Source organism: Dipodomys spectabilis, unplaced genomic scaffold (assembly GCF_019054845.1).
Source record: "Dipodomys spectabilis isolate Male_0828 unplaced genomic scaffold, ASM1905484v1 ptg000504l, whole genome shotgun sequence".
Classification (NCBI taxonomy): domain Eukaryota; kingdom Metazoa; phylum Chordata; class Mammalia; order Rodentia; family Heteromyidae; genus Dipodomys; species Dipodomys spectabilis.
The window spans coordinates 170,001-286,759 of NW_024871181.1; the positions used below are offsets into that span (position 1 = coordinate 170,001).

Here is a 116,759-nt window from a genome sequence, read left to right on the forward strand (position 1 = left end):
TGTCTGTGTCTGTGTCTGTGTGTGTGCCTGTGTCTGTGTCTGTGTCTGTGTGTGTGCCCGTGTCTGTGTCTGTGTCTGTGTGTGTGCCTGTGTCTATGTCTGTGTCTATGTCTGTGTCTGTGTCTGTGTCTGTGTGTGTGCCTGTGTCTGTGTCTGTGTCTGTGTGTGTCTGTGCCTGTGTCTGTGTCTGTGTCTGTGTCTGTGTGTGTGCCTGTGTCTGTGTCTGTCTGTGTCTGTGTGTGTGTGTCTGTGTCTGTAGCTGTGTCTGTGTCTGTGTCTGTGTCTGTGTCTGTGTGTGTGCCTGTGTCTGTGTGTGTGCCTGTGTCTGTGTCTGTGTCTGTGTCTGTGTGTGTGTCTGTGCCTGTGTCTGTGTCTGTGTCTGTGTCTGTGTGTGTGTCTGTGTCTGTGTCTGCAGCTGTGTCTGTGTCTGTGTCTGTGTCTGTGTCTGTGTCTGTGCCTGTGTCTGTGTCTGTGCCTGTGTGTCCCTGTGTCTGTGTCTGTGTCAGTGTCTGTGTCTGTGTCTGTGTGTGTGTCTGTGTGTGTCTGTGTCTATGTGTGTATCTGTGCCTGTGCCTGTGTCTGTGTCTGTGTCTGTGTCTATGTGTGTGTCTGTGTCTGTGTCTGTGTCTGTGTCTGTGTCTGTGTCTGTGTCTATGTCTGTGTCTCTGTCTGTGTCTGTGTCTGTGTCTGTGTGTCTGTGTCTGTGTCTGTGCCTGTGTCTGTGCCTGTGCCTGTGTCTGTGTTAGTGTCTGTGTCTATGTCTGTGTCTGTGTCTGTGTCTGTGTCAGCGTCTGTGCCTATGTTGTGTCTGTGTCTGTGTCTGTGTCTGTGTCTATGTCTGTGTCTATGTCTGTGTCTATGTCTGTGTCTGTGTGTGTGCCTGTGTCTGTGTCTGTGTCTGTGTGTGTCTGTGCCTGTGTCTGTGTCTGTGTGCCTGTGTGTCTGTGTGTGTGCCTGTGTCTGTGTCTGTGTCTGTGTGTGTGTCTGTGTCTGTGTCTGTGTCTGTGCCTGTGTCTGTGTCTGTGCCTGTGTCTGTGTCTGTGTCTGTAGCTGTGTCTGTGTCTGTGTCTGTGCCTGTGTCTGTGTCTGTGTCTGTAGCTGTGTCTGTGTCTGTGTGTGTGCCTGTGTCTGTGTCTGTGTCTGTGTCTGTGTGTGTGCCTGTGTCTGTGTCTGTGTCTGTGTGTGTGCCTGTGTCTGTGTCTGTGTGTGTGCCTGTGTCTGTGTCTGTGTCTGTGTCTGTGTGTGTGCCTGTGTCTGTGTCTGTGTCTGTGTGTGTGTGTGTGTCTGTGTCTGTGTCTCTGTCTGTGTCTGTGTGTGTGCCTGTGTCTGTGTCTGTGCCTGTGTCTGTGTCTGTGTCTGTGTCTGTGTCTGTGTGTGTGCCTGTGTCTGTGTCTGTGTCTGTGTGTGTGCCTGTGTCTGTGTCTGTGTCTGTGTGTGTGCCTGTGTCTGTGTCTGTGTGTGTGCCTGTGTCTGTGTCTGTAGCTGTGTCTGTGTCTGTGTCTGTGTGTGTGCCTGTGTCTGTGTCTGTGTCTGTGTGTGTGCCTGTGTCTGTGTCTGTGTCTGTGTGTGTGCCTGTGTCTATGTCTGTGTCTATGTCTGTGTCTGTGTCTGTGTCTGTGTGTGTGCCTGTGTCTGTGTCTGTGTCTGTGTCTGTGTCTGTGTCTGTGTGTGTGCCTGTGTCTGTGTCTGTGTCTCTGTCTGTGTCTGTGTGTGTGCCTGTGTCTGTGTCTGTGCCTGTGTCTGTGTCTGTGTCTGTGTCTGTGTCTGTGTCTGTGTCTGTGTGTGTGCCTGTGTCTGTGTCTGTGTCTGTGTGTGTGCCTGTGTCTGTGTCTGTGTCTGTGTGTGTGCCTGTGTCTGTGTCTGTCTGTGTGTGTGCCTGTGTCTATGTCTGTGTCTATGTCTGTGTCTGTGTCTGTGTCTGTGTGTGTGCCTGTGTCTGTGTCTGTGTCTGTGTGTGTCTGTGCCTGTGTCTGTGTCTGTGTCTGTGTCTGTGTGTGTGCCTGTGTCTGTGTCTGTCTGTGTCTGTGTGTGTGTGTGTGTCTGTGTCTGTAGCTGTGTCTGTGTCTGTGTCTGTGTCTGTGTCTGTGTGTGTGCCTGTGTCTGTGTTTGTGCCTGTGTCTGTGTCTGTGTCTGTGTCTGTGTGTGTGTCTGTGCCTGTGTCTGTGTCTGTGTCTGTGTCTGTGTGTCTGTGTCTGTGTCTGTAGCTGTGTCTGTGTCTGTGTCTGTGTCTGTGTCTGTGTCTGTGCCTGTGTCTGTGTCTGTGCCTGTGTGTCCCTGTGTCTGTGTCTGTGTCAGTGTCTGTGTCTGTGTCTGTGTGTGTGTCTGTGTGTGTCTGTGTCTATGTGTGTATCTGTGCCTGTGCCTGTGTCTGTGTCTGTGTCTGTGTCTATGTGTGTGTCTGTGTCTGTGTCTGTGTCTGTGTCTGTGTCTGTGTCTGTGCCTGTGCCTGTGTCTGTGTTAGTGTCTGTGTCTATGTCTGTGTCTGTGTCTGTGTCTGTGTCAGCGTCTGTGCCTGTGTTGTGTCTGTGTCTGTGTCTGTGTCTGTGCCTGTGTCTGCTCTGTGTCTGTGTCTGTGTCTGTGTCTGTGTGTGTGCCTGTGTCTGTGTCTGTGTCTGTGTCTGCGTCTGCGTCTGCGTCTGTGCCTGTGTCTGTGTCTGTGTCTGTGCCTGTGTCTGTGTCTGTGTCTGTGTCTGTGTCTGTGTCTGTGTCTGTGTCTTTGTCTGTGTCTGTGTCTGTGTCTGTGTCTGTGCCTGTGTCTGTGTCTGTGTGTGTGTCTGTGTCTGTGTATGTGTCTGTGTCTGTGTCTGTGTCTGTGTCTGTGTCTGTGTCTGTGCCTGTGTCTGTGTCTGTCTCTGTGTCTATGTGTGTGTCTGTGTCTATGTGTGTGTCTGTGCCTGTGTCTGTGTCTGTGTGTGTCTATGTCTGTGTATGTGTCTGTGTGTGTGTCTATCTCTGTGTCTATGTGTGTGTCTGTGTCTATGTGTGTGTGTCTGTGCCTGTGTCTGTGTCTGTGCCTGTGTCTGTCTCTGTCTCTGTGTCTATGTGTGTGTCTGTGCCTGTGTCTGTGTCTGTGACTGTGTCTGTGTCTGTCTCTGTGTCTGTGTCTGTGTCTGTGCCTGTGTCTGTGTCTGTGCCTGTGTCTGTGTCAGCGTCTGTGTCTGTGTGTGTGTCTGTGTCTGTGTCTATGTCTGTGTATGTGTCTGTGTGTGTGTCTGTGTCTGTGTCTGTGTCTGTATCTGTGTCTATGTCTGTGTCTGTCTGTGTCTGTGTCTGTGTCTGTGTCTGTGTCTGTGTCTGTGTATCTGTGTCTGTGCCTGTGTCTGTGTCTGTGTCTGTGTCTGTGTCAGTGTCTGTGTCTGTGTCTGTGCCTGTGTCTGTGTCTGTGTCTGTGTCTGTGCCTGTGTCTGTGTCTGTGTCTGTGTGTGTGCCTGTATCTGTATCTGTGCCTGTGTGTGTGTGTCTGTGTGTGTGTCTGTGCCTGTGTCTGTGTCTGTGTCTGTGTCTATGTGTGTGTCTGTGCCTGTGTCTGTGTCTGTGTCTGTGTCTATGTGTGTGTCTGTGTCTGTGTCTGTGTGTGTGCCTGTGTCTGTGTCTGTGTCTGTGTCTGTGTCTATGTGTGTGTCTGTGTCTGTGATTGTGTCTGTGTCTGTGTGTGTGCCTGTGTCTGTGTCTGTGTCTGTGTCTGTGTCTATGTGTGTGTCTGTGTCTGTGTCTGTGTCTGTGCCTGTGCCTGTGCCTGTGTCAGTGGCTGTGTCTGTGTCTTTGTCTGTGTCTCTGTGTGTGTCTGTGCCTGTGTCTGTGTCTGTGTCTGTGTGTGTGTCTGTGTCTGTGTCTGTGCCTGTGACTGTGTCTGTGTCTGTGTCTGTGTGTGTGTGTGTCTGTGTCTGTGTATGTGTCTGTGCCTGCGTCTGTGTCTGCCTGTGCCTGTGTCTGTGTCTGTGTGGGCATGCACATGTATGCATTTGTGTGTGTTCTCTAGGAAGACACCTGAGCTATCTTAGAAAGGGGCGGGCAGCAAAGGAGCAACAAGTGCCAAGCTGGACAAAGTCACAGACCAGTAAAATCTTAACAGATTTAAGAAGGTCTGTCCAGGACCCAATGGAGCCCAGGTTTGGGGTGTTTGTTTTTTGTTTGTTTTCATTTCTGTTTTTGTCTTTTCTGATGCTGTCAACACCTGAGCACTAGGTTTGGATTGCCCTGAGCCATAGCCTAGGATCCTCAATATGCGGGAGTGATGCTCTTCCTACCCTGGAGCCTCCGACTCTGGCAGCAACCTGTGTGGTAGCTTTGAGGTTGCAAAAGGGGAGGCTGCTGGCTGCAGGTCACAGAGCACCAGGGAGGAGAGACCACCAAGGCACCAAGAGTCTGTGAGTGATCTGAGCACTGATCCTCAGCTGGCAGGTCTCTTTCATTTTCTCTGTGTGGGGTCTGTTTAAATGCCCCCATTTCAAGTCAGGACACAGGCTCAGACAGGGGCAAGTGCCTTACAAGGCTGAGAAGCTTAAACAAAGCTAAACAGAGACAGGGACCTAGGACTCCTGAGCTCCATTGTGATAGTCTGTTCTTGGCAGTGGGCGGGATGTGGGGGGGGGGTAGTTTGGGGCTTTGAACTTGTAGCCTCACACTTGTTAGGCAGGTACTCTACCACATGAACCACTTGTCCAGCCCTGCTTTTTCTTGGTTACTTTGGACATGGAATCTAGTGATTGTATCTGCATCAACTGGCTTCAACTGGCAATCTTCCAAACGTCAGCTTCCAGAGTAGCTAGAATTATAGGCATGAGCCACTGGTGCCTGGTTGGACAGAAGCAGCCCCCAGAGCTATGAACAGAAGGCAGAAGACCATGACGTTGTCAGCTCCACTCACATCAGCAGGGAAGGCTTCCCCAGGAGGCATGTCTCTCATTGGTCAGGCTAACCTCCATCTCCCCCCCACCCCCCCCCCCACCCCTGCCTGTAGTGCCTAGGTTGAGTCACAAGCTGGTGAGGCTAAGGGCCAGTTTGGGCATTGCTTTATCTGAGTCTCCTGACTCCATATGGAAACTCAGGACCTGGGGTTGACAAGTCATGGTTCTTGTCCTACCTCAACCATGCCCAGGCTGGAAGTCTCTGGCCATTTCCTCTCAAAACAGTGGGTTTCTTGCCTGTGGTGGATGAAAACAATGAAGACTTCCTCTCAGGGAAGCCACTTGGGTTTAATGAGACCAAATCCCTGGAGCTAGCTTGTGTATGTCCTCGCCACATGATGCTGCATTTGTGAATCTCCTTGGTCTGTGGTGACTCCACTCAGGACTCAGCCATCTAAACATGACTGATTCCATTGCCTGTCCCCTGCAGGGACTGCAGACTCCCAGGTTCTGCCATAGTGCCCAAGTGTGCACGGATATGAGTTCTGCCAGGGCTGCTTATTTTCCTGGCACCGGTGAAGACTCAGAGGTGAGAACTGGCCTCCATTACAGCCTGACTGCTCCTGTTACCCCTCACTGCCTCTTCGCCCCCAAGCTGCCTGACATCAGCTTGAGCTGCCACACCAGCCTCCCAACTAGTCCTTCACCTGCCTAAACCTTTCAGTAGCCCCCCATTACCCTTAGAATAAGGACCCCACCCAGTCCCTAAGCATCCATGTCCTCATGACCAAGACCCTGGCTACCTCCAGCCTCACTTCCTACACTACCCCCCATGTCACCCCTGAACTCAGTGTTCTCTGTGTCCTAGAAACAAGGCCACACCATGGCCATAAACATCCTTTTCTCCAGCTTCCCCTGATGAGCTCCTGCACTTCCCCTCAAACTCAGGTCACAGGTCACTTTCTCTGGGTGACTTCTCAAAGTAGAATGCTCCGTCCCTTTCCTTGGCTCCTATGGGACTTTACAGCCTGTCCATCACAGCCTTAAATATACTGGCAGAAACAAAACTTCAGGCTGCCATGCTGTTGCCAGCGCAAAAAAAAAAAAGCTCAGCCAGATGCTATGGCTCACACCTGTAATCCTAGCTACTCATGAGGCTGAGATCTGAGGATCCAGTTCAAAGCCAGCCCAGGCAGGAAAGTCCATGAGACTCTTATCTCCAATAAGCCACCAGAAAACTGGAAGTGGCGCTGTGGCTCAAGTGGTAGAGCACTTGCCTTGAGCTGAAGAGCTGAGGGACAGAACCCAGGCCCAGAGTTCAAGCCCCATGACCAGAAAAAAAAACCTGGATAGGCTGGGAAGGTGGCTCAGTGGTAGAGTGCTTGCTTTGCATGCATAAGGCCCTGGGTTTGATTCCTTAGCACCACATAAGCAGAAAAGGCCAGAAGTGGTGCTGTGGCTCAAGTGGTAGAGTGCAAGCCTTGAGCTGAAGAGCTCAGAGACAGTGCCCAGGCCCAGAGTTCAGGCCCCACGACTGACAAAAAAAAAAAAAATCTGGATAAGTTTCAGGAAACTTAGAAAATATTAGTAGAGTCAAAGAAATAAGAGCATTCCATTCAGAGATAAAAAGCAAAGTCTCATCTTAAAATGAAAGAACATTTCCCTGAGCAAGGTCATACTGGGAGGAGCAAGAAGTACATGCTGGACTTGGCCAGGCTTCTCTAGTTCTATATGAAGAGTAAACACGTTCTCATATAGTATGCCTAGGAACCGTGTTTGGCTCACACTGAGGACTTGGTAATATCACCCGTGGTTATTTTTTTTTCAAGCTGTAAGTAGGAAAGAAGCCAGAGAACATCCTCCACCCTCTTCTCAATCCTGCTTCCAGGACAGGAAGCTTCTTCTGACAATACCTTCTGCAGGGACATAGGCCTCACCACCACCCAGGGGGGCAAACAACCACTGTAGCACTTGGCTCGCACTCTTTCCAAATGTGGATGCTTTACAAACATCAAAGCATGTGTTGGGGGCTGGGAATGTGGCTGAGTGGTAGAGTGCTTGCCTAGCTTTATGCGTGAAGCCCTGAATTCCATTCCTCAGTACCCACATACACAGAAAACGCCACAAGTGGCGCTGTGGCTCAAGTGGTTGAGTGCTAGGCTTGAGCAAAAGAAGCTCAGGGACAGTGCCCAGGCCCTGGGTTCAAGCCCTAGGACTGGCAAAATAAAATAAAATGAATAAACTAAAACCAGCCATGTGTTGGGTACTGTTTTGGCATCTCACACTATCTTGAACATTTCTCTGTGTCACACTGCTTTGTGATTTGCTCCTCACTTGTTTGGCTCCATTGCTGGCAACACCTTGAGGATAGTGGTGACATCTCAGGCCTGTCACCCTCCTCAGGGTCATCTCAGAGTGGCCCACTGCAGACCCTCCATGAATCCATGCTGTATGAGGGCCAGCCACTGTCCCATTTGTGCTTTGATGGTAGGATAGGGTAATTGCCATGGACACTAGACAGCCTGCAAACACTCAAACATTTTCTGTCCGAAAATATGTGCGAAACCTACTCTAGACCATGATGCAGCTCTGTCACTTGTGTGCTGTGCAAACCCAAGCAAATTACCTCCCTTCTCTGGGCCTCCTCACGTGTAAAATAGGGATAAAATATCTCTCCAGAGGGAGGATGGCTATATTCACTTTCTATTACTGCATACCAAATCACCACAGAGGGAGCAGTTTAAAAATAGTAGCTATTGCCTTACTGCTTTTTAGGTCAGAAATCCAGGTGGGTTCAAGTAGGTTCCTTCCTTTGGGTTTCACCAGGCCAAAGTCAAGGTATTGTCTATTCTGGAGGCTTTATGGAAAAAAAAAAAAAAACTACTTTCTTACTCTTTCAAGATGACCTGAGGGCTTTCTTTCTTTTCTGGCTTTTAGCCAGAGGTTGCTGTCGCTGATCTCAAGTCCTTTCTCCTGACTGCTTCATCTGTGTCTAGACAAAGAAAAAATCTACTTTTAGCTAGGCACCAGTGGCTCACATCTGTAATCCTAGTTAAAGAGGCTTAGAGGATAATGGTTCAAAGCCAGGCTGGGCAGGAAACACCATGAGACTTTTTTTTTTTTGGTCAGTTGTAGGGCTTGAACTCTGGACTTGGGCATTGTCCCTCAAGACTAACACTCTACCACTTGAGCCACAGTGCCACTTCCAGTTTTCTGGTGGGCAGAAAGAGTCTTAGGGACTTTCCTGCACAGGCTAGCTTTGAACTGTGATCCTCAGATCTCAGCCTCCTGAGTAGCTAGGATTACAGGCAGGAGCCACTGGCACCTGGCTCCGTGAGACTCTTATCTCCAAAAAAGCACCAGAAAACCAGAAGTGGTGCTGTGGCTCAAGTTGTAGAGCTCTAGCCTTGAGCTGAAGGGCTAAGTGATAGCATCCAGGCCCAGAGTTCAATCAACAAAAAAAAGGAAAAAGGAAAATCTACTTTTAAAGAGTACCTCTGCCAGGTGCTGTGGCTCCCAGCTATAATCCTAGCTACTTGGAAAGCTGAGATCTGAGGATCATAGTTCCAAGCCAGCCCAGGCAGGAAAGTTCCTGAGACTCTTATCTCCAGTTAACTAATATGTTGTACAATATTAACCTTGAGCAAAAACGCTCAAGGACAGTACCTAGACACTTAGTTCAAGCCCCAGGACCTGTACATGCACACACACACACACACACACAACCCAAAAACATTACCTAATTAATAACCTTAACTACAGCTGCCAAGTTCCTCCTGCCATGTACTGTCATGTCATCGTAAGATTAGCACCAGAGGGCAAAGACCATGAAAGCCGCTTTAGAATTCTTCCCACCGTGGGTGCTCTGACAAGGGACTCTAAGAATGTGTGTCAATATACTTGACTGACAAGACCAATGCCACTAGGCTGGACAGATATCAGGATGCATGGAGAGACAATGTATTCACAGAGAATCCAGGAACAAGGCAGATGCTAACTAAAGCTTGTCTCAAACATATCTTGTTGGAGACACAACAGAAAATGCCTCAGAACCACAAAGTGGCATTGGGGTACACACAGGATTTCAACAGGAAAATGAGACCAAGGCCTGGAGGTAAGAAAGAGCCTTTTGCTCAAGCTATAGCCCTAATCACCAGAAGCCAAATCATTCTTACGCTGATGATGGACATATTTTAAGGGTGTCCTATAAACAAGCCTGTTAAAGACTATCAACAAAGCCAGGTGAGGTAACGATGGCTCACACCTGTCCTCTTAAGTACATGGAAGACTGAGGTTGGGAGGATCAAAGTCCCAGCCAGAAATATCCACAAGATTTCATCTTCTTCTTGTCTTTTATTTTTTATTCATTATTATTATTATTATTACTATTATTATTTGCCTGTCCTGGGACTTGAATTCAGGGCCTAGGCATTGTCCTTGAGCTTCTTTTGCTCAAGGCTAGTACTCTACCACTTGAGCCATAGCACCATTTCCAGCTTTTTCTGTTTATGTGGTACTGAGGACTCGAACCAGGGCTTCATGCATGCTAGGCAAGCACTCTACCACAAAGCAACATTCCCAGCCCCAAGATTCTACCTTGACAGAAGGAGGTGGGCATAGGGAGTCATCCCAGCTACTGTGAGAAGTGAAAAATAGAAGAACCTCAGTCTAAGCACATGCCTGGGCAGGAAACAAGACCTTATGCCAAAAATAACCAGTGCCAAAAAGGGTGAGAAGCTTGGCTCAGAAATAAAACACCTGTCCCTCTTTGCAGATGACACAATCCTGTATTTAAAGAATCCCACCCACACCACTCCCAGATCACTCAAGCTGATTCAAAACTTTGGCAAAGTAGCAGGGTATAAAATTAACCCTCAAAAATCAATGGCTTTTCTGTATGCCAACAATGAGAAAAGCATGGCTGAAATCAGGAAAGCAACTCCATTCATAATAGCCCCACAAAAAATAAAATACCTAAGAATTAACTTAACCAAAAAAGTGAAGGACCTCTGTGATGAAAACTTCAAAAACCTAAAAAAGGAAATCAAAACAGAACTTAGAAAGTAGAAAAACCTCCCATGCTCCTAGATTGGAAGGATCAGCATCATGAAAATGGCAATATTTCCCAAAGCTATCTACAAATTCAATGCAATACCTATCAACATTCCAACCTCATTCTTCAAGGAAATAGAAGAGGCAATCCAAAAATTCATATGGAACAATAAAAGACCTCAAATAGTAAAAACTATCCTTAACAGAAAAAACAGTGCGGGAGGAATATCAATACCAAATTTCAAACTCTACTACAAAGCAATAGTAATCAAAACAGCTTGGTACTAGCATAAGAACAGATCTCAGGACCAATGGAATAGAATTGAAAACCGAGAAATGAACCCACAGACCTATAGCCATCTAATCTTCGATAAGGGAGCTAAAAAAAAATAGAATGGAAGAAAGACTCTTCAGTAAATGGTGCTGGCAAAATTGATTAATCACTTGTAGAAAACTAAAGCTAGATCCTTATATATCACCCTGCAGAATCAACTCCAAATGGATCAAAGACCTCGGACTCAAAGCAGACACTCTGAAAACATTACAGGATGGAATAGGAGAAACCCTAGATCTCCTTGACACAGGCTGAAATTTTCTTAATAGAGACCCAGAAACACAACAAATCAAAGAAAGGTTGGACAAATGGGATTGCATGAAATTGCAGAGCTTCTGCATGGCAAAGGACATAGCTTGCAAGATCAATAGAAAGCCCACGGATTGGGAGAAGATCTTCACTAGCCATACAACGGACAAGGTCTCATATCTAAAATATACCTGGAATTCAAAAAATTAAATCCCCCAACAACAAATCCTCAAAGAAACAACTGCCAAATAAATAAGTGGGCTAAAGACTTAAAGAGAAACTTCTCTGAAGAGGAAAGAAGATAGCCAATAGACACATGAAGAAATGCTCAACCTCCCTAGCCATAAAAGAAATGCAAATCAAAACAACATTGAGATACCACCTCATCCCAGTTAGAATGGCTATAATGCTATAATCAAGAACTCTAATAACAACAGATGCTGGAGGGGATGTGGACAGAAGGGAACCTTACTGCATTGTTGGTGCGAGTGTAAACTTGTTCAACCACTTTGGAAAGTAGTATGGAGGTTTCTCAAAAGATTCCACATAGAGCTCCCCTATGACCCAGTAATTCCCACTTTTGGCATTTATCCAAATGATCACAAACAAGACCATACTAAAGCTACCAGCACGACTATGTTTATTGCAGCATTATTTACCATAGCTAAGATATAGAACCAACCCAGATGCCCCTCAGTAGAGGAATGGATCAAGAAAATGTGGTATATATACACAATGGAATTCTATGCCTCCATCAGAAAGAATGATATTACCCCATTTGTTAGAAAATGGAAAGACTTGGAAAAAATTATATTAAGTGAAGTAAGCCAGGCCCAAAGAAACATAGGTCCCATGGTTTCCCTTATTTGCAATAACTAGTATGTGTCTGAGACAAGCAGAAACAGTCAGATAAGGTGATGTTAGGCGAAATGAACCCCAAGATAAGGATTCAAAAGTTTTTTATTTCTTGCTATTTCTAACATATTTATAAGATGATTTCTTTGTTGCTTTGTATGTCCCTCCCCCACGGTATAACCCCTGTTTTCACATAGTTGATGTTGGTATATCTTGTGGAGGGGAAGGGAAAAAACAAATTATTTAAATAAGGATGCAGGTGGACCCATTGCAACAATGAGATGTACAAGTCCTTATGTCAAAAAACGAACTTTACAACTTTGGCTAGGGGGGAGATCACGGGGGGGGGGGGGGGGAGATGGGAAGGGGAAACAAAGGAGGCAACAATGCTTGATAAGACATGTACTCAAAAAAAATAAAAACAAACAAAAAAATAAGAAGACATGTGCTCATTACCTTGCCCATGTGATTGTAACCCCTCTGTATGATATTTTCACAATAAAAATAAATAAATAAATAGAAGTAAAACACCTGCCTTGCAAGCGTAAGGCCCTGAGATCAGACACCAGTATGAAAGGAAGAGAGAGAAAGAAAGAAATTGAAAGGAAATAAGAAAGGAAGGAAGGAAGGAAGGAAGGAAGGAGGGAGGGAGGGAGGGAGGAAGGGAGGGAAGGAGGAAGATTATAAACAGAATAAATCAATATCTATTGAATATCATACTAGGTACATTGTATTCTTAGCTCATTTAATCCTCAAAGAACCTTATTTTTTTTCTTTTTAGACTTTTATTGAGATACAATTTGCATGCCATACAACTTATGTAGTTAAAGTATAAAATCTGGAAGAGAGCGAGGAAAGGGGTGACATTGTTCAAAAGTAAATGTACTATTTGCCTGACTTATGTAACTGTAACCCCTCTGTTTTTAGCATTTTCAAATAAATGCTTTTACCCTGAGTTCAAAAAAAAGGAAACTGCAGTTGTGAGTTAAGCAAGGAATTAGAAACTTCAAGGTCTCACCTCCTTGGAAGTGAACCCAACAGAGCTGTTTTTGGAGTGCCACTCTGGAAAGACTCAAGAGTAAGACCCCCAGTAGCTTCGGGTTGTTGGGGGAGAATTAGGCCCTTGGGAGCCAGGTGCAGGGCTAGCAGCAGCCCTGACTTCAGGGGATGCCTTGGCAGCTCAGGCAGACTACACAAGGCCAGACTATGAAAGTTCCAGATCGTTCCCTTCTGCTTCTCTTTATTTCTTATAAACTCCTCTTTAAATCTTATCTCGATATTTAACGACTTGTATTCAAACTATATAAAGAACTTTATTACAAGGCTGGAAAGTGTATCTCCATGTCTGATTTTCTAGTGCTTGGTTTGGGCTTTGTATTTCAGTGCTCAAGAATGAGATCAGTACCACATGATTTTTTTGTTCCTTTGTATGTCCCTCCCCCACAGTATAACCCCTGTTTTCACTGTATGTTGGTATAATTTGGGGAGTGGAAGGGAAAAAACAAATTGTTTAAATAGGGATACAGGTTGACCCATTGCAACAATGAGATGCTATGTCGAAAAACAAACTTTACAATTTAGGCAGGGGGATGAGAGGGGGGAGTATAGTTGTGGAGATGGGAGGGAAGGGATGGCAGGGTAAAAACAAAGGAGGAGGCAACAATGCTTGATAAGAAATGTACTCTTTATCTTGCTCATGTAACTGTAACCTCTCTGTACAGTACGTTCACAATAAAAAACTTACTAAAAAAAAAAAAAAAGAATGAGATCAGACTAGAACTTTCCTTTGTCAGGATGAGTGTCAGGGGAGACCTAAGCTTACTTGATATCTCTGTTCAAGGACAGAGAGCAGCATATCTTCATGCACAGAGACCACATTCTTGAGAACTTGATCCAAGGAGTAGGGCATCATATGGTTCCGACCTGGAGGCCCTTGGTCATCTGGTAGACAAAGCCTCCTATTATGATTTGCCCAGGCCCAGACCTCCAGGCACTAAGACACTTCTGAAGGCAGCCTAACCCTTCCTCGTGGTAAATTCCTAGACTGGCTTGCAATGAGCTCCATTCTCCAGGAGCAGCCAGCCTAATGCTAACGTGCTGACAGGTCCCTGAGGGTTATCAGAAGATTCTTGTTCTGCCTCGGAGAGCCAAAGTCACTGTTCTGAATTCACCTTGACTAACAGGACATTCAGAATTCAGGCCCACGTGGGTCACACTGTGAGCACTAAGGGATGTCACTCCCATCCTGGGACCAGAGACTACTCAAAGCTGGGCACCTAAGGGCAGCCACTGGCTCATTTTCACCTTTCCCAGAAGTCAACACTAGCCAGTGAGGATTGGCAGCTCTGTGGACCTTAGTTGGAAGCATCTAACTGAGGAAGTAGAAGAGGGCTGGGGCCTAGTAATGCCTCTATTTTTTTATTCTCTCCCTCTCCCACCCCACAAACACAAGAATCTTAGGAGGGAAGAAGGATTATTATTTTCTTTTTGTGCTTGAGGGAAACAGGTTAGATGACTCACTCAAAGTCAGAAGCTGCACTGATGTTCCATGGGTGGCTGCCATCTAAACCCAATGTTCAGGGAGGACTTTCACTTCATCTTGAAAATTTAGCCTGCTTGCCCTAAGCAGACAGGGGAAGGGATGCTTGTAACATGCACAATCAGAAACAGCCTGGTACCTTGTGAAGACTGTCAGGACTCTGCAATCTCAGCAACACAGAAAGAATCCTGTATTTGTCCTGGAGGAATGGAAGTTAAAAATATAGAGAGCTAGGGGTATAGTTCAGTGGTCAGATATATACCTAGCATGCACAAAGCTCCTGTGTTCATCCCCAAAACCTAAAACAAAAAAAGGAAAGGAAAGGAAAATTAAACCATGAGTGCCACCTTATGGTGAACAAACTTTCATCATCTATCTAGTTAATGGTTCATATTATCCTGTGGTTATCAGGCCACAAGAGCCACAGGGAAAAGTAAGGGGGGCAGTGACCTCCACTTGAGCTATGTCCTAGGGAAGCGCTCAGTCTGCCAGACCACTGGAGTTTTTTTTTGCCAGTCATGGGGCTTGAACTCTGGGCCTGGGCACTGACCCTCAGCAATCTGTGCTTCCCTCCCCTCCAGTCAGTGTCTTTGTTCCTGACCACCTGTGGCCCAGGCAGCTTCATTGATCTCCTGGCCTCTACATTTCCCCCCCTGCCTTTCTTGACTCCTCCCCACCCTGCCACACTCAGTGTCCCCCAGTCCAACAGCATTGTCTCCTGCTCCTTGTTCTATTAGCAACCAGAATGGTTCCTATGCTGCGGGGAGGGTGGGACTAAGCTTGTCCATAAGGGCTTTGCTCAGAAAAGAGGAGTAGGGATGAGGGAGTGGAGTAGAAAGCAGTTGATGCTGGGATTCCTATATAGGGTGGGCCAGGGAGCTCAGGGCAGCAAAGTAAACATCTGTCTCCGCAGCCTCAGTGTTTTCTGAAAGGGCAGCTTGGGGTTCCTAGATGTCCCCAAGGCCTGGCTCGAGGATAGAGCCAACTTGGAGGTATGGAGTACCTTTTTACCTCTCATTCCCCAGCCTTGGCCATCAGCAAGCCTCTTTGATGACAAGGGCATGTTATCTTACTGATTCTAACAATTCTCTCCCTGGCTTCTGTTACCCCTATTTGCAGATGGCTACACAGCAGCAAGATATCATCAGAAAGAGCAGCCTAAGGATTGGGCACAGTGGCTCACTCTTGTAATTCCAGCTACTCAGGAGGTAGAGATTGGGAGGATTGCTATTCAAAGCCAGCCTAAGCAAAAAGTTAGCACAACCTCCTCTCAATCAATAAACCAGGCATGGTAGTAGGCATCTGTGGTCCCAGCTCTATAGACAGGAGAATTGCAATCAGGAAATCAGACCAGGCAAAAGTGTGAGACCCTTTCTTAAAAAAAAAAAAAAAAAACTAAAGCAAACAAGGGCTAGAGTGGAGGCTCAAGCAGTAGAATATCTGCCTACCAAGTACAAGGCCTCAGTTCAGATCCCAGTGCCACCATAATTTTTCAGAGCTTAAAAAATAATAATAGAGGAGAGAGTCTCAAGATGGCGACGGGGCAGTAGGGAAACGCCACAGCTCTCTCCAACCAAAAAGAGAGTTCGAGTTCCAACCTTTAATCTCCCCAAGAGACCGACAACAACAAAAAGACGAACACTCAGAGAAAAACCAGAGGTGGAAAATAACAAAAAAAGAAAGAGAGGAAAAGAAGAATTTCAGAACAGAGAAGAGCGAAGACCCCTCCCCCAACCTTTACTGGCCGCGCGGCAGTGCGCCAAGCCGCCGGCCAGCCGGCCCGGCGGGGGCTGCCGGAGCCACAGAGACACAGGGGGCTGCTTGCAGATCACCAGGTACCGGATTGCAGAACAGCGGATCGCCAGGAACAGAGAAACCTACCAGCCGGGAGTCTCCAGGAGGATCCCACCCCACCCATCACTCTCCACCGGAGCGGAGAGGCTCCATCCCGCCAAAGCCGCCCGGCACCAGCAGCGCCACAAAGGGACCTGTCGCGATCGCAACGACCCGGCGGGGGGCCGCCCAACCCAGCCCGCAACCACCCCAACTGAACTCGGACTGCAACAACAACTGACGGACTGCAACAACAACTGACGACCTACAGGGTGAGTACCCATCAGGGGACAGGGAATCCATCAAGGGAGACCAGAGCTGGAGGGAATCCCCAGACCCTGACCTAGACTCCCTACCCCAACACCCAGACCACAGGACCCACTAAAACTGGGAACTGTTCGAGAGCCCCACCAGCCGGTGGAGCACACTCTGCTGGCCAGGCCAGAGCAAGAGCGCCCCGGGAAGGGAGCTTAAATGCTCAAGCCAGGAACAGTGCCCCTGGGTCAAGACTACCAACAGTAGAAGAAATTTGAACTGTGTCCTCCAGGCTGCATAACCAAGGTGGTATACACATTAGCACAGGCCTAACGAGCGCGCTCCAGGCTGGGGCCGGAACCAGGCCAGGGGACCGGCGCCTGAACAAAGCAAAAAGGGTCAGAAGTGGGGCTGTGGCTCAAATGGTAGGGTGCCAGCCCTGAGCTGAAGAGCTGAGGGACAGCACCCAAACCTAGAGTTCAAGCCCACAACCAGCCCAAAACAAACAAAAACACATCAGGAGCCCATAGCAGACTCCAGTATTTGGGAGAGTGCATCCAGAGCATCTGATCTTCCCAAGAGCACCCGCAGGAGCAAACACAAGCAGTCTAGGCTGCTCAACCCTTCCAAAGGCGGGAATTGCTACAGCAGAGAGCTGAGAATCCTAAGTGAATAGCAGCTGGAAATAGGCTCCCAACAGAATCCAGATCAGACACAGACTCTCTCTACCAATAGAGAATCAGCAACCAAGCAAAGACAGACACACCAAAACAAGATTGAAGAGCAGTCTCCTGAACCCCCATGCGAAAATCACAGAGAAAAATCACAAGGTTTACCACTACCCAGGACAGCAAGCTCACCTCAAAAGCCAGCAGCCACGCAGGGGAGAGCCCCAGTGGGAGCAAAGCAGGAATGGAAGACAAAAACTACATCCAAGGGTTGCTGGAGGCAATGACTCAAGAAATAAAGCGAGAAATGGATCAGAAATTGAAAGAGCACAAGGATGAACTATCAAAAGATATACAGGATATCAAACAAAAATTGGATGCAAAAATAGAAGCTGCACAAACCTCAGTAAGAAGTGAGATAAACGCCAAATTAGAGGTAATGCATACTGATATCACCTCATTGAGAGGTGAGATCAGTACTCTGAGAACCAACATTGAATCCATAAAGGGATCCATTTCCATCATGCAAACCACAATAGAAGCCACGGTCAACAGAGTGAATGAAATGGAAGGTAGAGTGTCAGATACAGAAGACAGAATACACCAACTGGACCAAAAAGTGACAGATATGGAAAAATCACTCAAATTAAACCAAAGGGAAATTCAAGAGCAAGCAGATAATGCTAAAAAATTTAACCTTCGCATAATCGGAGTGGACGAAGGTGAGGAATTCCAGAGCAAGGGAATGCAACACCTATTTAACAAGATAGTCAATGAAAATTTTCCCCACCTCAAAAACGACCATCTTAACTACATCACAAAAGCTTATCGAACACCCAACAAGCAAGATCCCAGGAGAAACACTTCTAGGCACATAATAGTAACAATGATGGATCTGAATAATAAGGAAACAATCCTGCATGCAGCAAAAATGAAGAAGGAGCTATACTACAACGGGAAAAAAATTAGAATCACTGCAGATCTCTCCACACAAACAATGAATGCAAGAAAAGCCTGGGAAAGCACCATACGAGCCCTGAGAGCCAATAACTGCCAACCCAGACTGATATACCCGGCAAAGCTAGCATTCACATTCGATGGAGAACTGAAAACTTTTAATAGCAAAGAAAAACTAAATGAATACATAAACATTAAGCCAGCATTACAAAGAATTCTAAGAGGGGGGACACAACCTGAAGAAAGCAACCAGGAACTGGGACCTGCCCCAAACAGGCATTACTCAAAGTCTAACTGAGCAAGCACAGGAGGAAAGGAAAGAAGAAAAACTTAGGAAAACGGAATGGCAGGGACAACAATGCATCTCTCTATACTTTCTCTTAATATAAATGGGCTGAATTCGCCAATTAAAAGAAAACGAACTGAGGACTGGATCAGAAAACAAGACCCATCCATCTGTTGCCTTCAGGAGACCCACCTCTCAGCCAAACATACAAACAAACTCAGAGTGAAGGGGTGGAAAAGGATCTACCAATCAAATTCCCCCAATAAGAAAGCAGGTGTAGCTATCCTGATATCTGACAAAATAAACTTTTCATTAAAATCAGTACAGAAAGACAAGGACGGACATTACATATTAATAAAGGGAACAATCCAAGAGGAGGATATAACCATCATCAACTTATATGCCCCAAATATCGGTGCACCCAGATATGTTAAACAAATGCTCTCAAACTTACAGAATAAAATAGATCCCAATACGATAATACTAGGAGACTTTAACACGCCACTCTCACCAAAGGACAGGTCTACCAACCAGAGGATTGGCAAAGAAGCTACCGAATTAAGTGAGGCCATACTTCAAGCGGAATTAACTGACATCTACCGAGTATTTCACCCTAAAACAACACAGTACACATTCTTCTCAGCAGCTCATGGAACTTTCTCCAAAATAGACCATATCATAGTTCATTCAAGGAACTTAAGCAAATACAAAGGGATCGACATAATCCCCTGTATCCTATCTGACCACAGTGGAATCAAGCTAGCTCTCAATAACAAAGCATACCGCAGAAATTTCTCTAATACATGGAAATTGAACAGCACACTCCTTAACAAGGCCTGGGTAACAGAAGAGATCAGAGAAGAAATAAAGCATTTCCTAGAACTCAATGAAAATGAAAACACCTCACAAAGAAACTTGTGGGACACAGCAAAAGCAGTCCTGAGGGGCAAATTTATTGCCCTCAGTGCCCACATCAAGAGAATGGAGACAGACCAAGTAAATAATCTCATGTTGCAACTAAAACAGCTAGAAAAACAAGAAAAAATGGGACCTAAAGCTACTAGACGAAGCCAGATAACCAAATTGAGAGCAGAGATTAACCAATTAGAAAATCAGAAAACCATAACCAAAATAAACCAAACAAAAAGCTGGTTCTTTGAAAAAATAAACAAAATTGATGGCCCGTTGGCAAGATTAATTAAAAAAAGAAGAGAGGAAACCCATATTAATAGGATTAGGGATGCCACGGGAAACATCACAACACGTACCCAAGATATCCAAACAATTCTAACAGACTACTTTCAAAAGCTATACTCTCTAAAGGAAGAAAATCTGGCGGAAATGGATGCATTTTTAGAGAAATACAAGTTACCCAAACTGAGCAAAGAAGAAGTTAACCAATTAAATAAGCCAATATCCTATAATGAGATACAGGAAGCTATCAAAAGTCTTCCAACAAAAAAAAGCCCAGGACCAGATGGATTCACAGCAGAATTCTATAAGACCTTTAAAGAAGAACTAATACCCATACTCCTCAAGCTCTTCAGAGAAACAGAGAAGGAGGGAGCTATCCCAAACTCATTCTACGAAGCCAATATCACACTCATCCCCAAACCAGGCAAAGACCCAACCAAAAAGGAGAATTACAGGCCAATCTCCTTGATGAACACAGATGCAAAGATCCTTAACAAGATTCTAGCTAACAGAATCCAGAAACACATAAAAAAAATAATACACTATGATCAGGTAGGCTTCATCCCAGAGACACAGGGATGGTTTAACATACGTAAGTCAATAAATGTAATCCAGCATATCAACAGAGCCAAGGTCAAGAATCACATGATTATCGCCACAGATGCAGAAAAGGCCTTTGATAAAATTCAACATTCATTCATGCTAAAAGCTCTGGAGAAAATAGGAATAGAAGGAACATTTCTAAAAACAATAAAAGCCATTTATGACAGACCAATAGCCAATATTATACTTAATGGGGAAAAGCTACAACCAATCCTCCTAAAAACAGGAACAAGGCAAGGATGTCCACTGTCTCCACTCCTCTTCAACATAGTCCTAGAACCCTTAGCCAGGGCAATAAGGCAAGAAAAAGACATTAAAGGGATCCGCATAGGGAAAGAAGAAGTGAAACTATCCCTTTTTGCAGACGACATGATACTATACCTCCACGATCCCAAAAACTCCATCCCCAAACTTTTAGAAATCATAAGTCACTTCGGCAAAATAGCAGGATACAAAATAAACCCACAAAAATCAGTTGCCTTCCTATACACTGATAACGCACAGGAAGAGAGGGAAATAAAGGGAGCAACCCCATTCACAATAACCTCCCAAAAAATAAAATATTTAGGAATTAACCTAACCAAAGATGTAAAAGAACTATTTAATGAGAACTATAAAAAGTTAAAGAAAGAAATTGCAGAAGACACTAGGAAATGGAAAGACCTCCCATGCTCCTGGATAGGCCGACTTAATATAGTAAAGATGGTGATACTTCCAAAATTAATATACAAATTCAATGCAATTCCTATTAAAATCCCAATGACGTACATCACTGAAATACAGAAAACAGTCCAAAAATTTATATGGAACAACAAAAGACCTAGAATAGCCAAAACAATTCTAGGGGATAAAGACAATATGGGAGGGCTATCCATGCCGAACTTCAAACTCTACTACAGAGCTATAATCACAAAGACAGCATGGTACTGGCACAAAAACAGACCCGAAGACCAATGGAACAGAATAGAAGATCCAGATATAAATCCACAGGCCTACAGCCAGCTGATATTCGACAAAGGAGCCAAAGACATACAATGGAAGAAACACAGCCTCTTCAACCGCTGGTGCTGGGAAAACTGGGCAGCCACATGCAGAAAACTAAAAGTGGACCCCAGCCTATCACCATGCACCAACATCAACTCAAAATGGATTAAAGACCTTAACATTAAACCTGAATCTCTGAAACTACTGCAGGACAGAGTAGGAGAGACACTTGAACTAATAGGCACAGGAAGGAACTTCCTGAACAGAGTCCCAGGGTCACAACAAGTTGGAGAGAGACTCGACAAATGGGACTACCTTAAAATAAAAAGCTTCTGCACAGCTAAATCTATCGCAACTAAGCTAGAAAGACAACCAACTAATTGGGAAAAAATATTTACCAGCAATATATCAGACAAGGGGTTAACATCCTGTATATACAGGGAACTCAAGAAACTAATCCCTCCCAAACCTAACAAACCAATTACTAAATGGGCAAGGGAACTAAAGAGGGACTTCTCAAATGAAGAAATAAAAATGGCAAAGAAACACATGAGGAAATGTTCATCATCCCTGGTGGTGAAGGAAATGCAAATAAAGACAACCCTGAGATACCACCTTACCCCAGTCAGAATGTCCCACATCCACAAATCAGCCAACGACAAATGCTGGAGGGGATGTGGAGAAAGAGGAACCCTATTACACTGCTGGTGGGAATGTACACTTATACAACCACTTTGGAAAGCAGTCTGGAGGGTCCTTAGAAAGCTAAAGATTGACCTCCCTTACGACCCAGTCATACCACTTCTAGGCATCTACCCTGAACAACAGGAACCAATATACAAGGACACGTGCACCTCCATGTTTATTGCAGCACTGTTCGCAATAGCTAGGATATGGAAACAACCTAGGTGCCCCACCACAGATGAATGGATCCAAAAATTGTGGTATCTATACACAATGGAATATTATGCAGCCATTAGAAATGACAAAATAATGGCATTTGCAGGGAAATGGATGGAGCTAGAAGGAATCATGTTGAGCGAGGTAAGCCAAGAACGAAGAGACAAATGGTACATGGTCTCCCTGATAAGTGGATGCTAAATCCAAAAGGTTAGTGATACGACAAAACTAACAGGACTTAAGAAACAAAGAACTCCCGCTCATCTGGTTGAACCACTACTAAATATCCTCATGCTGCTGATCACAAATATGGTATATAACATGTGAACACTGTTATATATTACAGACTGTGGTAGACAATTTGCTCCAGGGAAGTTAGAATGAACTTGTGACTTTGAAATTATGTAATCATTTAATCACAATCAAAAAAAAAAAAAAAAAAAAAAGAACCTCGGGGAAGGGAGGGAGGGAGGGGATGGTAGGGGGAAAACAATGGAGGGGGTAACAATGTTCAAGAGGAAGTGTACTCATAACCTCACTCATGTAACTGTGACCCTCTGTATAGTAGCTTTACAATAAAAAAAAAAAAAAATAATAATAATAATAAAGCCTGGTGCTGGTGGCTCATGCTTGTAATCCTAGCTACTCAGAAGGCTGAGATCTGAGGATTGCACTTCAAACCCAGCCTGGGGCAAGAAAGGCCAAGAGACTCTTATCTCCAATAAACCACTCAGAAAACCAGAAGTGGCATTGTGGCTCAAGAGGTAGAGAGCTAGCCTTGAGCTGAAGAGCTCAGGGACACCACCCAGGACTAGAGTTCAAGCCTCATGACCAACTACTACTACTACTACTATAATAATAATAATAATAGAGCTTCAAGTCTGCCTTCTGCTTCAATCAAAACCTACATTCTTTTCCCTGTGACCACAAACCCTCTGAGGGACAACAGGCAGGAGCATATGCGCTGTGAGTCATCTCATACAGTTCAGTGGAAAGCTCCAAGCTTTGTCTTGTAAGGAACAACACAGAGCAACTTGCTGAGGCTATGGCTGGAGAGATGATGGCAGCCCAGGGACTGGCACAATACTGCGTGCTCAAAACCTGATCATGATCAGGTTTTGCTGACCTTCATCCTCTGCTTGGATAGCAGTAATCAAAGAAGCTGCTGAAAAGTGGAGGAAGCCCTGCTGGACCTGGAGGGTGGGACTCAGCTGTATGATAAATGGAACATTCAGGCAAACCAGTAAAACCAAGACCCGGGTGCCCTAAAGACTGTGGAAAGGAGTAATGACCGTATCCCAGCCCCAAGTGACACTCCAGACCTCCTGCCAGGGTCTGGCCTCATCACTCTTGCTCAGACACTTCCTGGACACCCTGTCCTTTCCCAGAAGCAACCACAGGGGCAGGCTGCCTGGGTGTGAACATCAGCTCTGCTGCTAAGCACCATGAATCTGTGTTCCTTCAGTCTCCTGTACTGGAAAACAGGAGCACTGAGCCTCACCATAGGAAGACTTAGCTTTCATGAGAATGGAGTGAGAAAGTCCAGGCACAAGGTTTGGACAGGTACATGGGGTCTATAACTTTGTGAGATCACTGTCAGGCAGGGGTTATCACCAAGGTCACTATGGTCAGGAAGCACAGTAAGTGCTTAAATGGGTCTGTTCCTCTTGTGAGCCAAGTAGTACTCTGGGAGGACTGCTTCCTGGCCTGCCTCTGATGCTTAACACAGCCTGTCCTGGGGTGAGTGCCATGACAATTCAAGGATGTGGGGAGCATTTGCCACTTCAGCTGCTGGAGAGTGTAGAGTATAGAGAAAATCTTGTGTTTCTGCACCATTTTGTGTACAAGTTCCCCCTGAAACCTGAGCCCGCTAAAGGACAGACTTGTGTGTGTGTGTGTGTGTGTGTGTGTGTGTGTGTGTGTGTGTGTGTGTGTGTGTGTGTGTGTGTGTGTGTGTGTGTGTGTGTGTGTGTGTGTGTGTGTGTGTGTGTGTGTGTGTGTGTTGGCTGCGCATAGACAGAGAATTCCAGAGAGATGAATGTAGTCTTGGAGCTGCATCTCAGTTTACCCAGCCTCCAGAGAGATGCCTTACAGACCAAAGAAATCACCACTTTGGTTTCCTAGGAGACCCCTCCAGGAAAGGCAGGGGCGGCTGCCTACTCCCCCTTTGTAAGCAGAGGAAATTCTTCCCTCTTTCATTCTTCCCCTAGGACCCAGCCTTTGCATGCACAGATTCTCCTGACTCCCTCAGGGATAGGAACTAGGGAGGAGAAACCAAATATCATTTTTTTTGTTTTCTAGGTGATTAATGCTAATCCATCTGCAGACTATTATGTGCACAGTCAGGATAAAACATTCCAGCCAGCATTGAGCCTTCGTGTGCTGTCCAAATACAAATGCAAAAGCAGATGGACCCACTGATGGCACTCAGCAGCCTCCATCCTCTTGCAGCATCCATTAGATGCTTTTCTGAGGCTTTGCCCTTTAAAATGATACAAAGATGCCTAATCATGGGGGTTAATGAGATCCCCATCTTTTCTAAGCAGTTTCATCAAGTTTCCAGCAAGTACAGCTAGAACTTGGTGGGGTCCGGCCCCTTTTGCTTTGGGTCAAAAATCTTGCTCCCAAAACATGCCAAGTCTGGAAACTTCCTGATACCTTGCAAATAGATTCCTTTTCTCACTGGATTAATCAGAATCCAATTCTGAGTGGGGGAAAATGGGGGGAGACCACTGGCTTGCACAGCTGAATCTAATATGCTATTGAATGCCAGTGATTAATATCCTTTAGCTGAAGGTTGCTGGTGATCATGATTAGATTTTAAGCACTCAGTACTGTGCCAGTCTCTGGGCTATTTGGCTTTTTAAATAGCAGGGATCCCTCCTAGCTCCAGGTGTCTGCTGTTCTTTTTTTTTTTTTTTTTCCGGTCATGGGGCTTGAACTCTGGTCCTGGGTGCTTCTCTCAGCTCTTCAGCTCTACTACTTGAGCCACAGTGCCACTTCCAGTTTTCTGGTGGTTAATTGGAGACAGGAGTCTCAGGGACTTTCCTGCCCGGCTGGCTTTGAACCGTGATCCTCAGATCTCAGCCTCCTGAGTAGCTAGGATTACAGGTGTGAACCACCTGCACCTAGCCTGCCTGCTGTTCGTATGTCTCATCTCTTGTGAATTGCTGCCATCAGAGCATGCTTTAATCACCTTCATGGCTCCAGCTCCTGGTTCTAGGCTCAGAACCCAACAGTCCCCTGGGAGGGTGCAAGTTGAAGGCAACTGATTGAATGCCTTATATGCTTTCATGAATAAGCTTACACATCTCTGCCCTCTGGTAGCCAACCCAGGCATCTAGGGGGTGATGGTGTTTGTGAGCTGCATGGCTGGGGATGACACCCTTCCTCCCCATGGTCACTGTGCTTTCCATAAATCCACAGATTCTTCATATATCATAAACCTCCAAGAAGTCCTTAGCATCAACTCTCTTTATCGCTGCTTTAGCAAAATGACCTCACATTTATCTTGTCTTCATGGATAACTTAACCTTCCTAGTTTCTTTGTACTTCTTGTTCTTCTCCTGGGATCCTGATTAGAACACAGATTTAACAGCCTCCTAATCCCTCCTGCCTGGCAGCCATCCAAGGCAGCCTCAGCACCCACAGTCAACATTTCACCACATCACTCCTATCCACACAACCCACAGGAGATTTCATCATCTCCACCCACCAGAGGACAGGGGAGGAAAGCAAGTGGCCCAAGTCCTATACTGATTTTCAGTTCAACCAGCAAATGTTTAATAAAAAGCCCCATTCTATGGGCCTAGCATGAGGAACGTGTGTGTGAGTGTGTGTATGTGTGTGCATGCGCATGTGCATGTATGCTTCTGTCTACATGCATACAACTATGCACAAAGCACTAATAGATGCTAGACTCATCACAGTGATCTAGGGTCTGCCCTCTAAGAATTCAAAATTCAGCGCAAATGTTGTGTTTAGTTTTAAATTGGCATGTCATAGACTATATTAGCCAAGTCGTTTTCAACAGAGACAATATAGTACTACGTTGACTTGATAGCTGGAAGGTCAGGAAAAAAAACATTTCAATATTGTACAAATGACAGAGTACCAGGAACTGCCTCCATTTCTAGGGTCCACTAAGCAAAGAAGAGGCTGGAGTCAATGAAAGCAGCCTTACAGGAAGGGCACAACATGGAACCCAGTCCCTGAAGAAGGAGGGGGAGGAGAAGTCCTGTTGCTGGGGCCTCTGATGAGGGAGTGGTGAAGGTGGTTCAGCAAGTCCTGAGTAGGTTGCAGCCCAGGAAAGAGAGGCTACTGTATGGCCAGGCTGCTGGATAATGCTCACTGGCAGGCACAGGAAGCCAGGCAGAAGTTTTCAGGAAGCAAAAGTCCTTTCTCCCTTATCAGTGGGCAGTGGAGCCATCTCCCTCCCCACCTCACACTAGCTCTCTGTCTCAATGAAGGATTTGCACAGATTCTGTGCAAGAGCCTCTCTTTCCTGGACTGCAACCTACTCAGGACTTGCCTTGGCTATAATTTTGCCTTGTGACATATGGCCTTGGTTATTAGAATAACTGGAATTATAATCGCCATTTTATAATTACTAACTGCTAGCTCTGCTTCTATAACTTGCTTCTTTGCCAATGGTGAAACTACCACTGGCCATTTGTGAGTGGCCCCCTCCCCCATGGATCTTACCTTTAAATTCTCTGAGCTATTTGACTTTATGGCTGCTCTTCACTGTCTTGGTATAGTGAAGGGTAGTCACCATGGCTAATATAGATTCCTAGCCTGATTGACTGAGTGTTGGTGACTCCTCTTGCTGATTGTAGGTTCAAGTCCCACTGGCCCCAGGAAGTTGAGATAGTTCAGCTCAAAACCTGGGGGGAAATCCCATTAAAAGTTTGATCTTTTTTGGGGGGCAGGGGGAGTCCGGTCGTGGGGCCTGAACTCTGGGCCTGGGCACTGTCCCTCAGCTCTTCAGCTCAAGGCTAGCGCTCTACCACTTGAGCCACAGCGCCACTTCCGGCTTTTTTCTTTTTGTTTATGTGGTGCTGGGGAATGGAACCCAGGGCCTCAGGCATGCAAGGCAAGCGCTCTACCACTAAGCCACCTTCCCAGCCCCAAAAGTTTGATCTTTGTGCAATTAAATCGTAATGGTGTCGCAACCCCTCCAAGCTCCTCAGCCAACAAAACATGGGCCTGTGGGAAGCTCCTACACAATAGGAAAATGTGACTGAACGTTCTGAGTGTGAGGTTTGCCCTAGAAAGTCAGGGCAGATTCTCTCTTCTTGGTTAAGTCTCTGCCCAGTACCTGTGTCACCTAAGTAACTGGCACACCTGGAAGCAGTCACCTCCCCCTCCTGCTAGCCATAAGGCATGACTTTGGGATGGTCCCAGGCCCTAAGATCATATCCAGATCCAATGTGGCCAAGCTTTCTCCCTGCCACCTGGCCCAGATAAGTCCTGGGCTGGAGGTGGGGCCCTTCAGCCTTGCACTCCTCCATGCACGTTCAGTAATGCAATAAACTTCTTGCCTGAATGCTTCCTGGTGTTCTCTTTACCAGCTACCTAATTAAACGTACCTATTTAATTTACCTTACAATGATTCTGGTAATAGAGGCCAAAAAGGTGTGGCTGAAAGCTCTCAGTTTGTGACAAAGGGCAAAAAGATGTGACTAGAATCTCTGAATCAAATCTCTGCCTCCCGAGGAACTAGGTCTACAGGCATGAACCACCAGGCTGGACAAATATTTACTTTTTTTTTTGGTCGGTGATGAGGCTGAACTCAAGGAGTGTGCTAAGCCATGAGAAGGGAGCCCATTAGGCTAACATACAGGGAATAAGTTGGCCACATTTCTCAGAGGTAGTAGGAAATGTATATAGTGAAGTGGGTATGAGCATGGGCTTGAAATGTAACTGGCTTGAATCCTGTCTCTATAATTACTAATTATGTGGCTTTGAGTGTGTTGCTACTCTTGCTTAGCCTCAATTTTCTCATCCCTACAATGGACATAATAATAGTATCTGCCTTACAAGGTTGTAATGAAGAGAAAATGAATTAGTGCTTAGAAAGCACTTAACATAGTACCCAGCACATGGCAAGTATTCAATAAATATCTGCTACTACCACTGAATATAGCTCAGCAATTGCTGAATGAACTCAGTAATTAAACCACCATTATATAGATAAAGCTTATCCAGACATGTGTATATGTAAAAGAAAATTCCTTTCCACTCTGCTGAACCTTTCTGTACCAGCCTCTTACCTTCAACTGTCCCAGCAAGCCGATTTCCTGCCTCCAATTTTGCTCTCTCTCTCTCTCTCTCTCTCTCTCTCTCTCTCTCTCTCTCTGGTACAGGTCCGAGGGCTTGAACTCAGGACCTGGGCCATGACCCTGAGCTTTATGTGCTGAAGGCTAATGTTCTACCATTTCAAGCCACAGCTCCATTTCCAGCTTTTTGATAGTTAATTGTAGATAAGAGTGTCTTGGACTTTCTATCCAGGCTAGCTTTGAACCACCAACCTCAGATCTCAGCCTCCTGAGTAACTAGGATTACAGGCATAAGCCATCAATGCCCAGCCAATTTCTCTCTCTTATACAACACAATGACTTTCCTACTCACTGAAAAGTTCTGGACAGAGTGGAGAGTGAGAAGAGGTGAAGGGAAGTAGCTATCCCGGATAAAGAAAATTCAAGAGGATTGTGTAGCAAAGCTTGGGACTCAGTGACTACAGTTGACTGAGCCAGAGTCCCCAGAAGGCAACCATGAGAATGAGGTGTGTGTATGGGGGATGGGGAGAATCTGGTGGTATTGGATACAGACCTTTGAACCTTAAGGCCAGGAGGAGAAACAAGGGTGTGATGGGGAGATGGCATTTCAGTGGGTGGGGAATGCAGCTGGGACTAGAAAGATTCCAGATTTGCAGATGTAAATTGGCTGGAGAAAGAAAGAAAAAAAAGCAAAATTGGAGCAGAGAATCAGTTAAGAGCTTGCTGCGACCGTCCAGAGTCAGAAGCAGGTTAGCATGCAGCCCAGTAGAAAGGGGAATGCTTTATGATGCTTTATTTAACATATGCAGTGTCTGGACACACCCTCATCACACACAATAACAGCATAATTACTAAGCACATATATTAAGCAATGATAATAAAGACATTTGTTGAGTACTAGATGTTTACCGAGTATTTTGTAAGGTGTTTTATAGCACTAATTTATTTTCTACTCACAGCAGCCTTATGAAGTGAATGCTATAATTATGCCCATTGTATGGATGAGGAAATTGAAACTAAGGAATGCACTCAAGGCCATATCATTTAATTACACAGCAGGGCTGGGAAATGACACTGTGGCTCAAGAGGTGAAGTGTTAGCCTTGAGCAAAAGAAGCTCAGGGACAGTGCCCAGGCCTTGAGTTCAAGCCCCAGGACTGTCAAAAAAAAAAAAAAAAAAAAGTAATTACACAGACAGGAGTCAGCCTGGATTTGTTTCACTCGAGGCTGGGTTATACCCATCATGTTACATACTCAGTCCAGTAGCCACCTTCCTTGCTCAGGCTTTTGTCAATTAGTGATTTTTAAATAGAAATTTCAGGGAAATCTGCTGTATTGAGTTCTGAATGCTGCAGACTTAGTAATCCTAGCTCATAAGCCAGAATGTTTGCATAAGTATGATAGAAATCACAGATCTAAGCACCGGTGACTCATACCTGTAATCCTACCTGCGCAGGAGGGTGACGTCTGAGGATCATGGTTCAGAGCCAACTAGGGCAAAAAAGTCAGTGAGACTCCTATTTCCGATTAACCACCAGAAAACCAGAAGTGGTGCTGTGGCTCAAAGTGGTAGAATGCTAGTCTTCAGTGAAAAAGCTCAGAGACAGAACCCAGGCCCTGAGTTCAAACCCCATGACCAACAAAAGAGAAAAAAAGAAAGAGAGAGAGAGAAAGAAAAAGAAATCACAGACCTAATCCCTGGCTTGTGGTAAAGAAGTAAGCACCTGAGGAGCATTTCTAGGCAATGACTAGCTCATAGTAACAAATGGTCAATAAATGGTAGTTGTTAAAAACAGTAACAATAGGGTATTCAAAGTTAATAAAGAGAAAACTAGAAATCAAGCCAGTTAAGAGCCAGTTCAAAGTCCTGACTATGCTGACCTGAAGAGGAGATGAGAAAACAAAAAGAGAGGATGAGAAAGAAGGAGAAAGAAAGGAAAAGAATGGAAGGGGAGGGAGGAAAAGGGATGGGAGGAAAAGAAAGGAGAAGAGAGGGAAAAGACTCATCTTCAAATGTACAGTGTTGTCAGGTAGGGAAAGCAGATAACACCCATTTTGTGTGGCTCCATGGGCAGAACTGGGACCAAGGCTGAGGTTAAGAGTTTCCAGCCACTTGAGGTGACTCATGCTGAAACAGATTTCTGTGGGAAGTTGTAGAATTCAGTTACTAAAATTTTCCAGGAAAGTTGTATGCAATGCAGTTCATCTAGAAGGAAGGAACTTTAATGATAATTCTCAAGATCAGGCATGTCAAAATTACCTATAGGTCTTGCTTAACACTAACTACTGAACCCATGTCCAGAAATGTATATCATTCAACCTTGGGTGGGGCCAGAGAACTTGTATCTCTGACTGGTTTCAAGGTGAGCCCATACTTTGCCTTAGAACACAGGAATTTGGAAATAGGGGTTATTTGGTTGGCCCATGGAAATGCTTACAGAAATTGCAGCAGATAAAAAAAAAATTATAAAGTCCCAAGTCTTTCACTATAAAGGTATTCAATTTGAAGGAATAAATCTTATTCCAAGATGGTGATTTTTCTTATTGTTTCTGACATTAACATTTCCTTATTTAAAAATGTAAAGCTTATTAATAGTAGATGGAAGCTCTTTTTTTTTTCTGCCAGTCCTGGGGCTTGAACTCAGGGCCTGGACACTGTCCTTGAGCTTCTTTTGCTCAAGGCTAGCACTCTACCACTTGACAGTGCCAATTCTGGCTTTTCTGTTTATGTGGTAGTGAGGAATCAAATCCAGGGCTTCATGCATGCTAGGTAAGCACTCTACCACTGAACCACATTCCCAGCCCTTGACTTGTTTCTTAATGTCTTTGAATAGCAAAACAAGAAGAGGAAAATGCATTGTAGTACATGTTTTTTTAAAATCTTCTTTAGTTAGGTGCCAATGGCTACTCAGAAGGCTGAGATCTGAGAACTAGCGTACAGCCAGCTGAGGCAGACAAATCTCAAGACTCTTAGGTCAAATTAATCAGAAGAGGCCAGGAGTAGAAGTGAAGTTTGAGTAATTGAATACCACCTGTGAGCCAAAGGGATCATGAGAGACTGTGAGTGAAAGCCCACTATGGGCAGACACACACACACACACACACACACACACACACACACACACACACGCATGCATGCACGAGCACGTCTTTTTTTTAATTATCTTTTATTTCAATGAACTCATATTTAGACTGAACAGTAAAAAAAATAAAAATAAAAAGTCTGGGTCCATGAAAAACACCAAACTCTAGGAAACATTGTTCCTTTAATGTATAAGAGCTTAAAATGAGTTCTTTCTCCCAGCTCTTCCAAACTCAAATGTAAGGTTCTCATGAGCCTTTATTTTTTTTTTTTTTACAGTTTTGGGAACTGAACCCAGGGCCTTAGTTCTTGCTAGACCATCTCTTATCAACTGAGTTAAAACTATAGTCCTTGGGTTGAGACAGATTAAAATGGACTCATCTCTCTGAGGCACTGCTAAGCATGGTTAGAATACAGTTGAACACTGTCAAATATCACCTTTATATAACATTAAAAAAAACACTGGCAAAGCAGTGTTAATGCTGATAACAAGCCTTTACAATAAAAACCCATTTTGATGCTTATTTTTCCTTTAAATAAGCCTGGGGCTGGAGCTAGGAATGTGACTTAATGGTAGAATACTTGCCTAGCATGCATGAAACCCTGAGTTCAATTCCTCAATACCACATAAACAGAAAAGGCCAGAAGTGGCGCTGTGGCTCAATTGATAGAGTGCTAGCCTTGAGCAAAAAGAAGCTCAGGGACAGTGCCAAGACCCTGAGTTCAAGCTCCGGGGCTGGCAATAAAATAAATAAGCTAAGTCAGTTTGACTTCCTAATTAATAATCGCTCTGAGTTATGTAACTGTAACATCTCTCTGTACATCACCTTTATAATAACAATAAAATAATTGAGGGCTGGGAAGGTGGCTCAGTGGTAGAGTGCTTGCCTTGCATGCCTGAGGCCCTGGGTTCGATTCCCCAGCACCACATAAGAAAAAAGAAAAAAGCCGGAAGTGGTGCTGTGGCTCAAGTGGTAGAGTGCTAGCCTTGAGCTGAAGAGCTGAGGGGCAGTGCCCAGGCCCAGAGTTCAGGCCCCGTGACCAGACCCCCCAAAAATAATAATAATAATAATTGAGCTGGGAGCTGGTGACTACTCAGAAGGCTAAGATCTGAGGATCATAGTTCAAAGCCAGCCCAGGCATAACATCCATGAGACTTATCTCCAATTAACCACCAGAAAACCAGAAGTGGCACTGTGGCTCAAGTGGTAGAATGCTCTCCTTGAGCGCAAGAGCTCAAGGACAGCACCCAGGCCCAGAGTTCAAGCCCCACGACCAACCAATAATAATAATAATAATAACTATTAGACTTTCCTGGTGCTCCAACTGCTTTGAACTAAGGACTGGACTATCAGCCAAGCAACCAGCAAGACTGCCTTCAATGCCAGCTCCAGCCACTTGGAACACCTGCAGATGCCACCAGGAAGCTATATGGCAACCACAGCTGCTTGCTGCAAAAGCACAACTCTGGCTCCTGAAGGTATTGTCCCTGCCATAACTATTTCAGACAGCTTATCTTACATTCTTTATCATCATATGCCTCAGTGAAGTATAGATAACCCTGTAGCCAGGATCAGGCCATAGGCAGAGCACTTCCCCTTTGCCTCTGCTCCCTATCATTTCTGCCTGGGCTACTCTCTGGAACTTTTCAGCTGCCCTGTTGTTACTATTCCACCACCACTGTTGCTGCCATTACCCTTGGTACTACTCGCTGTTGCTTCTGATTGTCCTCTCTTAATCTGCATGAGGAACTACCATGATTTGGTATTTGGCTATTTGGCTCACTTCATGAGCCAACCCAGAGATGTCTTCCTGTGCCAACTCCTTGTGTTGTAGCATTAGACTCATAAAAGGGCTCTCTCATGCTCTCTCTCTCATTAGCTTTTCTTGCCTACTTTTGATTTTTATCACTAATCAGGTATGCTGAGGGAGATAGCAGAAGTCAAAAAAGTAGCAGAGTGAATGAAGGTCGCAGTAGTGACAACAGGGAAATTGAAATGTTCTAGGAAGCAGCAGGGGTAGAAACAACAGGGAGCAGAAGTGATAGAGACAACAAGGACTCTAAGGAGCTGAAAATGACAGACAGTGGGATCTAGGCTGAGGAAGAGGTCCAGAGAGTTGCCAAAATCTTAACGATCATGAGTCTTAGGTACCCTAAGCCTGAGAGTTATAATATTAACTTATATCAGGGTCCCAGTGCGCAAGGCCTGTATGAGAGCAGCTGTAACATTACAGGTATTATCTGCTGGTGCTGCTGCTACCGCAGTAAATAAAGAACTGCAATAATATCATGTGCCTGGGTTGTTGCTGATTAAAACTAAGAACAATAGACCTCTAACCTGAGTACCTAGAAGTATCATTTTCTGGCTTCTAAAGCCTAGAACAATTGACCCTTAAGTCTCAAAGCCTGGAGCTGTGACTCTGGACCTGCCAGTCCAACTCCTATTCCTTGTCAAAGGGCCTGGGACTGGAAATATTAGCAAAACCTTAACCTGTCTGCCCACAGTTCCTATCTGGGTAAAGGGTGACTGGTAACAATGTGTCATTTTTGTTTCTTTTTGGTCATGGAGCTTGAACTCGACCTGGTGCTGTCCCTGAGCTCTTCAGCTCAAGGTGAGTATGCTACCACTTAAGCCACAGCGCCACTTCCAGTTTTCTGGTGGTTTATTGGAGATAAGAATCTGACAGACTTTCCTGCTCAGGCTGGCTTTGAACTGTAATCCCATATCTCAGCCTCCTCAGTAGTTAGGATTACAGGCATGAGCCACAGGCGCCCAGCTACAAGGTGTCTTTTAAAAAAGCATTACAGAACTTTTTGCCTGCTTGAGTGCTTACTCTGAATATATTTGGCCTTTGATGAATGCTTTTTGTGATCATTATGAACATTTATTGCAATAAAGGGCTATCATAACCACAGCCAGTCCCTGTAGGAAAGTACTTAAGGAAGGAGGACTGTGTGTCCCTCATTAAATCACCCTGGCTGCTTATCTGATGCCATTGCACTCTATTAAGCTATCTCTTTGCATCCACTCTATTAAGCTATCTCTTCTCTTTGTGCCAGCTTCTCCTCCACCTGCACAGCCAAAATGTCAGGCCACTGAGCATAGGTAATATATCAGTGGCTTCATGGTGCACATCAATTTAAATCAATAGTCTATGATTTGGGGACTATTCATCTCTGTTGAGGAACAAGGGCTGAATAAATGATCAGAGAATTGACCACTTCTGTTAGGAAATGGGAACAACAGAGAACCAACCTGAACCTAAGTCAGAACTTACCCAAGAGAAGCCATGAAGAGTTTTAACTATTACAGTATCTAAATTCACTATCTTACCTGGTTTTGTTAGTGAGCTTTTGTTTTTCAATAGTGAGCTGCTGAAAGTCTGATCACTAAATAAATGAAGATATACAGATATTACTATGGTATGTTGGGTTTATTTGATAATAGTATTTTTTGTGGGGGGGTCTGGTCGTGGGGCCTGAACTCTGGGCCTGGGCGCTGTCCCTCAGCTCTTCAGCTCAAGGCTAGCGCTCTACCACTTGAGCCACAGTAACACTTCTGGCTTTTTTCTTTTTGCTTATGTGGTGCTGAGGAATCGAACCCAGGGCCTCGAGCATGCAAGGCAAGGGCTCTACCACTGAGCCACCTTCCCAGTCCCCGATAATAGTGTTTTTTAATTTTGTTAGAAATGATAGGATTCTGATTCAAGAAACAAGATGAGGACCAGTTGACTTGAAGGCATTGGCATTGTATTAATGAGGAGACAGCTCCTGGGCTCACAGCTTGATGAACCCAGCTGCTAAGTATAGAAAGCAAGAAGCAAGAGATCAATATTTTTGGTATAAAAATCCCTTTATTTCACTTTGGCCTATACCCTTTTTGTTAAACTACACCCTTTGGTAAAATTAAGCCAGGTACCAGTGGCTCACACCTGTAATCCCAGCTACTCAGGAAGCTGAAATATGAGGATCATGGTTCAAAACCTGCCCAAGCAAGCAAGACCATGAGACTCTTATCTCCAATTAACCACCAAAAAGCCAGAAATGGAGCTGTGGCTCAAGTGATAGAGTGCTATCATCAAGCAAAAAAGCTCAGGGACAGTACTCAGGCCCCGAGTTCAAGCCCCAGGACCAGCACACACACACACACACACACACACACACACACACACACACTCACACACTCACTGAAAACAGCCAACCTAAAACTATAAACTATATCTTCTGATGCAGTTTAGCAAACCCACAATGCATAGTGACTGTGTTTTAGGACACCTTCTGTAAGAGGTCCAATGTCCAGTATTTGGCCCTACCACCTTGGATCACATCCCTAACTTCTCTGAACACCAGTGCACTAAGCTTATATGAGTCAGCTTTCTATCACTATAACAAAAATACCTGAGATAACTAACTTTTTAGGAAAAGAAATGGTTTGATTTGGCTCACCATTATGGAGCATCCATTTCATGATTAGTTGGTTCCATAGCTTTCGGCCTGTGGTAAGGTGGGAACACATGGAGGAGCAAAACTGCTACATTGTCAGTTCGGGGACAAAAATGAGAGAAGGCGCTAGAATCCCACAATCCTCTTTAAAGCCATGCCACCAATGACCTAGAAACATCTCATAATGTTCCCCTTTTAGAGGTTCCATTATCTCCCAGTAGCTTGTAGACCAAGCTTTCAACACACGAGCCTTTGTGGGGCTTTTACCACACAAACCACAGCACTATGTCCACTTTGTGGAGCTGTTTCAAAACAATGGTCATGTTAAGCCTGCTACACAACTAGGACTTAGCATTTATCATCACTGAGTCAGAAAATTCCCCTCCCTTTTTTAGTAATTCTACATGAGGTATCTAGCACATCTTACTTTGTCTTGTTATATTACATTGAATTGTATTATAATTTAATGTAAGGCATTTAGAATCATACCTGTAATTAATTCTCCAGAAAAACTGAAACAACAGGAGAGAGGGAGAGGGAGAGGGGAGAGAGAGAGAGAGAGAGAGAGAGAGAGAGAGAGAGAGAGAGAGAGAGAGAGAGAGAGAGAGATACATGGAGTAAGGGACAGAGACACAGAGATTTTACTATGGGATTTGGCCCATGCAATTATGGAGACTGAGAAATTCCATAATATGCCATCTGCAAGCTGAAGAATGAGGGAAGACAGTATCATATATATTGCGCCCAAGTCCAAGTAAGAAGGCCTGAGAAGCTAGAAATCTGATTTCAGAAAAGAATTCACCCTTCCTCTGCCACTTAGTTCTGTCAGGGGTCTCAATTGAAGGAACAGTGGGTACCTACACTGGATGAGCATAAATCTTCTTCACTCATGACTCAAATTTTAGTCTCCCTGGGCATTGGGGTATACGTCTGTAATCCCAGCATGCAGGAAGCTGATACAGGAGGATTGGGAGTTGGAGGCCAACCTGGGCCTTGAGGACCTGTCTCAAAAACAAACAAGCAAATAAGATGAGCACTGATGGCTCACACCATCAGTTCACACCTAGGTTGAGAACTTAGGATTGCAGTTTTAAAACTAACATGGACAGGGAAGTCCATGAGACTCTTAACTCCAATTAATCACCAAACTTAGGTGAAAAAACTAAGGGACTAGACTAAGACCCTGGGTTCAAATCCTAATACTAGAACACATACACAAGGATAAGAAAATGAGAGCACTTGCCTACCATGTGCCTGACCCTTAGCACTGCAAAAACAAAACAAAACTTAGAAATCTTTAAAAGCAGATTTCCAGGTATAGACCAGGGTGTTATGGAGTCCAGATTCAGCATTTTTGCAAGCTTTCTGATGTGTAAGAATAATGCCACAATTTAAGCTATACTTTAAGAAAGCCAGACTGTGTCCGCTTTGGCAACACATATACTAAAATTGGAACGATACAGAGAAGATTAGCATGGTCCTTGCGCAAGGATGACACACAAATTCGTGATGCATTCCATATTTTTTATGGTATTTTCACAATAAAAAAAGAAAGCCAGATTGCTATGTTTCCACTTCACTTTTATGGCATGGAATCAGAGGGAATGGCATTTCACACAATAACCAAGGGAGCAGACTCAGAAGACAGAAAGAATAAGAATCCTATCACTAGATTAAACCAGGTGCTGGTGTCTCATGCCTGTAATCCTAGCTACTAAGGAGGCTGAGCTATAAGGATCACAATTCAAAGCCAGCCTAGGGAGGAAAATCTGTGAGAGTCTTATCTCCAATGAACTACTCAGAAAAATCTGGAAGTGGCACTGTAGACTGGTAGAGTGCTAGCCTTGAACACAAAGAACCTCAGGAACAGTGCTCAGGCCTGGAGTTCAAGCCCCAGGACCAAAAAAAAAAAAAAGAGAGATTCATTAAACAAGTCATTTAACCTCTCTAAGTTTATTTAAAATAACATAGACCAACAGTTCCCTGCATTGCTACTCCATAGGCTGGTGGCAAGAACACACACACTCAATCTGCATTGTACACGTAACATATATAAGAGAATGTCTTAAGGACTGTGGTCTTAACAAGATCCTAAACTCAAAAAGAAAACCAGGCCAGAAGCTGATGGCTCATACCTGTAATCCTAGCTACCCAGGAGGCTGAGACCTGAGGATTGCAGTTCAAAGCCAGCCAGAGCAGAAATGTCCTTTGAGACTCTTATCTCCAATTAACCACTCAAAAACCAGAAGTGGCACTGTGGCTCAAAGTGGTAGAGCGCTAGCCTTGAGCAAAAGCACTTAGGGACAGAACCCAAGCCCTGAGTCCAAGCCCCATAACCAACAAGAGAGAGAGAAAGAGAGAGAGAGAGGAAACTAGGCTCATTATTGAGAAAGAAATGAAATCTCAAGTTTTAGAAAGACTGCTATGTGTTCAAACTATAAAAGGGATTTTCCTTAATTTCTGATTAACTGGAAAAATTGTTGCCCAGGGCACTCAATTCCTCTACAACCTGACTGACTCTGTTAGCCCAATGAGCCCCCTTCCCAGCTTAGCTTAGCATTCTCCCTTTTACTAGGCCCATTTAGTAAAGGCAGTAAATAATCAGCCTCCAACTCCCTTTACCTTGGGATGGCACTCCTCTGAGGCAGCTACCATCATATAAGGCAGCAAGAGCTCCTTAAAGTGACCTTCAGCTCTGGGCAGCTGCAGGGCCCCTTATCTACTACTTAGGCAACAGCCATAAACCCTAGTCTAACATGACAGAGCCCCTGGTCCACACGTCTACACCAAGGTCTCAGCCTCTTAGCCCTTCTAGCCCCTCCTAGCCTCAGTAGGTTATATAGGTCACCTCAGACAAAGCTGGCACTTCTCACTTCTTTATTCTTTGTACCTGGATGTCTGTGTGGTTTTCTGGAAAAGTCTAAAATACTCCAACAGACTATTTACATGGTTCATCAATTGTGTAAATAATTACAGTAATGAGTAGATTCCCTGTAAAAGGGACTGTATTCATTTCAGCAAAAAATTAATCTGTTCAAAATTACCTCTTTATGTAATTGCTATGACCTTCTAAGAAGAACAAAATTCCCTGGATTGAGCTGCCAGGGGCTCAGGGTGAGAGACAACATGATTACAAAGAGACAGCAGGAAGAGGTTTGCTGATAATGGAATTACCCTATACCTCTATCGTGGGTAGCCACATGAAACCTAATATGTGCTAACATTCATACAACATACATGAAAACAAGCTGTTTTATTCCATTAAATTAAAAAATTCATAAATTAATTAGCCCAACTTGGAGTGACCACTTTTTTGCCTAGATAATAGCAACCCAAAGCATTTGAGTTTGTGGAGAGAAAAAAACGTGTCTGAATGCCAAAAAAGCAGGTATGCTAGGAGAATGATAACAACACACATGGAGTAACCAACTGTACTGAATGCTTTTAATTTGCTCTCCCTCCCTTCCTGCCCTCTCTCTTTACTTTTTGGTGGTACTGTGCTTGAGTTCAAGACCTCACACTAGGCAGGTGCTTCAACTCTGAACCATACCCCAAGTCCTTTTTGGCTTTAGTTGGTTTTTTTGGCAGGGAGGAGGGGGAAGGGTTTTTGCCCAGGGCCTGTTTCAGACATTATTATCTTACCCATGGTAGATAGGATAATAGGCATAGTGCAATATGTCTGACTTACTGAGATAAGGTCTCACGAACTTTTTGCATGGTCTGAACTGGAACTTCAATTCTCCATTCTTTGCCTTCAGAATAACTGGGATTATGGGTAGGAACCACTATACTAAATGTCATTCTTTTTCTCATTTAACAGCCTTTTTTTTTTTCCTAAAGTGGTTATTCACTTTTGTGGGTCTCATCATTCTCTTCCCAAGAGAAAAAATCTCCAAGAGTAAAATTACCTCAATTAACTGGTAATTTCTACTATTCTTGTACAAAACATTCAACTTGCATTAATTTTTAAGTTGGACCTTAATTTCTAGATTACCACATACCCTAACTTTACTCAGGAACAGCCAGCTAACTTCCAAGTCAAAGAAGCCTAGTGCAGATTTCTTTGGACTTTGTTTTTTGTTCTTTTAAATATTTGAGCCTCTGTCCTTATTCTTCATTCATTCATTGTTCAATACACACTGCTTCATCTCTGATGCACAGAGCACCATGATAGAAACTGCAAACAAAGGTCAGTAAGAGGTTGTTTTCTTGAAGCTCAATCTGTGGCTGTGAGAGACACAAACAGACAATTAGATAACACTGCAAAAGAGTTGTGGCACTGATGCACTTATTTTATTGGCACTTGAAGGAGAAGAGAAGTGTTGTAATGATAGCTTTCTTTAGCTTTAGCGGGAGTTGACTTCAAGGCTGGATAATATTAAGCTCTTTGAAGAAAGGGAAAGGGTATTCCAGCTGCACCAGCTTGATGAAAACCACTGTCAATGACCCTCCTAACCTCCTAACACAGAGAAACAAAGGTGAAAAGGAACAAACAAGGGAACAGAGAAAGATCCAATATGTCATGTTTGGTTTCTAAAGTAAACCATCTCAAAGACTTTTTTTACAGTACAAAGGACACGAGACATGTTTTGGCTGGGCACTGTAGCCTGAATGACAGGCTAGGCCAGGATTACCTGCTTAGTTCAACCCCTCCCCTTCCCCACTGGCCTAGTGTTTGCCTCTAAGCTCTAGAAATCCTCTGGAATTCATGCCTGTAACCTTTAACTACTCAAGAGGCTGAGATCTGCGGATCCAGTTGGAAGACAGTTAGGGCAGGAAAGTCCTTGGAGAATCTTTATCTCCAATTTTAAGAAGACAGCCAGGTGCTGGTGTAAACCTAGCTACTCAGGAGGCTGAGATCTGAGGATCGAGGTTCAAAGCCAGCCCGGGCAGGAAAGTTGGTGAGACTCTTATCTCCAATAAACCACTAGAAAACCGGAAGTGGCGCTGTGGCTCAAGTGGTAGAGCACTAGCCTTGAGCTAAAGAGCGCAGGGACAGAACCCAGGCCCAGAGTTCAAGCCCCACGACCGACAAAAAAAAAAGCCATCCCTGGGCCAGCTAGACAGATGTAATTCCATCTTTAAAATAGACTGCACCCCCCAACCATGGAAATGAGTTTCTAATATTTTAAAATTTGAAATATTGTACCCCTACTCAAGGCTATGTTTTGGTTTTTGTTCCTAAGTAACTGTCTCGCTGCCCTTATTCAAGGCTATGTTTTAGCTTTTGTTCCTAAGTAACTGTGATGCTGCCCTTACTCAAAGCTATGTTTTGCTTTTGTAACTTCTCACTTGACTTACATCTACAAAAAAAAAGGGGGGGGCTGGGAAGGTAGCTCAGTGGTAAAGCGCTTGCCTTGCATGCCTGAGGCCCTGGGTTTGATTCCTCAGCACCTCATAAGCAAAAAGAAAAAAGCCGGAAGTGGCACTGTGGCTCAAGTGGTAGAGCGCTAGCCTTGAGTTGAACAGCTGAGGGACAGCGCCCAGGCCCAGAGTTCAGGCCCCACGACCGGTCCCCCCCCCCCCAAAAAAAAAGGACCTTTGGACACTTTCTACCCCTACACAAAATAAAAATAAACTTTTTTAGTATATAAGAAACTCTAGCCGGGTGTAGGTGGCTCACGCCGGTAATCCTAGCTACTCAGGAGGCTGAGATCTGAGGATCCAGTTGGAAGACAGGGCAGGAAAGTCCTTGGAGACTCTTTATCTCCAATTTTAAGAAGACAGCCGGATGCTGGTGTAAACCTAGCTACTCAGGAGGCTGAGATCTGAGGATCGAGGTTCAAAGCCAGCCCGGGCAGGAAAGTTGGTGAGACTCTTATCTCCAATGAACCAACAGAGAACCGGAAGTGGTGCTGTGACTCAAGTGGCAGAGCGCTAGCCTTGAGCTGAAGAGCTGAGGGACAGCGCCCAAGGCCAGAGTTCAAACCCCATGACCGACAAAAGAAAAGAAAAGAAAAGAAAAGAAAAGAAAGAAAGAAAGAAAGAAAGAAAGAAAGAAAGAAAGAGAAAGAAAGGAAGAAGGGAGGGAGGGAGGGAGGGAGGGTGAAAGAAAGAGAGAGGGGGGAGGGAGGCGGGGGGGGGGGGGGGGGGAGGGAGGCAGGGAGGGTGGGAGGGAGGGAGGAAGGAAGAGTCTAAAAACCAACTCAAGACTGCGCCTGGGTGTCCCAAAGGCCTAACGTCTGGCCGGCCAGTTGATGGTGTCTACTGACCGTACTTTGTGCCCACGTGGTCTCTCCCGGCAGGTCACCCACAGCACAATGAAGGCCCGCGTGGAGCCGTGGCTCTAGTGTGGGGCCCAGGCGCGGACGGCTAAGGGACAGCGTCGGCGCGCACCCGCGCACCCGCTTCCTCGGGAGTTTGTCGCCAGTCTGGAGGGCTGCTTCCTAAAATGGGACTCACCACCCACCACCCAGGACAGCTGGGTGACTAGGTTCGTGGAAAATGCCTCGAAAAAGGAAAATGTTCCCCGCCCGGCAGGCCCGGCAGGCCCAGCAGACCCGAAGGAGGGAGGACCTTGACCCGGACGGGTCAAGGTTCACTCACAGGCCGCCGCGCCACCAACCCACGGGAGGTCACGCTGCGCGTGACCGCTCGATGCGTGTCTCCGGGGGCGCCCCTGAGGGAGAGCGGAAGGGCGACCCCGCGCCCTCCTCCCTCCGCCGGTGAGGGGAGCACCCGGGGAGCCCAGCCCCCTGGCCGTCGCCCCGCCGGCTCCCCAACCTCCGCCGACCCCAGCAGCGCCCCCGGCCCGGGTCAGCCCCTCCTCGCACGCGTCGGCGAGAAGAGGGTGGAGCGGCCGGGCTCCCGTAGCCAATGAGAACCGCGTGTTCCTGGTCCGATCCCCGGCGCGGCTCGCCATTGGTCACTTCCCAGGTCTCGGCCCACCGAACCTTGGCGACCTAAGCCAATCGCAAGGCGGCGGGGGTACCTCAGACTCCCCGGGAGGCCGCGGCCGGCGCGGAGCGGAGCTGAGCCGGGTGCGGCGCGGGCGACGGTGACGGGCGAGCTGCGCGGGCTCACGCGGCAGCATGGAGCCCGCCGTGTCGCTGGGGGTGTGCGCGCTGCTCTTCCTGCTCTGGGTGCGTGTGAAGGGGCTGGAGTTCGTGCTCATCCACCAGCGCTGGGTGTTCGTGTGCCTCTTCCTCCTGCCGCTCTCGCTCATCTTCGACATCTATTACTACGTGCGCGCCTGGGTGGTGTTCAAGCTCAGCAGCGCGCCGCGCCTGCACGAGCAGCGCGTGCGGGACATTCAGAAGCAGGTGAGCGGCGGCGGGGCGGCGGGGCCGCGGGACGCGCGGCGGCGTGCGCGGGGACAGCGGCCCCGGCTCGTGCGGCGCGGGGCCGGCGGCGGGGTGCGGGGGGGGGGGGTCGGGGGCAGCTCCCGGCGGTGGAGCTGGGGTTGGAGAGGGGTTGCCACCGACCGACGTGTGAAGGCGCGGGGGTGGAGGGGGCGCTGGGGAGCTGCTGAACCGAATAAGCAAAGGCACTGGGGCGTCAAAACACTGCTCGGAGGTTTCTAGAGTGCCCAGTGCGTGCACGGCAGGTGCGGCAAGTGCAGATCTAGGAGGGGTGAGCGGGGAGAGGACTGTCAGGTAGCTTTTGCTGGCTCGGGCATTCCAGAGGAGGAAAGGCTTCCGGTAGGTGGAGCTGGGAAGTAGGGGAAAGGACTGGGGAAGGTATCTTAAGGTGAGAGACTGGTGTAACTGTGAGCCAAGGCAGTGAAGTGGGGGAAGGGTGAGGAGAAGTGAAGGCACCCAAAAGAAGAAGATTGGAAACTCACTTGGAGGTAGATTGCAGAGGGGCCTTGATGCCAGGTTGGCGGTTCGAGTTCATATTGCAGCAGCAAGCTGCTGTGTAGGGTAGAGGATGAAAGCAAGGAGGTAGAATCCAGCCTCCAACCTGGGATGTACAGCCTCAGCCCTGACCGACAGAGGACTCTCTTGACAAATGCAGTAGCCCATCGCCCAGTAACCGCATGCGCTCCCCGATTGCTGGTGCCCACGGGGCCTGGGATCCTGCTTGTAGCTACAGCGAAGTATCCATCACCACATCCCAGTGCTGGCATAGGTTTGGGGCCTGAGTGGTTTCTTGGCTTTCTCTGCCCCTCCTTATGTTCCTGTCTTAGGGCAAGGCATCAGGCTGCAGAGAGCTTGTGTGTTTCCTGCTGCTGTCACTCCCCCTCCCCCAAGGCAGGTGGAGCAGCCTGTGTGTTCTCCAGGCTCTGTGTACCCCACACTAAATCCTAAGGATGGATGCAGAAAGCAACCACAGGCTAGACCTTGGCCCGGTGGGAGGAGAATGCAGTTCTGGAAGTGCTTTGCACTGCTGCCTTGAGGTTTGCAGCTCACAACCCATGCTTCAGAGCTCAGCCTGCCCTCCCTCTCCATTGGCATCTTACTTCCTAGTTGTTGTGCTGGTTAATTTAGATGCTTGATCTAAATTAGATCCTTGATCTACCTGCCATTCCTCCCCCACTCCCTCCACCCCCCCCTTCAAACTATGAACCTGTGCTTCCCTGCCTTGGCTGAATTAGATCAATCCCTCCTAGCAGAGACTTTTACTGATTCACCACCTCTGGCTCATAAGGCCAGGCTCAAGACAGCTTAGTGAGCTCTTTATTAAACTAAATGAAACAGAATTCACTGTATACAAAAAAAAAAAAACAAGGAGTCTGGCCAGCCCAACCCCTATGGTGAAACTGCCCTGTGCCCCTGACACAATTAGCTATAGTCCTTACCGCTACCCTAGTATAAATGATACCTGTTGTGCTAATGGGAAAGATTGAAGTTGAAGCTGTGAGTCAGAGCCCAGGACCTCAGAGCTTGTAAATGTGGCTAACTCAGGTTAACTTGAGTTCAGAGCCTGAAAGCTCCACTTTTTTTTTTTTTTTCTCAGTCGTGGGGCTTGAACTCTGGTCCTGGGTGCTGTCCCCACGCTCTTCAGCTCAAGGCGAGCTCTCTACCACTTGAGCCACAGCGCCACTTCCGGTTTTCTTGTGGTTTATTGGAGATAAGAGTCTCGTTTATTTTTTTCTTTCCTCATCTCTTCCACCTTGCAAGCTTGGTTCTGTTGCTTCATGCCTTGCATGCCTAGGTATGATACCTGTCTGACAATTTGCCTTTTTGCTGAGCCTTCCCTATCTCTCTTTGGCCTACACATAATCCTAAAACTATGTTGTTGTCCTTGACCTTGCCTCTCTACCAGTCTTGTTTATCTTCCAATAGGACTCGGTCCAGTGTTTTGAGCTCTATGGCTTTTACCCCCTGCCTACGCATCCTCCAGCTTGAATACAGCACCCACTCCCTCACACCTCTGCAGACTTGGGCAGGGCTAGGCCTGTATGGTCATAGAATCCCACATTTCACCCTTAACCCCCAACTCACAGGAATCCTTTTCTCTTCCCACCCTCCCCCCCCCTGCACCTTAAATAACCTCTACTTCTTGTGCTAGTGTAATATCTGATCTTAGGAAAGCCCTTTCCTGTGTTGAACAGCTTGCCTGACCAGTATTTAACAAGATTCTTGGCTGCAAAGATAGAAACTTAATTTAAACTGGCTTGATATAAAAGGGGCTTTGCTGGCTCAGGTTCTAGAATAAAAAGTCCAGGAATAAAAATGGCTCAGGCATGACTGTATCCAAGATCCCTATCTTCATCTTTCTCTCCATCTGCCATGTCCTGACTCTTGCTTTCTCTGGGTTTCCTTTGCCAGGGCATCTGTCTTCCTTGGAGGGCCCTTGTTTCTGGTTTTAGATCCAGCCAGTTTAGCCACCCCAGTAAAGAGAGAGTATCTAGAACCAGTCTCGTTGGTGTGACTGAGGTGACAACCCAATCCCTAAAATGTTTACTTTAGCCAAAAGGATTGCAGCAGACCTGTCATGTGCCTGCCTGTAGGAGTGGAAGAGAATCAGCCTGGCTTGAACCAACAGAACCTGGACTGTTAGAAGTAGAAGAAGGAATTGATGCTCATAGATGAGGACTACAGCCCTTATCTATCTCTGCATGGACAGAATGGCTCCGCTTGGGTTTCTGACCCTTACCCTTTGTTCTGTGTTTTGTGTCCTAGTTACCTACAGTTAAAGCTTTGCCAACAGCACACCTTCCCCTGGCTTGTGGTTCTTCCCTGTTCCTTCTTACTTGCTTGAATGGTATGAGAATTAGCACATGCTTGGAACAGGGTTTGGCACAGAATCAGCCTTCATAGGTGTTAGCCGTTCTTCTGTGACTGACTGTAAGCCTATCTGTCCTATGGGCCTGTAGTTACCATCCTGGCTGTAAATCTGGGTTCTATCTGTCTGACCTTGGTCGGACAAGTTGTGTGTGTGTGTGTGTGTGTGTGTGTGTGTGTGTGTGTGTGTGTGTGTGTGTGTGTGTGTGTGTGTGTGTTTGATCAATCATGGGGCTTAACTCTGGGCCTGGGCGCTGTCCCTCAGCTCTTTTTTTTTTTTTTAATTGTGAACATTCTGTACAGAGGGGTTACAATTACATGGACAAGATAATGAGTACATTTCTTATCAAGCATTGTAGCCTCCTCCTTTGTTCACATCCCTTCCCAGCCTCCTCCCTCCCCCCCCCACCAAAGTTGTAAAGTTCGTTTTCCACATGACAACTTGTACTTCTCATTGTTGCAATGGGTCCACCTGTATCCTTATTTAAACGACTTTGTCCCTTAGCTCTTTAGCTCAAGGCTAGCGCTCTACCACTTGAGCCACAGAGCCACTTCCATGGACAAGTTATTTTTGCCTCTTGATTTTCCTCATCTGCAAAAGGGGTTGCCCAAACTCCTAGGATTGTTATGAGAATTAGCAAACCAGTGTCGATAGGTGCTGAGCCCAGTGGGGGCCTCCAGGAAATGACTATTACTCTCATTATCTTTACAAAATCTTTCCTGCACTTGTAAGATAATGTTTTCAAAAGCACGTTGATCTTACTGGTTTTTGCCTTGTGGTATAGCAACAAGTTGGCTCTTCTATCTTATCAGCGGAAAAGATAAGCAGGATAGAGAGGGCAGCCATACCTCCCGGGGCCTAAGTGAAGGCATCTCTTCCAGCTCCCTCCCAGCTGTGAGCTACTCTGGTCCCTGAAGGGGCCACCTCAGCCTTGTTCCATGGTTATAGGTACGAGAATGGAAGGAGCAGGGCAGCAAGACATTCATGTGCACGGGTCGCCCCGGCTGGCTCACTGTCTCACTGCGGGTTGGCAAGTACAAGAAGACGCACAAAAACATCATGATCAACCTGATGGACATTTTGGAAGTGGACACCAAGAAGCAGGTGAGAGTGTATTATCCGCTGCATTTAGGAGTAAGGCAGGCATTACCGCACTGGGGGGGAGTTATGAGCAAGGTGAGTTTAGCCCAGGCATTCTAGAGTGGATAGGACCAAGACCCATGGTCATCAGGGGAATCCCTGCCCCACACTGCTGTGCTCCCAAGCCCCACACCCCCCCAGAGGGAGATAGTAGTCACAGCCCCATCCACTGGACAGGCCAATGAGAGCTCCGGATTCTTTGACTTTCCTCATTTATCTATAAACAGTCGATGGAAAATCAGGCTGAAATGAGAAGCAAAGGAGAACTTACTTAGCCCTTCCTGGTAAGGAGGTATGCTGGTTAAAAAAAAAAGTAAGTGTGGGGCTGGTAAGGTGGCTCAGTGATAGAGCACTTGCCTTGCATGCCAGAGGCCCTGGGTTCGATTCCTCAGCACCACATAAGCAAAAAGAAAAACGCAGGAAGTGGTTCTGTGGCTCAAGTGGTAGAGCGCTAGCCTTGAGCTGAAGAGCTGAGGGACAGTGCCCAGGCCCAGAGTTCAGGTCCCACGACTGGACCCCCTCCCCACCCCCCCAAAAAAAAAAAAAGTGTCCGGGAGAGGAAATCTTGTGGCAAGGATCCTAAGACACTCACTTGCTGAATAGCCCCCAAAATGCATACTCTTTGGTTCATCTAATAATTCTACGTAAAATCTGGCTTAATTGATTCCCAGTTCAGATAGGCTGTATCACTTCTTTTGTCCTTTCCTTTTCTTTTCTTTTTTTTTAAAGACAGGGTCTCACTTCATAGCCAAGGTTGCCCTGGAACTCACTAGGCCTCAAACTGGCAATCCTCCTGCCTCAGCCTTTAGACTGCTAAGATTACAGGCCTGTGCTACCATACCTCGCTACACCTTTATTTCTCTCTGAAGATAATGAAATGTTCAATAATAGGAAGTTATTGTGAATGGTAAATCTACTTGCTAGTGCTTCAGTTTTCTTATGAGAGCATGTCTGCCTTAAAAAAATAAAAAATAAAACAGGTTTGAGCTAGGCACCAGTAGCTCATACCTGTAATCCTAGCAACTCAGGAGGCTGAGATCTGAGGATCATGGTTCAAAGCCAAGCAAGAAAGTCTGTGAGACTCTTATCTACAGTAAACTACTCAGAAAAATCCAGAAGTAGAGCTGTGGCTGAAGTGGTAGAATGCTAGCCTTGTGCACAAAGAGGCTCAGGGACAGCACCCAGGACTCACCAAAAAAAAAAAAGATTTTTTTTAAATTAGCATAAATTAAATATACAAAGGGGTTTCATTATATTTAGATAGATGCATATAATGTACTTTGACCATACTCTCCATACTTGCTATACAGTAAAAAATGGTGCCAATAGAAAGGTGCAGCCTTGCTGAATGTTGGTGACTCATATCTATGATCCTAATTACTCAGGAAGCTGAGGTCTGAGGATCACAGTTCAAAGTCAGCCCAGGCAGGAAAGTCCGTGAGACTCTCATCTCCAATTAACTACCAGAAAACTGGAAGTGGCACTGGGGCTTAAAGTGGTAGAGTACTATCCTTGAGCAAAAAAGCTGAGGAATAGCTTCCAGCCCTGAGTTCAAGCCCCACACCCACAGACAAAAAAAGAAACAAATGGACAGCCAGCTAAGTAAGAACTTTTGACAAGTCCACACATGAGATACTATTACTAGAATCAAGAAAATTGATCATAACTAACATCCCCAAAAGTTTTCTCATGCCACCTGTTAATTCCTTCCTGCTGTCCCCGTTCATCCTTAGGTAAATAGTGATCTGCTTTCTATTGCTGTAAATTAGCTTCAGAGTTTGATGTAATTGGAATCACTCAGTATATATAGATTCTTTAGTAGTAATTTTCAGATTTATCCACACTGAAGCAATATCAATACTGGAGACTCTATTTTTTGCTGAATAGTGTTCCTTTGGGTGGATGTGCGAGTTTGGTTATCCATTCACCTCCTGGTGGACACTTGGGCTGTTTCCATTTTGAGGCTATTATGAATAAAATGCCTGTAGACATTTATGAATCATCTTCTTATAGACATAAAGAGACTGTTTGGGAATGGATGGAATGACTAAGTCACACGATAGATGTAGAACTTTTAGGGAAAATTGCCCCATTGTTTTCCAAAATGGTTGCAGCATTTCATATCCCCACCAGCAATATTTCTCTTTGGTCCATATTATCCTGAAATCGGCTGCATAGTTAGTCTGGACTCCAGCCATTGTAAGAGTTGTTTGTGTATTATTTCATGGTGGTTTTAGTTTACATTTCCCATATGAACAAAAATATTACTACCTTCTGTGCACATTCGCCATTTGTCTCTCTTCTTGGGTGAGCCCTTTTTGCCAATTTTGGTTTTAAATCGGATGCTTATAAAAACAACAAATATTAATTCTGATAAAATTCAGTTAACATCTATTTTGCACCTCATACTTTTTTTTTTTTTTTTGGTCGGTCATGGGGCTTGAACTCTGGGCACTATCCCTCAGCTCTTCAGCTCAAGGCTAGCACTCTGCCACTTGAGCCACAACACCACTTCCAGCTTTTTCTGCTTATGTGGTGCTGAGGAATCAAACCCAGGGCCTCATGCATGCAAGGCAAGCACTCTACCACTGAACTACTTTCCTAGCCCCTGTACCTCATGCTTTTGATGTTGTATTTAATCTAAGGTCACAAAGGTTTTTCTTCTGTATTTTATTCTAGAAGTTTTAAGGACACCATAAAGTGAAACTACTTGGGCTTAGAGTTTCCTTTGTGAGCAATTTTTTAAACTAAAAATCAGTGTTTTGGAGTTTATTCTTGGCTGAACTTTGATCTCAGACATTTGTTCATTAGGTTGCACAGTTTATCAACAGACTCTGTCACATTCCCACATTGTCCTTTTAACATCTGTAGCACCTGGAGCTATGGCAGGTCATTCATTGTGTCATTTGATTCTGCTCTCCCTTGTCAGTCTGTCTTAAGGCTAATCAATTTTACTCATCTTCTCAAGAACTAGCATTTGACTTCATTGATTTTTTTTTTTTTTTCTATTTCATTGATTTCTGCTGTGGTCTTCCTTACTGTCATTTTTTCTTACTTGAGTTTAATTTTCTTTTCTTTTTAGTGTTGGGGGAAGACACCAGGGTCTGAAGAAAGAATTGGTGGAGCCACTTTTGGTAGTTTATTTTTCTTTTTTGCCATACTTAGGTTTGAGTTTGTGGCCTTACACTTGCTAAGCAGACACTTTTGCTGCTGAGTCACATCTACAGATTGATTTTTGCTCTTTTTTTTGGGGGGGTCCGGTCATGGGGCCTGAACTCTGGGCCTGGGCGCTGTCCTTCAGCTCAAGGCTAGCGCTCTACCACTTGAGCCATAGCGCCACTTCTGGCTTTTTTCTTTTTGCTTATGTGGTGCTGGGGAATCGAACCCAGGGCCTCAGGCATGCAAGGCAAGCGCTCTACCACTGAGCCACCTTCCCAGCCCCCTCTTTTTTTTTTTTTTTTTTTAAGGAAAGTTTCATTTTTCACCAGGTATACCTGATGTGACCCACCTGTTAGGCTTCCTGATAGCTAGGATAACAAATAGAAGCCACCATCTTAGTTTTGCGTGGAGAGGGGATCCCATGAGCTGTAGGCCCTAGATGGCCTCCGACTTCAATCCCATCATTTTCAGCCTCCCAAGTGGCAAATATTACATACATGAGCCACTAGTGCCAATCACCCTTTTGGTAGTTTTTTAGGGTGAAGGGTTTAGGCCATTGATTTTTCTTTTTTCTTTATTTTTTTCCCTTTAATATAGATCTTTAATGCTGTAATTTTTTTTCCTAAGCAAGTAACAGTCTATGTTCTTTTATTTTCCACCAGCTCAAATACTTATTTGGCTTTTTTGTTTATGAGATAGGGTTTCACTATGTAGGCTAGGCTGGGCTTGAACTCGCCATCATCCTGCCTTAGCCTCCCAGATCCTGGGATTACAGATAATGTACTGCCACACTCAGCTTCATGATAAAGGAGGATATGGTCATAACTAAACACTAACTTGAAAACAAAAAGGCAACAGTTACATGTATGTGTAAGTCCATATTTATGTGGGTATATTAAATAAAACATACAAAATAGTGGGTTCACACCTATAATTCTAGCTACTCAAGAGACTGAGACCTAGAGGATCAAGGTTCAAAGCCAGCCCAGGCAGAAAATTCCACCAGACTCTAATCTCCAGCTAACCAGCAAAAATCTGGGCTGGAGGAGTACCTCAAGTAGTAGAGCACTAGCTAAACAAGCATGGGGGCCCTGAAGTTCAAAGCCCCATACTGGCATAAAATTAGGTATAGGCCTACATCATTTAATCTGTTTCTTTACTTCTCACTTTTCTGGTCATTTCTTCTGTTTCACCATTTTAATTTTACTTATTAGCATCAGTTATTTGTACAAGGAGGTTTGATACATACAAAGGTGAATGCAATTCACCTTGATTGGACTTAACACCCTTTGTCATTCATCTCCCGTCCCCTTCTTAGTATCAGCAGGCTTTATCATTCTGTTTTTCACACATTTACATAAATGATTTTGACCATATTCACTTTCCTGTGCTGTCTTTGTTCACCCTCACCTCTTAGGGTGGTACCTATACCCAGGCAAGACATGTTTTATATTCCAACAAAGTGTAAATAACCATTTTAATAAGCAAAATGAAGAAAGATTTCTGAATTTAAAAATATTTGAAGCCAGATGCTGGTGGCTCGTGCCTGTAATCCTAGCTACTCAGGAGGCTGAGATCTGAGGATCATGGTTCAAAGCCAGCCTGGGGAGGAAAGTCCATGAGACTCTTAACTCCAATTAACCACTAGAAAACCAGAAGTGGTGCTGTGGCTCAAGTGGTAGAGTGCTAGCCATGAGCTGAAGAGCTCAGGGACAGTGCCCAGGCCAAGAGTTCAGGCCCCACGACTGACCAGAAAAAAAAAAAAAACTTGACAGGCTTTGATTCATCACTCACTGTAACTAAAGGCAGTGTAGTGTTCTAGAAGGAATACACAGCTGAGTAGGAAAGCTTGAGAAGCCTCCTTATGGTGGTCTTCTCCTGAAACATCTCTTTCCCTGTGTCTACAGATTGTACGTGTGGAACCCCTGGTGTCCATGGGTCAGGTGACTGCTCTGCTGAACTCCATTGGCTGGACCCTGCCTGTGTTGCCTGAGCTTGATGACCTCACAGTAGGTAAGGACTCCATATTCATGGGCAAGAGGAGTCAGATGGTCCTAGGATCAGGGCTAGGGGGCCTTGGCCATCTTCCATCTGGTGTAGGGATGGCCAGTCTTCCATCAGGGATAGAACTTACCATCTCTTACCTGCTGGGGTCAATGATGGGGCTTTCACTGTCTACTACTCTATTTCTGAGGAGCTCAGAATAGACAGCACTATTATTCAATAGCATTTCCTCATTTCCAACTCAAATCTGCTTCCTTGTGACTTATGTATGCCACTTCTACCTGTGGAACACACAGAATACTTCTAGTCCCTCTTCCCAGAGGATTTGTGGGCCCTAATCCTTCTCATATCAAGGGGAAGCATCTTCCCATGGATCACAGCTCTCTGTTACCCCATTGACCTCAGTTTTCCTTGAAGCCTCTCTTAGAGTGAGCACACAGGCTTCTAAGTTGAAGCTGGCTACAGTGAGGGTATGCATATCCACTCAAACTCCTGCCCTCAACTCCCATCGAAGCCCTTCTCTCCTAAGTAAGCTGTGCCCTGCACATCACTGCTAGCTCTGACTGGCATGTGTCTCTGTAGGGGGGCTGATCATGGGCACAGGCATCGAGTCATCATCCCACAAGTACGGCCTGTTCCAACACATCTGCACTGCCTATGAGCTGGTCCTGGCCGATGGCAGCTTTGTGAGATGCACTCCGGTGAGTTCCACAATGGGGCATACCAAGGGTGTTAAGGATTATGGGGTCAGAGAAGTGGCTCTCCCAGGGTGCCTCACTTCAAGTACACCTTTGCAGGCTGTACCAATAATAATAACAAAAGAATGATACATGTGCTTAGACACTATTGTGAATGCACTAATCTTGAACACCCAATGAAGTCAGTACTATTTTTATCCACATTTTTCAGATAGAAAACTTAAGCACAGGTGGTTAATAAACTTGCCTTAGATCACACTAGTAGGATTCAAAGTCAGGCAGTTGGGCTACACCAGACTGACTGTGCAGAAGTCAGGTATTGGTAGTAAAGCTGTATATCAGAGTTGTGGGGTGTGAATAAAAGATTAGAAGAACTGCTTTGTTACAATAAAAGCTCATTCTGTCACTCAAAGTGGGACACCGTCATTTAAGGCAATTTACCTAAAGAGAGGAACATTAATTAACCTCACTCAGATATGGCCTAGCATATGGAAGGGGCTTCTGGGATTGGAGGGACATGAGCTCCTTTTGAAGTGGATTTTTCAGGGAGTGAGGAAAAGGTACTGTGCTTGGGAGCTCTGAGCTGAGCTAGATGGACCATGGTGAAGACCCTATCTGTTAAGCATACTTTACTGACACTGGGGTCCTGTCTTTGACCTATTTGTTTTCAACAGAGAACAGACAAAGGCCTGTATCAAGGCCAAGACTCCTGACAAATGCATGCTTGGGAAGTGTAAGTAGGTTCTGTATGTGAAGCTCCAAGCCTAGATTCTGGCAGGCAGTTGCCAACTGGTTACTACTACTGTGATCAGAAAGAAGGATGAGCTGGTAACCCAACTAGGCATTGGTTGTGCCAGTTCTGCTATTCCAGAGGCTTTTGTTGGCCCTCTGGAGACCACTCAAGCTCAGCCTCTGCCCTCCTGCAGCCTACCCTGCCCACCCCCAAGGAGTACATGCAGGGTTGACATAGATTTGTTGGAAAGGTGCTATATTAGAATCAAAAAGTCTAAATTAGAATGGTCAGAGGAAAAGGCAGTGATCTGAGACAGATGTCAAAACAAGAAAACACTGCAATTAGGAAAAGATCTGTGGAGTAGAGGAGGTACTGAAGGAGGAACACTGCATGCTGAGTTAGGCCATCTTGCCTGAGCGGCTGACTTTGTAGGGTACCTTAGAGAAAACAGGTCACCTCTTGGGAGATTGACTTTTCCTTATCTCTCAAGAGGATAGTATTATCTCTAAGCTGTGTGTTGGGGTGAGTGGAGATCCCACAAGCTAGTGGAGTGGGAAAAGCTCTTATAGCCAGAGACTTTCTCATGTCTCCTACTATCCTGACTCTTAGCAAGGGTTTAGCTCTTGATTAGCTTGGTCTGGGAATCCCTTGCCTCTTTGTCCCCTATCTGGGGTCTTTGGACATTTCTAGTCATGACTTCTTTCCTGGGGAGCCTGTGTCTTAAGTGGCTGTGACTAGATGGAAGGGGGAAGATGCTGTTTTGCTGGGCAACCATGATTGGCAAGCAGCTGAGGGCATATTAGCTTAAATATCAAGGGAAAACTAAGTACAGATGGTAAAGGTCTTTGTTCCTATCATGCAAGATGGTGACAGATTAGCCCAGAGACCCCAGCTTCCCCAGTTGACTGAGTGTCATGGCCTGGGATCCACACATCAAGTCCTCCACATGTATCAATTCTGTCTCAACAGTCTGAAAACTCAGACCTGTTCTATGCCGTGCCCTGGTCCTGTGGAACCCTGGGCTTCCTGGTGGCTGCTGAGATCCGTATCATCCCTGCCAAGAAGTATGTCAAGCTGCGGTTTGAACCCGTACGTGGCCTAGAGGCCATCTGTGACAAATTCACCCAAGAATCCCGGCGGTCAGAGAACCACTTTGTAGAAGGGCTGCTCTACTCCCTGGATGAGGCCGTCATCATGACAGGAGTCATGACAGATGAAGTGGACTCTACCAAGGTAGGCCAGGCAAAGACTAAGACGAGATGGGAGCATGGGGTGGGATGGGACTGAGCCTCTATGAAGCTATTCCCTGGGTCTACCTACCTGGGGTCTAGGCAGCTGACCCCACTTTCAGATGACAATGAAAGCTTCTATCTCCTCTGCTCCTGCCACCTGCCAGGAATGTGACCTGTCTTGAGAGGTATACCGTCTGCTTCTCACAGTGGCCCTATTGCCTGTATGAGTGAGTGAGTAAGCACGTGTGTGTGTGTGTGTGTGTGTGTCAGACAGACAGTGCTGAGACTTATCCTTAAGGCCCGGGCACTGTCTTGACTTTTTCACTCAAGGCTAGTGCTCTGACACTTGAATCACACCTCCACTTTGGGCTTTTTGATGGTTAATTGGAGATAAGAGTCTCACAGACTTTCCTGCCTGGGCTACCTTTGAACTGCAATCCTCAGATCTCACCTTCCTGAAGAGATAGGATTATAGAGGTAATCCATCAGCACTGGCTGTAGTCTCATTTCACCAAGAGGAAACTGAGGCTCTAAGGGCTAATGTAATTTCTATAGTAGTTGATTTGATGCCTTGGGATCCAGTTGGACACTCGTTCAACTTATACCACATACAATACTTGGAGGTTAAACAAAGGCTGGCCTATAAACATGACCCAAAGCCAACTATTGCTAATGTACTTCCTCTTGCAATACATGTTGTTTGATTACAAAAGCATTATAATGGAGAGGTTGGAGATGGGAAGGGGAAACAAAGGAGGAGGCAACAATGAATGAAGAAATGTACTCATTATCTTGCCCATGTAATTGTAACCCCTCTATATGGTATTTTCACAATTAAAAAAAAAAAGCATTATAACCTTATAACCTTCCCATCTGCATTTCTCAAGAACTATTTGTGTGTCATTCCTATTGTTGTATGGAAATAATTGGCCTAACATCACTTACTGAATGTTTAAATTATGCATTGACTAAAATTATTTTATTCTTACAAATAAGATGGCATTGAAGATTTAAGACTCTTATACCACCTATCCGTTCTCTTTTTTGTTTGTTTTATTGCTTTTTGTCTTGCTATGTAGCCCAGGCTGGCCTTGAACTCTAGATCCTCCTACCTGTGCCTCCCAAGTGCTGGGGTTATAGGCATCTGCTACCCAGCTTTTTCATTGCCCTTTAGTGCAAATGTTTGTGTTATTAAGTCCAATAAGCAGAACACTGAAGAGTGAGACACCCTAGGAGAGCTGTGCTCTTGCCCATTTCCTGCAGCCATGTGGCAGAAGCCTTTCCCTGCATTCTTGCCAACACTAGTGGTAGTATCACTCATTTTCGCCAATCTGATAAGGTTAAAAATAGGGCCTCTTTTAAATTTGTAGTTCTTTAGTTTCTTGTGAACTCAAGTGTCTTTGCAGTTTTCCAGTTTGTCATTATCTATTGTTGTCTTGAAATTGACTGGATTTTGTGTGAAAAGTGTCTCCCTACATTGTATGGACTTCGTGACTATCTTAATGTCTACAGAACAGAGAATTGAAGAGTTCCATGTTGCTTACTGAAGTACTGTGTCATTGGGAATTTAAGTTGCTTCCAGTTTTTTGTTGTTGTTGTTATTTTAATTACATCTTTTGTCTTCTGCGTGTAATTTGAAGATATCTTGTAGAATTAGTGAATCAAAGGATATTTATCCTGAAACGGTCTTGATCTATGCCTGTGTAATTAAAACATTTAAAATTAGAAAGGTCTGGAAAATCACCTGGAATTGTGACCCTCTCAAGGTAAACAAAGATGGCCCAGGTGGGGAAAGAGACCCCTGAGGAAACACAGCAAGCACAGAGCAGATTCTGACCCCTTTCCCAGGCCTTACAAATGCTCCTAGATAGGCAAGTGCTTTGCCACTGAGGTGCATGCTAACTCTGGAGCAGCCTCTTAATTCCCGACTCAATGATGGTTCCCTCACATAGCAGCTTCTAGAATTTAAAATCATCCATGAACTTAGGTTCCTGAGGGCTTTGTAGTGAGGGAAGAGAAGGTCCTGGAGCAGTCAGGTAACACTGGACATGGAGCCCAGGTGCTCAGGCCTTCCCTGGGCTGAAACCTGATCAGTGTGTGTCCTCAGCCTCCAGTCACCTAATAGGGACATCCAAACGAGAGATTATCTGGCTTCTCAAGGCTCTTCCTTAGAGCTTTTCACAGTACAAAGCCGAAGGAAGGGATCAAGGGGATCACCACCCCCACTGTACCAGCATCATTTTGCTGTCATTAGATATGTTAAATGCCATCTCACTAACTGGCAAATGGGTTTGTACAGCTTTCAAATTTGAACAACTCACCAGATTCCCTGTGTACAAGGAGACATGGTCCCAAGGGCTTGCTCAGAGTCCTCCTTGGCACAGTAGCAGAGATGTTTTCCTGCTCAGTGCTCAGTGAGCAAGGCCCAGACACCCAATGGGAACAGAGTGGTAGATGCCATTGCATGGGTGGGCATTTCATTTTTAGGAGCATTTCTTGCAAATATCCTGGTTTGAAAGGTTGCAAACACTCTATGCCAGCAATGTCTAGAGTAAGGTCCACTTCTGCCATGAGAAGAAGCTGTATGAGGAGGCTTGGCTGTGGGAGTACTTGGGCTAGAAATGGAGCTTGCATGGCCTCTGGTCTCCCCAGCTGACTCCTGTCCCAGGAGAAACAGATGATCCAGCTTCTTTATGATTTCCTGGGCTTCTCAGATCCAGTGGTTCCTGAGTCTGAGTACCAGGACACCTGTATGCAGTACCCCAGGTCTCAAGTTCATTATGGCAGGTGCCACTGCCAGGAGTGCAACCAGGCCTCTCCTGGCATAGATAAAGTAGCTCTGTTTCCTGTTGAGTTTCAGTCTGCTTTCATTACTAAGTAGAGGCCCCATATGACCCACACCAAAGACAAGTTTGAGAACAGATGCTTGAGCCCTAATTTCCTAGCCCACTACAGTTCCCAGTTTTCTAACCACCCCAGAGGAAGCTCCTCAGGAGAGTGGCACCTGGATGAGCTCCAGGTGCTGCCTGTGGAGCTTGAGTGCAAAGGGTTGCCTGGTTCCAGCAAACAGTGTGGCAAGTAGATGGCAGGGCAGGCCCCACCGAGAGAACTGCTCGCCACTGTGGGCCAGCTACTGTACTGTACTGTGTCCTCTGTTTTCTCTCAGCCTTTCCAACCATTCTAGGGAAGCAGTGTTCGGGGCCTACATAAGATTATCCAGGTAAGTAGAAAAGATTATCTGTAAAAAGGCAACTTGGTACAGTATCACAGTATACAAGATAGTCTTAAAATTAGCTGACATTAGTTATATAGGAAATTTCATTGTTACCATTCCACACATATGGAATGTATTCATTCCACTCAATCTGATCCACCCCCTCCACACACACCATCATTCTTCCAGTCTTCTCTCCCTATGATGGTCCTGATTTTTTGTTATTTTTTTAAAATAACAAAAGAGTTCTGTACCTTTCTCTTCCCTTCATTGGTGACGTACGTGTGTGTGTGTGTGTGTGTGTGTGTGTGTGTGTGTGTGTGTGTGTGTGTAATATCCAAATGGCTCAAAAATCTCCTGTTCAGGGAGAAAAAAGAAAAGCTCCTGTGTTTTAATTGTCGAGACACAAGTTCAGGGTATAACCTACTTAAGGTCATCCAGCTTGGGGGACTTGGGAAGGTCTGGCCCCAGCAGCTCCTGGGGCAGTGCTCCCAGACTTCTGAAGCCTGACTCCCTTCCCCTGGATGTCTCCCTGCTCCTCAAGAGCACCTACCCAGAGTTCATGTCATAGGTGAGGGCACCGAGGTGGGAGCAGCACAGTCAGCTCAGAACACACAGCACAGTGAGACTTGGACCATTTGAGAATGAAGAAGACAGTGGTTTAGTGTATGATTTAAGCAAAGGGCCCAGTGCCAGGGAGCATGTGAGCTCACTTGTGAGCTTCCTCCAGGTGAAGGAGGCTTCAGGGAGTGCTGAGCCCAGGGGACTGTGAAGCTTGGTTCAGCAATGCTGTGGCAGAAGATGGTGATGAGAGACTGTACTTGCTGGCCTTGTGAGGGCAGGGGGAGGAATCTCGCCTGCACAGACTCACATCGTAGCAGTGTCTGCCCTTCACATTTGCACTCTGTTCTCATCAAGAAGGAACACCAGCTGAGAGGAGTCACAAAGTCCCCTGGACTTCCAGATGCCAGCTGTGTGACCCCGTGCACACCACTTACAGTCTTTGAGCTTCTCTGCTATGGAGTGCCTGCTGTGCCTGACCGTGCCTGGCTTTCAAGAAAGCTTTTGGGTTTCTTTTTTCTCAAAAGCAGTGATCCACACAACAGAGCTTTTGAAAGGCCAGGAGTGCTAAACAGCCCATATCTGTTACTCCCTGGTGGCTCTGGCATGTGTCTCTGGGTTGATCACAATACTGTCTGTCATTTCAGCTCAACAGCATTGGCAATTACTACAAGCCCTGGTTCTTCAAGCACGTGGAGAACTACCTGAAGACAAACCAGGAGGGCCTTGAGTACATTCCCCTGCGACACTACTACCACCGCCACACTCGCAGCATCTTTTGGGAGCTCCAGGTAAGGCTCAGTTTCCCTATGCTGTTGGCTCCTCTTGACCACTAGGAAGAGAACAAAGCAGTCAGCATTGTAGCCATGCTCTCCTCTCTTCAGGGAGGGAGCGGTGTTGTCCTGAGAGACCCCAATACCTTCTTAAAACTGCAGTGCCATTGTTTCATTTTGAGCTGAGGAAATGGCCACCTGCAATGAGTGTGCACCAGGAACTGGCCAAGGGTGTCAGGAGTGGAGCCAGACTCTGGGAAACATAGACCCACTCCACCCTTGGGAAACTTCCAGCCTCACCAAGCAGATGGATCCTTCCCAGTGTAGGAGGGCAGTAAGGAGTGGTATTGCTGGAATATATGGCACACCTGTGTCTTATTAATGAGCAACTACTGAAATGTTTAGCATGGTGGCTTCTACTAGCAATGTGTGGGTGCTGATTTTTCTACATCTTCAAAAACACTTATTATTTCCTGATTTACAAATCATTAGTATAACCATCTTAGGGGATGTCAAGTGATACCATTGTGGTTTGAGTTTATAGTTTATTCTTGAGATACTGGGCATCATTTGATGTGCTTGTTGGCCATTTATTTATCTTTTTTGGAGAAGTGTATATTCAGATTTTCTGTCCATTTTAACCAGGTTGTATGGTTTTTGTTGTTGATGATATGTAAGTGTTCTTTACATATTCTGGATACTAGACTTTTCAGATAAATGATTTTCATGTATTTTCCTGTTCTGTACATTTCCCTTCATTGGTGACTCTTGCTATGTATGTTTTTAATTTAGGTGAGGTCTAACTTACCTATTTTTCGTTCTGTTGTTTCTTTTATTTAAGACTAATATTACCAAATGCCAGGTCATGGAGATTTATGTCTCTGTTTTCCTCTGAGCTTTAAGGTTTCAGTTCTTATATTTAATGTTTTAACTTTCTTTTTAGATTGTTGATATTTATATACTGTGTGAGGCAGGACTTTGGCTCTACCCTTGTCACCTACCAGTGGAGTTTTCTCAGCAGACAACGTGTGTTTAGAAGGCAGCAAGAGGCTGCTTAGCTGAAGCTGTGATGTGGAGTGAGACCAGACAGCCGCCAAAGACTGTATCACATGGCTCTTTATAGTCAAGCTGGGATTTATGTCTTATTTGAGATGTGAAAGATAGTCTGTGGGGACTTTGACCCAGAAAGTGACTGCCCTCGTTTTTGTTTTAAAAGATTATCTATGGACTGAAGGTATGGTTCAAATGAGAGTGCCTGCCTAGCAAGCACAAGGCCCTGAATTCAAACCCTAGCACAGTTTAAATATATGTGTATGTCTTTGACAGCTGAGTGGGAGTGGGCATGAAAATAGAAGAGGAAAGGAAGATTTCTGTTGTCAAGACTGGCAGCTGTGGGAAGAGAAGTGGTATCAGATCTGGGAAATAGGGTCAGCCAAGGAGATTTAGACAGATTGGCTGTGGGCAGGTGATTGGTTGCAGGCCCAAGAACCAGATGGACAGTATGCCCTTGACTGCCATGAAAAGTGGGAGGAAGAATTTGAGAAAGGATTACAGGTATGGTGTTATGGTATTGTCTTGAGATGCTTCTCTGTGGGATGCCAGAGTATGGGGTTCGGCAGAGACTGAGGCAACACATGAAAATGTGGGCAATCAGGAACAGGCAAGTTCTACTTACAGCCCTGGGCATAGATAAGAAAAGAAGGGTGTGGAAGCCTAGCCCTGAAAGTTTGAGAAGGAGTCAGCAGAAGAGAAGGTGCTATCAGTCAGAGTGAGTGGGAACTAGGAAAATATGGTGTTTCAAGAAGATGAGAACTGGGAAGATGGCTTAATGGCAGAGTGTTTGCATGAAGCCCTGGGTTCAATTCCTCAGTACCACATAAACAGAAAAAGCCAGAAGTGATGTTGTGGCTCAAGTTGGTAGAGTGCTAGCCTTGAGCAAAAGATGCTTGGGATAGTGCCCAGGCCCTGTGTTCAAGCTCCACAACTGACCAAGAAAAGAAAAGAAAAAAAAGTAAGATGAATCATATAAAATAATATTTATCAAAATGAACTCCAGGAAATGGAAACAAGAGGTTTTTTATCTTTGGTTTTCTTGTCTTTTTTTCTTGTTTGTTCATTTATCTGTCTTTGGGAGGGGAAGAGGGAAGCAAGAAATGGTGAAGACAGTTGAACAAATGCAGCAGTGATACTCACTAGACACTATGTTGAAAATGAACTATACAACTTGTGGGTGGGGATGGGAGGAAAAATCTGGGAAAGAATGAGGGAAGGGGTGACACTGTCAAGAAATATACTCTTTACCTGACATACACAACCATACTCCTGTACATCACCTTTTTAGTAACAATAAAAAAATAAAATAAATATTTTTAAAAGCTAGGCACTGGTGTTTTATCTCCAATTTTCTGCCAGAAAACCAGAAGTAGAGCTGTGGTTCAAAGTAGTAGAGCACTAATCTTGAGCAAAAAGAGCACAGGGACAGTGCCCAGGCCCTGAGTTCAAGCCCCATGACTGACACACAAAAAAAGAAGACTAAGATGAGCACCTATGTCCTGTGCTGAGAGGGATGAGGATAGAGAAATGGTCTCTGGGACTTAGCCCTGGAGCAATCATCAGTGACTTTGAGGAGGACAGCCCTGACCTATGGGTTCTAAAGAGAATCGGAGACAAGGATGTAGAGATAGAACCAGTCTGAGAGGCTTCCTGCCAGGCAGTATCTGTGGACACTGAGTGAGAGACCTGGGGAAGGGGTGTGGGACCAAGGGAAGGTGCCTTGTGTCTGTGCCAGTTTTAAGATGGGAGAGGTGAGGCATGGTTATAAATCTATGCTGTTTGTTGATGGGAGGGGAAGAGTGACTGCGAGGGAAAGGATGTGTTTGGAGAAAGTGGGGATGCTCCTGTGCCAGGTACTGAGCTGGCCATATGGTGGAAGCATAATAGGAAGGAAGCTGCACAACTGGGGAGGGTCACTAGGAATGAGGGGATGACTTGGTCGTGGGAGGGAGCGGGTACTCCCTTTTGATTGCCTATAATTTCTCAGTGAAGTGGGAGGCATGATTGCTGAAAGCTCATGGAGGGAGGACATGTCAGTTGTCTCTAACCATGAGAACTCACTAGTTGGTACACTCCAGGATCAGCTGGCCAGCACTGAGACTGCTGAGACTCGTGGTCCTGAGCTCACAATGAGGCCTACGTGTGCCTGTGGGTAGCTACATGGGAGGATGGGCAGGTGATGCTTGCAGTGGGAACTATGGAGACAGTGGCACTTGGGAAGACATCAAGACTGGAAGCTAGAAGGCAGACTGTGAGGCAGGTGAAGAAGACCCCCAGGGAGGATCTGGCTGGAGCAGACAAAGGAGATGGAGGCGGTTCTTTCCTCATGACTTGAGGACAGAGTTTCCAGGGAGGCAGGAAAATGGTTAGGCTCTGAGCAAGGAATTGGCAAGTAGGGCTCCCACTTCTCCCAACCCAGTTGGAGCTTTTCCCTGAGGAATGACCTTGAACTGGCTTGAGCTCTGTGATTATCTCTTCCCCCCGCTGCCGCCCCCCTCCCCCCATATTCTTTGCTCAGTGCCTGCTCTGTGCCAGCCATTCTGACCTCAGTAAGGAGTCCAGGATTGATGGCCAACTTCTCATTTTGTTCTAGGCATTAGTGTCTCGACACATTGTCTTATTAGCCTCCTAAGTCCCTTCCATTGATAAAGAAGGTAAAATAGAAGCAATAAGTAACTAGCCCAAGGCCATCACAGTTGGTAAATGCCAGAGCTGAGATACTGAGGTTCTCCCAGGCAAAGCCCCAGGTCCCCTCAAGCCCTCCTGATCTGGGAAGGAAAGTGCCCTGATCTGTGTGTGTTGAGTGTGGAAAGAGGATCTGGCCCCAGCCCTTTGCACGTAGAAACGCTCTGCCTTTGGCTCCTTCCCCCATCCCCACCCTTTGTGTTTCAGGATATCATCCCCTTTGGAAACAACCCTGTGTTCCGCTACCTCTTTGGCTGGATGGTTCCTCCCAAGATCTCCCTCCTGAAGCTGACCCAGGGCGAGACCCTGCGCAAGCTCTACGAGCAGCACCATGTGGTGCAGGACATGCTGGTGCCCATGAAGTGCCTGATCCAGGCCCTGCACACCTTCCACAATGACATCCATGTGAGCTGCGCAGACAGGCAAAGGCCTATGGGAGTCACACCTTCTACCTTGAGCTTAGGGGACCCATCTTGGCACCCCTAACCCTCCAGACCTTGGTTTGCCCAGCCATAAAATGAGATATGGCCTTCCCATGTGCTACAGAGGCCTGACCCACTCACTGCTGGTCATAGGGCCTGCTGGTGAGCACTCCCGTAGGGGGGGAGTCAGAGTGTCTCAGCCAGGGCTCGAGCTGCCAAGGGGCCCCTTGAGGGTGCTGCAAAGCTTCCCTTTGAGTAAGTGGTGGAGTATAGGCACAAGCCTGTCACCACTGGAATAAAAGCCCCAATACCCACCTCTCTGACCTCTCTAGGTCTACCCCATCTGGCTGTGCCCATTCATCCTGCCCAGCCAGCCGGGCCTGGTGCACCCCAAGGGAGACGAGACAGAGCTGTACGTGGACATTGGTGCCTACGGGGAGCCACATGTGAAGCACTTCGAGGCCAGGTCCTGCATGAGGCAGCTGGAGAAGTTTGTGCGGAGCGTGCATGGGTGAGTGGCTCAGGGCACAGCCATACAGCCTCTCACCCACCTCTCCTCCCCACATCCTCTCCTGATGCTGCCTCCTGTAGCCTCACTCTGTGTTTTCCTGTGCAGGTTCCAGATGCTGTACGCCGACTGCTACATGAACAGAGAGGAGTTCTGGGAGATGTTTGATGGCTCCTTGTACCATAAGCTGCGGAAGCAACTAGGCTGCCAGGAGGCCTTCCCCGAGGTATATGACAAGATCTGCAAGGCTGCCAGGCACTGACCGGGGCCTGTCGCCCAGAGAGACCAACAAGTGCAGTGGAAACGTTTTCCCTTTGCTCCAGCTTGGCTGCTTTCTCAGACCCACATTTTCAGAACGAAACCCCACCAGAAATCCTACCCAGATAGTCCTGCTTCTGGGAAGCCGAGTTTCCAGGATAGCCCAGGCTAGTGGAAAGAACACGGGATTTGGAATCAGACAAATCTGAGTGCAAGTCCCCGTTTAGAACTCTGTGCCCCAGTCCCTTCATCTATCCTACTTGCTGGATATCTTCTAAGTCAAGCACCTGTCACACAGAAGCTCCATAAGCAGTAGCTGTTTTTTCATTGCTTCCTCTTCAGCATCACATCTGACTAAAATACTGTGGACTCAGTGGTTGAGTCCAGAAAGTTCCCCCCTCTCCCAGATTAGGTCACCTGTGCACAGGTTTGGCTAGAATGATGAAGGGGACACCCTGGAATAGCAATGCCACTGCCTGGGTCAGCCAGAAGAGCCCCTTGCAGGGAGAAGGAAGGCTCTGACTCTTTGGATCTCAGGGGGGCTGCATGTGGGACAGGCAGGCCCATGATGTGCTGTGCCAAAGCAGGTCCATTCCAAAGTTCCCTCTGTCATCTTGGGTGACATCCTGCCTCTTTCTCCTGTGTGCTTGGGCCTGCTGGCTGCCCCAGCCATCTGCACATCCACTCTGTTTACTGTGTTCCTGTAGAAGGCATCTTGAGATGGATTCCATCCTGGCCTGGGCCCATTCTTCCTAGCTCTAGCCCGCCAGCCTCCTCATACCCCCACACCACTTAGAGTGGGCCATGTGCGCTGCTCTGCCACATGGGGAGGGGGTGGTACCTAGTGGGAAAGTGGCACTCTCCATGGTGCTTCCATTAGGAGGCTCACTGTGGGGCAGGAAGCAAAGAGCTTCACTGATTTCTCTAGCCCCTGATCCCCCTTTCTGTTCCCCTGCCCCAGCTGTAGCTAATTTCAGTGCCTTAACAAATCCTGAGCTCAGAGAAAGTTAGCTCCGTTTCCGTTCCAGAGGGAAGGAACCTCCTGAGGTCCTTTCTGCCTTGTTACTGAAGTGTGGTTGTTTGTGCAACTTCAGCTTAAGAACTGCCCCGCCCTGCTGAGAACCCACAGTCTGAAAGGGAATGGAGTTCTGGAAGGGAAGCCAGAATTCAAGAGCTGAGCCAGGCTGGTCACAGCCTTGATGCGTTGGAGTCAGGGACCTGGCTTTTGGTCCCTGCTCTGCTGTCACCAGGCTGTGTGGCCATGGGCACGTCATTTGTCCCTGCAAGCTGCAGTTTCTTCACCTGTCACATTGGTACAGATAAGACCTCCCTGGAGCCTTTCTGCCTCACATACCAGGGTTGCAAAACTCATGGAAAACCTTGTTTTGTGTTGAAATTCTGAGAAAGACTAAACAATCCAGGTGACGTTTAGGGATAGTTCATCATTTACAGTCCTTCTTTCAGCCCAGGGCCAGCTCCCATCCCATTTTCGGAATGGCTCATCTATGACTGGCAGGCAAGTGTCCATCTTAACCCTTCAGGTGCCAAAATCCTCTTAGAATCCCACCATCCAGGGCCTCGTGCTGCAGTGTCAACATGGTCCTGTGGGAATTGGTCCACTTGCACTCAGAAAGCAAGAGAATCCTCTTAGTCTTTTGGCCTCTGGAGGAGACAAGAAAAAGTAAGTCTCACTCTAGTCTGCAGAGCATGCAGATTTTGCCATGGACTCTGCTAATAGGTCCGTGTGTATTCTGGCTTGGTACTAGACTGATGACTCTACTTGCTGTAGATGAGTGGTTATCCCGAGCTAGATCAGTCCAACAGTGAGCATGCCATCATTTCACCAGATGCCTGCAGCTTATATCTCCCTTAGACCCATAACCAAAATCCAGTCCTTCAAAGACCCTACCCAGGACCTAGGGCTTAGAAGGTTATGATCACACTAGCCTCAGATTACAGTTTGGTTCTAGTAGCATCTTGCCTAGAAAGGCAGTCTTCCAGAATGGTGAGCTGAGATCCAGCTTATCTGTCCACACAGTGGCTTTGGGTAGGGTTCAAGTTGATGCCAGCGGCATGTGGAAAGGAACATTAAGCCTCTACCCATCCAGAGCCCTTGGGCTGGGGCTAGGATGATGTGTTGTTGGTGTTATTGAATGGGAAGAGATGGGTGGGATGGGTGTGGAAGTGTGTGGTGTGTAATCTTTATTCTCCCCCCCCCTCCTTTGGTCATAGAGACCAAGGAAAAAGGCATGAAGCTCCCCCATCGGGATCTTGCAGCCACAGGTACTGTGCCTTCTCTAAAACACACTCCTGTGGCTGTGGGTCTGCCACTTCTGTAAAAATAAAGTTTGACCTAGAAGCTAGTCTTTGTCCTTTCTTTCTCAAGAGACAACAGTACAGTCAGACCAGGATTCAGATGTAGGTTGTGCAGTTCCCAACTAAGATGTTCTTTCTGAACCCAGGTATCCACAGGCAAAAGCTAAAAATGTATGGGTGAGTGACACATTTGGGTCTTAGTCCCATCTTACTCTTAAGACTGATGACTTGGGTCTGTCTAGCAATGAAAATGTCATTTCACCAGTAGATTCCCTCTAACAAAGTGAAGGGCAGGGTTCAGATCATGAAGGGGAAGCAGTACAATGAAGCAGGGTTTCAGTGAGAGATGGCAGCAGGTCAGGGAGAGTGCCATCCTTCTAAGGCAACAGACATGCCACCAGATGGCAGCAGGACATCTGGCTCCGGTCCCATGTCTGTTACTTGGTTATGACCAACTAATTTTGACAAGCTAGTTACTCCTGATAAGAATGTTTCTTCATCTATAAACTGGTAGGAAAACACTAGCTGTCCACAAGGCATTCCATTCCTCAGCATTCCCAGTGCCAGATGCATCTTTAGGTTAAGCATCTCTCCCATGGTTAGGAAAAAAAGTTCATGTCTGTTCTGGCTCCCATGCATTCACTGGAAGCAAGTGACCAGTGACATAAGTAGCTGTCTTAGGTCAGAAGTTGGATCCCTGACTCATTGTGTAGAGAACTACCTACCACCCAGAACCCTACTATGGACTATTATGGAAGTGAGAAATAAACTCATAGTTGAGACCTCTACATACTCTAGAGTATTGTTAGAGCAACATAACACCCCAACTGTCAGTGTGGTGAACTTCAGTGAAGAGAGGTAGTTCGTTTAATACCATAAGGTTTTATGCAAATACAAAAATAGGCATTTCCCTAGAATATGTGTCTTACTCTAAAGTTGGCTGCAAGGATCTCGGTAATTCCTTTTCCAGTTAAGTTTTGCAAATTAGATTTTGTGTATTGTCTCTAAAGGGCAAAGTCTTTCATGTTAGCTTAGATCAACAAAATACCTGAGACAACTCGCAAAGGAAAGTTTATTTTGGCTCGGTTTTGGAAGTTCCAGCCACCATCAACTGGCTTAGTTATTTTGGAGCTGGAGCAAGAGAGCCTGTCAGAGTGGACATGTAGTTGAGGGAAATTCACAAGACAGGGATCAAGAGGGAGAGCAAGTAACTGAGGTCCCAAATCTAATGACTTATAGACCTCCCATTAGGCCTTGCCTCTTAAAGGCCCCACTACCTCCTAACTGTACCAGTCCAGGGATCAGGCCTTTAACATGTAGACCTTTGAGTGTTCCAGACCCAGACTGTAATATTTACTAAAACAATGTTTGCCGCTTCAGCCCTAAATATCATTCGATACTTGAATTGCATATAACATGTTACTTAATCCCCATTGTGTAGATGAGGAAAGGGAGGCTCAGGAAGTCAGGTGAGTTGTCAAAAAACACTGAGGCTACTAATGAGTTAGACCACATCAGGTGCTAGCGCAGATGGCCTTCTGGACTAAAGAGCAGCAGTTTTGTGTCGGGTAGTCAGGGTTCACTGTGCTGACTTGGCTCAGAAAGGAGGCACACTGGTGGTCAGCAAAGAGTGTTCTGCTTTGACCCAGAGCAGTTGCTTCAGTGAGGACCCCCTCCAGCCCAACTGGCAATGTCAAGATACCAACATTCATGCCAAGGCTACCATAATTGGTTTCCCAAATGCCACTATTAGAACAAATCAAGCCAGGTACTGGTGGCTCACAGCTGTAATACTAGCTACTCAGGTGGCTGAGATCTGAGGATTGCAGTTTAAAGCCAGCCTGGGCAGGAAAGTCCCTGTGAGACTCTTTGCTCCAATTAATCACCAGAAAACCAGTAGTGGAGCTATGGCTCAAAGTGGCAGAACACTAGCCTAGAGCACAAAAATTCAGGCACAGCACCCAGGCCCTAAGTTCAAACAGCACAATCAATAGGAGGAGGAAAATTCATACACATACTGTTATCCTTACATACCTACCTCTGGGAAACCCTACAGGCCTGACTTTGGTGCAGCTGGTTTGGTCCCAGTGGCTGGACACTACCTTGTAGTCAGCAGTCTCCTAATATGAGGCCCTGATGAGCTTCCAGAACCATCCTGGAATGGTTACAGAGCAATCCTGGAGGCCTAACACTGCCCTGTGACTTCAGCCATTCTCAGCCACCTCCATCTGAGCTTTAATAAGTACCAGCACTCTGGCTTTGAATAGATGGGAGTTCCATGGAGTCATTCATATTCAACCCTCTGGTCCATCTGCTGTCTGATGTCCCCAACTAGAAGTCTCACTCATGACACTTGATCTCTTTTAACAAAAGATACCTGGCCTTGGCTGTCCCAATAGGTATTGTGACTTAGGTACATGGCTGCACCAAAGGTAACCCCTCCCACCTCTCTTAGGCAGTCTCACAGTCTTCTCCAAAACCCGTTGTCCCCACTGCCATCTTCCTGCCTCCAGATTTATCTTCAGGCCTTGGGTCACCATAGCTGTCCTTTCCAGGTAGCTTTAAGGAGCAGGATCTGAACTGTGATCCACAGTTGGTTGGTACTTGCCCTTCGTGAAAGGTGTGATCCTTTCCCTTTAAAAAGACAGAGAAGCTGGATGTGATCACTTGGAAGGTAATGGGCTTCCACTCACAGAAGCCAAGTGGGTACCTGTCAGCTGTGCCCTACAGGGAGGCCTATACTGGGTGAGAGGCCAAAAAATGGTGAGCTCCAGACTTTTTGCACCAAAAGGCCCATTCTCAGGAAGACACCCTCTATTTTCCACTCATTTCAGTTCATCAAAGCACTCTGCTTGGTGAGTGAGAACAACCAGTGAAAGATCATCCGCCCCAACCCTGGTAGGGAGATGGAGCACCCAAGAGAAGAGGTGAAATCACTACAACAGTCAAAGCCAGGGCCAGAATACATGCCTGGACTTCATGATCTTAGTCCCATGTTTCTTCTACTGCTTTGACTCTGTCTTGGGAGTGACATGCCTAAGGACCTGGTCCCCATCCTGTGAGCCATTTGAAAGATGGCATTCTCATAGGAAGGACCAGGGGCTATGTCCAACAGCATCCACCAGCTGTTATCTTCCTTCCTTCTTCCCTCCTTTCCTCCCTCCCTCCCTTTTGTCCCCCCTTCCTTTCCTTCCTCCTTCCCTCTTTCCTTTTTTCCTTCTTCCTTCCTTTCAATTCTTTTTTCTTCCTTCCTCTATTCCTTCCTTCCTTCCTTTCCTTCCTAACTTCCTTCCTTCTTTCCTTTGTTTCCTTTCCATTTTTTTTTCTTTTGAGTGTATGTGGCCAAACCAATGTCTTTGCACATGCTAGACAGGCATTCTACCATTAAGTTACATCACCAGCTGTGCATTTGATTATTGTCTTCTCCACCAAATATGAAACTCTAAGAAGGCAAGATTGAGATTTTCCTTGGCTCTTCCCTTCACCTCAGTTGTAACCCATGAATTAGCAAGCATTGTACAAATATAGTCAAAGAAAGGGAAGAAGGAAGATTGAAAAGAGGCAAAGGGGTCAGGAACAGGGGACCTTTCCTGCTAAACAGTGGATCTTGTCTACTCACTGCTCTTCACTGTCCCCAGTGTCTCTGGCCTGGCCCAAAGCCTTATCTCTCATCTGAACCTTAAGACTGCTTCCTTGTCCCTACCCACCCTCCCCTCCCCCCCCCCACACACACTCTATTCTTCGACACAAGAATGCCAGAGCGTTTTTAAACACACCAGTTACTTCCCATTGAAATCCTGAGTGTCTGGCAGAATTATTTGCAAAATATATGTCTAAGAAAAGACTTCTGAGTGGTGCTGTGGTAGAGTGCTCACCTTGAGCTGAAGAGCTCAGGAACTCTGTGTTCAAGCCCCACAACTGACCAAAAAAAAAAAAAGACTTCTGTCTAGAATATATAAATACATTTTAAAACTTGACATAAAAAAGCAACCCATTTTTTATACAATGTGAAAAAGATTTGAAAACATTTCAGCAGAGAGTTTCAATATGCTGTCATTAGAAAATGCAAATTCAAACCATAATGAAATATACTATTAGGATGGCTGGAATGTTTTTTTTAATCTGTTAATCTCAAATGCTGAGGTTAGATTCCTTGTACACTGCTGGTAGGAAAACACATTAGGTCTGGGATGTAACTGAGTGATAAGATAGTTTGTCTAGCATACACAAGGTCCTGGGTTCAATTCCCAGCACTGAAAAAAATGAAACAACACAGGAATACAAAATAATAGAGCCATAGACTGTGAGGCAGCGTTCATCATTCCCATTCTACAACTGAGAAGAGACAGCATAGCCTGTGATAGGAGATGACCAAGGTAAGATTCATCTCAAGGTCCACACACTTGTCAGAGGCCAGATGGAAGTCCAGGCTAATCTAAATGAAGCCATCAAGCAGACCACCCTGGATGGAGCAGAGTCCAGGCTCCCCACTGGGACCTGAATTATAAATGCTGTAATCTCCTGGGAAATAACATGGACTGGCTTATAAGCAGCACAATCCCATTCTTCCCCATTCCAGGGCTCAATTTTGTGGTCTATCATAAAGTTTCATAACCCTGTAAGGGTTCCCTAAATGTCAACTGGAAATTCATACATAATGAGGCAAAGGTGAGTCCCAACCTAACTGTCCCTGCCAAGGACACATGCCAAATACTTGATCACCAACCTGCAGCACTATTGAAAGGTGGTGGAACCTTTAAGAGGTGGGTCTTACTGTCCCTGAGCTCTTCAGCTAGAAAGCACTCTACCACTTGAGCCACAGCACCACTTCCGGTTTTCTGGTGGTTAATTGGAGATAAAAGTCTAATGGACTTTCCTGCCCAGGCTGGCTTTGAACCATGATCCTCAGATCTCAGCCTCCTGAGTAACTAGGATTACAGGCATGAGCCACCAGCACCTAGCAAATCTTTTCTTTAAATTGATGTTCTCAGGTAGTTTTTACAAAAGAAAACTAACAACAACAGCACCCCCACCCTTGTATTACATCTTCACATGGATCTTTCCACAGATTTCCTCCCAAATTGTGATACTTTGATTTGCAGCTAAGAAACCAAACTCCTGTATAAAGACTCCACAGATCCAATCCCACCCCCACAGAATCCACTTGGCTTCTTTCTTCCCCTTCCCTTTCCATTCCTACCCCTGACTGTGTAGCCACTCTGGACAGGCCTCCAGGCCCACATTAGCAGCTTGGAACGTCATCCATCTTTCCAGGTAGACTTGAACATTTCTCACTCTGTCCTTCACAGTCTCATGGGGCACAGCCAAATCCTCTGTCACATATCGGATGCTGGATCCACCACTACCTTCTGCCCCATTTGCCTGGGAACTGCCGAGAGCTCAAGCCCAACAGTATTCACTCAATTTAATTGAATCATCCACTTTTTTTTGTCTCCTGCTCTCCTGTCCCTTCCTAAGGCCACCATTTTCCTGCAGGCCAGGGAGGCCCTTCCTCCAGCCCATGCAAGGAGCACATTGCACAATACAATTTTCCTACATCTTCCTTACCAGCCCAGAAATATGCTCATCTCTATTCTCACACACCCCAGCAAAACACAGAAAGGAAGGTAGAAAATAAAGGAAAGAAAGAGAACAGGAAGGAAAGGAGGGCTCTGGCTCTCTTGGGGCTAAGTCCCTTTCTTTTGGAGGGTGGGAGGCACTCTGTTGTCTCCATGGCAACCACCTGACTTCTGTGTTGCACAGCAGCAAATGGATGGTAGGAGTTGAGGAGGAGTAGCAGGAGACTTTGCATATTGAGCTTGCCGAGTCTCTCTTTCCCACCCATACTTCTACCTCACCAAAACGGCACACACACGAAAGAGATCAGATGAGAACAAGAACAGGTAGGGTGAGGCAGGAAGGCACATCAGTGAAGGCCAGCTCTGCCTCCATCTTCCTGGGCTCACATAACCTTCCCCCTGGCCTCATCTTCCAGAAGGCATCCAATTGAGAAAGCTGTCTGGGCATTAGAAGAGCACCCTAGTCCTCCTTCCCATCTGTTCTTCTGATTTCTTACAGCTGTGGAGAGCAGGGGGCGCACATCTTGAGAAGCTGGGAGCCGCTCAGGGGCACAACTGCTGTCTTGGCTCTGCCCTAGCATCCCAGGATCTAGGTTGGTGCCAGCAAATATTGATTGCTCAGCACCTCCAAGGAAAGCAGGGACCAATGCCACATACCAGCAGTGATTTGGGTAAATCATGTTCTCCCTGCCATCTTCAATTATCTAACGGAAACTCGCTGCAATTAATATCTGCCCTTTGGAGTTCTTGCAAGTAGTCAGCAGCACCCACAAATGTAGTACTACAAATAAAGAATGCAGTATACATTCTTTGTTATAATGAATAGACATTTGGGATTTTAATTTCCGATTTGGGAATCACAAATGAGTTTTCTATTGTAAAAAAAAAAAATTTACCATGTGTATGCTAAAGTATTTAGGAAGAAGAATACTGGTAACTGGCATTTCCTTTGAAACTTATCAAAAATAGAAGATGCTAGGGCTGGAAATGTAGCTCAGTGGTAGATCGTGTGCCTAGCATGTGCAAGACCATGGGCACTGAAAAGCAAAAGATGATTAGTAGATGGATAGAGAGACAAGTAGACAGAAAAACACGTCATAGAGCAAAATGGGTAAAACAATAATACAGTCTAGCAGAGATGTAGCTCAGGTGGTAGAGGGCTTGCCTGGGTTCAATCCTCAGTAATAAGAAGGAGTAAGGGAGAGAGGAAGAGGAGAGGAGAGGAGAGGAGAATTTCCCTGGATTAAGTACATTTTATTTCTCTATAAAGGATTTGCCACAGGCTGGAGCATGGTTCAGAGGGCTCACAAAGTAAATTCAAACCCTTGAGTTCAAATCTCAGTGTCACAATTTACCCCTCCTATAAATAAATAAAGCACAGAATTTGACAAGGCATAGCAGCTAAACAGAGAGAGAAAAAGGAAGCTGTCATTTGCAACATACTTATAGGTATCTACAACATCCATAGGGCAAAGCACACTCTCTTTCCAGACTCCCATATCCTTACAATGGGTGCAGGTGTAGGGATTGCCCAGCAAAGACAAAATTCCAGTACCTGCTGCCTTGTTCACCAGCTATGTGATTTGGGGCAAGGTATTAGCCTTCTTCCTCTCTCCAGTCCTGGTGTGATACATGGCTAAGCATCTGGGACAGCAAGGGGAAAAGCACCTTTGCACATTAAAGGTCTTCCTTAGGACTGGCCATCAAAGAAGGCAAATGACTCCCTTCCAAGAGCTACTATTAAGGACTTTTCTAAAAACAAAAGAAGAAAGTGAGAGGAGGTGTGAGGGGACAAAAGAGTTGGAGGTAGCAGGAAGGTAAGCAGAGCTCATGAGGCCAAAGAGCAAGTAGCAAGGGAGACCATCTCCTACCTCCAAATTTCAGGAAGGCCCAGGGACTTCAGACAGACATGACCCCCCACCAGCTCCACAGCAGGAGATAGGAGGTTAAATTTGTGCAGAGGGTCCAGACAGGGAAGAGACAGAGGAAGCAGAAGGAAGTGAAGAGACTTCAGTAGTCTGCCCAGCCTCCTTCTCCAAAGTATGGTACTGACTCTCACTTAGGATGTAAGATCTTTCCTAGAGAAATCCAATAATCCCAGAGAAAGTTTCTTGAAATATGACAACTGAATGACTAACCTCTAGCCAGTAATACCCCCACCACACACCTGCTGCTGCCGCATTCATGGCATAGATAGCTTCTTATTCACGAATGTAGAGAAAGTTGTTGGAATTGGAGATAAAACAGGTGACAAAGGAACTTCAGAAAAACTATAACACCCTTAGAAGAACATACTACATACATACAGAACTGGGTGCTATTGAGAGAGAGAGAGAGAGAGAGAGAGAGAGAGAGAGAGAGAGAGAGAGAGAGAGAGAGAGAGAGAGAGAGAGAGAGAATGAGCAATCCACAACTCTTGGATACCAAAAAAATGTGATAGCCAAATATTTTAAATGCAATAGTAGGATTGGAAAACAAGAGCTACATAAAACTTACCAGAAAAAAGTAGAATGGAAAAGGCATAGAAGGAATGAGATGGGAGGGGCACAAAAACACTAGCACACTAGCATACCAAGCCAAAACATTTTAACATTTTCCAAAAAGAGAGAAATGAAGCCAGGCATGACAAGTTCATGTCTGTACTCCCAGTATTCATGATGAAGAGGCCGAGGCTACAAAGCAAGACAGGGTCTATTGATGGGGATGATAGATGACTGACAGACAGACAGACAGACAGACAGAACAAAAGGGACTGAGTTTATAAACACAAGGAGTCCACTAATAGCCAGGACAATGGGTGAAAAAAGACCACAGGAAATCTAACCATCATGAACTTTCAGAACACCAGAGACAGAAGGAAGATCCTGGAATCTTCCAGGAAGAAAAGGCAGATTAAATACAAAGAAAAGAGCAAGACTGGCATCAGTCTTCTTCCCAACTTCACTGAAAGCTAGGAAGCATGGAGCAAAGCCGTCCAAATTCCTAGAACGCTATGTCCCACCAAACTCGAGGATCAGCTGTGCAGGTGGGAAACTACAAAGCATTTTCAGACACGGAGTCTCTCAAACACCTTGCCTCCACTGCCCCTCACAGGGACCTTCCAGAGAAAGGGAGCAAATCAATGGGGAAGGCACAGGATGACTTCAATGAAAACAAAATATTTTAAATTATACCCAAAAACTGGTTTCCTTGGCAATCTGGCCCCAGCATCTGCTTCTCATGCTTTCTCCACTGTTTCAAGAAAACAGAAAGCTCACTTCTAAAGTACATGCTCAGTCACAATTTATAATTTTTTTAATTGAGATGATATTACAGCTGATGGCCAAGAAAATATGGGAGCTCTAATATTTGTCAGCTCCTTTATAATTTGCCATGGTTTCCAATGGATCTTTTCTAGGCTTCACAACTTTTTTTTTTCTGTCAATCATGGGGCTTGAACTCAAGGTCTGGGCACTGTCCCTGCACTCTTGTGCTCAAGGCTAGTGCTCTACCACTTGAGCCACAGCTCCACCTATGTTCTTTTCTTTCTTTTTTTTTTTCTTTTCTTTCTTTTTTTTATTCTTTCTTTCTTTTTTTTTTCTTTTTTTTTTTGGTCGGGTTATGGAGCTTGAATTCTGGGCCTGGGTGCTGTCCCTTAGCTCTTTAGCTCAAGGCTAGTGCCCTATCACTTGAGCCACAGCACCACTTCCTATTTTCTGGTGGTTAAATGGAGATGAGTCTCAAGACTTTCCTTGCCTGGGCTGGCTTTGAACCATGATCCTCAGATCTCAGCCTCTGAGTAGCTAGTATTACAGGCATGAGCCACCAAATGCCCGGTTCCACTTCTGTTTTTCTTGCGGTTAATTGGAGCCAAGAGTTTCGTGGACTTTCCTGCCCAGGCTGCCTTTGAACTGTGATCCTCAGCTTCCTGAGTAGCTAGGATTACAGGCATGAGCCACTGGCACCAGCATAACTTCTTAACATAAATTTTACTAACCCATTCTGAACACTCATTCCCAGGGCAAAACCACTCTAAGGCAACACCTAGACCATGTGAATTATGGTTGGTATAGAACAAGTACCTCTTCCTGAGTTTTAGAGAGCTCTCCTGAGTCTCCCCATCTACCTACCATCTCATTTGCGAGCTGAAAGAAATGAGGCTCAGAGAAGTTAACTAACACTGTCTAATTAACATAGCCTGTGCTGTCTCTCCACTGCCTGAAGTGTGGCTGGCATTAGCCATGCTCCCTCAAGAACCAAAAATAGCGGCTGGGAGGGTGGCTCAGTGGTAAAGTGCTGGCCTTGCATGCATGAGGCCCTGGGTTCCATTCCTCAGCACCACATAAGAAGAAAAAGCTGGAAGTAGTGCTGTGGCTCAAGTGGTAGAGGGCTAGCCTTCAGCTGAAGAGCCGAAGGACAGGGCCCAAGACCAGAGTTCAAGCCCCATGACCACCACCAACAACAACAACAACAATAAATAAATAAAGAATCCCAGCCCACAGTAGGTCAGTCCTTCCTGCCCTTGGACCCTTAACTGACATTGAAACTGCACTTACTTCAAGAGCTTGTCGCGGACCGGATTGAAAGGGTAGCGCTTAGCTGAAGCCAGGTACAGGGACCGGTATCGCTGCCTTCTGTCCTTGCTCTCCATCAGGGTGGTGTTAAGGTAGCGGCCCACTGCTACTGGGTTCTGCATCAAGGAGAAGATGGCAGGATTTTAGCAAGCATGGATTGGAGACTTGAGCTCAGGTTTCCTTCCCTTCTGACCATTCATACTCCAACCATTATGAGTAGAATTGTGTCCCACCAAAACAATAACAACAACCAACAACAAACAACAAAGATTTGGCCAGGCACTGGTGGCTCATGCCTGTAATCTGAGCATCAGGGTTCAAAGCCAGCCCGGCTTAGGAAAGTCTGGGAGACTCATCTCCAGTGAACTCCAGAAAATCAGAAGTGGTGCTGTGGCTCAAGTGGTAGAGCGCTAGCCTTGAGCTGAAGTGCTCAGGCACCCAGACCCAGAGTTCAAGCCACACCACTGATTAAAAAAAAAAGAAAGAAACCCAAAGATTTGCTGAAGTGCTTTGGACTGTGACCTGATTTGGAAATAGGACTGCTGCCAATATAACTGAGATGAGATCATGCCAGAGCAGAGTGGTACTCTGGTCCAACAGGACTGGTGTCTTTATAAGAACAGACACTGTGGGCTGGGAAGGTGGCTCAGTAGTAGAGTGTTTGCCTTGCATGCATGAGGCCCTGGGTTCGATTCCTCAGTACCACATAAGTAGAAAAGGCTGGAAGTGGCACTGTGGCTCAAGTGGTAGAGAGCTAGCCTTGAGCTGAAGAGCTGAGGGACAGCACCCAGGCCCAGAGTTCAGGCCCCACAACTGACCAAAAAAAAAAAAAAAGATCAGACACTGTTAATACAGAGGCAGAGGAATGCATTTACCAGGCAAGACTTGCTGGCTACCACCAGAAGCTGCTGAGAGGTTTCGAGGTTGCTGACTCCAAGATTTCAGCCTTTTGTTCTCCAGAGTTGTGAAAGAGTACACCTTTGTTATGCAAGCTACCCCTAGTCCACCTTCCCATCCAGCTATCTACCCAACACAGAGGTTTAGAGAAGATGACATGACTTGCCAAGATGACAGAGTGAAGGAGAGTAAAGGCAGAACAGGAACCTTGCCATCTGAGGAGATGGGCCAACAAGGGGAAAGGAAGGTAATAGGACCCAAAGTCTTGGCCAATGTCAAAACCATTGCCTTCAGCAGAAAGGAATCTGAAGAGAAGGACTCCCTGCTGGAGATGTCCAAAGAGGGCCTTCCTGTCCTGCCATTGGAACCAGCTCTCAAATCAGCCCTTCCACTTCAGATGGTTGATCCTAAGCTATACTTGGGGTGCCTGAGGACTCAGATAGGTGTGTGGAATGGGACAAAGCAGGAGCATCAGGAGAAAGCAGGTAAACTACAATTATAATTGCATGTGAATTTATTTGCATATAATTTATATGTAGATCAGATACAAATTATATTTATGTATCTTAAGAGCACGTGTTATGGTTCAGAGGAGGTGTTGATGGGTTGCAGGGTTGGTGGTGCTATTGAGAGGTGATTGGAAGCTGCAGACTCTGCTTTCCTCAATAGATGAATCCATTGAAGACTTCCTAGCTGAATGGGCTATTGTGGGGCAGGGCTTAATTGGAGGAAGTGACTGTGGCTTTTGAAGGGACCCTGGGATCATGGCCACCTCTGTCTCCCCACACTCCCCTCTCCCCTGGCTTACATGAAGTGACCAGTTTTCCTCCACCAAAGGCCTAAAAACAAAGGAGCCAAATGCCCATGGACTTAAACTTCAGAGACCATGAGCAAAAAAAGTTCTTCCTTAAGTTGGTATCTCTCAGGTACACAGTGACAAAAAGCAGTAAAACAAACCAGGAGACACCTTCAAAATAGCAAGCCAATTAGCACCACATAAAACTCCCTGCAGGGGCCTGGGAGTGTGATCTGAGTGCTGGGGGTGAGGGGGGGGCCCTCAGGGGGGGATGCAGGATCAAGCCAATTTAATAGACACTTAAGATTTGTGCACCTGGGTTGGGAATGTGGCTTAGTGGTAGAGTGCATGCCTAGCATAGTTCAAGCCCCAGCACTGGCAAAAATAAAGAACCCAGGCTCTTGTGCATACTAGGCAAATGTTCTACTACCAGGCTACATCCCAATCCTCAGATGTGTGATCATTAGACTCCAATAACAGGTGTCCTTAAAACCTTTAATGGAGAAGTGAAGGAGAGAATGATGTCAGTGTCCAAAGCCATTTGTGGACATTAAGCCAGACACTGGTGGCACATACCTATAATCCTAACTACTCAGAAGACTGAGATCTGGGGATCACGGTTCAAAGCCAGCCCAGACAGGAAAGTCTGTGAGACTGATCTCCAATAAACCACCAGAAAACTGGAAGTGTCACTGTGGCTCAAGTGGTAGAGCATTAGTCTTGAGCTGAAGAGCTGAGGGACAGCGCCCAGAGTTCAAGCCCCACAATCAACACCAAAAAAAAAAAAAAAATAGAAGGCATGCACACAAAACCTAGGAACTGGCCTGTTCCAAAAGAATACAAACACTCTAAAGCTTACATCTCACACACACACACACACACACACATGGAAGAGAAAGAATGCAGAAGAGGGAAGAAGACAGGAGGGACACTTGCTGACCCAGGGATAAGAAATGGATAAACCCTACTAGCTAAACCTAAGGCTGCAAGACAAATATGACAGACTAGCAGGAGCATTTCTCTGCAAAATAAGAGAATAGGGTGGCTGCACAGGGAGTGGGAGCTCTCTTAGCTCCTTGGTTCTAAAAGTATGGGGCACCATCATTGTCATCTGGGAGCTGGTTAGACATGCAGATTCCAGGCCTCCTCTCCAGGCCTACTGTATCAGAAGTCCAAGCATGGGGCCCTGCAATCTGGAAAATAACAAGGCCTCCAGGGAACCTGCCACCTGCTCAAGTAGGGGAAGCAGTGTCTTGTAGAAATGAGACATGAATGGGGCAGAAAGAAGTGGCACCAAGCCCTCTAACATCCGTGCCCAGAAGCACGGAGTATAGCAGCAAGAGAGAATTCCCTGCCCATCACCATGAACCACACAGCCCCACCCACCCCAGTCTCACTTACCCAGCTTCCTAAAACCATCATGGAAGCCTTTGACCGCTTGGAGGTCAGGAGGAATGGTGGTGAGTTGACATGTTTGGATGTTGTTCCTCGAGGGACGAAGAAGCCAGGGCCAGATGTGGCCTAGAAGTAAGGAAGGACATCTGAGAGCCCTGGTAGTGCTCAGCCCGGGACAGAGCGTCTGCTCAGCAGGGCTGAGACTTCAGCCAAGCACAGGGGAGGTGAAGGGGTCCCGAGTGCCCTCAGAACCCATGCACCACTCTAAGCTCCTCAGCCTGATATCTCTATGTAAGGCTCCCAGGAACTCTTGTAGTTGGGCAGGTCCCCAGGCCTTCGAGCTCCACAGCTGGGTTCCGGTGCAGCTCTTCCCACTCAGCTTTTCCTATCTCCAGGGCAGATCCCCTCCTAACTTGGGCCAGCTTTCCTTTTGTGAAATGCAAATACTGATCCTAAATGGGAAAGTGGCTACCAGGTGTTCAGGAAGTGTTGATTCCCACCTCCCACTGCCACTCAACCCTTTCCCATATCCTTCGGAGCATACTCTCTGCCTTGAGGCCTGACTTAGCACAGGATCTCCTATTATCCTCCAGGGAGAATGGCGCAGAACCAGGCAGCGCTTGAGGCTACCTGGTCCAGAACCCATAGGAACACCACCTAAAACAGTCCTTATGTCATGCTCCATCCTGGCCCAGTCTCCCCTTGGCCTCTCTCCAGCTCTTGAGGGCCAGGACCCTTCTTCAGGACGGAGATCCACACTGGCTGGCATTTCCTGAACAACCAGTCGCCATGCTGTAGGCTCCAAGCATGGAATGCCATGTAACCCATAAGCACTCTCTATCCTCGGAGGTCAACTGTGCAAAGTAAGGCTGAGAGGGTAAACAGGGCCAGAGTAGAAATGCAGGACCAGGACTGGAGACGAAGTGGATCTCATCCCTAGGCCTGTGCTTGTCCCTCTAACACAGCTATCAAAGCCCACCTACCCAGCCCCCCCATAAGAGAACTGTCTTCCAAGAAGGAAGTCAGGCCACAGAGTACACTGACTGGGTTTCGAGGGCACTGGCTAACGGTAGTCCAATAAATCCTCTCTGTTGGAGTTTTCGGGAAACGAGGCATTTTTGAAAAAACGCCATGCTTCTTATGGCAGCATGAGTTAAGCTCTTCCAGGAAGCTCTTGAAATCTGATGGTTCCTTTGGCTTTTTTTTCTGTGAGATAGACAGAGAGAGGGCGGGAGAAGTTATGCCAGGAAAAGCAAGAACTCTCTTTACATCCTTACCAGCGATCAGAGCAGAGCAAGTGGCAGGGACAAGTAGGCCACATGCACTGCCTTTTGCCCATCTGTCCTGGGCTTAGCAGGTGCCTCTACCCACTAGCTGGCAGGGTGGAGCTAGTCCCTTGCACCCCATATACATGCCATATCCCGCCACCCAGCTTGCCTTTATCCATTCCTTCTCTCGTCCACTCACTGGCCATTTACTGAAGCAGGCAATGTTCTAAGCAAGAACCATATTTCAACTGCTAAAAGGACCAATGTGGCTAGGCACAGTGACTCACACCTGTAGTCCTAGATACTCAGGAAATTGAGATCTAAGGAAGAAGCCTATGCAGAAAAAAAAATCCCCAAACTTGTACTTCTAATTAATAATTAAAAAAAAAAAAAAGCTTGACGTAGAGTTGTGGCTCAAGTGGTAGAGTGCCAGCTCTAAGGGGAAAAAAACTAAGGCAAGAGCTTGAGGGCCTAAGTCCAAGCCTCAGTACTGGCGCTCTCTCTCTCTCTCTCTCTCTCTCTCACACACACACACACACACACACACACACACACGTGCATGCAGATGATTTTCAGGGTATTGAAATGACTCTATAGGACACTACAGCCACACTTGTCAAAGCCACAGAATGACCACCAGCAAGAGTGAACTGCAGGCTGAGGGGACAAAGCATGTCACTGTAGGTTCATTGACTGTAGCAAAACGTTCCACTCTGGTGTGGAATCTTGATAGCGGAGAAGAGAGGATTCATGTAAATTTGTACTTGCCTCTCAGTTTTGCTAGGAACCTAACCTTACTCTAAGATATAAAAATCTAGCTGGGCACTGGTATCTCATGCCTGAAATCCTAGCTTCTTGGGAGGCTGAGATTTGAGAATCATGGTTCAAAGCCAGACCAAGCAGGAAGAAAACTGGAAGTGGAGCTGGGGCTCAAAAGTATAGAGCTCTAGACTTGAGTGAAAAAAGAGTTCCAGGATAGCACCCAAGCTCCTAGTTCAGGCCCCAAGACAGAGAACGGGGTGGGGGGGGGGGGAGAGGGGAAAAGAGGGAGAGAAAGCGAGAAAGTGAGAAAGCAAGAAAGAAAAAGAAAGAGAGAGAGAGAGAAAAAGAAAGAAAGAAAGAAAGAAAGAAAGAAAGAAAGAAAGAAAGAAAGAAAGAAAGAAAGAAAGAAAGAAAGAAAGAAAGAAAGAAAGAAAGAAAGGGAAGAAAGAAAGTAAAGGAAGGAAGGAAGGAAGGAGGGAAAGAAAAAGAAAGAAAGAGAGAGAGAGAAAGAAAGAAAGAAACAAGAAAAGGAAGAAAGAAAGTAAAGGAAGGAAGGAAGGAAGGAGGGAAAGAAAAAGAAAGAAAGAAAGAAGGAAAGAAAGAAAGGGAGAGAGAGAGGGAGGGAGGGAAGGAAATGGAAAAGGAAAAGGAAAAGGAAAGGAAGGAAGAAGTCTATTAAAGAAAACAAATGCAAAGAAGCATTAAGGGCTGTCAGTGGGCAGGGTGGAGGTTTCCTGTAGTCCTGTACTGGTGGCTGGTCAGGGGAGGTCTGGGAAGTCCTATGGAGAGCAGCCAGGTCACAAGGCACAAGCCATCAACTTTTTACCGAAAGGCCACATTACTCACCACCCTTCCTAGCTCTCCTACTGGCCTCTGCCACCACACTTGTCACCTGCTAACTCCCACGGATGATTTTCTAAGTTCCACAAAGGTGGAGCCCCCCCCGTGCCTTGACTCTCAAGCAGACCCAATTGTCTGCTCTGATTGACTGCACAGAGGAGAAAGAAAAACTAGGTCATTAGACAGACAGCAGGTACCTACTGCTAGAAGCATGAAGAAAGCCAAGCATAGTCATAAAACCCCACTACAAGAACTTGAAGGAGGTAGGCAGGCTAAAGTTCTACCTCAGTTTCCCCTCTTAACCCTCTTGTTCTCCAACAGAGCACTCTCCCTAACCCAGCCAGCCTAGCTCTATACCTATGAAGCCAGGAAGATACTTCTTCCAGAATTGCAGGATACTACACCTGTGTCCAGCTTCACATCACAGCCCATCCACACCTCCAGCACAGTTCTTGCAGGAGCAAGGCTAGAACTAGCCATGCAACCAGAAAGATATGCTTGGGTTCAAATCCCAGCTCTGCCTCTCACCAGCTACCTGGCCAGCCTGTTTCCTTGCCTTACTGGGTAGAAGGCCCAGTAAGCCAGTCGTGGGATAGGACCTCTAGGCAGCACCTTGTATTCTGTGCAAGAGTGCCCTCCTGCCCCTTCCCCCCACCTGGGGACACACCTGCACAGAGTAATGTCCATAAGGCAAAGGCTTGCTTCGATCACCAGAGAAAATGTCATAAGGGCCGCGGGCGGTGGTGGCTTTTTCCAGGAATAACTCGATGCCGTCTTTGATGGTATAGGTGCCGGGTCCCAGACCACTCCCCTAGAGACAGAAGAGGTGACAAGGCCTGCCAAGAGGGCTGCAAAAGGCAGGGCACCCTGAAAGCCCCCTCCCAGCCCTGAGTGGGGGAGGCGTGGCTAGGTGCGGGGTACCTCATCACTGGAGCTGGGTGGCTTGTGGGACATCCTGCACATGAGGCCCTCAGAATGTGACCGGTTCCAGGCATTTTCCTCCAGCCGCGTGTATGGATTGCCTTTCTCCCCATAATTCCCAGGGCCTGGGTAGAAGTTCTGGGAGACAGAAGTGAGGACATAAGGGCCATCAGTATTGGTTCCTTGGAGGATCCTCACCCACCAAAAGGCGAATGAGATTTTCAGGTTGTCCCTGAGTGACCACATCCAACACACAACCTGGTCAGTGCTGATCCTTCTCTACTGCCCACACCTTCAACTCCAAGTTTAGCCTCATCACCAGACTTCCTGGCTGCTGGCCTGTCCCACCTCTATCTGTGGGCTCCATGCTACCACCCAAGTGCAGCCCTTGCTTGCTACTGCAATTACTGTCGCTCGAAATCCCTTCCTGACCGCTTTTCCTCAGAAACCTACTAATACTGTGGGCTAGTGACTCAAGCCTGGAATCCTAGCTACTCAGGAGGTGGAGATCTGAAGATCAAGGTTCAAAGCTAGCCCAGGAAGGAAAATCTGTGAGATTCATCTCCAATTAACTACCAAAATGCCAGAAGTGGCTCCAGTGGTTTAAGCCTTGAACCCAGCATCTGAGTGCTGAGTTCAAGCTCCCTCCAGTACCAAACATGAAAGGGAGGGTGGGAAGTGGGAGAGAAGAAAGGAGGAGGGAAGGAAGGAAGGAGGGAGGGAGGGAGTCCGGTTAATCCTCAAAGCCCTCAGGCACGGACTCTCCTGGGACCACACCTTCCCCCCCCCCCCCCCCCCCCCCCGCACTGCATTAGGCAATCCTCTGTTCCCAATTCCCAGCCCATCCTTGGCATGTGCTTCCAACAGTGCTTCGGTCCCCCAGAAGCATCTAGAGTCCTGGGTTCAGATTCTCATTATACTGCTTCTGAGATGAGTGAGCACGGGCCGTGAGCATCTGAATCCACTGTGGTAACTAACATAGGGATGATCATTTAGGGAGGGATGGAGAAGCTGAACAGCCTCTCTAAAGGGCCCTGGAGTGCCTAACACATAGTCACGGTAAGGTGACTGACAGTGTTGGGGACAATAGAGGTGAAGAACTGTATCTGGAATAAGCGTCAGGGGCCTGGACTGAGTAACCAGGGTGGAAGTGTGGTCTTTACCTAAGAGAAGTGAGCAGAGCTGCCTGCATGTGGGTGGGCATACTTCAGTGAAATGCAGCAGGATTTGGCCTGCTGGTCTGCATCTTCTAGCCACATGGGGTCGCTGTCATTCCACAGATAGATCAGCTCTGCCCATCTCTGGGCCCTGGCACTAGCCCTGGGAAACCCAGGTTTGACAAAGAAGCAGGGGCCTCTGCTGGACAAATCAGGCCACTGCAAGCAGCATAACTGTTTATCTCCAAAGCAATGGGACTATGCCTCGCCTCCTGTGAGGAATAGTAGAATCCTGGTATGTTCTAGAGAAATTCCCCAAAAGTTCAGGAAGCTGGGGCCCTAAGTGATATGCTATGTTAGAAGGCCTCAAAAACAGGTACCTGGTGCCAACTCAATGAGACCAAACTGATGTGGTTGGTCCTCAGAGAGGCAAATCATATCTGGGTTCCCACCTCCAAAAAGGGGCACTGAGGTGCTGGGCAGCAAACATCACAAGCCCTGGAGGGATCCCCTGGACTAGGAGTTCCTGGACAGCACGAGGCCTAGAGCTGGGTACTTTGTCACCACAATCACATTTTTTTTTCCCTTCAGACATCCAAACTCAGAGATTCTATAACTTGGCTGGTGTGAAAGATTCCAATTCTTTTTTCTGCGAGCTCAGAGCCACACATTCTGAGGCCAGAAGGATTAACTTGGGGGAGAGAATGGAGGAATTGTTACTTCTTAAAAAGTTGTTGCTCAAAGCCTGAGAAGGATTCCCCAAAGATGCCTGGGGTGGGGGAGAGTCCCTCAGGCAGGAGTAAAGTCAGATATTCCCGTGCTCAGGGCTGAGGACACAGGAAAGAGGGTGTCAGACTTACATCCTGAGATTAGACCAGTCCTCCAGAAACGAAGGAAGCACAGCTCCTGAGGAAATGGAGAGGCTATACCTTGGACACTTTAGATTGCTGTCCTGCTGCTACAGCCACCTTCTAGCCGTGTGGACTAGGAGGGCTGCTTAACAATCTCTGTGCTCCAGGTTTGTCTGTACAGTAGACACAATGGTAATACCTACTTCCCAGGGTTGTCCTGAGGACTAGGTTACCAAGTGCTGGGCTAAGTACCAGCTATGATGGTCTTAGATTGGGAGGTAATAACTCATTTAAAAATACCTCCAGGCATCCCTGTCCTAGGTGACAGTCACAGTCTACAAATGAAGATGTACCTGTTTGTTTTCTGAATGTCAGGGGACGCCACATTCCTAGGTTTCTGGGTGATAGGGGTTAGGGGAAATGCCTGGGTTTTAGGATCGAACATTCTGCTATTTGGATCTCAGTTTACTCCTTGTCAGCTTTGCAGCCCAGGGCAAGTTACTTATCCTCTCTGATCCTGTAGGTCCCAAGGTGATTGCAAACACTCATTTCATGCCAACTGTGTACCAAGCACTACAGGGCCTTCAACATGTCATGGGCTGTGTAGATGTGCATCACACTCTGGTGAGTGGGGAGCAGGGGTGAGGCGAGACACCAAACACCTACCTACCACAGGGACTCATAGGAAGAGAGAAGGCTCCTAGTGGATCCAGAGGTTTCTGAAAGCTGAGAGCTACCGGTGAGCAGGAGAGTCTGGGGCCAGGAGGCTGCTAGGGGAGGAAGGGTGTTCCTAGCAGAGGGCTGCAATGGGGTAAGTGTGGGAAAGACCATGGCACATCCTTCAGCAGAGTTCAGGAGCAAGGGCAGGAGGGCACTCACAGAATGGCAGCACTCACCACTGAGGTGTACGGAATGACCCTCTCTCCTGACCTGGGCCTCCTTTGTCCTCCTGGGAAGTGATCACTGTACCCCACACTTTCTTGAAGCCCTACTCAGCCAGCACCTCTCCCTGCAAGTCTGCAGCTGCCTTCCCAGCCCTGACGCCCACAATCAGATGCTCCCCATAGACAACCAAGCAGGCCATTGGATCCAAACCCTCAGCATCCCTCCCACAGCCCTTGGAATGACCCTTGAAGGAGCCATCTTGGCTTCAAGGGCCTCAAGATCCAGCTCCTCCTTCCCCTGCCCTCTTCCTTTTCTTGCTTAGCTGGCTGTGTATACAGATAAGGACACTTGCTGAGCACCTAATATCTTCCACATGCTCTGCTGGGACCTAGAGAAGGACCAAACCCATCCCTGTTGAGGTACAGAAAGCCCAGCAGCTCTGAGGACCCAGAGGAGAGCCTGGACCAAGCCTGAAGAGGAAAAGATACAAACAAGGAAGGGGGTTTCTGGCATCATTCACATACGCAGTGCCCAGAGAGCAGAGCATGGCAGGGATCCTTCTCTGCAGTTGAGAACACCTACCCCGATGAGGCCTCGGAACCGGATCTCCCCAGAGCTGAGAAGCCCCCGAGTGCTACCTGGTTTCTGCTGTAGCTCTTCTAAGAAGTCTTTGAAATTGTAGCAGCCAGGTCCTAGTTTCATCTCCTGTCCCAAAAGAAGAAAGCATAAGATGGAAATTGGGAAGCAGGAAAGGTCCACACAGGAAGGGGACTCAAGGGATGACATCTTCTTCCAGGATGAGCTAGCACCATCAAAACCTGGAAGGACACTGAGGTCCATGCATGGAGCAGCCAAATCTGGAAGCCTGGTCCAGGAGAGGACAGGGCATGAACCAGCAGCCTCACCTTCTTATGTCTCTCTTTCATGATGGCTTCGTACTGGAAGTGAGGCAACTGGGTCAGCCTGGTAGCTTCCAGAGCCCGGGCCCATCCTGTGCCCACTTCCTTCTTCAGCTTCTTTTTGCTGAAGCAGGTCTCTGTGCAGTTGTAGGCCCCAGGTCCTATATGGGACTGAGTTAGAACATTGTCAGAACTGGACCAGCCATACACATCCAGTCCATCCTTACAGCAAACTCCATACCCACCCAGTCTCTCCTCACCAAACCACCCCTGACCTGGAGCTAGAGGCCAAGCAATCCTCCCCCCCAGCATCCATCTGAGTATTTGGGCACTTAGTATGCCAGGTGTGATCCTAACCTCCTCTGGCACTGGCCCTGTCACACTTGAGGGAGGCGTAGTAACACTGGAGAGCCCACAGTGGCCAGCACTGAAGCTGGGACCGGGATCCAGGTCTGTGCAGCCCCCAAAAATGTGCTGTTTGCACTACAGTCCATGTTATCAAACACATCAGAAGCCTGACTCCAGATCAAGCTCATACCTGGGGCTGTAGGTATGGAGAAAGGGAGAGAAGGGAGTGGAGGGGGTAGGAAGGGAGAAAAGGGGGGAGGAAAGGGAGGAACATATCACATACACAGCTCAGCTCACCCACTGGGATGGGCTGCTTCGAAGAGCAAAATCCAGACTATGTGGGGAAGGCCAAACGGCCAAGAACTCACCACATCCACGGAATGTTGTCTGGAGTAGGGAGCCTCTGTGAAGGTGCTGAGTTTCTTTCTTTGGGGATAAACACCAGAGACATCGAACCTAGGGAGACATGCAGCCCACTGAGCCCAGGGCCTAGCACTGGACCTCAGCTTGGGCAGTCTTACAGGATGGGCAAGCCACTCTCCCAAAACAGGTGACGTTGGAGCTGGCCATGAAGGCTGAACATCAGGGCTGCAGTAGCTTGGGCCATTCGGGGTGACTCCACCCCACTCTGTCCCACTTCACCCTCCAACTCTTCCTCCAGCTAAGTTTTTTGCTAAAGGCCCCATCACCACTAGACTTCGTGTATGTATGTACGTGTATGTGCATATTACGCTATTATATATATTTTAGATATACTTCATATATAATGCAATGTATGTTTTGTGTGTGTTTGAGACAGTTTCCCTATGTAGCCCAGGGTGGCCTTGAACTTGAGGTCCTGTTGCCTCATTCTCCTTTGTGCTGGAATTACAGATGTGAACGACCACACTGGGTTTGTAGATAGCTTTAGTATGATATGGTTTTTATCTACCCTGCCCCTCTCTCATAGAGTGCAAACTATAAAATGCACATAATGTATCTGAAGATGAGACAACTGGGTAAACTCTCACCCACAACCTTTCTGTGGGGTGGTGGGCTGTACTGGGGTTTTGAACTCAGAGATGTGGATTTGTTAGGCAGCTGCTCTGCTTACCACAAGAGTCACACTCCCATCCTTCCACCCACTACTTTTTTTTTTTTTTTTCCAGTCCCCAGGCTTGAACTCAGAGCCTGGGCACTGTCCCTTCTTTTGCTCAAAGCTAACACTCTACCACTTGAGCCACAGCACCACTTCTGGCTTTTTCTGTTTATGGAGTACTGAGGAATCGAACCCAGGGCTTCATGCATGCTAGGCAAAGCACTCTACCACTAAGCCACATTCACAGCCTCCCACCCACAGCTTTTTAACCAAGTGCTAGATTATCTGGCTTCTCTCTAAACCCGGCACATAATAGGTGCTCTGGACCTGACTTACAAGGATGCACTAAGAAAGTAGAAGAGTTGTTTTTTTTTTTAAAGGGGGTGGGCAGCAGGAAGAAGTGGAGGGGGGTCCAGCCCCCCCTTACTGCCAGACAACCCCTCCTCCTCCTCCTCCTCCAAACTACATCCCTTCCGAGGGGAGGGGCCTTAACCACCCCCAACCCTCAGGAGGGGGTTCTGGGGGACAGGCAGAGGCTGCCTTAGAACGTGAGCTCCAGGATGCAGATGGGCCGCACCTGTGGCTCTGCACCCCGAAGGGCGCCCGTCCGAACCACTTGAAGGTGGAGGTCATGGTGCCGGTGGTAGTGATCGGGCACCGCCACGAGGTCCGAGCAGCCTGACTTGAGCCTGCCCGGCCCCGGAGCACCCTTCCCCCAGCTCTGGCCCCGGCCCGCCCCGTTACCACGGCAACTAGAGGCTTGTGATTTTCTGCGTCGGTGCCACGTGGCGCCGCCAGCCCCTCCCAGAAGTGTTCATTCATTTGTGTGTTTTCCAGGCTTGCCTTGCCAGAGATCCTTCCCTGAAGACTTAATGACCCCTCCTGGTGCTTAATATGGAGCGATTTGGTCGGATCATTTGCTGAGGATTTGTTTGCTGGGTGAGACCAGACTCAGGAGGTGCCTCTTAACACCCGCGTTGGGATGGGATGTAACCAAGGACCGAAAGAGCAGAGATTTGGGCAAAATGGCACCCCGACAATGGAGAGAGGGAGGAAATAGGGGCAGGGCTAGGAGAGAGGAGCATGGAGGACCAAGGTCAGGTTGGAGAGTTGGGCAGGGGGTTGCAGGGTCGGTCCCTCATACACCTGAACATCCATTCTGGACAGACACTGTGCAGCCTGCCTGGGGGCCAAACCTGGTCCCTACCCTGTGGTCAGGCCCAAGAGAGATCCGTGGATGGGTCAGCGCAGGCTTCCTAGAGGAGGAGAATTCCAAGCTTAACACTGAAGCGTCGACTTGCCAGGTGAAGAAAGGAGTTGAGCATGTGCACTTCCAACAGAACATGGTCAGCTCTCCCTCTTCCCGTATTTCCTCTTTCCAGCACCCCTGGCTGTGTCTAGCTGAAATAGCATCTCCATGATTGTCTCTTATCCCACAAGGGCCTTTAGCAACTAGTGGAGTGGAAATCTCCATCTAATTTGTATTTTTATTTTGGTGGTTGTCATGGGGCTTGAGCTTAGGGCCTGGGTGCTATCGCTGAGCTTTCTCTCAAGGCTAGTGCTCTACCACTTTCAGCCACAATGCCACTTCTGATTTTCTGGTGGAAAATTTGAGTCTCACTGACTTTCTTGCCTGGGCTGGCTTTGAACAGCGATCCTAAGGTCTTAGCATCCTGAGTAGCTAGGATTACACGTGTAAACCACCAGCTCCTGGCTTCCATCCTTTTTTTTTTTTTTTTCTTCTATCAGTCATGGAGCTCAAACACTGGCTTGGGCACTGTCTCTGAGCTCTTTAGCTCAAGGCAAGCGCTCTACCACTTGAGACACCGCACCACCAGTTTTCTGGTGGTTAATTGGAGATGAATCTCATGGACTTTCCTGCCTGGGGGAGCCTGAACTCTGGGGCCTGGGTGCTGCCCCTCAGCTCTTCAGCTCAAGGCTAGCACTCTACCATTTGAGCCATAGCAACACTTTCAGCTTTTTCTGTTTATGTGATGCTGAGGAATCGAACCCAGGGCCTCGTGCATGCAGAGCAAGCTCTACCACTGAGCCACCTTCCCAGCCCTCCATCTAATTCTTGATGACACAGTTGAAGCCACAGACGGGTAGGATATGCTCTGGACCAGAGGTGCACAGTTTTCCTGTGCAGGCCCCACCCAATGCCCTTCTGATACCCAGAGCCAGTATTTAATGTGTGCCTCCACCCTCCCACAGCCCAGAGCTGGACTCTGAGGCTCTATGCTTTGGGGCACATAGCCATGGCTGCCAGAGTGTCCATCGTGCATCACTGAATGGATGGTCAGAAGCCTGGGTCCTCAGGATCAGATACCCTGAGTCATCCACTGTCCCTCCCCAGGACTGGGACCTAGAGCAAGTTGTTTCCTTCTCTGTCTCAGCATTCTTCCATAGAGAGAGTGATCTGTCTCCACAGACTGCTGCAAAAATGAGATGACCCGATTTTGGTGGCATTCCTAAACATAGCAAGAGCTTGGTGAGGTCATTCCTAGTCCTTGGAAAAGAACCTGTCAGAGGTCTACAGAGAGACTGTATCTTATCCTCTTCTTGATACAGTACTTACCACGTAGTAAGTGCTCAGTAAATATTTGTTAAATGACAATTAATGAATGGGTGAATGTAGTCCAATGTCCAGAGCAGGATCCCCTCTCTGCTGCTTCCTAGCTGGTGACCTTGAGCAAGATACCCTCACCAAGCATTGTTTTCCTCACTTAGGACAGGGACACATGACTGGATCTTCCTGGAGGAGAATTTTCGAGGTATCAGGGCAGCATCAGATATGTAGACCTATACACCCAGAACTCTTCCACCGCCCCAGGTCTGCTCAGGAATCCTTTCTACAACTGCTTAGCTGCTTCTCTCCCACACTGATCCCTTGGCTCTGGGACTCATGGAGGAGTGACAAGGTCCACTGGGTCCTGGTGGACAGGCAGGGTAGAATGGGCCATGGTGAGTCAACTGTACAGTAAGGGCACCTGTCCTAGGCAGCCCAACACTGCCCTATCACAACTACTTCCTTGTGTGAACAGCAAGCTTATTCCCTCTCAGAGATACTAGCCCAACCTCCCCACCCTCATTGTACAGAAAAGGGAACTTGGGATTGGAGGTAAGGCTCAGGTGGTAGAGAAAATAAAATGAAAGGGAACTATGGCCTAGACAAAATGATCCATTGCCCTGGCCATATATAGTAAGGCAGGGTACATTTGAGACATAATATTTGAGAGCACCCTTTAGCCTTTTCTGCTTCTGAAACACACACACACACACACACACACACACACACACACACACACATACACACCTCCAGACTCAAGCTCTCCTTTCCTCCCAACTTCTACTAACCTTCTGGAAGTCAGGTCAAAAGCTAAGCCCATCCATCAGCGTGCCTATTATAAATAATAGAAAATACACGTGTTGGTAAGGATGTAGAGATATTGGAACGTGGCTTATTGCTGGTAGGAAAATAAAATGGTTTTTTTGTGGAAAACAGCACAACGGTTTCTTAGAGAACAGAAAAGCATTATTGTATGATCCAGCACCTCTACTTCTAGATACATACCCAGAAGAAAGCAAAGGCAGGGCCCAAACATGTATAATAATGTAACCTGTTCACAACAGCCACAAGATGGGAGAAACCCACATGAATGCCAACAGATGAATGGATAAACAGAGTCTAGCATAGACAGCCTTTATTCAGCCTTAAAAAGGACAATTGACAGATGCTATGTGCTACAACATGAACAAATCAAGGCAGGTAGAGGACAAGGTTCATCTCCTGATCAACAGCAATTTATAGTAAGCTTTTTTAGATTAAAAATTACTAATTGTATTACATTTTGTATCTACAAAAATAACAAGTGATCAATGGCACCAAAATCTTGGTTGGTTGGTTGGTTGGTTTTTAATGCCAGTACTCGGGCTTGAATTCATGGGCCTGGGCACTGTTCCTTAGCCTTTGTGGTCAAGGTTGGTATTTTACCAGTGGAGGCACCGCTCTACCACTGGCTCTTTGATGATTAATTGGAGGTAAGAATCTCACAAACTGTTCTGCTTGAGCACACATCTCCAGGCCTGGGAGCAAGAATGGCAAGAGGGGTCCAGAATCCAGAGCAGGGTAGGAGGACTCAAACCTGCAGCAGAGAGCATGATCCCCTAGTCTGCAAGCTAGAGGTCAGGAGACTTCCACAGGCCTGAGAGCAAGACTGGCCCAAGCAGGAGACTAGAACCAGGCAGGTACAGGATGGGATGAGCAGATAGGGGGAGGACCAAGCTGACACTGACCCAGAATGGCCACTTATGGTTTCAGCTGTGACATCTCCCTGCCCTGCGGGGGAAGGAACTGGCATCCCCATGTCACAGAAGAGCAAAGTAGGCTATAGGACCAATCACACATTACTCAGGCTGAACAAGTGAAATGAGAACTGGCATCTGGAAGCCATTGCTGAGCAGAGAGGATGTAGCGAAATCCCAAGTGGGAAGTGTGGGTGGGAATAATGGCTGAAGGAACCCAGGTGAGGGGGGAGGGACTCTGCCGAGAGGAAGAACACTGGAGAGCTAGGAGGGCCGAGGGGGAAGGGGGGGCCGGCAGCTGAGGGGACCGGACAGCAGTGGAGGGCATGGAACAGCTGGGCTTCCTCGGCTGCAAGACCAGTCCTGGCTTTGCTCAGGAGGGCAGCACGGAGCCGCACCCCGGAGGGAGGTGATCTTGGGCAAAAGTGGGGCTCCAGACCTCCTGCAGGGCACGCCCCAGTCCTGTGAGCTGGGCCAGCTCTTTTCCTCCTCTGAAACAGTTTCCTCATCTGCTGAGCAGAGTGAAAAGTTCTCCCTTTTGCCTCGCGTACCCGGGTTTGCGAGGCCCGCATTTGGCAATGCACCTGTTTTTCTGGCACACCTGGTTGTGCAAGGCTGTGTCTAGCTGAGCAGCGAAAGCGGAAACACCTACAGGACACTCCCCGTGGCTGACACGGGACCCACCCACGGGCGGGAGGCGCCCAGGATCCCAGGGTCGGACGGGGACCGGTGGTGGCCGCGCCCTGGGCCTCCGTGCCGGGCTCGCTCTGGCTGGCGTCCTCCCCGCCCCGCACCTCCCCATCCACTGCCCACCCACCGACTTGGCGAGGCCAAGCGAGCAACAGCGCAGCCATGACGGATCCCGAGGCCGTGGCTGACGACCTGGACGCGCTCATCGACGACCTAGACTACCTCCCCGGCCACTTCCACCTGGAGATGCAGCTGAACTTCGAGCCGTGCGCGCCGGCCTCATCGCGACCCCGCGATCTGAAGCTGCAGCGGGAGCGCCTGCGGCAGGAGCTGGAGCTGGCGGCCGCGGGGCAGAGGCCGGCCTTGGGCCACCTGCTGGGCGCGCTCGCCTTCCACCTGGAGGAGCTGGACGAGGCCCGCGAGCGCTTCCTCCAGGTGGCCCGCGAAGACCCCGGCAACCTCAACGCCTGGGCCAACCTGGCACACGTGTACGGGCGTCTGGGCCAGGAGGAGGAGGAGGAGGCGTGCGCCGCGAGGCTGGCGGGCCTCATGGGCCTGGCAGAAGAGCCCGAGGCCTCCGGGGACCCCCAGCTCCGCGCTGCGCGCTGCCTAGCGGAGCAAGGCTACGCGCACGGCTTCGATGTGGGCTGTGCCAGCCCAGAAGAGCGCGCACGGGTGCTGGTGGCAGGCATCGCCCTCTACGACAAGGCGCTCAGCTACGGGAAGCAGGTGAGGGACACTCCCAGCCCCACACCCCCAAAAGGCTGTGGTCTTTGCAGAGACACCTCCTCCAGTGTGCACCCCATTCTCTTCTTGGACGACCTCTATCCCTTTGCCTTCCTGTACTAGGGGCCCACATCGGTATTATTATTGTATTCCCAGAATACTGCAAACCCAACCTGGTCAGTCCATCCCTCTTCCTTGCTCCTTCCAGCAAGTGCCTGTTTCTGTGACCAGAAAAGAAAAGAAAATAGAAGAAAAGAAAAGAAAAGAAGAAAAGAAAAGAGAGAAGAGAGGAAGGAAAGAAGGAAGGAAGGAAGGAAGGAAGGAAGGAAGGAAGGAAGGAAGGAAGGGAGGGAGGGAGGGAGGGAAGGAGGGAAGTAGGAGGGAGGGGAGGGAGGGAGGGAAGGAGGGAGGGAGGGGAGAGAGAAAAAGAGAAAGAAAGAAAGAGAGAAAGGGAAAGGAAAGGGAAAGAAGGAAGGAAGGAGGAAGGGAGGGAGGGAAGAGAGGGGGGAGAGAGAGAAAAAGAGAAGGAAAGAAAGAGAGAGAAAGGGAAAGGAAAGGGAAAGAAGGAAGGAAGGGAGGGAGGGAGGGGGAGAGAGAGAAAAAGAAAGAGAGAAAGGGAAAGGAAAGGGAAAGAAGGAAGGACGGAAGGAAGGAGGGAGGGAAGGAAAGAAAGACGGGAGGGAGGGAGGAAGGGAGGGAGGGGGAGGGGGGGAGAGAGAGAAAAAGAAAGAGAGAGAGAGAGGGAAAGGAAAGGGAAAGGGAAAGAAGGAAGGAAGGAAGGAGGGAGGGAGGGAAGGTAGGAAAGAAGGGAGGGAGGGAGGGAGGAAGGGAGGGGGAGGGGGGAGAGAGAGAAAAAGAGAAAGAAAGAAAGAAAGAGAAAGGGAAAGGAAAGGGAAAGGGAAAGAAGGAAGGAAGGAAGGAAAGAAGGAGGGAGGGAGGGGTAGAGAGAGGGGGAGAAGGGGAAGAGAGAGAGAAAGAAAGAAAGGAAGGAAGGAAGGAAGGAAGAAAGAAAGAGAAAGGGAAAGGAAAAAGGAAAAGAAGGAAGGAAGGAAAGAAGGAAGGAGGAAAGGAAGGAAAGAAGGAAGGAGGGAAGGAAGGAAGGGAGGGTAGGAAGGAGGGAAAAGAAAAGATACAGGGGCTGGGAAGGTGGCTCAGTGGTAGAGCGCTTGCCTTGCATGCATGAGGCCCTGAGTTTGATTCCTCAGCACCCCAAAAGAAAAAAGCCGGAAGTGGCGCTGTGGCTCAAGTGGTAGAGCTCTAGCCTTGAGCTGAAGAGCTGAGGGAAAGCGCCCAGGCCCAAAGTTCAGGCCCCACAATCGGACCCAAAAAAAAAGAAAGAAAGAAAAAAGATACAAGCTGGCCAGGTGCTAGTGACTCACACCTGTAATCCTAACTATTCAGGAGGCTGAGATTTGAGGACCCCATTTCGAAGCCAGCCCAGGCAGGAAGATCTGTGAGACTTTTATCTCCAATTAACTACCAAAAAGCCAGAAGTGAAGCTGTGGCTCAAGTGGTAGAGTGTCAGCCTTGAAAGAAAAAGCTAAAGGATAGTGCCCAAGCACTCAGTTCAAGCCTCAGTACACACACACACACACACACACACACACACACACACACACACACACTAGCTGATAAACCCTAGGAATTTGGGGAGGGCATTTGAGGTCCTTGGTGACTGCCACCTGTGTGCTCTTCCTCTCCTTTCCCCGTTCTCAGCCAGGCTTTGGCCATATTCTACTGCACCTTGATTCCCCGTGAGCCTTTGCTCCTAACAGCTCACTTTGTGCTGGCTTGGGCTCTTCTTGGGCGACCTTCTATTCCACCTTTGCCTGGAAGGCTTTTCAGTCTCAGGTCTGTATCAGACATCCTCTCTTTAGGATGTCTCAATAACTTCCTAGACCATCAGAGCCTCCCCTGAGCTCCCACAGCATGGTTCCTACTGTCTGCCTGGTTTGTCAATGCCTGGTGCACAAGGGCACTCATGCAGCATATGTCAGTGCAGCATAGGGATTGGCATGAAATGGAAAGTTACTAGGCAAACAAGTTGCCTGTTGCTGCAGAACAAGTGCTCCCTCAAACTTCATGGCATAAAGCAGTAAGCACTTGTCATTGCACTGTTTTGTGGGAGTAGGAATCCAGACATGGCTCAGCTCAGTGCCCGAGGGCACAGTGGTCGAATCCGAAGGCTGGCCTGGGAGAAGGGAGACTTTCAGTTCCACACTAGCTCAAGTGGCTATGAATTGAGTTCAGCTCTTTACCAGCTGCTGGCAACATCGTATCACTTGTGCCATATTCTGTTCATTAGAAGCAAGCCAGTAGATCCAATCCACACTCCAAGGGTGGAAATTAACCAAATCCCACATCCCAGGTGTGATCACGGGGATCTATCTCTCAAGTTGCCTGCTGCAGGAGGTATGAATGGCGGGAGAAGGATGTGGAGGGCATTCTCTTTCCTATGAAAGAAAATACCACAGTTGAGAGAGGGTGCTGTGACTTCTGTGAAAGCATAACTCAGTCAAGGTCAAGCAGAGAACAGTACTGTTTCCTAATTTATAGACTGGTGATATTTAAGGAGCCACAACCTTTACACACAGGCAGCATATCTGCATTCACAAAGCCCACATATACGCTCTCAGTGTTTTTTTCCACCCAAACCCATGGCTTCTGTAAGGAGAAATGTGTGATTCACAACCTCAAGGAGAGTGTGAATTGGTGGGCATAGACTTGACTTTCAGACAGCGGTGCAGGGTAGAGGCTGGGAAGAGACTCTGGGCCAGTGGCCCAGGTCCTGAACCCAACTCTCCATGCTCTCACTTCTAATGGGCACTTAGCATCTCTAGCATCCCTTCCCTGTCTGTGAAATAGGATAATAATAGGGTAACATCCTCAGTAAAACAAGGACATCTTTTACTTGGCAGATGTCATAACTAAGAGTTAGAGTTTGAGGCTGGTCACTGCTTGCTGTCTCATGTCTGTAGAACTAGCTACTCCAGAGGCTGAAACCTGGAGGATTATGATTTGAAATCAACCTGGGTAGAAAAGTCCATGAGACTCCAACTCCAATGAACCAGCAAAATTCCAGGCTGGAGGCGTGGTTCAACAGTTAGAGCACCAACTGTAAGCAAGAAAGCCAAGCGGAGCTTGAGACCCTGAGTTCGAGCCCTTGCACTGGGAGGAAGCAGGGAGGGTGGGAAAGGAGGAAGAAGCATTAATGCTTGTAAAGTTCCTAGAAAGAGCCTACACAGCGACAAGGCAGGGTTCCAGGTGTCCCTCAGCCTCACCACCCACAACGCCTCCTCCATCTGCAAGCTGGGTGCAGGTGTGTCCATCATATGGAGCCAGCAGGCTGGAGGTCTCCAGTTTTGAAGACTAAGCCTGTGTCCCTGAATGCCAGGCTGCCCTGCGCGGACAGCACCCAGCACTGTGGTGAGCAAGATTATGGTCTCAGGTGGTTTGGGGATCTGAAGAGCCTTGGGGGAGCAGCTAGGGGGCTCAGAGCTCATTAAAGCTGTAGTGATACCCGCAGAGATGCTCATTCTCTCTACTGTTTGCACAGGAAGGAGCACTGTATGGTCCCTCGGGAGGCATTCTGGGAAGGCTTCCTGGAGGAGGTAAACAGGGAGAGTTCAAGGATGATAAACAAACAGAGGTCAGTTCCATCGTCTCCACAGTCAGCACAGACACACCGGGCAGCGAGTGAACACCCAGCTGAGCGAGTGCTGAGTCAGATGCCCAGTGTTCCCCAGAGGGAGCCAATGGCTGCAGGCGGGGGCTGGGTGGGTAGAGGCAATGTGGCTCTCAGGCTCTGTGCTGCGTCCTTGGACCTGGTCCAGTGCTGATCCCCAGTTCTGTCCAGAGTAGCTGCGGTCAGGAGAGACAGGTGTCATTGAGGAGATGATGGCATGGTGTTTATAAAGTCCCTGACCCAGGTTGCGGCTCAGGGCACCAGCTCAATGGTAGATTGCTTGCCTAGTGTGCCCAAGGCCCTGGTTCTGTCCACAGTGCTGCAAAAAATAAATAAATAAATAAAAATAAAAAATGAATAAATAAATTCCTTCTTAAAGTTCTGGCATCAAGAAGCTGCTCAAGAAATAGGTGCAATCAGGATGACAGTGAAGTGCCCCAGCTTCCTCCTCCCCTGCCTGCTACTTGGCAGCAATTCTCACCTGCTTATAGTTCTTCAAACATCCTGTACTGGTTTATGCCTCTGCGAGAGGGTTCGGTGCCCCCCGCCTAGGCAGCAAGCGCCATGCATCAGAGACCAGCTCTGGTGTTACCTCCTCTTGGAAGCCTCCCTCACTCAGCTGACTTGGTCGTATCTGTGACCACCTCACACAGTCCTCACAGGAGACTCACCTTACAGACCAGAGAGCTGCAGCATAGCAAGCAATGTGTCCTAGGGGACAGAGCTAGTAGGTAGCAGTTGAACCTACTACTGCTCCTGATTCCAAATTTTGCTCTGTGTGTGTGTGTGTCTGTGTGGTGTCAGTCCTGGGGCTTGAACTCTGGGCCTGGGCAACTGTCCCTGAGCTCTTCAGTTCAAGGCAAGCACTCTACCACTTGAGCCACAGCATCACTTTCATTTTCTGGTGGTAAATTGGAGATAAGAGTCTCACGGACTTCCCTGCCCAGGCTACAAATCTACTCTTGGTCAGGCACAGGTGGCTCATTCTTGTAATCCTACCTCTTTGGGAAAGTGAGATCTGGAGCATCATGGTTTGAGGCAAGCCCCATTCACAAGAGTTCATCCCAAAGGACGAAAGCTGTATTTGGTAGCACATGCCTGTTATCTTAGCTATGACAGGAAGCATAAAATAGGCAGATGGTGGTCCAGCCACGTGTCCTGGAAATTCGAGAGATTTTATCTCCAAATAACCAGTGCGAACTGGGCTGGAGGCATGCATGGCTCACAGTAGAGTGAGTAACCTAAGAAACACAAGGTTTTGAGTGCAAAGCACTATTGCCACTCAAGAGAAAAGCCTTTGAACTTTCTGGAGGGGGTCACAGAAGTGGGAATGAGGAAGGCCAGTGGAGAAGGGACCCTCTCCAGAAAAAGAAAACCAGGGCAGAGGAAAGTCACCATGTCTTGTGTTGAGGATACTCAGAGGATGGGTGTGGAAGGTAGAGGTAGTAAGGGCCTTCCTTCAGTGTAATGGCCCCTGGGGAGTGCTGCGGGACTAGGCATCTGCAGCTGTGTCAGTCTAGGCTGTGACCAGAGATGTTTTACCTGACGAGGCTGGGCCAACACAGGCAGGGAAGGGTCCCAAGAGCCAGAGGATAAAGAGGTGCTTGAGAGCCACAGACAACCCCTCTGCTGACCAGTGACAAAAGGACATGCTACCGGGCTAGTTCAGCTCAGAATCTGAAAACAAGCAGGCCTGATGCATGGGCGGGTGCATCTACGTGACTTTCTGTCTCTGTTCTGTTGTTGGTTATTTTTGTTTTTGTTTTTGTTTTTGCTGGTCCAGGGTCTGGGCGCTGTCTCTGAGGGTTTTGTTTGTTTGTTTTCTCTCAAGGCTAGCACGCTACCACTTGAGCCACAGCTCCTACATATGCCTTTTGGATGGTTATTTGGAGTTTAAGAATCTGATGGAGAGCTAGGAATATGGCTTAGTGGTAGAGTGCTTGCCCAGCATGCATAAAGCCCTGGGTTCAATTCCTCAGTACCAGGAAAATTTTAAAGAAATTTTAAAAAGAAAAATCCCTCACTTCTCCTTAAAAAAAAAAAAAAAAAAAAAAGAATCTCATGGACAAGCTGGGTGCTGGTGGCTCACACTTGTAATTCTAGCTACTCAGGAGGCTGAGATGTGAGGATTGCAATTTGAAGCCAGCCCAAGCAGGAAAGTCCATGAGACTCTTATCTCCAGTTAATCACAGAAAAAGCTGTTAGTGACGCTGTGGTAGAGTGCTAGCCTTGAGCAAAAGGAGCAGGGACAGAGCCTAGGCCCAGAGTTCGAATGGCAGGACCAGAAAATTAAAAAAAAAATCTCATGGACTTTTCTTCCCTGCAATTCTCAGATCTCAGCCTCCTTGGTAGCTGGGACTACAAGACATGAGCTACTAAGCACCTGTCATCCCCTGTGGGTTTTTTTCTAACTATTTTTAATTGTTTTTATTAAGCTATTATACAGAGGAGTTATCCCCTGCTCTTACATGACTAAAAGCAAATATGAAAAACCAGTTTGCTTTATCATTCCTGCCCTTCTCCAGCATCTCCCTCCACCCCCCACCACCATGAGTCACTAAGGGTTTCCTGGTGGCAGACATCAAGGTTTTGTGGGTATTAGGCTCGTGTGTACATAGACTTTGCAGTCAGATAAGACCTAGTTATGTGTTCGTGTCAGGCTCTGAGGTTCAACCTTCACTGTCTTTATTAGTGAGACCTCACCAGCTGGGCACTGGGCTCCCCTCACACACAGGGCACAGTGGATCAGGGCGGGGAGGGGACTTCTCTGGTAACCTTGTGCTATGTGGATTTCACCAGGCATCTGGGCATGAGGGAGGGAGGGAGAGAGGGAAGAAAGGCGGCAGAGCTACAGGCCAGCCTCACAAACAGGTATGTGAATTCCAATCCTTCTTACCCTACAGGGTGGTAATTGGCAAGAAAGTACCCTTGGTTAGCCACCCCAGGGTCCCAGTGTCTTTGTGTGTTCAGGTGTGAGTGTGCACCTGTGCACACGCATCCCTCCACACTTCTGAGTGGTTGCATTTGATTCAGCTGGGTCATGTGAGGATAAGCCCAGCACCGAGCTTGTGCTTTTCATAGATAAATGATCTCACTGGGTCATCAAAGAAATACTGAAAATCCCATCCCTTATTAACCCCAGTCTAAAGACAAGTAAGTGGAAGCTCAGAGAGGTGTAGTGACTTGCCTAGAGGCACACAGCATGAGCGGCTGAAAGGAACTGAAGCACAGGCTAAAGACAGCACTCCTGAGGGTCTGCCTCAGACTTCTTTTTAAGGGGGGGAGGTCTGGTTGTGGGCCTGAATGCTGGGCCTGGGCGCTGTCCCTCAGCTCTTCAGCTCAAGGCTAGTGCTCTACCACTTGAGCCACAGGGCCACTTCCGGCTTTTTTCTTTTTGCTTATGGGGTGTTGAGGAATCGAACCCAGGGCCTGATGCATTCAAGGCAAGTGCTCTACCACTGAGCCATCTTCCCAGCCCCTGACTCAGACTTCTTGACCTCACCTTGTACATCAGTGCTGCCGAGTTGGCTGCTGGCTTCTTGTGCACTTAACTAGTGAGTTTGAGGGTTGAGTCTCCCTTCTTATAGATTTGGGGCCCCCTCCCCCACCCACACCACTACCGCTGCTCTAACAGGATTCAGCAGCACCAGCCTCTGGCTGGGAGAAGGGATTGAGTACATACGGTGTCATACTACACAGGCTCATGAGGCCTGTTAGTGCCACACCCTTTCCCATTAGGGCTAGAATTAGATTTGGACCCAGGACAAGGCAAGGTGTAGCCCTTTCTCTCTAGGGACCATGGACTAGAGAAGTGGCTCCTCATTGTCCAGCACTGAGCCCGTGTCCACATATCAGACTTAGGCCAGAAAAGACATGCTAATAGTCCATCTGCTCTAAGTAAAATTCATGTGGAAGAGGCCAGATGCTGGTGACTCACCCCTGTAATCTTAACTACTCAGGAGGCTGAAATCTGAGGATCACAGTTCAGAGCCAGTCCAGGCACAGAAGTCCACAAGACTCTTCTCTCCAATTAACCACCAAAAAACTCAACATGGCATTGTGATTCAAAGTGGCAGAGCACTAACCTTGAGCAAAAAAAGCTCCGGGACAGTGTCCAGGCCCTGAGTTCAAGTCCTAGGACTGTCAAAAAAATGATCATGTGAGACAGTCCAGGAACACAGTGCAGGGCTGAATATTCATTCCCCAGGCAGAGGCTGATCTGCAAACTTCCTACAGCTGGCCGTATTTAACCCTCCATGACCCTCTCCACAAGCGTCTAACACAGGCTGAGTCAGGTGACCTTTCCAGAATCCCTGAGGAGAGATGGCAGGGGCGGGGGTATGGGGGCCTCCCAGTCCAGCCTTGCATGGCCCTTACACCTGGCAAAGCTGGTAGGAGAGCATCAGCCTCCGTGGGGGGCAGAGAGGACCCCTCCTTCCCGTCCCACAGGTGGCAGGGGGCCAGGTGGGCTGACACCACAGAGGACATTCTAGATGTGCAGGAAGAACGAATTGTCCTCCTAGGCCAGCAGTTTGTGACTTCCTCAGTGGTGTCAGCCTTCACAGTGTCAGCAAGGAGTCGGAAAGGATGCTGGGTGTTGGAGGGAGGCCCGTGTGGCCGTGGAGGCCAAAGAGGCTGATGGCCTTGATCCCAATACCTCCCTGTTTTCTCATCTGTATAATATCCTTTCCACCACAGTGAGAATCTGGTGCTGTGTACACAAAGTGCCCAGTGACCCTGAGAAAGTTCTCAGTCTTTGCCCTCTACCCTTTGCCACTCCCCTCCTGGAAGAGAATGAGTCAGCTGTCAAGAACCCACTCTGGAATGTGGAAGGCAGCCATCAGGAACGAAGTTCAAACTGCAGGCAAATAGTTTCCATAAGAACAAACAAGGTGTCTGTCCAGCCCACTCAGAGCATATAGATCTGAAAGGCATTGGTTTCATAAAAAGGGCTTTTATTGCCACGCTCCCAGCACCCCCTTGATTAGCACCCTGCTTTGAAGCAAATGGAAGGCTTGGGACCATCCTGTACCTACCCAAGCTGACACACACCTGCTTCTGTTTAGGGCTTATCCTGATCCCATTGTTTCTGCCCTGTCACCCGCCTTGCTGCGTACCTACCCAATGGCAGGACCCAGGCTCTTCAGGCATTCCTGAGAACCCCACTTCCTAACCCTGGAACTCAGTGGCTGAGTTTTGAGTTCTGCTGCCTGTCAGCTGTTTCATTCTGGGAACATCACCCAACTTCATGCCTTTGTTGCCTCATCTCCTGATAAGTCGTCACCTTTGGGAGAGCGAAGGAGGGAACACATACATCTGTGGTTTGTATATAGTAAGCACTGGATTAAACTTGCTGTCGTCAGCATAGCAAAAAGAGCCTTAGGCCCAAGTTTCAGTCCAGGCTTTCACAGTAGCCATGTGGCTTTGAGGACAGTATCTTGCCTCAGTTTCCCCTTTTGTAGTGCATAGGTAATGGCTTTTACCTTGCATCCTATGCAGGATGTTCTGAGGGCCCAATGGAATCATGTATAAGCCTTCTGTAACTGGTAAACACTGTATAAACTCTAACTCTTTGGAGAGAGACATGGTGGGAAGACCAGGAACTTGAGATCAGAGAGACCTGGCCTCCAGAGCCAGGAGATGGTCTGCAAACTCTCACTGAGTTTGTCCTTCACTCACCTGCAGCTCAGACCAAGGTTACGTCTTCCACCACAGAGGTACTGTAGGCCTGGCCCAGTTCCTTTCCATGAACCAGCCACAGGACAGCAGTGTCATTGTTGACATCCAGCTTGAAGCCTGGGCTTCTATGCTGGACCTCAGGAAACAGTCCTCCCTCCTGGCTGCCTCAGCCCCTGGGAGCTGGAGTTCCTGAAGCTGTACACCTTGCTCCAACACAGGCTCCACAGTAACTTTTATCCTCCAGGAGAGGAGAGCAGCCCCTCCCTCAGTGGGAGGGAAGGACAGCCAGAGGCCTGTTTAATTTAATTTAACACACTGTGGCTTGCCAGGTTGCCCCTGGTAACGGCTCCAGCTGCTGCTTCTGCATCAACCAGAAGGCCATTTAAAGAGACAGCTCATTTTCAGTCACCACTGAGTGAACAGCCCTCTGGAAGCTCCGTTGCAAGGATGGAGGATGAAAGCCAAAGCCTGCTAGCTAGCGGCTCTATTCCATCTATCCATGCCATTCCTTCCACTCCGTATCCACTGACTCCAGCTGCAACCCTCCTTCTGCAACTGTCATTCTCAAGTGTGATATTGGGGGCTGTATTTGAGATTTGTCATACACATGTCACTCAAAAGCCAGGTTTTTTGTTGTTGTTTTGTCGGTCGTGGGGCTTGAACTTTGGGCTTGGGCGCTGTCCCTGTGCTCTTCAGCTCAAGGCAAGTGCTCTACCGCTTGAGCCACAGCACCACTTCCGGTTTTCTAGTGGTTTATTGGAGATAAGAGTCTCACAGAAGTTCCTGCCTGGGCTGGCTTTGAACCATGATCCTCAGATCTCAGCCTCCTGAGTAGCTAGGATTACAGGCGTGAGCCACCAGCGCCTGGCCCAGGTTTGTTGTTGTTGTTGTTTTGTGTTGTTTTGTTAATCTATTTTAGTCTGAGTTGAAGGGAAAGAATGAAACACTCCTGAGTTGCCCTGCAATTCAGCCATACTACCATCAGGTGGTGGTATTGCTAGGTTAGTGAAGTCCATAACCAGGCTCTGACTTCAGACATTGATGGTGTGGTAGGGGAAGGGCATTCTGTAAGCCCTGGTGCTAACTGTTGTGTGACCTTGTGCGGAAGTCACTTCAGTGTCTTCAGATGCCATAAGGATTGACCGAATGACTGATTGCTGTGGACAAAGCATGCACTTGACCATGTGGTTAGGGACAAAATTTAATCGATTGCCAAATGAGAGAGAGAGAGAGAGAGAGAGGCTGTGCAGCTGTGCTTCAGGGAGAACATTGCTGTGGGCAGTATATTCTCTCCAACTCTGGGACCTGCAAAAGCAGCAGTGGTGCCTGTGACCCTACAGGGGCCAGAAGTCCTAGGAGAGGAGGGGACTGAGACTGAAACAGGTCACAGAGGACAAAGGAGTTGCTTGAAGAGCCTGACTCTGCTTCTCCGCAATCCAAGCCAGGATAACCCTTCCTTTCGGCTGGTCCTCACAGCCCCTGAGAGGGCTAGAGTGTTGCAGTTAAGGACCCAGGCTCCCCATGGTCTCCTCCCCCAGGACTTCCAGGCCTCTGCAATCTCCGTTAACACACCCAAACCAACTCATTCCACCTGCCCTCACTTCTATCCTTTCCCCTTAGTCAGGAGCACATAGGTAAGGCAGGGCCATTTTTTCCTGCTGTGGCTCAGTTTGGCCAACCATAAAACAGGTCTGATGTCTGAGGCCATACCACAAGCAGCCAGGCTGCCCAAGATACCATAGATTCCTGTTCCTGCCCTCAGTCAGACCTGGACAATATGTCAAGGTCTTTAGTCAGCATGGCCCACAGAAAATGCTGAATAACTCTGCATCCCTCTTCCTGCTCTGTTTCTGTGGAAGGAAAGTAAATACAGTGATCCAGCATCCACCTCTCTGCTTTGGGAAGTGTTGCCTCTCCTCAAGGGTGCCCTGGGGGCCTGTTCCCCTCTCCACCACAGTGTTCTTCAAAACTACAGCCTTAGACACATTCCCATTTAACGACTAAGGAGGCTGAGATCTGATGATCATGGTTCAAAGCCAGCCCAGGCAGGAAAGTCCATGAGACTCTTATCTCCACTTAACCACCAGAAAACTAGAAATGGCACTGTGGCGCAAAGTGGTAGATTGCAAATCTTGAGCGAAAAAGCTCAGGGACAGCACCTAGGCCCTAAGTTCAAGCCCCATGACAGGCCAAAAAGAAAGGAAGGAAGGAAGGAAGGAAGGAAGGAAGGAAGGAAGGAAGGAAGAAAGGAAGGAAGGAAGGAAGGAAGGAGAAAGAAAGAAAAAGAAAGAGAAAGAAAGAAAGAAAGAAAGAGAAAGAAAGAGAGAAAAAAGCAAGCAAGCACCGAGGATCTTGGCACTGTGCATGTCTAACCCCTGCTATGGCTCCCCTCTGCCCTGCAGAGGAATTCCCAATTTTGAACGTGGCACTCAGACCCTCCCGATGTTCTCCTGCTCAGTCCCCAACTCCTTGCTCCCTGGTTCCAGCCTCAAACTTCATGCAGATCCCAGCTCCCCCATGCTCCCCCATCTCTAAACATGGGACCCATGGCCTCTTGAGGTGCCCTGCTGTGTCCACCTGGGCAATTCCCTGGCATCCTGAGCCTCTCTCCAGGGCCGCCTCTGGGAAGCCTGGCAATTTCCTGGACAGGCTGAGATGGCCCTGCAATCTCCCATCATCCCAGTGTCCCTCCTCTAATTGTTTCTTTCCTGCCAGGCCCCTCAAGAGGGGACCAACCTTTCCTCTCTTGTTCTCACTGCCCTGCCTCAAGCCACCCAGAGATGATCCTGGAGGGAGGGCTGAGGATTCTCGAGAGCCTCTCTGGGTGCTCTGCCTGGAGCCGGGACTTCCTGCCCCTGCCCCAGTGGGGCACCTACATATAAGGTTCCCTCCCCTTCCAAGTTCATCCAAGGTCCCTGTCGCCCCTCCTCTATGCATACACTCAGCACTGTGCCTCAGGAGTCCCGTCCCCAGGCCTTCACTCATGCTAAGCCCTCCCTCCCGTCTGCCCTGGTCCCCATCTACAGTGCTGCCCACCACTCAAGACCCACCCTAAACTCACAGACTGGGGTGTCCTGTCTGTCCTCTCAATCTGCATCACTCTCACAGTCTTGGTCAGGCTTTGCTTTCTACAAGAGTTTTTGGTGAGCTGGCCTGGTGAAGAATCCCAGCTCTGACACTCAAGCCGCATGATTGGCAAAGTCACAATACCTTCAATATGTTCAACTGTAAAAATGGGGCTAACTTGTCCCTCCCAGGTTGGTTGTGCGATTGAGGTGAGCAGGGTAAGGATTCTGCACATGGCAGGTGCTGACAAGTCCTGACTCTGTTTCCCCAGCCAGCTGGGGAGCCTCCTCAGGACAGGGGGTCAGTGCCTACTCAGTACCACATTCTCATAGCAAGTACCACATTCTCAACTAAGACCTGGGGTTGGGAAGGTGGTTCAGTGGTAGAGCGCTTGCCTTGCATGCCTGAGGCCCTGGGTTCAATTCCTCAGCACCACATAAGCAAAAAGAAAAAAGCCGGAAGTGGCGCTGTGGCTCAAGTGGTAGAGCGCTAGCCTTGAGCTGAAGAGCTGAGGGACAGTGCCCAGGCTCAGAGTTCAGGCCCCACGACCGGACCCCCCCCCAAAAAAAATCAACTAAGACTTGGCACCAGCTCAGAAATGCCAGCCGAACTGAATGCTGCTGGAGGTATGTAGGTATCCTCAGCTGAGGCAGCCCTGGGATGGGGGTGGGGGAATGCAGAATATCAATAGTGGGGGATATGAATGAGGGGGGAGGGGCTGGAGCCTGAGGCCAAGCTTCCGACATGCACTGGGGGTTTTATTGGTTTTCATTAAAATTCCTTCCTGAGGCAGGAGCAGCTACTTCCATAAATAACAGCATAAATATTTTATCTGGTACCCAAGTCAGTCTAAATGTGTGGTGATGGGGTTGGCAAGACTAATAATGGGAAAGCAGTTGGTGGGGGGAGGGAGGAGCCTAGGCTGGTCAGGACACGCCCCACAGGCCCACAGGGGCTTTCTCAGGAAGGTAGAGGTGGAGGAAGGTGCTCAATGAGGGCAAGGAAGAAAAATATCCAAAGCAAAAAGGGCTTGGGGTGTGGCTCAGGTGTTGAGTGCCTGCCTAGCAAATCGAGGCTCTGAGTTCAAACCCCAGTACTGCAAAAATAAATAATAAATAAATCATCCTTTGTGATCACTGGCCAAATCAGGGCTGGAATCAAGGGGTGTTTAAGGCCAACGTCTTTTCCACTGTGCTTGCTGCCTCTTGGGGTACAGGGAGAGCGTGTAAACCTGTGAACAGTCTTCCTGCACCATCAATAACAACTGCATGGTGTTCTCTGTCTCTCTAGATCCCGCAGGAGGAGAAAAGGGGCTGGTACTTCACCATGGCAATGCTCCTCATCAGGTCAGGCCGGGGGTGGAGAGGAACATGGGGCGGTTGGGGAGAGCTGGGATTGGAACCTAGGCCAAGGGCCGGGGCAGAAGTGGCTGGGGCCCATCCCATGAAGAGGGTTTCCCGGGAGGCTTGCAGCACTCTGAGGTGATTTGGAGGAACACCTTTTGGGATCACAGGCTGGATGGCATCTTCCTGGAGCTGGGCAATGAGGATCAGAAGAGGCTGCCTGCCTTCAACCGCACACTGGCCCTGCTGCGACAAGTCCTGAAGTCCTCAGACCCCCTCCACCAAGGTAAGCTCCTAGCGTGGAGGTAGAAGGAGATCCTCTGCCCTACTGTCCCCGTACACTGTCCCTGGTCCTTGTCACAGGCCCTGTCACCAAACTCTAGCACTGTCTCTCTATCTCTGTTGCCACATCTTTCCCCTTTGTGCCTGTCTCATAAACTCATGTGTTCACCTCAAGGAGACAATACTTTTTGTGCTAGCAAACATTCAGATTACCAAGCAGTGCAGAGCAGGGCAAGGTAGCTCCCACCTATAAGCCCAACATTGGAAGGCTGAGGAAGAAGGATCATGGGTTTAAAACCAGCCTGATCTACATAGAGAATCTTTGTTCCCTCCCACTCCCAAAGAAATAAAGTGTTGCAAGTGCATATTCCTAGACCTGAGGAACAGGATTTGGGATGAAGGCTTCCTCTAAAAGACATTGGCTCACAGAGCCTGACTGCTAACACAAGGATCACATCTACCAGGAGGCAGAGTGAGAAGACAGCTATGCCCTGGCATTGAGGTCCTGGGTGACATGTTAGATGGAGGCTGAGCACCAGAATGTACCACCCACTCCCTCATTCTGCCTGTGCTTCTCTCTACCTCTGCATCACCCCGTCCCCCCCCATGCCCTCACCCCCACTGCCCTTTCCATCCTCTTCATGGGGGCTGCTGCTCCCCAGAGACCTTTCCCACCCTCTCACACCCAGCTCTGGCCTGGTGCTACCTTGGCATGCTGCTGGAGAGGAAGGACACCTTCTCCACTACCCCGATGGGCGTCCATGACTACGGGTACTCAGGGACCGACCCCCTGGACTGCTTTGGCAAGGTACATGCCCCAGCCACATGTACTTTGCACATTTGGAGGGGCCTGACCTCTCCCCTCTCCCCAAGAACCATTGTCCCTCTCTGTATCACCCCCACTATGTGGCTAACCCAGGGAGCACCCTCCTCCATACCTCTCTCTCCAACCACCTCATTCCTTGTGGCCATTCCTCCTCCCTGTGTAAGCCCATGTCCCCCACCTCCAGCTGGCTCAAGCCCATTTCTCTAGGCTTGAAATTGACCCCCAGACTTGCTCCTTGACAGTGTCTACATTGTCCCCACCCCCCAGTGGAGACAAGATGAGTTTAGTTTAGCTGAACTCTCCTTTCCAGATCTTCCCACGGGCCACATGACCCTAAGACAAGTCACTCAGAACAGACAGCAGTCAACCAACATGGCAGGAGGGCCGGCGGGGGAAGGGAGGAGGATGCTGTATCTGAGCAGGAAGCCCCATAAGTACAGGGAGGTAAAGGCTGACTCTGGCCTTTCTGCCCTGGGAAACTGAAGGCATACTGCTGGTTAAGGGGTGACTAGAACCTGAAGGGTCTTCTGGCTACAACTGGCAAACATGGCATTGAGTCAGACTCTCTGGAGTTGAGTGCCAGCGGGTTTGTCCTGAAGTGTTGGGTTCCACATGACAGAACTGATTGGGTAGAGGTGGGAATTAGTACCTCTGTAATGGCAGGAATCTAAGTGGAACCGGGCACCTGTGGCTCAGGCACCGTTGAGCCAGTCTGAGAGACAAGCTCCTACCCTCTTCCTTCCCAGGCCATTGAGATTGCCAAGGACCAGCCTCCCATCCTGAATCGCCTGGCCAAAATCTTCCACTTCCTAGGAAAGCAAGATATGGCCATTGGAACCTGCAACATGGCCCTGGATGTCCTTCCAGACCCAGAACTCAACTGGCAGGCATACTGCACCAGGGCCAAGGTGGGTCCATCTGCAGTACCATCTCATCCTGTCATCAAGAATCAGAGGCCAGAGGCCCTGGAACCATTGTGATGGGAGAGGAACCAGATGGTGTTGAGGAAAGTTGTAGAGGAAGCCCTGCCCCCAGAGCCTGGCCAAGGAGCCTCCATGTTCTGGATCAGCCCTGCAGAGTAGGGCTAATGGAATCAACATCCAACCTCTCCATCTATTGCTTGGGATGTATGACAAGTCATGTCCTCTCCAAACCACACTTCCCAGATGTTAAAGACATGACTAAGGATCTTAGGGTCAGAGGATAAATGAGGTGGCACTGAAATTCATCCCTGGGTATGGGAGGTACTTTAGAAAGGCCAAAGTGCAGTAGACATAGCCTAAAGCAGTGGATCAGAGCTCTAGCCTTGAACGCAGACAGTCTTGGTTCAGATTCTACATGACCACTTCCAATTCAAAGAACTCAGTTCTAAGCCTCGATTTCCATATGTGTGGATGGAGATGACAGATTACCTGCCTCTTGCAGTCAATAAGAGCCTTACATTAGATTCAGCATCAAGTATATCATAAGCAATCCTAAAGAACTGGCTGCTAGGTTAGGTTCACTCTGAACTGATATTCTCTCTCTTCCCCCCCCCCCTCTCTCGTCAGTCGTGGGCCTGAACTCTGGGCCTGGGCACTGTCCCTCAGCTCTTCAGCTCAAGGCTAGTGCTCTACCACTTGAGCCACAGCACCACTTGCAGCTTTTTCTGCTTATGTGGTGCTAAGGAATCAAACACAATGCCTCATGCATGCAAGGCAAGCGCTCTACCACTGAGCCACCTTCCCAGCCCTAATTCTCTCATCTCTCGAGACAGTCTTCATGCAGTCATTCACTGCTGCTAGTTACACATTTAAGTGGGAGCCACCTCCCTCCAGCTCTCAGAGCCCATCTGGTTGGGGAACTCCAAGTTTACTTTGCTTCAAAGTAAGTCCTACTTACACTCTGGTTTCTCTTCAGCTCCTATAAATCTTTTACAGTCCCATTTCTCCCATCTTCTCCACCTCCTTTCACGCCACCTAGTGGCCAATCATCTCCCTGTCTTGGTCTCAGGGACTTTACGAAGCTGCCTTAGATTCCAGGCAGGAAATTCCTTGATGTGGTTGATAGGCGTATTATTATCAGTAATAAGGATATTAATTGTTGCAGCAAATGATGGGACAGTTTTGTTGGTCTCAGCATCTCACCTAGAGCTCTTGTTTTGGGGTCTGTCTTACTCCTCACAAAACACAGTGAGTGAGAGAAGCCAGACATGGGCCAGACTACAAATGGGGCCACAAGGGCACCAAGAAGCAAACAGCTTCCCCTCACCCCAGCTTGCATTCGGTTAGCAGGAACTCTGCTTACCTCCTCACTTCATCATCATCTTGTATCGTATGCTTGCTGTCTCCCTGTAGCTCCCAAGGTCCACTTTACAGGGAAGGAAGAAGCCAAAGGAAAGGAACTCACATGATCAATGTAGAGGCCTCAGCCAACACTAGCACCTATGAGCCAGACCTACTCGCTCTGCGCTTGCAGCCCCCTGGCCTGGCCTTTACCCAGAGTATTCTTCTTCTAGATAGCTGATTAGCTTTCCCCTTACTCTTGCAGACAGCTTCCAGCAGTCATCTTAGTGAAAATATCACCCTTTAACAATAGTTTCTATCCTTGCCTGGTTTACATTTTCTTTTTAACATCAATCACTCTGTAAGATACTAGTTCTTGATTTATTGTGTTTACTATCCCTTCCCCACTACAGGGGGTCTTGCCATTTTGCTCTCTATTGTACCCTCAGTGCCTGGCATATAGTAGATTCTACCTGCATAATGAATGAATGAATGGATAAATGAATGAATGAAATGAGCATGTGCTGGGGCCTGACTAAAACATATTCTGTCTGTTGTCATGGCAATTCCTCCAAGGGAATGGCTTTTCAGATACAGAAAATACGGTTGACAGAGGTACCTTTCTCCAAGTCACCTGGATAATAGTGGGGGGAGGGATCAACATACATTTGCTGAAGGAGTAAATAACTCATTTCTTTTTGTACCAATATGAGGGCTTGAACACAGGGCCTGAGTGCAGTCCTGTAGCTTTTTCCATTCATGGTAGTGCTCTATCACTTGAGCCATAGTTCCACTTCTGATTTTTTTCGGTAGATAATTGGAGATAAAGACTGTCCTGCTGAGGCTAGCTATGAATCAAAATCCTCAGCCTCCTGAACAGCTAGGATTATGGGTGTGAGCCACTGATGCCTAGCAACGGAGGGGTTCTGACTTCACCAGGCTCCGCACTGTATGGAAGGGAGGCCAGACGTGGGGTAGTAGCTGGCCAAATTGGCACAGGACTAAGATGGGGGGGGTGGATTTCTGTTGCACCATAGAAAGTCTGGTGGCTATGGAGAGAGATTGGCTTCATTTGGGTCAGAAAGGAAGCTGAGGTCCTTGCTTGAGCACCTTTTCTGAGCTGATCCTCCACTGGCAGATCCACATCAGAACCTACCTACACGACCTGGAGCGGGCCAAGATGGGGCTAGGGGGCATACCTGACAGGAACCATCTGGCCTGTGCCAAGTCTGACCTGGAGGAAGTGGTCAAGGTGTGCCCAGATCTCAGGACGTACCTGGACATCAGTCAGGTAAGGAAGCCTTTTAAACTTTATTAGCCAAAGTCTCAGAGAACCTACTAGGCTAGGCCTGGGCAGGAGGACAGACAGTTGTGAAGGTCTTCCCTTCGGTAACTCATCAACTGCCTCAAAGTATAGAGGGGCCTGGCTCTCTCAGTGCTAAGTACAGTTCGGCATCCAGATGTGCCTACTGTGCTCAGAGAAGGTTACCAAGAGATGAAAATTCTATTTGAGAAAACCCACTGATGGAGATTGACAGGCTCGGGGACATAGGGCTGAGCATGGAGGGGCTGGACCTGTCCTCTTACTTTTCCAGAGGGGCGGAGACAAGATTCACGTGAACAGCCAAGGGAAAAGGGAGGTTGGGAATGAACGGAGGGGATTTTTAACCATCAGGCTCGGGCTGGGAGGGTGGGGATTCGCGGGAGGAAGGCTCATTCGCTCCCCCTGCTCAGGTCTACTACTACATGGGCGTGGACGCTGTGAAGGAGCTGCTGGCGGTGGACGAGGCGGCGCTCAACCAGGCCCTGGTCTTCCTGGCCAAGGCCGGCGAGTCGGAGCTGGGCGCCACGCTGCCCGAGCTGCAGCTGCTGCGGGGCAAGTGCCTGCGAATCCAGGGAGAGGAGGCCAACGCTGCCGCTTGTTTCAAGCGCGCCGTGGAGCTGGACGACGCGGGCTCCGGCCACACGGAGGGCTTCGGCTGCCTGCTGGAGACGCTGCTGGCGCAGTGGAGCCAGGCGCAGCTGAGCGACGGCGAGCTGGGCTGCGAGGTGGACGTCTGGCTGCGCCGCGCCCAGGGCAAGTACCCCGCGGCACGCCTGCGCCAAGAGCTGCAGCGCGTGTGGCGCGGCCACACCGAGGAGGTGCTGGGACTGGCTCGGGCCTTGGTGGTTCAGGGACGGCCGGCGCTGGTGCGGCTGCTGTTCGAGACCATGGAACTGGAGGGTGAGAGCGCCGCAACGCCACGTGGCCGTCGGGCCTTCTCCTTCTGAGCTGGAGCGGGAGACCTGATGGGAGGCCCCGGCGAGGCCCCGCCCCGATGAGGCCCCGCCCCTGACGAGGCCCCGCCCCCGACGAGGCCCCTTAGCCACAGCTGATTGGATGGAGTCTGGGAGCCAAAGAATGGCCCCACCCTCCCGTGTGGGCAAGGACAGCTCAATTCTTTTAGGAACTTGTGGATGGGCTTCAAGACGTGTTTGAGACCAGCAGAGACTGGGAGACTGTCAATTGAGGGACATGCAGAAGAAACAAGATGGCTCACGCCCTCTAGAAAAAAGGAGAAGTTGCCTCAATTATGGTGATTTTCTAAGTCCTGGTACTGGAGACCCTTATGCTTGAATAGCTAGCTGCCTTTAGATTCGATCTACAGGGTCCTTTATAATAAAGCCTCATAAATAAGTGGAGTGGGTGTTTGAGCCAGAAAAGCTCTAAACCATTAGGTCAAGATCTCACAATGGGTGGGCTACAGACCGGACCCTAACGTAAATCTGGGTGCACAGAACCCATTTCTACCTACCACCTTTCCATCAGTCCTCTTCCTGGGCCAGCTACTTAGTCTGAAAGGCCTTCCAAACTCCCTGAAATAAAACCCATTAAATAGAACCTTTATCTGATGTCTCTGTTCTGCAGAGAACCCATTAGGAAGTATGCCACCTGTCTCCAATCTGTCAGAGAATGAAGGAAATCTTGGAACTTTACACACTTGGGATCAAAATCCTAAATCTTAGATGTGGAATTTGTTGATTCTAATTGCCACCAAATTATAGAATGGCTGGGCTGGATTCTGCAGCCTCCTACATAGGAGCTAACTTAACCCCCAAATTCAGAGTCAGTTCTTGTCAAACTCCAGGAATGCTAGTTGCACATAATTGCAACAAGAACTCCATAAGGGTTTATGAGTTCTTTGCGTCTTTTGCTTTCTCTGGAGAGCTGTATTCCTTGTATTGCTTACGTCCCTGGTCCTCAGGCTGGACCTGAATCTCCATAGCCACTGGAAGATGGGTAGACAGAAGTACAGTGCTGTAGGTCATATCCCACAATCCCTTCACTGCACACCTTGGAAGAACAGAGCCAAGAAGGGAAGTGGCATGCTAGTCATCCATCCATCCTCCTCAACCTGTACCTCAGACTGACTTTCAACTTTTTTTTTTTTTTTGCCAATCCTGGAGCTTGAACTCAGGGCCTAGGCACTGTCCCTGAGCTTTTGCTCAAGGCTAGCACTCTACCACTTGAGCCACAAAGCCACCTCTGGCTTCTTCTGTTTATGTGGTACTGAGGAATTGAACGGTTTCATGCATGCTAGGCAAGCATTCTACCACTAAGCCACCTTCCCAGCCCCTTCAAGCATTTTTAAGGTTTGGAAAAAATGCTAATAAATGGAACTACACTAAAGCCTATGTGTTTACTTACACTTATGTGTCACTTGTCACATGGTGCACTCAATATTCATTCAGTTCTAAAACTAATGGTGGCATACATGGTGGTACTAGTGGAATGTGGACACAAGGCCACCCTGAGGACCCTGTTACCTCAGCATTTTAGATAATGACATTCTCTCCCTCCCTCCTGTGTCTCTATTACAGCTGGGGCCAGTAGTCAGTATACATGGCCCTGTCTTCTATCCCCACCCCCACCCCAATCCTTCTCCACCCAAAGCTGTAACTCTGACCTTCCATGATGGGGACCTGTTTCTTTCTCTTACTTCACTAAACAGATAAACTAAATTTTGGGTGGTTTAGTAGCAAGACTTGTAAGTTGGTGAAGTTTGTCCTTGGCTCATATCCCTGAGATAGGCACCAAACATAGGGTGCCTTGTTGCCAGGGCAACAGGACCAGGATCATTGACAGGGCCATAGATCTGCCCATAACTCCCAGTCCTCTGTAGGAGATGCCTCAGACCTCAGAATGATCTTCCCTAGGCTGCCATAAAAGTACAGATAAAGACGCTGGTAAAGCCAGGTGTGGTGGCCTATAATCCTAGCTACTCAGGAGGCTGAGACCTGAGGATTATGGTTTGAAGCCAGCTGGGGCAGGAAAGTCCAGTTCACCACCAGAAGAGGAGCTGTGGCTTCAAGAGGTAGAGTGCTAGCCTTGGGCAAAAAAACTCAAGGATAGCACCCATGCCCTGAGTTCAATGACCCCATGACCACCAAAACAAAAACCCTTGGTCTAGACAGCTGATACCAAGTCCTGCTATCCAAGGGTTCATCTGGCAGGCAGGGCCACCTCCCCAGTGCACAGATGCAGAACACACAATGACCCTACAGCTACCTCTTGGTCCTAAGGTGCCCAGGGATCTCAGTTCCACAACTATTCAATCTCTATAGGGGGTCTGTGCACAGTGACCCAACAAATCTAGACTTGCCCAGATGCACATTTGTTATATAATCTACACCTCTCAACCAACCTGTCCATCAGAGTTCCCAATAAACAATGGACAGCCCACATTTAACCTGGAATTTTTTTTGGGGGGGGGGTCAGTCATGGGGCTTGAACTCTGGGCCTGGGCATTGTCCCTCAGCTCATCAGCTCAAGGCAAGTGCTCTACCACTTGAGCCACAGCGCCACTTCAGAATTGTTTGGTTTTTTTTTTTTTTTAATCCCAGAAACACAAAGCCTAGAGAGATAGCTGAAGCCTTGCTCAAACCTACTGCTATCTTGCAGTGTATCTCATTTTCTCTTTAATAAACTTTTCTATCCTATTCATGTCTTGCCTGAATTATTTTTTAGCAAGGCAAAAGCATCCAAGTTAAGCTGCATGAGTTTTTGGTAGCACAAGGTTTTGCTGTATGTCTTTCCAGTAATGTCCCGTTTCTTTCCTTCCATCTCTTCAGTTCCCCAAAGTCATACATTTCTCTCTCTTTCACACTTCTTGTAGAACACTTCCAATAAGCTTTCTGATCATTTCATTCACACTTATCATATAAATGGTTCACAAGCACCATTTCTGGGTTTCTCTCAGAGCTGTCTGCATATTAACCAAAAGTCAAAAACAGATAAGAAACTTCATTTCTTGGATTGTCTATTGCATGCTTGGTACTTTACGTATGTATGTACTCTCATTGAATTCTCTCCACAGCCTGAAGGGTAGCCATTAT

At 47.6% G+C, this 116,759-nt stretch overlaps 3 protein-coding genes, 1 long non-coding RNA gene and 1 other non-coding gene across 7 annotated transcripts; 3 read left to right on the plus strand and 2 right to left on the minus strand.

The window, feature by feature from the left end:
* Positions 1 to 36,781: 36,781 nt before the first annotated feature.
* On the plus strand, positions 36,782 to 36,888 carry LOC122099184. Its single transcript, XR_006145862.1, has one exon. It is a non-coding gene; the product is annotated as a U6 spliceosomal RNA (small nuclear RNA).
* Positions 36,889 to 42,278: 5,390 nt separating this feature from the next.
* Dhcr24 (24-dehydrocholesterol reductase) lies at positions 42,279 to 82,155 on the plus strand. Of its 2 annotated transcripts, XM_042669691.1 has the most exons (11): positions 42,320 to 42,624; positions 46,481 to 46,636; positions 51,739 to 51,844; positions 52,418 to 52,536; positions 54,236 to 54,499; positions 58,921 to 59,064; positions 62,992 to 63,189; positions 63,539 to 63,717; positions 63,823 to 63,985; positions 64,856 to 64,862; positions 82,145 to 82,155. In XM_042669691.1, exons 1-9 carry the CDS (start codon positions 42,394 to 42,396, stop codon positions 63,974 to 63,976), a joined length of 1,551 nt encoding a protein of 516 aa, XP_042525625.1. In that variant the 5' UTR covers positions 42,320 to 42,393; the 3' UTR covers positions 63,977 to 63,985; positions 64,856 to 64,862; positions 82,145 to 82,155. The 2 variants fall into 2 exon arrangements, with proteins under 2 accessions (XP_042525624.1, XP_042525625.1); XM_042669690.1 differs by lacking the exon at positions 82,145 to 82,155 and having other exon boundaries at positions 42,279 to 42,624; positions 63,823 to 66,327.
* On the minus strand, positions 68,850 to 89,150 carry Lexm (lymphocyte expansion molecule). Its single transcript, XM_042669692.1, has 10 exons — positions 89,095 to 89,150; positions 87,808 to 87,895; positions 87,098 to 87,262; positions 86,775 to 86,897; positions 83,300 to 83,437; positions 83,046 to 83,189; positions 80,553 to 80,714; positions 79,515 to 79,634; positions 76,403 to 76,536; positions 68,850 to 68,922 (listed from the first exon to the last, which is right to left on the minus strand). The coding sequence occupies exons 1-10, from the start codon at positions 89,148 to 89,150 to the stop codon at positions 68,850 to 68,852; spliced, it is 1,203 nt and encodes a 400-aa protein (XP_042525626.1).
* A 3,075-nt stretch (positions 89,151 to 92,225) lies between these two features.
* Positions 92,226 to 114,059, plus strand: Ttc22 (tetratricopeptide repeat domain 22). Of its 2 annotated transcripts, none has more exons than XM_042669794.1 (7): positions 92,226 to 94,241; positions 107,959 to 108,014; positions 108,182 to 108,297; positions 108,956 to 109,101; positions 109,866 to 110,027; positions 112,522 to 112,674; positions 113,118 to 114,059. In XM_042669794.1, exons 1-7 carry the CDS (start codon positions 93,675 to 93,677, stop codon positions 113,652 to 113,654), a joined length of 1,737 nt encoding a protein of 578 aa, XP_042525728.1. In that variant the 5' UTR covers positions 92,226 to 93,674; the 3' UTR covers positions 113,655 to 114,059. The 2 variants fall into 2 exon arrangements, with proteins under 2 accessions (XP_042525728.1, XP_042525729.1); XM_042669795.1 differs by having other exon boundaries at positions 108,983 to 109,101.
* Positions 96,775 to 103,804, minus strand: LOC122099177. Its single transcript, XR_006145859.1, has 2 exons — positions 103,603 to 103,804; positions 96,775 to 98,242 (listed from the first exon to the last, which is right to left on the minus strand). It is a non-coding gene; the product is annotated as an uncharacterized LOC122099177 (long non-coding RNA).
* Positions 114,060 to 116,759: the final 2,700 nt, after the last annotated feature.

Coding starts and splice junctions, on each gene's coding strand:
- Dhcr24 (XM_042669690.1), top strand. CDS start 42,394: ATGGAGCCCGCCGTGTCGCTGGGGGTGTGCGCGCTGCTCTTCCTGCTC. Junction 54,500..58,920: donor ATGAAGTGGACTCTACCAAG/GTAGGCCAGGCA, acceptor CTGTCATTTCAG/CTCAACAGCATTGGCAATTA. Junction 59,065..62,991: donor GCATCTTTTGGGAGCTCCAG/GTAAGGCTCAGT, acceptor TTTGTGTTTCAG/GATATCATCCCCTTTGGAAA.
- Lexm (XM_042669692.1), bottom strand. CDS start 89,150: ATGACCTCCACCTTCAAGTGGTTCGGACGGGCGCCCTTCGGGGTGCAG. Junction 86,898..87,097: donor TGAAAGAGAGACATAAGAAG/GTGAGGCTGCTG, acceptor CTTTTGGGACAG/GAGATGAAACTAGGACCTGG. Junction 68,923..76,402: donor GTCCGCGACAAGCTCTTGAA/GTAAGTGCAGTT, acceptor GTCTTTTTAAAG/GGAAAGGATCACACCTTTCA.
- Ttc22 (XM_042669794.1), top strand. CDS start 93,675: ATGACGGATCCCGAGGCCGTGGCTGACGACCTGGACGCGCTCATCGAC. Junction 110,028..112,521: donor CATACTGCACCAGGGCCAAG/GTGGGTCCATCT, acceptor CTCCACTGGCAG/ATCCACATCAGAACCTACCT. Junction 112,675..113,117: donor CGTACCTGGACATCAGTCAG/GTAAGGAAGCCT, acceptor CCCCCTGCTCAG/GTCTACTACTACATGGGCGT.